Source organism: Pecten maximus, chromosome 11 (genome assembly GCF_902652985.1).
Source record: "Pecten maximus chromosome 11, xPecMax1.1, whole genome shotgun sequence".
Taxonomy (NCBI): domain Eukaryota; kingdom Metazoa; phylum Mollusca; class Bivalvia; order Pectinida; family Pectinidae; genus Pecten; species Pecten maximus.
In genome coordinates, this window is record NC_047025.1 from 17203438 (window position 1) to 17347616 (window position 144179).

Here is a 144179-nt window from a genome sequence, read left to right on the forward strand (position 1 = left end):
CAGTCTAAGGACGTGAGAGCTGTGGTATCTCATCAGTATTGACTCGCCCCACATTTGTCTCAGTCTAAGGACGTGAGAGCTGTGGTATCTCATCAGTATTGACTCGCCCCACATTTGTCTCAGTCTAAGTTTGTGAGAGCTGTGGTATCTCATCAGTATTGACTCGCCCCACATTTGTCTCAGTCTAAGGACGTGAGAGCTGTGGTATCTCATCAGTATTGACTCGCCCCACATTTGTCTCAGTCTAAGTTTGTGAGATCTGTGGTATCTCATCAGTATTGACTCGCCCCACATTTGTCTCAGTCTAAGGACGTGAGAACTGTGGTATCTCATCAGTATGACTCGCCCCACATTTGTCTCAGTCTAAGGACGTGAGAGCTGTGGTATCTCATCAGTATTGACTCGCCCCACATTTGTCTCAGTCTAAGGACGTGAGAGCTGTTGTATCTCATCAGTATTGACTCGCCCCACATTTGTCTCAGTCTCAGTTTGTGAGAGCTGTGGTATCTCATCAGTATGACTCGCCCCACATTTGTCTCAGTCTAAGTTTGTGAGAGCTGTGGTATCTCATCAGTATTGACTCGCCCCACATTTGTCTCAGTCTAAGTATGTGAGAGCTGTGGTATCTCATCAGTATGACTCGCCCCACATTTGTCTCAGTCTAAGTTTGTGAGAGCTGTGGTATCTCATCAGTATTGACTCGCCCCACATTTGTCTCAGTCTAAGTTTGTGAGAGCTGTGGTATCTCATCAGTATTGACTCGCCCCACATTTGTCTCAGTCTAAGGACGTGAGAGCTGTGTTATCTCATCAGTATTGACTCGCCCCACATTTGTCTCAGTCTAAGTTTGTGAGAGCTGTGGTATCTCATCAGTATTGACTCGCCCCACATTTGTCTCAGTCTAAGTATGTGAGAGCTGTGGTATCTCATCAGTATGACTCGCCCCACATTTGTCTCAGTCTAAGTTTGTGAGAGCTGTGGTATCTCATCAGTATTGACTCGCCCCACATTTGTCTCAGTCTAAGTTTGTGAGAGCTGTGGTATCTCATCAGTATTGACTCGCCCCACATTTGTCTCAGTCTAAGGACGTGAGAGCTGTGTTATCTCATCAGTATTGACTCACCCCACATTTGTCTCAGTCTAAGGACGTGAGAACTGTGGTATCTCATCAGTATTGACTCACCCCACATTTGTCTCAGTCTAAGGACATGAGAACTGTGGTATCTCATCAGTATTGACTCACTTCACATTTGTCTAAGTCTAAGTTTGTGAGAGCTGTGGTATCTCATCAGTATTGACTCGCCCCACATTTGTCTCAGTCTGGATGTGAGAGCTGTGGTATCTCATCAGTATTGACTCGCCCCACATTTGTCTCAGTCTAAGGGCGTGAGAGCTGTGGTATCTCATCAGTATGACTCGCCCCACATTTGTCTCAGTCTAAGGACGTGAGAACTGTGGTATCTCATCAGTATTGACTCACCCCACATTTGTCTCAGTCTAAGGACGTGAGAACTGTGGTATCTCATCAGTATTGACTCACCCCACATTTGTCTCAGTCTAAGGACGTGAGAACTGTGGTATCTCATCAATATTGACTCGCCCCACATTTGTCTCAGTCTAAGGATATGAGAGCTGTGGTATCTCATCAGTATTGACTCACCCCACATTTGTCTCAGTCTCAGTTTGTGTTAATGAGGAATTAAGATGTAGCACATTATATTTACAGTTATAATACCGAGTCACAAGCTTGATAGTATTCATTAATTCTGGTAGAACATCATTTATATATACAAACACATCTTCGTTTTGTTATGAAGTTGAGTGTGTCAAGTTTGTCCATGTTGATTGGCGCTAATATATTACTCATAGATTTTATGTTAGCTGTTTTCAATATCTTGTTAGCCTTATTGTAACTGCAAATTGATCTATTTATTTTGTATTCATGTGTTTGTATATAAATAGATTAGATAAAAAAAAATCAATTTAAAATAAAATGACAATAAGTGCTGAATTGAGAAAGCCAGGTGGTAGAGAACGTTCAGCACCAGGGAAAATGTTATAATATCAAAGCGAGATACTATAATATCCAATATTATGATAAGTGCTATCCACTGTACTTACTTGCTTACATCTTTATAGTGGTAAAATTCACATAGCTATAAAATATAGATGTAGTTAACTCAGGGCTCGCTGTACATGTTTCCGTATTTAAGTCAAGGGAGATAATCAGATGTAGTTAACTCAGGGCTCACTGTACATGTTTCTGTATTTAAGTCAAGGGAGATAATCAGATGTAGTTAACTCAGGGCTCACTGTACATGTTTCCGTATTAAGTCAAGGGAGATAATCAGATGTAGTTAACTCAGGGCTCACTGTACATGTTTCCGTATTTAAGTCAAGGGAGATAATCAGATGTAGTTAACTCAGGGCTCACTGTACATGTTTCCGTATTAAGTCAAGGGAGATAATCAGATGTAGTTAACTCAGGGCTCACTGTACATGTTTCCGTATTAAGTCAAGGGAGATAATCAGATGTAGTTAACTCAGGGCTCACTGTACGTACATGTTTCCGTATTAAGTCAAGGGAGATAATCAGATGTAGTTAACTCAGGGCTCACTGTACATGTTTCCGTATTTAAGTCAAGGGAGATAATCAGATGTAGTTAACTCAGGGCTCACTGTACATGTTTCCGTATTTAAGTCAAGGGAGATAATCAGATGTAGTTACTTAGTAATTCCTTTGTGATGGTAAGATTAACTGTCTATATAAATCTTACATGTGTAGTCATCCATGTGTATCAATGTATTATGTTGTGAAAGCTGTATTTTATTGTTGTAGTACATGTATACTAAATATGTGTGGTGTAATTCAAATTTGTTTTTATTTATCAAGGCAATCATTATACTTGTTGTTACTGCTTCCTGTTACTAAAAAAAACTAATCATGATCTTGATGGTATTTTGAAAACTAAACCTTTACTACACAACATATAATTAAACTTATGTTTACTATTAAATACAAAGTAGACTTTACAGAACAATAGATATAATTTTCCTTTGAAATGTAAATGTACTAATGTCTTATTTATTTGTTTGTAGGGAGACTACGCAAGCAGTCCCATGGCAAAGCCCTCGACTCCCTCCAGGAGTGGAGGCACTCCATCACGTTCTGCCCACTTAACACCGTCCCGCACTGGGATGGCGACCCCGCCCAGATCTGGCATCAACCCTCTCACTCGCTCCACTCCTCTAGGATCTGCCTCTCGGACTAATAAGATGTCAAAGGTTACAAGCAAACTCAACTTATAGCGAACAAAATTAGAAGTAGAGGCGCTTCTGGTTAACTACTTCATCAGTCCGTTTTAAAACTCCTTGTACGATACAAATAGGGAGTGCTTGCAGCTATATAAAAAAAATTCTCACTCGGATTTGGAAACAAAGTCGAATATCAGACATTTTTTATGCGTGTTTGTCTGCTTAGGAATCTTCTCCCTCGTGTTGAGACTTCCCGCGTCTCATCTCCAAGGGGATGAAAGATTTTCATACACTTAAACACAGGTGGGAGAAATAATGATCTTATCAAAGAGACGGTATGGTGTTTACCATGTGATATGGCGGTATTGTGGACATCCTGTGATAACCTTTACTCATGTGATTTGTATGTCCATAGTGAAACTACTGCTGTTGTAGAGTTTGGTAGGTTTTTATGTATACGGGTCTAAATGTCTCTTAACTTCATACATGTGATTCTTGTGGTGCCGCTCTCCCCTGGGGTAGTCCTACTACTCAGTGGATACTGTAACAATGTTTTCCAGGAAAATTAAAATCCACAAACTTTCAGGTTAGATTTTAATATTCATATACCATTGCTAGTAAAATTGTCCACTTATTGAAACACCATCACACTAACATTTTGCTCTCTAATTTCAATTATTCTATGGGGAAGGGGAGGGGGATAGCAGAACCCTCACCCCTATGTAAGGGTCAAAGTTCACATTTGTCCACTTTTGAAATAAGCATGTTTAAATGTATACATTCAAGCTGTTGACCAACATGTTAGTTAAAAGGAATGAAACATGATACATTCTGCTAATTACATTCTCACCTTGGCTAACTTGAATGGTTAGTGAATCTAACACTTAATAATTACCATTGATAACACAAAGGAGAATAATAATGATTATGTAAATTAGGGTTAACATATAAATGTATATTGCATTGTGGGATATGGGTTTACAGTAAAACTGATCAATTCCAATTTATAGATCATTCCTGTACCAGAACTTGACCCAATAACCTTCAAAAAGTTATTTGGTATCAAAGTATTCACCAGATTCACAATACATCTTCAATGTAAAATCTCATTGAAATTTACTAAGATATTGTTAGCACCATTAAGCAAAGGTGATACAGAACTCTATTGGCCACTTATTATGTTTGTTCTGCTCAGAGAAGTTATACAGCACCAGATAATAGGATATACGTTAGGAAATTCTGCTGAATATCCATGGAAACCATTTCAGTAGGAGAGTGGCATCAATTCTCGATCTTAGATCTTTAGTCCTATGGCTATTGAAAAGATTCTTCTCTGTTATTTTTCATTTCTTTTCTATTCTTTCTTTTTTGTATGTGTAAGTGTTTTAAGATAACCATGGATAACAAATGAATGTTTACTTCCTTTTTTTGGGTTCAAAGTGAATACATTGTATTTAGAGACTTTCATTTTCGATATCGTATGACTTTGTCAGTTTTTGGTATCAATATTGTTCCACGTAACATCTATTACACTTATTTACTATTTTATTCGCCATAACTATCATCATGCAATGATTATGATTAAAACATATATCTATCGTAAAGCTTTTGAAGCTTGAAAAAAAACGAGTTATTACTTTAATTGGGAGTTTGTAGAGGAACTTCTATGCAAGATCTCATAGATTTACTGAGTTTTTGTGTTCAAATTTGTTCATACATGTACTGTACATTGAGTTAAGGGAGTTTGTCTTTCTTGTGACATTGCATGTCAGGTAATCCAGTAAGATATAGTCTCATCGCTGATCAAAATAGTCACAAAAATAAGCAAACATCAAAACACTTGTAAATTTCAGGTTGTTTCTGAATTATATTCTGAAATTTACATTAAATTAATGGTCCAGAAAGTGAAAGTAAGACGAGGTTGCTGAAACCAGAAAGTGAAAGTAGGTTACTGGGTCACAAAGTGACAGTAAGTTACTGGGTTACTGAGTCACAAAGTGACAGTAGTTACTGGGTCACTGGGTCACAAAGTGACAGTAGGTTACTGGGTCACAAAGTGAAAGTAGGTCACTGGGTCACAAAGTGTAACATATGATTTTAAGATATGTACAGTATCCTATTTGTCTCGAGTCTCAATTTTAGAAAGGATTATGTTTTTGATTTGTAAAATGGGCAACAACGTATCTGATATCTCATTGTATTGTCTTGCCTTTACTGCTGTACCTTATATGCCCAATGTGTCAAATATATGCTCAGTATATAGCCTGTTATATTGTGATCCGATTGTTTTAAAAATATCATCATTAAGCCTCCTTCATGCTCTGAATGTATTTTTCTTACTCCGTAGACCCATACTCTCTGATGATATTTGCTCTATTGCTCAGAAAACATCATTGGCTTAAAATGTATACAAGATAATATTATATTCCTAGCAAACTGTCAATTTGACAAATGTTTATAATAGAAGAATTGCACATTTGATATGTATCCTCAAGCTATGTAGAACAGACATCTTGTGGTGTTAAGTGTTGTACTTCTTGGAAGATGTGTGTAATGTGTTCAGAATCATTTACACATAAAACATTTCAGTGTATTTTAGATAGATCATTTTGTATTTATACAGACTGAGAATCGAAGGGTTTATTATTGATTTTTGTGAATGATGTATAATAGAATGTGAGAGGATGGTCTCGTCTATTTTTGGAAGATTTGATGAGAGAGTTTTATATATAAAAAATCTGTAGATTTTGCAATGAGAAAGGAAACGTGAGAGGTATACATATGAGTAACTGATTGAGTATGCCATAACCAAGACGGACAGCATTTGTTCATCTTATCCTACAATACATTTGGTGCTATCATAGAAGAATGATCATTTCATTTGTTTTCATTGTGAATACACAAGCTGTAATTATCAGTTGGGAGATTTCCATGTCTTTATCTCACTATCAGATGGTGGGCTATTTAAATCACTCTTCGTCCGTGGTCCATCATCCAGCCATCCATCCATAACAATCTTTATCATTGCTATTTCTTGAAAAGTACCAGAAGGATTTTCTCCGCTTTTATATGTAGATTCCCCTTGGTCCCTAGCTGTGCCATTCTGTTCTAGAAAACAAAATCATCGCAAGGTGGCCATCTTTGATTTTGACAGTTAAAGTTTGTTATCACTATTTCTTAGCAGTACTGGAAGGATATTTCTCAAACTTAATAAGTATGTTTCCCATGGTCACTACCCACTTGATTGGTAAGTTCTCCTTATAAAGAGGTAAGAAGGGGAAAGTAGAGAAAAGATCAGTCTTACATAGAAACAAACAAAAATCATTTAGTGGTAGAAGCCGAGATCCCAGGGTTTTTTGTCACATTTTGTAGTTCTTTTACCAATTTATCTAGTTAAACAAATAAACTAAATGTACAAATACATAGTTTACTGCTATAGGTTGGAAAGCCAAAGCCCTGGTCCAGATTGTACTGTCATGTAACACTTGGGGTCTAGTCTGATTTGGTTGGTTTAAATTTCTGTTAAAGGACTAGAATCATTAGGTATGTTGATTACGATTGCCTATCTCTATTGCTGATGAAAAATACCTTGATGTTTACCAAAGAAAGTGGTTTCTGGGTTGGTTTGTTTTACTGTGTTCTGATGCTAGTATGCAATCTCCCGATATTATGTTAAATACAGATTTTACTTAAAGTTTTATGTCTTTTGTTTTGTTTTAAATTTAATGAATGAATGTCACTTATGGAAACCAACATACTGTAGTTTTACAAGAAATGTCTATATAGTTTGAGACATTCTGATAAAACATTAATAAGTTTCATGACTTTTAGACATACAGTACTATAATTTTAATATTAAAAAAAAGTAGTTTTTTGGACATTAAAAAAATAAAATTATTTACTTAGACCCTTGCGTATAACCTTGACCTAAGGAGACCTTCCTGAATTATTAATTAGAGACATGAAAGTTTAACACACACATTCATTACATTAAAATGGTCCGTCCTGAGCCTTTTTACATCACCAAAGTTCAGGGTACTGTTCAAAGTCAAATATCAAATCAGGCCAAATAAATTTTACAGGGCTAACATATGGTTGGAGATACTTGAAGCTTAACAGATACACAATTTCCCCAGATAAAGTGTCACTAATCCCTTGGACCAAGGTTGATTAACAATCTGGTTAAAGAAGACATTGTCCCTCATTTTAAGATCTATATTGTAGATAAGCAAATGAATTTATATCATGACTATAATACCTTTTTTTTAAATAAGTATGTTAAAAACTGAGAGATATCCAGCTAAAAATTAAATACTGAAATCAATAAATGGTAATAACCTTTGCAAAATTAGTCAAATCAAAATAAAAAAACAAATATCCTAATTATAAAGCCTACCAATTTTCAAAGAGATCAGTCGAAAAATATGGGCATATAGATACAGACAAAAAACACTGAAATAAACGAAAACAAGGGCCCAATGGGCCCAATGGGCCCAAATCGCTCACCTGCAATGCAGTGATCTTTTCATATATGGATCCTGCAGTTATTTGAAAGCATGCTACATGACCAATATAATGTCTCTCGGCACTTAAGCTATTCACTAAAAGTCATTTAAAGATTTAAGCATACTTGATCGACGTGACCTTGAATGTGAGTCAGGGTCATTCATTTGAACAAAGTTGGTAGCCCTTCACCCCAGCATGCTACAGACCAAATATCAACTCCCTTGGACGCTTGGTTATTGAGAGGAAGTCGCTTAAAGATTTTAGCCTTTTTGACTGCTGTGACCTTGAATGAAGGGCAAGGTCATTCATTTCAACAAACTTGAGAACCCTTTACCCCAGCATGCTACAGGCCAAAAATTCGGTCTCTGGGACTCTTGGTTATTGACAAGAAGTCGTTTAAAGATTTTAGCCTTTTTGACTCCTGTGACCTTGAATGAAGGTCAAGGTCATTCATTTGAACAAACTTGGTAGCCCTTCACCCCAGCATGCTACAGACCAAATATCAACTCCCTTGGACGCTTGGTTATTGAGAGGAAGTCGCTTAAAGATTTTAGCCTTTTTGACTGCTGTGACCTTGAATGAAGGGCAAGGTCATTCATTTCAACAAACTTGAGAGCCCTTTAACCCAGCATGCTACAGGCCAAAAATTCGGTCTCTGGGACTCTTGGTTATTGACAAGAAGTCGTTTAAATATTTTAGCCTTTTTGACTCCTGTGACCTTGATTGAAGGTCAAGGTCATTCATTTGAACAAACTTGATAGCCCTTTACCCCAGTATTCTACAGACCCAATAACAACTCCCTGGGACTCTTGGTTATTGAGAAGAAGTCATTTAAAGATTTTAGCCTTTTTGACTCCTGTGACCTTGAATGAAGGTCAAGGTCATTCATTTGAACAAACTTGGTAGCCCTTTACCCTAGCTTTCTACAGACCCAATATCAACTCCCTGGGACTCTTGGTTATTGAGAAGAAGTCGTTTAAAGATTTTAGCCCTTTTGACTCCTGTGACCTTGAATGAAGGTCAAGGTCATTCATTTGAACAAACTTGGTAGCCCTTCACCCCAGCATGCTACAGGCCAAATATTAGGTATCTTGGACTCTTGGTTATTGAGAAGAAGCCGTTTAAAGATTTTAGCCCTTTTGACTCCTGTGACCTTGAATGAAGGTCAAGGTCATTCATTTGAACAAACTTGGTAGTCCTTCACCCCAGCATGCTACAGGCCAAATATTAGGTCTCTGGGACTCTTGGTTATTGACAAGAAGTCGTTTAAAGATTTTAGCCTTTTTGACTCCTGTGACCTTGATTGAAGGTCAAGGTCATTCATTTGAACAAACTTGGTAGCCCTTCACCCCAGCATGCTACAGACCAAATATCAACTCCCTTGGACGCTTGGTTATTGAGAGGAAGTCGCTTAAAGATTTTAGCCTTTTTGACTCCTGTGACCTTGAATGAAGGGCAAGGTCATTCATTTCAACAAACTTGAGAGCCCTTTACCCCAGCATGCTACAGGCCAAAAATTCGGTCTCTGGGACTCTTGGTTATTGACAAGAAGTCGTTTAAAGATTTTAGCCTTTTTGACTCCTGTGACCTTGATTGAAGGTCAAGGTCATTCATTTGAACAAACTTGATAGCCCTTACCCCAGCATGCTACAGACCCAATATCAACTCCCTGGGACTCTTGGTTATTGAGAAGAAGTCGTTTAAAGATTTTAGCCTTTTTGACTCCTGTGACCTTGAATGAAGGTCAAGGTCATTCATTTGAACAAACTTGGTAGCCCTTCACCCCAGCATGCTACAGACCCAATATCAACTCCCTGGGACTCTTGGTTATTGAGAAGAAGTCGTTTAAAGATTTTAGCCTTTTTGACTCTGTGACCTTGAATGAAGGTCAAGGTCATTCATTTGAACAAACTTGGTAGCCCTTTACCCCAGCATGCTACAGAGCCCAATATCAAGTCTCCTGGGACTCTTGGTTATTGACAGAAGTCGTTAAAGATTTTAGCCTTTTTGACTCCTGTGACCTTGAATGAAGGTCAAGGTCATTCATTTGAACAAACTTGGTAGCCCTTCACCCCAGCATGCTACAGACCCAATATCAACTCCCTGGGACTCTTGGTTATTGAGAAGAAGTTGTTTAAAGATTTTAGCCTTTTTGACTCCTGTGACCTTGAATGAAGGTCAAGGCCATTCATTTGAACAAACTTGGGAGCCCTTCACCCCAGCATGCTACAGGCCAAATATTAGGTATCGTGGACTCTTGGTTATTGAGAAGAAGCCGTTTAAAGATTTTAGCCCTTTTGACTCCTGTGACCTTGAATGAAGGTCAAGGTCATTCATTTGAACAAACTTGGTAGTCCTTCACCCCAGCATGCTACAGGCCAAATATTAGGTCTCTGGGACTCTTGGTTATTGACAAGAAGTGGTTTAAAGATTTTAGCCTTTTTGACTCCTGTGACCTTGATTGAAGGTCAAGGTCATTCATTTGAACAAACTTGGTAGCCCTTAACCCCAGCATGCTACAGACCCAATATCAACTCCCTGGGACTCTTGGTTATTGAGAAGAAGTCGTTTAAAGATTTTAGCCTTTTTGACTCCTGTGACCTTGAATGTAGGTCAAGGTCATTCATTTGAACAAACTTGGTAGCCCTTCACATCAGCATGCTACAGACCCAATATCAACTCTCTGGGACTCTTGGTTATTGAGAAGAAGTCGTTTAAAGATTTTAGCCTTTTTGACCCCTGTGACCTTGAATGAAGGTCAACTTTATTCATTTGAACAAACTTGGTAGCCCTTCACCCCAGCATGCTACAGGCCCAATATTAGGTCTCTGGGCCTTTTGGTTATTGAGAAGAAGTTGCTTGAATGGAAAAGTTGACGCCGGACGGACGGACGACGGACGGACGATGGACACCGCGCCACGGCATAAGCTCACTTGCCCTTCGGGCAGGTGAGCTAATAATCAAATTGCTGTTGAAGGAAACAACTACAAATGATTAAACATCATACTAAGTTTTATGGTGAAGCAAGAGATCTTGGCAGCCAAATGAAAGTTTGGACAGAAACTTGTGTTTATCTGACAGACAGTAACAAGAGAGGAGAAAATGTAGCGGCCAGACTGGGATTCGAACCCGGGACTTCCGAACACCAGCCGAATGCTCTACCAACTGAGCTACCTGGTCACCGATGATCGACCCACAAGACCCTTATACCACCACTGTGGGTATTTTAGTTGGGCGCCAAGTTTTTTAACACATGGACCTTTTTCTCACTGTCAAACGAAGAAGAAACAAACCAACATAAAAAGCATGTAGTTATTGTCAAATTTTATTTGAATGTTCCCATATCTATAAAACAATGTTAAATCCCAGTCTTTATACACTATTTACATATACATTTGTACCAGTGTAACACTGTTATACAAAACTGTAACATGTCTTAGATTTTTCCCATATTAATGTATCATACAAATATGATGGAATTTTGTGTCAAATATTTCTCCATATATAAGGTTAAATATTCCAGTTGTCTAACATATAGTCCCTCAAAGGGCCTCTTGGCCATCATATACATACATGTACTAACGAAGGGGTTGGTCTATCATAAAAGGGCCTTTATTTTCACCAACACACACTAGCTTCATTTCTGAACACCCAAATCATACACAGTCACAAAATTATCTTTTTCTCAGCACATCATACAAAAGGATCTGTCCCCTGGCCACCAAACTTCACATCAGAGGATCTGTCTCCTCAGAGAGCCCCTCTCAGCTAGCACATCATACAAAAGGATCTGTCTCCTCAGAGAGCCCCTCTCAGCTAGCACATCATACAAAAGGATCTGTCTCCTCAGAGAGCCCCTCTCAGCAAGCACATATCTGATACATGTTAACAAAAGGGCCCCACGATTCTCTTGACACTCAAACAAGTCCCACTCTCTTATCCAACACACATATAAACAGGGCCCTGTCTTTTGAGAAGCATATACAAACAAAAATATCATTCTTTTACAGAATCAAATCTATAGCCTTCCACTGGTGGGTTTTCAGACTACCAACTGTGCCATGTCCATCATTGTCTCCACACACAATACATCTGCTATTCAGTCTCAGAATCCACTCATATCTTGATTAAACCCATGCATGTCATTTTCTCATTCAGTCATACATACATTCACACCTGAACATCCTGTAACAACCACATATAAATAAATTATAAATATGGAATCCCCTTTGACTTTGCTGAATAAATACACTTAAAATCAAACTTTGATAACATATCTTATTAAAACTTTTATCAACATTAACTATGTAAAATGTAACAAAATAAATACAGATACACACAAGCTAAATAAAAAGGCAAACTACTGTACATTTCTTACATCACATGTGAAATAGTATCTGCCATGAATTCACATCTAGCACTGATAACAAATCAAATAGTTCATACAGAACTAACACACTTCAAATAAAATGTACTCTGTCATTTTCATGAATCGGGACAGAATGTCAAAGATCTACAACTGTTCATCCACATACAGGACACCATGTTCTACACCAAGGTCATACAATGTCATACACCTAGGTGGTCTTACAGCGTTATACACCTAGGTCATACAATGTTATACACCTTGGTCATACAGTGTTATACACCTAGGTCATACAATGTCATACAATGTAACACACCTTGGTCATACATTGTCATACAATGTTATACACCTTGGTGGTCTTACAGCGTTATACACCTAGGTCATACAATGTTATACACCTAGGTCATACAATGTTATACACCTAGGTCATACAATGTCATACACATAGGTCATACAATGTCATACACCTAGGTCGTACAATTTTATACAATGTATACCTAGGTTGTACACCACCTCGCGGTGAAACCTGTGACTTTTAAATGATATATATTGGTCTAGCTTGTAACCACTAAAACTCAACTGGGTTTGTAGGTTCTTTACAATTGTAAAACTTAGGGGACTGAAAAGGAATACTGATGATGGACTCATTACAATTCTTTGTTATCATGCTGATCATTTGTTATATGTAACAGGTAATCACAAATAATCCATAACTAAAGGAAGACTTAGGGTTCAGGAACAGTCATTAGAATACTGGTCTCTGGGGATACATCAAGCTTTAACTAGAAGTTTCCTTATAATTGAATATTACCAACTGGGAAAATGTAGAACCCTCATATGAAGATTGCATGGAACAAATTGCCATTCACAAATATCCATTTTGTATGATTACTACTGCTGTAAAAGTCCAGGAGATTTACATTCTTTATTCTAGTATCAGCACTGTAAAGGGAACAGGTCACTGAACATCACAATACATTGACCACACACCACAGTAAATGGTTTTGGTTTGGTTTATTTTGTTTAACGTCCTATTAACAGCCAGGGTCATATAAGGACATGCCAGGTTTTGGAGGTGGAGGAAAGCCAGGTGGAGGAAAACCGGAGCACCCGGAGAAAAACCACAGTAAATGGAGCGGGTCACATGGTTTATATACAGTTCTTATCCTGGAATTTTGTAGACTTGTAAATGGTAATCAGATCTTTTAATACTGTTAGAAAGAACATCATAACATTAGTTTTCTAATTCAACCAAATATATGTAACAAAACATTTAGTTTCAATCTATCCCACACGCTATTGTATTTAATTTTGAGGCTGATTATGAGATTTTCATTCAAAGGAAAGGGAAAAAACACACCTAAACACTGCTGAATCTATCTGGGAACTTGAAGTTGCAAATTTGAAAAAATTAAATCAAAGCAATATATAGCTTAAAGTGACTATAATGTTAAAAATCACTTGTAGAAAAAGCTATAACACCAGATACTTTCTAAGAGTTTGTTACAAAACTAACATTTTCTATTTATTGAAGGTGAAGTGAACAATGTTTAAACCCTAAAAGTATGTACAAAAACAGCAAAGGTGACAATAAAGGCCCGTGTATCGTATTATAGGCATACCCTGGTAATCATTTATAGGCTGAACTCTCTGTTTCCTGAGGGTGAAATCTAAGGTAATAGTCGCTGTAAACATCATAATATGTAACAAGTTAATGCAGTGAAATGATGCTGATGAGGCCGATGTTATTTTGTTCACTGTAATTTCCTGTGTATTTCTCACTTCGTTAGATTGCCTGCACAAACCAAAATAATGGTTTTATAATTTGAATTCTGCAGATAGTCCGCTCTGGTACATTGCCTGCAGCTTGTTTAACTATGAATATGAAGTGTACGTTATCAATTTTCTAGATCTACATGCGAGATGTTTTTATTTTTATGTCTATGCACAGGTAAATGTATAATTTATATTTCTGACACAAACAGTAATGTCAGCACCTGATAGTACATCAGGGAAACACAAAAAGTTAACATGGATCAGACAAGTATTGTATAACCCACAGATTTGTTTTTTTGGAAAACATTTTGTCAGATAGCCTGCTTCAATAGATAGCCTGCTTCAATAGATAGCCTGCTTCAATAGATAGCCTGCAGAAGGCATTTTTTAATGTTTTAAATTGTATAGCCCCCAGGCAATATACAAGAAATTACGGTAAGGTTCAGACTTCTTATCACTGAATGTTACAATAATGTACCAAGTCTTCTTATCACTGCATATTACAATAATGTACCAAGTCTTCTTATCACTGCATATTACAATCATGTACCAAGTCAAATTAAACAAAACTAGAACATTTAACACTGAGGCCCTAATGAGACAGAAGCAGAAGAAAACATTTACAAAGTTAACACAATCATGAATGATTAGATTCTCATCTCATGGTGATAGACAGGAACCATTATAATCATGTGTAGAACCAATGATTAGCACATATATGTATAGGGTTCATCTTGTCTGACAACAGGTAAAATTACGTAATATTATGTACGAAGGTTTTAAGGTAGAGTGACCCAGTTCTCTAATCTGTATTTCAGGTGTTCTGATTCTCTCATCCTGTTCTAATTTGGAGGTGCTTTCTCGTTGAGCTCTATATCGAAGAAATCTATCCACTTAAGGTTTCTCTTTCACAGAAACAACAAATTAACTGATAGTATTTGATTCCAGGATATTTTTTATTGGATTATAGATTTGGTTTGTATTGTGGAATATCCTATCAACAACTTTGGTCATTTAAGAATGGCCTCCCTGTGTGCAAGCTGCCTGCATGCTGTGAGCGTTTCGGGAGGCTGCAGTATATATATATCCAAGTTTGTCTCCGTATGATAGCATCAAACTTATGTCGACTTTATAATGCTACCTCAAAGAAGCATACTTGCCAAAGACACCCAGCAGGACACCCACCCTGTCACATTATACTGACATTGGGCGAACCAGTTGTCCCACTCACAAAACACTGAGCGTTAAGCAGGAGTAGCACTGTAGCAGCTACCATTTTAGAGACTCTGGTATGCCTAGGCCAGGGGAGACAACCCAAAGCCTTCAGCTTATCCATTATACTACCAGTCATGATGCTTGTTGTGTTGATACTGTCCTGTAAGAATATTGATAGTAATTTGTTGAACTCCTGAAGAAGGACCCACAGTTTATAACTAATATGACCAGGAATAAAACTTCCGAAGGCCTGTAAACAGTAGAGAAGTGATAGGACACTCCACCTTAATGTAATTATAGAGTATATCATTTCAGTGGAGATCGGTTTCTAAGACAAAATTAGTATTAACAACACATGGAAATAGGACAATCAGTCTACATGAGAACTAGGGATTATTAAGGACTTCAATTTTAAAAGCATACCAACTTAAAACTGATAATGAAACCCTTATGAAAGGTGGTATTAATGTGTGGTATATGGTGTTTTTAGATTGATAAGGAAATGTCATAGAACCAAAATGTCAAATTTTATAAACAACATTTTACCATCACAATAATTGGTATGATTCCTTCTCTGATGACAGGGTTAACACCTCAATATAAAAAACACACTTATATACAATTGCACAGCCAGAGTTGAGTAGCACTTCCTCTCTCTCTCACGCCCTGTGGAAATCTTGTCTCCTGCGTCATAACTTTAACCGTTTTATATCTTCACTTCTGAAATCGACCCTGTTGGGGAGAAAAAACATTATTAACACTAAACTGGTACCTTTATATTTCATTACAAAAATCATATCCGACATTTTTTTCTTGGCATTGTTGTATGCATGTAAATTCCTCAGTCTTTTGTGCTGAGAATGCAACAATATAACAATATTTGGAAATGAACAAATAGCACATTCAACAACTATCATTACCTAACACAAGCATGCATGTGAAGAACAACTCATTTCTATATCCACCAAAACCCTAAGAATGCACTGACTGTTGCTGTCTAATTAATCTAGAAATGTAAGGATGTCATATCTGTTCAAGTCCAACTTTATTTAATGTAAGATATCTTACCTAAGTGAGAGGACATGTCCAGCCTTTGTGAAGGTGAGATATCTTACCTGAGTGAGAGGACATGTCCAGCCTTTGTGAAGGTGAGATATCTTACCTGAGTGATAGTTTGTGTCTGACCTCTGTTTGTGAAGGTGAGATATCTTACCTGAGTGATAGTATGTGTCTGACATCAGTTATGAAGGTGAGATATCTTACCTGAGTGAGAGTATGTGTCTGACCTCTGTTTGTGTAGGTGAGATATCTTACCTGAGTGATAGTATGTGTCTGACCTCTGTGAAGGTGAGATATCTTACCTGAGTGAGAGTATGTGTCTGACCTCTATTTGTGAAGGTGAGATATCTTACCTGAGTGAGAGTATGTGTCTGACCTCTGTGAAGGTGAGATATCTTACCTGAGTGATAGTATGTGTCTGACCTCTGTGAAGGTGAGATATCTTACCTGAGTGATAGTATGTGTCTGACCTCTGTTTGTGAAGGTGAGATATCTTACCTGAGTGAGAGTATGTGTCTGACCTCTGTGAAGGTGAGATATCTTACCTGAGTGAGAGTATGTGTCTGACCTCTGTTTGTGAAGGTGAGATATCTTACCTGAGTGATAGTATCTGTCTGACCTCTGTTTGTGAAGGTGAGATATCTTACCTAAGTGAGAGAACATGTCCAGCCTTTGTGAAGGTGAGATATCTTACCTGAGTGAGAGTATGTGTCTGACCTCTGTGAAGGTGAGATATCTTACCTGAGTGATAGTATGTGTCTGACCTCTGTGAAGGTGAGATATCTTACCTGAGTGAGAGTATGTGTCTGACCTCTGTTTGTGAAGGTGAGATATCTTACCTGAGTGATAGTATGTGTCTGACCTCTGTTTGTGAAGGTGAGATATCTTACCTGAGTGAGAGTATGTGTCTGACCTCTGTGAAGGTGAGATATCTTACCTGAGTGAGAGTATGTGTCTGACCTCTGTGAAGGTGAGATATCTTACCTGAGTGAGAGTATGTGTCTGACCTCTGTTTGTGAAGTGAGATATCTTACCTGAGTGATAGTATGTGTCTGACCTCTGTTTGTGAAGGTGAGATATCTTACCTGAGTGAGAGCATGTGTCTGACATCAGTTGTGAAGGTGAGATATCTTATCTGAGTGATAGTATGTGTCTGACCTCTGTTTGTGAAGGTGAGATATCTTACCTGAGTGAGAGAATGTGTCTGACCTCTGTTTGTGAAGGTGAGATATCTTACCTGAGTGAGAGTATGTGTCTGACCTCTGTTTGTGAAGGTGAGATATCTTATCTGAGTGTGAGAATGTGTCTGACCTCTGTTTGTGAAGGTGAGATATCTTACCTGAGTGAGAGTATGTGTCTGACATCAGTTGTGAAGGTGAGATATCTCATCTGAGTGTGAAAATGTGTCTGACCTCTGTTTGTGAAGGTGAGATATCTTACCGGAGTGAGAGTATGTGTCTGACCTCTGTGAAGGTGAGATATCTTACCTGAGTGAGAGTATGTGTCTGACATCAGTTGTGAAGGTGAGATATCTTACCTGAGTGATAGTATGTGTCTGACCTCTGTGAAGGTGAGATATCTTACCTGAGTGAGAGTACATGTATGTGTCTGACCTCTGTTTGTGAAGGTGATATATCTTACCTGAGTGAGAGTATGTGTCTGACCTCTGTTTGTGAAGGTGAGATATCTTACCTGAGTGAGAGTATGTGTCTGACCTCTGTGAAGGTGAGATATCTTACCTGAGTGAGAGTATGTGTCTGACCTCTGTGAAGGTGAGATATCTTACCTGAGTGTGAGAATGTGTCTGACCTTTGTGAAGGTGAGATATCTTACCTGAGTGAGAGTATGTGTCTGACCTCTGTGAAGGTGAGATATCTTACCTGAGTGAGAGTATGTGTCTGACCTCTGTGAAGGTGAGATATCTTACCTGAGTGAGAGTATGTGTCTGACCTCCCTGAAGGTGAGATATCTTACCTGAGTGAGAGTATGTGTCTGACCTCTGTGAAGGTGAGATATCTTACCTGAGTGAGAGTATGTGTCTGACCTCTGTTTGTGAAGGTGAGATATCTTACCTGAGTGATAGTATGTGTCTGACCTCTGTTTGTGAAGGTGAGATATCTTACCTGAGTGAGAGTATGTGTCTGACCTTTGTGAAGGTGAGATATCTTACCTGAGTGTGAGAATGTGTCTGACCTCTGTGAAGGTGAGATATCTTACCTGAATGATAGTATGTGTCTGACCTCTGTGAAGGTGAGATATCTTACCTGAGTGAGAGTATGTGTCTGACCTCCCTGAAGGTGAGAAATCTTACCTGAGTGAGAGTATGTGTCTGATCCTTTGTGAAGGTGAGGTACCTTACCTGAGTGAGAGTATGTGTCTGACCTCTGTGAAGGTGAGATATCTTACCTGAGTGAGAGTATGTGTCTGACCTCTGTTTGTGAAGGTGAGATATCTTACCTGAGTGAGAGTATGTGTCTGACCTCTGTGAAGGTGAGATATCTTACCTGAGTGTGAGAATGTGTCTGACCTTTGTGAAGGTGAGATATCTTACCTGAGTGAGAGTATGTGTCTGACCTCTGTGAAGGTGAGATATCTTACCTGAGTGAGAGTATGTGTCTGACCTCTGTGAAGGTGAGATATCTTACCTGAGTGAGAGTATGTGTCTGACCTCTGTGAAGGTGAGATATCTTACCTGAGTGAGAGTATGTGTCTGACCTCTGTGAAGGTGAGATATCTTACCTGAGTGAGAGTATGTGTCTGACCTCTGTGAAGGTGAGATATCTTACCTGAGTGTGAGAATGTGTCTGACCTCTGTGAAGGTGAGATATCTTACCTGAGTGAGAGTATGTGTCTGACCTCTGTGAAGGTGAGATATCTTACCTGAGTGAGAGTATGTGTCTGACCTCTGTTTGTGAAGGTGAGATATCTTACCTGAGTGAGAGTATGTGTCTGACCTCTGTTTGTGAAGGTGAGATATCTTACCTGAGTGAGAGTATGTGTCTGACCTCTGTTTGTGAAGGTGAGATATCTTACCTGAGTGATAGTATGTGTCTGACCTCTGTGAAGGTGAGATATCTTACCTGAGTGAGAGTATGTGTCTCACCTCTGTGAAGGTGAGATATCTTACCTGAGTGAGAGTATGTGTCTGACCTCTGTTTGTGAAGGTGAGATATCTTACCTGAGTGATAGTATGTGTCTGACCTCTGTGAAGGTGAGATATCTTACCTGAGTGATAGTATGTGTCTGACCTCTGTTTGTGAAGGTGAGATATCTTACCTGAGTGAGAGTATGTGTCTGACCTCTGTGAAGGTGAGATATCTTACCTGAGTGAGAGTATGTGTCTCACCTCTGTGAAGGTGAGATATCTTACCTGAGTGAGAGTATGTGTCTGACCTCTGTGAAGGTGAGATATCTTACCTGAGTGAGAGTATGTGTCTGACCTTTGTGAAGGTGAGATATCTTACCTGAGTGAGAGTATGTGTCTGACCTCTGTTTGTGAAGGTGAGATATCTTACCTGAGTGATAGTATGTGTGTGACATCTGTGAAGGTGAGATATCTTACCTGAGTGTGAGAATGTGTCTGACCTCTGTGAAGGTGAGATATCTTACCTGAGTGAGAGTATGTGTCTGACCTCTGTGAAGGTGAGATATCTTACCTGAGTGAGAGTATGTGTCTGACCTCTGTGAAGGTGAGATATCTTACCTGAGTGAGAGTATGTGTCTGACCTCTGTGAAGGTGAGATATCTTACCTGAGTGAGAGTATGTGTCTGACCTCTGTGAAGGTGAGATATCTTACCTGAGTGATAGTATGTGTCTGACCTCTGTGAAGGTGAGATATCTTACCTGAGTGAGAGTATGTGTCTGACCTCTGTGAAGGTGAGATATCTTACCTGAGTGAGAGTATGTGTCTGACCTCTGTGAAGGTGAGATATCTTACCTGAGTGAGAGTACATGTCTGACTTCTGTGGGGGTGAGTCGCCATGTTAATGGTCCGGAGTTTGGTCCCCAGTAGTCCAGGATTTCTGTTACCTACATATGGACAGGAAATCAGACTTAAGTACTAACAAGGTGTCACAATACTACTCCTTGTCAAAACATTTTCATTTTCATTTTAAATAAAAAATGATTTCCATAATAATGTCATTTATAATGTTTTACTTTGAATCATGACAACCAACCACTTTCCAAATTAAATATTCAGAATCATGACAACCAACAACTTTCCAAATTAAATATTCAGTCATTTTTATTTGAAGTCATGTACTTGAAATCTTTTCTAATCCAGTGAAAAGACTACCACTGGAACCAGCTCTCAGATAACTAGAGAGGTCCTACTCACCTTCTCTAAGTTAAGAATTGTGGCCATCTGTGTGAGACGGGCAAACTTGTCCCTGATCGTCCACGTGGTTACTGTGGTGAGATAACCCACTAAGCTCCGTAACTCCTTGTCGAACTGTAGTCCACCAAGCTGTACACAAACAGAGTCATAAGGATAAACCTTAGTCAATCGATACAATCATGGGATTCAATCGATACAATCATGGGAGTCAATCGATACAATCATGGGAGTCAATCGATACAATCATGGGCACTGCTTCGTCTCCATCCCCTACACCCTTTGTTGTTTTGTTTCCTTTTTTTGAAAATTACAACATTATTTTCTGAGTATGTGAATATTGAGATCCAGTCTCAGAATTTAGAAGACACAATGATGAAAAGAGATACCTTCCCTGCTACAAACCATGAAAATTGTTGTTTTCAAAAACAACATACTACAAACCATGAAAATTGTTGTTTTCAAAAACAACATACTACAAACCATGAAAATTGTTGTTTTCAAAAACAACATACTACAAACCAAGAAAATTGTTGTTTTCACAAACAACATACTACAAACCATAAAAATTGTTGTTTTCACAAACAACATACTACAAACCATAAAAATTGTTGTTTTCACAAACAACATACTACAAACCATGAAAATTGTTGTTTTCAAAAACAACATACTACAAACCATGAAAATTGTTGTTTTCACAAACAACATACTACAAACCATGAAAATTGTTGTTTTCAAAAACAACATACTACAAACCATGAAAATTGTTGTTTTCAAAAACAACATACTACAAACCAAGAAAATTGTTGTTTTCACAAACAACATACTACAAACCATAACAAGAGATCCCAGATGGATCTTGGCGCCCACCATTGAATGATCTTCATAGGTTCCATGTCAGATTGATCTTTTCTCTACTTTTCCCTTCATTTTACTAATCTGTGCAAATTGAGACATCCCTCCAGTACTTTTCAAACAAGGGAATCCTAGCTATATAAGAAATTTGAGATTTAACGATGGCTGTTTGTTTGCCAGGTTGTTTTCAGGACAGACTGGTCCAAAAATGCAATACAAGGGACCAAGGGGAACCTACTTATGAAATTTGAGAAAGATCCATTCAGTACTTTGAGAAATAGAGATAACAAACTTCAATTGTCAAAATTCAAGATGGCGGTCTGTCGGCCATATTGTTTTCCAATTGATCTCAAAATACAATAAGCATAATGAGGCACCAAGGGGAACCTCAAAATGAAATTTGAGAAAGATCCCTTCAGTATTTTCTCAGAAATAGCGATAACAAACTTCAATTGTCAAAATCCAAGATGGCTGCCTGTCGGTCATGTTATTTTCAGATTGGTCTCAAAATGCAATATGCATAACTAGGCACCAAGGGAAACTTACATATGAAGTTTCAGAAAGATCCATTAAGTACTTTCTCAGAAATAGTGATAACAAACTTCAATTGTCAAAATCCAAGATGGCTGCCTGTCGGCCATGTTGTTTTCCAATTGGTCTCAAATCGCAATATGCATAACTAGGCACCAAGGGGAACCTGCATATGAAATTTGAGAAAGATCCCTTCAGTACTTTCTCAGAAATAGCGATAACAAACTTCAATTGTCAAAATCCAAGATGGCTGCCTGTCGGCCATGTTGTTTTCAGATTGGTCTCAAAACGCAATATGCATAACTAGGCACCAAGGGGAACCTACATATGAAATTTGAGAAAGATCCCTTCAGTACTTTCTGAGAAATAGCGATAACAAGAATTGTTTACGGACGGAGGGACGGACGGAGGGACGGACGGACCACGGACCACGGACGCAGGGCGATTTGAACAGCCCACCATCTGATGATGGTGGGCTAAAAATTGTTGTTTTCACAAACAACATACTACAAACCATGAAAATTGTTGTTTTCACAAACAACATACTACAAACCATAAAAATTGTTGTTTTCACAAATAACAAACAGAGTTATCTACCCTGTAACATGTCATACTGAAGATGGTTTCATTTAGAGGACACAATAATACAGAGTTATCTACCCTGTAACATAATGAAGATGGTTACATTTAGAGGACACAATAATACAGTGTTATCTACCCTGTAACATGTCATACTGAAGATGGTTACATTTAGAGGACACAATAATACAGAGTTACCTACCCTGTAACATGTCATACTGAAGATGGTTACATTTAGAGGACACAATAATACAGAGTTATCTACCCTGTAACATGTCATACTGAAGATGGTTACATTTAGAGGACACAATAATACAGAGTTATCTATCCTGTAACATGTCATACTGAAGATGGTTACATTTAGAGGACACAATAATACAGAGTTATCTACCCTGTAACATGTCATACTGAAGATGGTTACATTTAGAGGACACAATAATACAGAGTTATCTACCCTGTAACATGTCATACTGAAGATGGTTACATTTAGAGGACACAATAATACAGAGTTATCTACCCTGTAACATGTCATACTGAAGATGGTTACATTTAGAGGACACAATAATACAGAGTTATCTACCCTGTAACATGTCATACTGAAGATGGTTACATTTAGAGGACACAATAATACAGTGTTATCTACCCTGTAACATGTCATACTGAAGATGGTTACATTTAGAGGACACAATAATACAGTGTTATCTACCCTGTAACATGTCATACTGAAGATGGTTACATTTAGAGGACACAATAATACAGTGTTACCTACCCTATTGTATGCTGTCTTTAGGACCGCCCTCTCCAGCTGTGACGTCACTTCTGCTGTAATCATGCTGACAAATCGGTCATAATTCCCAGGTGACAATGAACTCTACATACAAAGAAATATGTATTGTAAATAGTATATTTGATCATAAACTACACCATGTTACCCTTATAGACCAAGTAATATGCACATTCATAAAACAATTACGTAAGATAATTACATCAAGGACCATAAACCTTTAAAAAGAGGTTTTAAACAATATTACAATATTAAACTGTGCAGGCTCTCGTATGCTAAGTATGATCTCTAAGTTAGGTTCTGTGTAAAACGTAAGTTACACATAAAAATATCATTTAAATGTGATTCCGTTTTAATAAAAAAAATCATTTAAATGTGATTCTGATTTAAAGTAGGAAAAAGCTGGAAACAAAAACATGCATGCACATCCAGCGTTTGATAAAAACAGTTCTCACACAACAATATCACATTAAATCTAGACTATAAACTTAACGATTTTAGCGTTTTGAGCCATATCCATTTAAAACTCAGAAAGTCGCCGAAAAAAGTTGCTTTTCAGTATTTGGGACATGAAAATGATGGTCGTTAGTCGCGTCTGACAAGTGGTCGCTTAATTCAGGTCACTAGTATAGTAAATAACGTTGGGAGGAAAAATACGGTCACATTACTCCAACAATGTTAGAGGTTTTACACGGCGAGATACTTTTGACAGGCGCCGTGTAAAACCTCTAACTGCCCATAGCTGATTTTCCCGATGCTGACGATGAAATTTTAAAAGTTCGTATATTGACAAAATATAGCGTGTCAACTTACATTTAAATGATCAACGGGGTCCAATATATATTTCTTTCCATAATCCAATGATTAAATGAGAATAATTTCGTAACAAACACAAATTATGAAGTTTTATTCTTCCGAAGCGGAGCAGACAATACTGCCGGTAGTTATAGTAAAAATACCACGTGATTTGCCGGTAATACAAAAATGGATTACAACCTATGTCCTAAAAGCGGAAAACAACAAAGTCCGTATCATTTCGTTCCGTTTGAAATAACCACAACTATTTTGTATCAACCTTTAGGCAGCCATTTTTAAAAACGACTAGAAAAGTGCTACAACGACATGGGCATGTATTTTGTGTGTTCTACACCGTATTATACTATATATTTGTGTCTGTGACATACATATGGGATATATATTGCATACATGATACGTAGACATCGTTGTTATGACCTGTCAACCACTTAAGTGTTTTTTTCAACCATATTTCGTTGCGCTCGGATTTCGGGCGGAAACTGCATCAAAGAATTAGTGCTTCGGAAATAAGAGGTCGCAGTCGGCAAAATAATATCCAATAGAAAAAGAGCCGACCAGCGGCCTCTTATGTTATAGGAGTAACGGTCACATATGAGAGGGAGTCGCTTAATTCAGGTGGCCGCTAAGGCAGGTTTGAATGTATTTGCATGCATTGTGTATTAAACATACATATGTATTTTAGTGACTCCTATATATTAACAAAGATATCATATCTCTACAGAGATAGATATGTAATGTAAGTGAGTATTGTACCTTAAATGTGCCAAGTGTAGTATCTATCTCCATGATGAAGTTCTGTACCCACGGGTCGTTGGCTTCATAATTAGAAAACTCTTCCTGCAAATATTGAAAATAAAAGTATTAATATAGAAATCCAGACATGTTTTTATTTATAAGCAAACTCTACAACAAGCACTTATATCAGGATTGTCATGTTCTACTGTTTCCTCACTACTTTTCTTACTCTTTGGAAAAACTTTCAAGGGGAAAAATTTTACTCTTTAGAAAAATGTTCAGGGGGGAAAATAATTGTACTATGTCATCAGAAATGTAAATATGTACAGTATACATCTCTGTTATATACAGCGGTGTTGTTTAACAAAGACATTGAAAAAAAAATAAACATCTTGTTTTCATGATGATAATATCTCTGTGACCAAATTACCTCCGAGATGGTGTGACCAGTGGACAGGAAGCTGTCAGTCAGTGGTTTGATGCGGGGTTTGATGGCACTGCTGTTGAGCTGTGAGAACCCAAAGTCTACTACATCTTTGTATCTGTTACCTACAGCCGCCAGGTCTGACAAGCAACTCTGAAATATAAATATGTTCCAATTATCAAATCAAATCAATATCATTATTTATATTGGTGTGTTACTGTGACGAAAACATCGATGAAGGAGGTCAAAGGTGACATTTTATTCTAGCTGAGTCAACCTATATCAGTCTCTAGCTGAGTCCACCTGTATCAGTCTCTAGCTCAGTCAACCTGTATCAGTCTCTAACTGAGTCAACCTGTATCAGTCTCTAGCTGAGTCAACCTGTATCAGTCTCTAGCTGAATCAACCTGTATCAGTATCTAGCTGAGTCAACCTGTATCAGTCTCTAGCTGAGTCAACCTGTATCAGTCTCCAGCTCGGTCAACCTGTATCAGTCTCTAGCTGAGTCAACCTGTATCAGTCTCTAACTGAGTCAACCTGTATCAGTCTCTAGCTGAGTCAACCTGTATCAGTCTCTAGCTCGGTCAACCTGTATCAGTCTCTATCTGAGTCAACCTGTATCAGTCTCTCACTGAGTCAACCTGTATCAGTCTCTAGCTGGATCAACCTGTATCAGTCTCTATCTGAGTCAACCTGTATCAGTCTCTAGCTGAGCCAACCTGTATCAGTCTCTATCTGAGTCAACCTGTATCAGTCTCTAGCTGAATCAACCTGTATCAGTCTCTATCTGAGTCAACCTGTATCAGTCTCTCGCTGAGTCAATCTGTATCAGTCTCTAGCTGAGTGAACCTGTATCAATCTCTAACTGAGTCAACCTGTATCAGTCTCTAGCTCAGTCAACCTGTATCAGTCTCTAGCTTGGTCAATCTGTATCAATCTCTAGCTTGGTCAACCTGTATCAGTCTCTAGCTGAGTCAACCTATATCAGTCTCTCGCTGAGTCAATATGTATCAATCTCTAGCTCGGTCAACCTGTATCAGTCTCTAGCTCGGTCAACCTGTATCAGTCTCTAGCTGAGTCAACCTGTATCAGTCTCTCGCTGAGTCAACCTGTATCAGTCTCTAACTGAGTCAACCTGTATCAGTCTCTAGCTCAGTCAACCTATATCAGTCTCTCGCTGAGTCAATATGTATCAATCTCTAGCTCGGTCAACCTGTATCAGTCTCTCGCTGAGTCAACCTGTATCAGTCTCTAGCTCGGTCAACCTGTATCAGTCTCTAACTGAGTCAACCTGTATCAGTCTCTCGCTGAGTCAACCTGTATCAGTCTCTCACTGAGTCAACCTGTATCAGTCTCTAGCTCGGTCAACCTGTATCAGTCTCTATCTGAGTCAACCTGTATCAGTCTCTAGCTCAGTCAACCTGTATCAGTCTCTAGCTCGGTCAACCTGTATCAGTCTCTAGCCGAGTCAACCTGTATCAGTCTCTCGCTGAGTCAACCTGTATCAGTCTCTAGCTCAGTCAACCTGTATCAGTCTCTAGCTCAGTCAACCTGTATCAGTCTCCAGCTCAGTCAACATGTATCAGTCTCTAACTGAGTCAACCTGTATCAGTCTCCAGCTCAGTCAACCTGTATCAGTCTCTCACTGAGTCAACCTGTATCAGTCTCTAGCTCGGTCAACCTGTATCAGTCTCCAGCTCAGTCAACCTGTATCAGTCTCTATCTGAGTCAACCTGTATCAGTCTCTAGCCGAGTCAACCTGTATCAGTCTCTAACTCAGTCAACCTGTATCAGTCTCTAACTCAGTCAACCTGTATCAGTCTCTAGCTCGGTCAACCTGTATCAGTCTCTAACTGAGTCAACCTGTATCAGTCTAACTCAGTCAACCTGTATCGGTCTCTAGCTCGGTCAACATGTATCAGTCTCTATCTGAGTCAACCTGTATCAGTCTCTAGCCAAGTCAACCTGTATCAGTCTCTAGCCAAGTCAACACTGGGCTGATAAGCGAAGACTTACCTCTAACTTTGCCTTGCTTTGTTCTTCACATTGGTTAAATAGCTTTGAAACTTCATCCTGTGCAGATAAGCATATTTCTACTAGAATATGATATTCTAATATTTATCAATAGAAGTTTCTCCCAACTTAAGTCAAAGGTAAGCGCTGTTTTATCATTATGAGTGAGAAATAAAAACATCTTCAAACAAAGTAGATCACATTAACTGTTAAGCATGTGCTTTCTATCCATAATGATCAAAGTTTGATGTATACCTAAGAATGTTTGATAGTTATCTCTTCTGGCGATAAAAATCTTAAAAATATCACAAAGACTGCATGTATAAGCTACCTGTTAAACGTGTGCCAGTATAACATATATATATACATGTCTGGGGATCTTTTTCTCATCAAAGACTTAATAACTTTCCTAATGATAATTGTAGTGTTTGTACTTACATTGAGACTTGTTTTCAACGCTTTACAATATTCACAGGTTGCTTCTGCATTGTTTAAACTAACCTAGAAAAAAACAGACAAAAAACACTGTAAATTTATACTAGTTTTTTTCTAGCAGCAAATGCACATGCACAATGACAAATTATATAAATTAGGATGCATTATTGTTACCCACAGAATAACAAAAATACCTTGGACAAACAAAATCCAAAACCATTCCAAATAAATCAAAATGGTTACAGGATGATTTAAGACTCTATAAGTCAGACCCAAGAAGACTATAACTCACTATAAATAAAGTTTTGGCCTGCTCTGTGTCAGACGTCTTAAGATTTCCTTTGATGCTGGACTGGACCATGTTGTAGGCCTGGACTAGGTCAAACCCCAGCGGGAATCCTGACCTTAGTCTGGAGTAGAGCACCTCACGGAAATCCTGTTCCAGCAGTGTACACGCATGGTTCAGCATAGCACACACACCATCCACACTCGAACTAGAAATGGCACGTCTGTAAAGGACCAGAATATAAGATCAATCTGACATCCAATGAATATACTGGTGTATGTGAAGTATTTAAATGTTAGTTTCCGAAATGGGTTTTCCAGACCACTGGATTCCAGATAATTAAGTGACATGATTTGGGAAATATTTTCTCATATGGAATACAGTGCAACTTCCGAAAACCGAACCTTCTAAAAACCGAACACCTCTGAATACCGAACGAATTGACATTGTACGGAATTGGTCCTTCTTTATTATAGTATTAAAAAACTTCCAAATACCGATCCCTCTGAATTCCGAACACCGGACCGATTTTGCGTCCGGTTCCTGTTAAAATATACCAAAAATTACTTCTGAAAACCGGCCTTATCTGAGCGATTATGACACGAGGTCAGGCCAGTCAACCGTGAAACAACAACTGTGACGGGTATTGTGTGAAGCCTTATTGTCTCGGGACCACGTAGGTGATTTGTACAGGTATCCAATATATATCCCAAGGGGGCATTATGACGGATGGCCCAGTGTATAATCAACACGATAATTATGAAACAATGTCACACTTCATTGAAGCGCGTCAGTTCGTTTATCTTCTCAATGCAAGTAGAGCTAGAAGCCTGAGTTTCGCATTTAATTTAAATGAGGCCCAAAGGGGGTTGTTTTCGTAAAAGAAGCCACTGATGTTTTTTTAGACCACAGCGATGTCGGAAATACGACCAGTATCAACTGATCAATTGTAATTGATATTGAAACAAAACATCTTCACACCCTTTAATATTAGTCGATATGTAAAATATTCCGTATTGGACTATCGGCCCCATCCACATGACGGAAGCTTCACCGGATGTAACAAAATGTAGGTCGATCGTAAAGTGTAGTTGTAGTCTTCTACATGTGAAAAAACTGTTTAAAACTATAGTTAAAGTCATTTGCCTTTCTTATATATTCTGCAATATATACATGTACATTGATTAACTTTCATAATATGCATATTATTCAGACAAACCAAATATTGTCTACGTGTGTACGTGCCGGTTTGTAATCGGGTGCATTCTAATAAAAAATCGTCCGACCAATTATATCCGGAATTCGACCGGTCATTTTTCGATCAACTTCTCCAAACCGAACCCTCTGTAAACCGAACAAATAGTCATGTCCCATGCATGTTCGGTTTATAGAGGTTCCACTGTACAACACTTACCAATGGCAATTGATGAACACCATAGTATAAAGTTTGCCTTGTGTTTAATTCAAAACAAAAATCTTAAACACCTTCCTGTAAGAGATTATCACAGGTAAAATATAACAGGTGAGCTTACCTAACACATTTTTTAACAATGAAAAAGCTGTCATCCACCATACTGGATGTCTGAGCACCCTCTTCCACCGAGTCCACTGACACAGCCTGGAAAAGACACAAAGTGGTATTATAAGCAGTTAAACAGTTTGTTTGTTTGTTTGTTTGTTTTTGTTTAACGTCCTATTAACAGCCAGGGTCATTTAAGGACGTGCCAGGATTTGGAGGTGGAGGAAAGCCGGAGTACCCGGAGAAAAACCACCAGCCTACGGTCAGTACCTGGCAACTGCCCCACGTAGGTTTCGAACTCGCAATCCAGAGGTGGAGGGCTAGTGTTAAAGTGTCGGGACACCTTAACCACTCGGCCACCGCGGCCCCCAGTTAAACAGAACATGGTGTATCATTACACATTGTCATGTGACCAAGTTATTTAGTTATCATGGAGTTTCACAACAATTAACACCAATTAGAGGTACCAATACACATACTACTTTTAGTAATGTTAGATATATAATAGACATTGCTACCAAGTTTCCTTAGAGTTCTAAGTTAATATCTAAAAGTTGTTTTTTATAAACACAGATGACATCAAAAACAGTTCAATATTTCAATTTAGCACAAAAATGACATCTAGAAAATAATGAAAACTAATTATCAGGAATAACAAGAGGCCCATGGGCCTTAACGGTCATCTGACAAACACTTACACTTACAGCAGGGATACACCCCTCAATCCAGCATTATTACCATAAATCATTTATCGCAGCCAGTTATGTTTTAGATCAAATTTGGTTTTTATCCATTTAGCTTGTCCAGGAAGAGCAGCATCATAAAGCAAAATTTTAGCCAAGTTCCCATTTTTGGGGCATGCCCCTCTGTGTCCCAATGGGTCAGACAAGACTCATTTATATCAATTAGGATTGCCTTTCCCCAATGATGTTTCATGCTAAATATAGTTGTAATCAATTAAGGCATTAAGGAGGAATTGCATTTTAAAGAAATGTTTAACCTAAGCGCTCCTTTTGCCCCATCTTTTTTTCCCCAGGGGTCAAACCTGTCTCATTAAAAAATATGATTGCCGTCACCTTATATTTCACATCAAATTAGGTTGTAATCCACCAAAAGGTTAGGGAGGATTAGGATTTAACAGAAAATATTCACCAAAGTTCCCCTTTTGGGGCCCTGCCCCTAAGGCCCCAGGGGTCTCACTAGCCTCGTTTATATAAAATATGACCACCCTTCCCAAAGGATGTTTCACACCATATTTCGTATTAATCCACCCAAGGGTTAGAGAGAAGTAGGATTTATAGCAAAAATTCACCAAAGTTCCCCTTTTGGGGCCCCGCCCCTCTGGCCCTAGGGGTCAAACCAGCCTCATTTATATAAAATATGATTGTCCTCCTCCAATGATGTTTCACACCAAATTTGGTAATAATTCACTATGGGGGTTAGGAGGAGTAGTATTGTAAAGCAAAATTTCATCAAAGTTCCCCTTTTGGGGCCCTGCCCTTCTGGCCCCAGGGGCCACACCAGCCTAATTTATATAAAATATGACCACCCTCCCCCAATGATGTTTCACACAATATCTGGTTGAAATCCACCAAAGGGTTAAGGAGGAGTAGGATTTTATAGCAAAATTTCATAAAAGTTCCCCTTTTGGGGCCCTGCCCCTCAGGCCCCAGGGGCCACACCAGCCTCATTTATATAAAATATGACCACCCTCCCCCAATGATGTTTCACACAATATCTGGTTGAAATCCACCAAAGGGTTAAGGAGGAGTAGGATTTTATAGCAAAATTTCATCAAAGTTCCCCATTTGGGGCCCCGCCCCTCAGGCCCCAGGGGTCACACTAGCCTCATTTATATAAAATATGACCGCCCTCCCCAAATGATGTTTCACAACATATCTGGTTGAAATCCACTAAAGGGTTAAGGAGGAGTAGGATTTTATAGCAAAATTTCATCAAAGTTCCCCATTTGGGGCCCCGCCCCTGAGGCCCTAGGGGTCACACCAGCCTCATTTATATAAAATATGATCACCCTCCCCAAATGATGTTTCACACAATATCTGGTTGAAATCCACCGAAGGGTTAAGGAGGAGTAGGATTTTATAGCAAAATTTCATCAAAGTTCCCCTTTTGGGGCCCCGCCCCTCAGGCCCCAGGGGTCACACCAACTTCATTTATATAAAATATGACCGCCCTCCCCCAATGATGTTTCCAACCAAATTTAGTTGTAATCCACCCAAGGGTAAAGGAGGAGTAGGATTTTATAGCAATATTCACCTAAGTTCCCTTTTCGGCGCCCCGCCCTTCTGGCCCCAGGGGTCAGACCAGCCTCATTTATATAAAATATGATTGCCCTCCCCCAATGATGCTTCAAACCAAATTTGGAAGTAATCCACCCAAGCGTTAAGGAGGAGTAGCGTTTTGAAAGAAAAAGTTTACGGACGGCGCACGGCGCACGGCGGACGGCGGACGACGACGGACGAAGCACGATGACTATAGGTCATCCTGACCCTTTGGGTCAGATGACCTAAAAAGAAAACCTTTCAAATGTTGGACAGTATTAGGACACAATACCTGTGATTGATATTTCAGAACTGGCACTTTACCTTGAGGACCATCTCTCTCATAAAGAACTCCTCCATCATGATGTAGATACCAATGAGTTCCTGCATCAGGCGGCTTAGATCACAGTTAACTAGGAATGTTACGACATCAGACCCCTTAAAATCTGTCAACAAAAACCAAGGGAGACCTCAATGTTTAATTGCTTTCTTGGCAAATTGTTCAAAATGCGGCACCAATCTCTTAAAATTAAGATATTGTCAAACCAACCATTATCCTAACCCATCAACCATTGTCCCAAACCATCAACCATAAGCCTAAACCATCAACCATTATCCAAAACCATCAACCATTATCCCAAACCATCAACCATTGTCCCAAACCATCAACCATTGCCCCAAACCATCAACCATTATTCCAAACCATCAACCATTGTCCCAAACCATCAACCATTATCCTAAACCATCAACCTAAACCATCAATCATTATCCCAAACCATCAACCATTATCCCAAACCATCAACCATTGTCCCAAACCATCAACCCTTATCCCAAACCATCAACCATTATCCCAAACCATCAACCATTGTCCCAAACCATCACCCATTGTCCCAAACCATCAACCATTGTCCCAAACCATCAACCATTATCCCAAATCATCACCCATTGTCCCAAACCATCAACCATTGTCCCAAACCATCAACCATTGTCCCAAACCATCAACTATTATCCCAAACAGATTCCAGTAATGATCATACCATGACAGTCTACCCCTTGTAATTAAGGTCTATACAGTATTTCCATTTACTTCTTTCTTCTATAATAAGTATTCTTCAACTGTGAACACAATCTAGACTGAAAAAGCACTGATTTAGAACACCATACCTGTTTGGCCTTCGGCAGCTGCTTCTATGTCATTCTGAAAACAAAATTAACCAATTCAACATCATCTTCATTACTCTTTTGACTGAATTATCTATTTATACTTTTAAAGTTTTTAAACAGTTATAAAAAAAATATGAAAGTAAAACAATTGTTCCTAAAAACATCTAAGATTTGAATCATCGACACCCCTCATGCACTGCCATCAGGGCCAACAAGGGTGATGTATTTAAGTTCATAATTTGTTTAGCAAATAAAGTTTATATTTACTTTTCAAAAAATATTTAAATTTCCACCTTTCATAATAATAGATAATTATGCATACAATATAAGATAAAACATTTCAGCTGCCTCCTTACCATAGCACGTCTTTTGAAAAACCGTAAATACAATTCTGTTCTTGTGTTGAGGAGTACAACCTCTGCTAGTAGAATATCCAAATCTTTAGCATCAAATCTACAAACAATGCATCAGCAGATAGGAGGATTTTCAAAAAGGACAAAATATCCATTTACCAATATCATGATTTCAAAGGTTTGAACAAATTAGTACAACTAAATGGTCATTAATGAAAATAGATATAAAATCATTATATAGATATAAAATCATTATATAGATGATAAAATCATTATATAGATAATAAAATTATTAATTTCAAAATCAATTTAAAGTTTACATCAAAGTATCATAAATATATATGTCCTCTACATTACCAGTTTCAAACACAAAGTATTTTCATTACTTCTCTACTCAAAAATATTACATTGTCTTCGACATAAATTTCATAACAGCAAGCAAAAATGTTTATGTAGTGCTTGAATTTGTTGTAAATATTTAACACAGAAAATCATCCATTCTGAATATTTTAAGTTATCTATTTGTAACAGAGCGCATGATTAATTAAATTTAAATCACTGCCTCCACTAGGGATCGAACCCAGGACCTCTGGCTTACTAGTCTTACGCTCAACCGATCAAGCTAAAGAGAAGATATCTCTAGCCGAGCGGTATATTGCGGCTAGTATTTACCAGGGTTACATATTGTATCGATGCAAAACTGTGTCAACAAATAGCCGTTACTGGGGACATGGTAGGTAAGATGGACAATTATACTGGGAGTTTTTATGGTAGCGAGCTTTAGCATCTTTGAGACATGGTAAGATGGATAATTATACCGGAAGTTTTTATTGTAGCTAGGTTTAGTATCTTTGAGACATGGTAAGTAAGAAGTTTTTATTGTAGCTAGGTTTAGTTCCTTTGAGACGTGGTAAGTAAGAAGTTTTTATTGTAGCTAGCTTTAGTATCTTTGAGACATGGTAAGTAAGAAGTTTTTATTGTAGCTAGGTTTAGTTCCTTTGAGACGTGGTAAGTAAGAAGTTTTTATTGTAGCTAGATTTAGTATCTTTGAGACATGGTAAGTAAGAAGTTTTTATTGTAGCTAGATTTAGTTCCTTTGAGACATGGTAAGTAAGAAGTTTTTATTGTAGCTAGGTTTAGTATCTTTGAGACATGGTAAGTAAGAAGTTTTTATTGTAGCTAGGTTTAGTATCTTTGAGAAGCAGTGATAAAACATCTAGATACAATACTCCTGTGGAATCAGATTGTATAATTATACTCCTGATCAGTATCAATAATTTTCACTCACTTGTCAGTGGAGTTTGGCTTATGGAACACCATATTCTGTTGGACCTGTTGTAACTGTGGATTTGAAAAAAAATCAATCTGGTTAAATCAACAACAATCAAAACCTTCATTCCTAAAGCTCAGTACTTGGTTGCATAATCATACACACTTTCAATGATATCCAAAAGTCTACTCTTAACATTATTTTTATCGATGTTCTGATCCACGGTTTGTACAGATTTTCATACCAAAATTAAAACACTTTTCCAGCACTTTTACTCTCAATTTTCTTTTACTCTCAATTTTCTAGGTGCATTTTTTCCCAAAAATTATCGTGATAAATATGAAAAATTGTGTTATTTAAGTAAAGTGCTCAAAAGGCTGCTTTTGTAATAAATAACCAAACATCGCAATCTAGATATTATTAAAAATTAAAAGTATACATATAAATAATGCTGATGATTAAAATCTTTTTTACAACTTTTTTGTGATAAATTACTCATTTTTAAGTTATCTGAAAAAGCAAGTAAGTGTGAATTTCATTACTTTTGAAGCAGTCGTAAGCAAATTCAAGCACTTAATTTTCCAGCACTGTTCCCAAATTCTAACACTTTTCTACCATCTGTACAAACCATGTGTTCTTGCGTATTTTAATAAATATGTACTTTATCAGTATCAGTACATAGCACACTGTTATATTTATACACAGATGATAATGCAGAATAGGAAAATACCAGGCTTTACAAAGTCGTCATGTTACCATAGGCCTGATTATTAGGTATCACTTTACCTAGATATTATACAGACATGTCAATATAATTGTAAAAACTGGTGTGTATTAATAAGATCAAATATGACGCTTATCTAATTATTACCTCCAAAATCATCCATCGATAAGGATAGAAATGTAAATTAGATACATTAAAACTTCATATTTCAAAATTCATATGTAAAAGCTCTGAAGCTGTGACTTACAATGGAATCAAACATCCGTTTCCTTTTGAATTCCTGGATGATTTTTCTAGATTGTCGATCACATTCCTTTTGTAGAATTTTCAACAACATGAATAATTTACCATGACCTAAAAATTAAAAAGTTTAATCAAATAAATATTTCAACCTTTAAAAGAATGAATTAATCAAAACATTAAAATTCACTGAAAAGTTATGTCAATGTTTTGTGAACACTGTCTGGGTTGTTATGATCTTCATATGAATTTATTTTGTTTTCTTCAATTTTTGGAAATTGACGAATAGAAGCATTCCATCTGAATATTATACAAGGTTCTTTTTTTCATACTACAAATATTGGTTACAATTAACCATATTTAAGGTGAAAAACATCATTTTTACAAGCAGTGTTTAGGTATTCATATATATTCTTCATTATCTCTTAAATATCAGAACAAAATGGTTACTTACCATAATAAGTTTCCACCAAGGGTTGTCGCATTTCAACAACACGTGCTATACTCTCAAACAACTGTGTCGCTGTGTCAGCAAACACACAGTTAGCTCCCTTGTTTTCAGATCTCAGAGCTTCAGCTATCTTGAGGTTTTTATCACTTGTATCAGACAGCTGTGAATGAAGAGATGTATAGGTACTTACCTCAAACAAAATTTACAAAAAGCAGAACACAAGACTGGATTTCAGTACACCATCAGATATACCATGGACAGTGTGAAGACAAAGGGCAATAACTCTATAAAAAGTGGGGCACAAGATTGGATTTCACTTCACAATATTATTTGTATGTAATATGAACAATGTAGTATATGAAAAAAGTTTTTCACAGACAGATGGAGTAGAAAAAGTAAAGTATGGTAACACCAATTGGAGACTAATAAAGAATGACAGATGTACCATGCAACAGTTCATAATATTTAGACAAACAATGTACAAATGGTTTAACTGTGGGTTTGTTTGTTAATGTAAATGTAATTCCAATGTACAAATCTTGTATTTCAAAGATGGACTATAATATTTCCATTATATACATGTGATAATTCATGAGTTTAATAATCCATATGAATTAACTTTGCACATCCTACATACTTAAATGAACTGCTCACTAAAATTTACCTGTGATGCCAAATACTTCCCAAACTTGGTGAGTCCTTCATCGTGTTGACCAAGTAAAGGGAAAATTTTAAAGAAGCGTTCTACAGAAGCCAAATCTCCAGCATGTACAGCTGCATCAAATTTACCCGACACAATTGTCTTCAGCTTTTCTTCTGCTTCATGTAGAAGCTTGAAAGATATTTCTAGCGTGCTTCCTACACAGAAATGAACATGATATTTTCAGTCAATGTTCAATAGATAAAACATTACAATGATATAAGCCAGAAAATAAAATCCTTGCATAAATGAATCTCAGCATCTGTGACACAGACAGTGATGTTTTTTTATTTTGGTACTCAAATCATTGACATGTTTTGATAGCGGTCGTCATCAGGATTTATATTAACCACATGTTGAGGATCTCTACAGAATACCATGAGGTATCAATCTAGTAACATGACTAATGAGACAGCAGAAGTGTTGGTTCTCTCTTTAATCTTTATTCACGCCAGAAATTTATACTTTTAACATTCCATACTGTCAACAACAGTGCATCTCCACAAACTTGTTCTTTCAATTCATTTCACAATAGGTTTTTTTAATTAATATCATATAATACTGAATTTTCAAATTAAATATTCTAGACTTTATACTTGATTGTGGTTTATTCCATCTATAATCTATCAGTTTCCCAAATTAATCTCTAAACTTACCCTCATCTGCATCTGAGGACATCCTTAAGATGTTTTCATCCAGACTTCGGAACCTGTGGACATGTCCTGCTGCCTATTGGATAAAAACTTATTGATTAAAAATAGAATAAAAAAACGTAAATCCTATTTATCATTAAATGAAGGGGAATCAGCAGTTCTAATAATCAGTTTTTATACCGGTACCTAAATATTTACAAAATTTTAATCAAATATTTTTATCAATATATATAGAAGTTATGATAAACTATATACATGTACTGTACCTAAACTATATTTTTCCAACTGGAGATTTCCTGTATGTTTATATATATATAAGTTTTTGACATAAAGTTACCTTTTCATAGTCCTCATTCTGCAGTGCAGTCTGAACACCATCAGTACAAAACTTTAGATCTAGTACATCTTCCACTCTGGTGATAGCAGCAGTCACATTACTCTAAAACAAACAAAAACATTTAGTTTTACCAATTTTTGTATCTTGTAATACTAACTATCTCAACAAATAATTTCAAAATATCTGGTCGAGAGTCCACATAAATACTGGCAAAAATGTATCTGTTTTATTTCACTGCATCTTGTTTACTACTGAAAATAAAAGGCAAAAAAAGTGCTGAGTATCAAGAGAGAGAGAAAAAACTGAAGACACGGGTATAATACTGTGTAAGTTATGTTTCATTTACAACTACATTATTTTATACAATAATTGAATCATGCCATTAATCTTTGATATTTCCCTCAGGCACTACTCACCTTTGCTAAATCTAGCTGCCTCACTTTGCTGCTGACGTTTTCAGCCAATGTTGATGTAAAGGAGACCATACTTGACAGTTGTTTGGAATCTGTTTCTAATATCTGAATGTTTGGTCTGAAAATTAAATAAATTAAAAATTTCACAACAATTCAGGTTGATATGTATATGCACATACATGATTCTGACCATGCTACAGAGGATTTCCCGAACATAAATTACAGTGTAGGAAAATCCTATTGTGACACCCAGTGGAAATACACTGCTACTACCAACCCTTTAACGGTCATGTGTATCTGACCTATGTTTTACCTTCAGATTTCTGAGAAATAGTGATTTAACTTTTAAAACTGCCTAAAACCTCTAAGGGTATTACCGTAAATTGGACGCCATAGCTACATATGCCGACAGAGATAAAGAGATTGATGTGGTGTTCACAGGCCAACATATGATTAAAACAGATTAGTTGCAGGTTTTATTTGTATATTTAGATCATCAGTCAGTAGCATGACACTGGTTGCGGTATACTATGATACCATGCTTTGAATTGTTGTTATCATTGGCAGTTTATTACAAGACTATTTAAGTAAATAACCATCATGCAAACTTACACTATCCTTTGTAGTCCACTCATCTTGCTTTCAAGGGATGCCTGGTGTTCTAACAATCCATCTAAATGTAAGTTGATATCATCCTGAAAATATCAATTCATGTCAATCATCTTTCTATCATAATTAAAAATTCAACGGTCAAATGCTGTAACACCATACCTCTGTACAGAGGATGATTTTTAAGTTACACTAATATGGATTTTTTTAAGCATCCTACACCCTAATTAGTACATGCACACAGTCAATGACCTTTATTACTCCAACCTTAGAATATTGGTCCATTATTAGAAGAAGACTTTTCATGTGTTATCCTCTAGAATAAAATTCATGGAGTGTTCCCTCTCCTAGTCCTGTTACACAAGTCAGGCTGGGGAAAAGCACTAACTTAAATTGTGTATAATACACGGTGTCACATACTTGCCTATTATATGCCAATTGAGTATAGTTTTGTTACTAAAAATAGTCAAAATCACTTTAAACTTAACATTTTAAAAATCTGCGTCCAATTTGTATTTATTTATAAAATCATATTTTTTCTAACTGGAAATTGTAAATTCTGTTTCATTTGCTTATTTCTTAATACCTAATTCATCTGAATGTCACAACAATCTGTATATACTTTCCCATAATTTTCCCAACCCAAACAGAGCTGCTGCAACCGGAAGTGGAGTAACGCAAAAATTTTGCTTGTTTTTTTTTTTCTCCATTCGGGAGATGACAACCATCATTCTGATCTATTAGAGTTACTTCCCTTTTCCCAATCGGTTTTTACAGAAAAATGCACAGGTGACATTTTAATTTTATTGCTGGTATTGTAACAACCAAGTACATGGATCATGCACCTATATAGCTACCGACCATAACTCTTGCTTTTTGTCACATATACTTTTTCTGGCGGAAATTATGCAATTTGCTAGTGTTTACTTAGCTACATATAGCTATTAGAGTGGAATACCACTAAATTAGTGAAATCAGGGCTTCTCACTGACCTGTCCAACTAGTGTATAATTATACACAACTTTGCAGTTTTCCTCAACCTGTAAGTAACTCCCCTAGTCCTGTTACACAAGTAATCAGAATATTATTTGACCAAAGGCTTGAGACAGCATTGTAGTCTGCTGATGATACAATGTCAAAATACACTGGGCGAACTTTATTCTGACGTGCCGGTATGCCAGCGGCAAGGGGACAAAATTACTTGATTTTGTCCTGAATATGCGTGCACAATATCGACACATGCCGATCGGCGTAAATTCCTTGTCGGTTTTGAAGCACCAGCACACCGGCAAATAAGATGGCGACGTACTCAACCGAAAAATTAGATTAAGTGAGAAGTTAAAGAATGTCAATTTGTTTTGAGCCAGTCATGCTATTTTTGTCATATATACTGCAAAATAAGTTGATTTCCAATGATCTGCAGTATTCGATGTTTACAATGCTTTTGAAATTTGTTTATTCATATCTGAGTATATAAAACAAATAAAAATAAATATGTTTTGGTATATGGCGGCCATATTGCAACAGAGCCGCTTTGCTTGAATGTACGTGCCAATGGAAAGCTCAAAACCGGCAAATGGCAAGCTAGAATCAAGTTCGCCCACTAACAGCTAAACGGGTACAGTTTTATATACATGCATCTAACATCAGTGCCTATTCAAATTCAGTCTCTTAAAATGTATGTCCATATCAATTTAATGTGTAAAATGGAAATGTTGGGAGTTCCTATGTGATAATTCCCTACGGTTTTTTATAGGCACTACCTACATTCTTTAATTCCATACTAGTTACCTGTGATTGTTTGTTTTTATCTTGATCACGGTTGTGATTAGGTCGGCAATATTAACTATACTCGATACTTAAAATGCGAAAACAAAAGTAAACAGAAAATGTCAGAATTGTGGAAGTTGCAAGTTGCCGGTTTACGCATTGAGCACCGAAAGTAAATGAATAACAGTGACCGATTCAAAACGACATCATAAAAGGCATACCTCATCTGAGCATAGTCGTTCGAAAGCATGCTTAATTTCCTCAATATCTGTCAAATTTTCCATGGTTTCTAACGCCGAGACAGACGTGGCATCTCCTCTGGACGCCGCCATCTTGGCATTCGCACTGGATTATGGGATAATTTGGCAACTCGCTTCCTGTTCCGCCATACTTGCAATGGACTACCGGTAATTGTTTCCACCTAAAATCCAGCAACATCAATGCTTATCCAACAATAATCATTCTATTTTGTTTGGATTCATACATGTTGTTACTTTTTTTAATCAAATTTCGAAATGGCACTTGCAAATTACACGTACATTTTGGTAAAACGGGATGCAAACATCGGTACTCGGGCTTTTGTTCATGCAGCGTCGGTTTCCAAAATGTAAACAACGCATCGTAAACGTTGATTTACTTGATTATGCTTTTTAGTTCGCCATTCAACAGAGTATTTAATTTATATTGCTAAGTCACAACATGTTGTTTTAATTCAATTTTCGATGAAGGCCTGCAATGTTATCGATGCCCAATTGGGCTGTTCACGTTACTCTGCGTCCTCTTCCAACGTTTACAAATTCCCGACCTATTTTGGAACATTAACTTCATATATTTTATTTATCAAACATTATTTAAGGTAGTTAACTTCTGATCTGTAAAGAATACTTACACGATGAAGTAGATTAAGTCGTAGAAATAGAAAGCATGACCGTTGCATTAACACCTGCTCCCAGAAAACGAGCTTGTGATCACACCATATCTTTAACACATTATAAATATCCATTTGTGTGATATTGATTGGCAGATGCATGGTTGTGTCCCAGGTTGTGGTACAAAATATAAAGCTAATCATTGTATAATTCCCATTCAGCCTGTTAAGATGTATGTCCATATCATTTTAAGTAATTTGAGTTTTAATTAAATTGCCTCTCTTTGACAGGTAGAACAAGATGTATTTGTACAACTTAACCCTGCAGAGGTCCACTGGGATCTCTTCAGCGATCCATGGCAACTTCTCCGGCTCAAAGTTGCAGGAGGTGGTTGTGTCGCGGGGTAAGATGCTGGAGCTGCTACGTCATGACCCCAACACTGGCAAGATATACCCCATTCTTTCTGTAGAAGTGTTTGGCATGATACGATCACTGATGCCCTTCAGACTGACAGGGGGAAACAAAGGTATTTTGACATGTAACATGCTTAATTTGTTCAAATGAAATTCCTTGGTCGACTTTTAGGAAGGGATGTAAAAATTAAGTGGAATACTGAAATTAACATGTCTTTGACATCAATGTTCCAGTATTGTAAACATATTATCCATTGTCCTTACTAAATTAAAAAGAGTTATTTCTTGAATAAGATAGTCCCTAAAGAGAATAACCCCATGCAAATTTGCAAGCTTAATATCAGAATTAGACTTCAGTCTTTATAATTTATTGTTCCTCCTTCCATCGTCCAATATCATTGATTGTTGTTGAAATGAAGTTTTGCATTATCTTTTCAGATTATATTGTTGTTGGATCCGATTCTGGCAGAATTGTTATCCTGGAGTACATACCTCAAAAGAATATGTTTGAAAAGGTATGTTTCAGTATCACATTCTCGGAATTGAAAATGTTCTGGTGATTCATACATTAGGGTAAATATTTACTTGCTGGCACTTTGCAAGTAAATACCATAAATTCTCGAGTTAAGTGCACTCTTTTTAGCCAAAATGTGATTCTTGAAAAGGTTCTATACACAAAATCTCTTCTTCTTTTCTTCTTCTGAAAATGAATCTCAAAAACGTACCTGAGCACTATAAACGAGTGCATGCTATACTCGAGAATTTACAGTATTCTTGTATACCAGATATCAGAAAATTAGTTTATGATATGGAAACCTTTGTGCTAAACAGCAAATTTCACATCTGACAAAATGTATGTGCATTGGTCAAAGTTAAAGGGTGGCATTTTGGTGGGATGTTTGAGGCCTAAATCATTTACATTTTCAACATAGCTTCTCTGAAGCTAGTGCATGATGGAAATAAAAAAATGATCAAATTTGTTTATAGATTCACCAGGAAACATTTGGAAAGAGTGGTTGTCGGAGAATTGTGCCTGGACAGTACATGGCTGTAGATCCTAAAGGCAGAGCTGTCATGATTGGTAGGTTAAGTCAGGTTTAGTAGTGCTTGCTGATTAGTTAGATTTTAGCCATCCTGTATCTCTTACCTGAAAATGTGCTTTCTTGTTGATACTTTCCCAACATATTAAGACAGATTACACTCAATTTTGCAGGAGCTGTGGAGAAACAGAAACTTGTGTATATCTTGAATAGAGATGCCCAAGCACGTCTCACAATCTCGTCTCCTCTAGAAGCACACAAGGCCAACACATTAGTCTACCACATGGTAGGGGTGGATGTTGGCTTTGAAAACCCTACATTTGCCTGTCTTGAAATTGACTATGAGGTAAGACTATTGCACAGTATTAAGTTTGATATTGTTTTATTTTATATGCATTTTAGAAGTAATTTCATTGTGAAGGGAAGGTTATAATTATGTGCAGCAAAACCTTTTTGAAGAAAAAAAAAGTAATGGTGTTGATAAAGGAAAAATGACCTGAAATGTTCTTGCATTTTATGTCGGCAGTAGACGAAGATTACATTTTATAAATTTTGTATTGAAAAGAAATAGTTGTGATATTGTATTTAATTACATAAGAGCTGTAACAATGTTGTATAACATATTGTTTATGTACTACAGGATGCAGATACTGACCCTACAGGAGAAGCAGGACAACAGACACAGCAGTGGCTCACTTACTATGAACTTGATCTCGGACTCAATCATGTCGTCCGGAAATACTCGGAACATTTAGAAGAGCATGCAAACTTCCTAGTGTCAGGTATTAAACTTATTGCCAACATATTTCTCTTTTTATGTAGAAAACCAAATTTATAGGATAAATTTATAATAATACATGTTAATCTTTTTAATCTATTGAAATAATCATGCATTGTGACTGTATAAGACTTCACTGTTCTACCATTGTTATGTCTCACTTTATAGAAAAATAAGTCTGAAAGATTGTGATTACTAAATACGTTCTTCTGTTTATACAGTCCCTGGTGGTAGTGATGGTCCTAGTGGTGTCCTTATCTGCTCAGAGAACTACATCACATACAAAAATTTGGGTGACCAGCCAGACATCAGATGTCCCATTCCTCGCAGAAGGGTACATACAACCATTTCTAAAAGTCTTTCAAGTTTGAAAATACCCAAATTGTAATGTTGCTGGATTACCCTCTTAGTTAACTTCATTAGTCCCCAGGGTTTAGGAGTTTTTGGTTACTTCATTTTGGAAAGTGTATGTAGAAAAGTCACTTGAGAATAACAATTAACTTGGGCATAACAAGATTTCTTCTGTTCTTTTCCAAAATTCGTTTCAATAATTTAAACAGAGGGAGGTTTTATCAGACATAGACTTTTAATCTCTAAACAGTAACATATAGAATGTGTGTAAAGGAAAAGTAATTCCGTTTGATTGGAATGGAATAAGTTACAGACCTGTCAATAACAGACCAAGCATTCTTCACTATAAATGTATATCAGAATTGAAAAAAAAGGACAATAATAAACAATTTGCTTTGAAACTTCTGAAAGAATGTTCTGAACATGACAGTACTAGGTCAATCTGGTCTTCATTGACTGTTCTTAAAAACTTTTCAAGACACAATATGGATGTATCTTTTACTTTCAGAATGACTTAGATGATCCAGAGAGAGGTATGATTTTTGTCTGCAGTGCAACTCACAAAACAAAGGTAAGTTGTATTTAATTCATATGGAATAAACTATTTGAAACATATTACCAAGTACTTCCATCACTACTGCTAGGGCTATTCTAGTCAAATATATATCCTATGGGAAGAAATTTTATGCACAAGAAAAATAATATCTGTTATTAAAGATGCTACGAGCTGACCGTGTATATGCATCTTGTAAAAAAAATGCATGCGACATCCATGGTATAGAAATATATCTGTAATTATCACCAACAAATGAACACTTAATAACAACGTCCTAAAAATTATCATTTATTACACTGAAAGTTACATACCATAGAGAGGCCAAGTTTTTAGCCCACCATCATCAGATGGTGGGCTATTCAAATCGCCCTGCATCCGTGGTCCGTCGTCCGTCCCTCCGTCCGTCCGTCCGTAAACAATTCTTGTTATCGCTAATCCTCCGAAAGTACTGAAGGGATCTTTCTCAAATTTCATATGTGGGTTCCCCTTGGTCCCTAGTTATGCATATTGCATTTTGAGACCAATCGGATAACAACATGGCCGACAGGCAGCCATCTTGGATTTTGACAATTGAAGTTTGTTATCGCTATTTCTTAGAAAGTACAGAAGGGATCTTTCTCAAATTTCATTTGTAGGCTCCCCTTGGTGCCTAGTTATGCATATTGCATTTTGAGACCAATCAGAAAACAACATGGCCGACAGGCAGCCATCTTGGATTTTGATAATTGAAGTTTGTTATCGCTATTTCTGAGAAAGCACTGAAGGGATCTTTCTCAAATTTCATATGTAGGTTCCACTTGGTGCCTAGTTATGCATATTGCATTTTGAGACCGATCGGAAAACAACATGGCCGACAGGCAGCCATCTTGGATTTTGATAATTGAAGTTTGTTATCACTATTTCTGAGAAAGTACTGAAGGGATCTTTCTCAGATTTCATATGTATGCTCCCCTTGGTACTTAGTTATGCATATTGCATTTTGAGACCAATCGGAAAACAACATGGCCGACAGGCAGCCATCTTGGATTTTGATAATTGAAGTTTGTTATCGCTATTTCTGAGAAAGTACTGAAGGGATCTTTCTCAAACTTCATATGTAGATTCCCCTTGGTGCCTAGTTATGCATATTGCATTTTGAGACCAATCGGAAAACAACATGGCCGACAGGCAGCCATCTTGGATTTTGATAATTGAAGTTTGTTATCGCTATTTCTGAGAAAGTACTGAAGGGATCTTTCTCAAATTTCATATGTGGGTTCCCCTTGGTGCCTAGGTATGCATATTGCATTTTGAGACCAATCGGAAAACAACATGGCCGACAGGCAGCCATCTTGGATTTTGACAATTGAAGTTTGTTATCGCTATTTCTCTGAAAGTAGTGAAAGTATCTTTCTCAAATTTCATAAATAGGTTCCCCTTGGTGCCTGGTTATGCATATTACATTTTGAGACCTATCGGAAAACAACCTGGTCGACAGGCAGCCATCTTAGATTTTGACAATTGAAGTTTGTTATCGCTATTTATCAGAAATCGCTGAAGGGATCTTTCTGAAATTTCATTTGTAGGTTGCCCTCTGTGCCTAGTTATGCATATTGGATTTTGAGACCAGTCAGAAAACAACCTGCCCGACAGGCAGTCATCTTGTATTTTGACAATTGAAGTTTGTTATCGCTATTTTACAGAAGGTACTGAAGGGATCTTTCTGAAATTTCATATGTAGGTTCCCCTTGGTCCCTGGTGTTGCATTTTGGGACCAATCCGAAAATAACAGACAGCCATTATCGCTAAATCTTAAATTTTATGTATAGGTTACCGTTGTTTGAAAAGCACTAGAGGGCTGTTTCTGAATTTACACAGATTAGTAAGACTTAGAGGAAGGGAAAAGTAGAGAAAAGATCAATCTGACATGGAACCTATAAAGATCATTCAATGGTGGGCGCCAAGATCTCTCTGGGATCTCGTTCGGAATGCAATTAATTATTTATTCACTTGGAATTTAAAAAATCATTAGAGAAGTTAAGACTTTCGGAAGATTTTAATATTGTAAAGTATGTAACTATTGGTATTGTATAGAAATGTAAAGCATGGCCTATTCCTGTTTTCAATCAATCATCATTACTCTTTTGTCAGCAATGTAGCATTTTTAAATGGTACTGTTTTAATGAAATCACTTCTGTTGGTTACTGTTTGAAAATCTGAGTCTTTCAGTTTAGAAGATGTTTTACTGCAATAGCCCTTAGTAGGCATTGTAGGGTATTTTATTAGAAGGTTCCATTGGTGAGATACTGATATGACAAAATAAAGTGAGAGACAAGTGGATTTTTTGTTTCCTATTTAATATTCGAATTCTTGTTTTAATTTTCAGTCAATGTTTTTCTTCCTGGCGCAAACAGAACAAGGAGATATATTCAAAATAACTCTGGAAGTTGATGATGAAATGGTAGGTATAAAGTAGTCTTGCAGGTTATATCGAGTTGTTGAATAACATTTAATTTCTGATTAAATCACAAAATTAGAAGTGTTAAGAGAGTTTTGTAAAGGCTCCATATTCCAAATACAATATTTGATTAAATGAAATAGAATAAAGGAAATAATCTTCGATGCAAACTTCATTATCACAGCTACTACGCTTTCAAGATGTATTGAATTTGTTTAAGTTTGTTGCATTACCTGGAGTATATATGTAGAGCTTGTTTTAATTTGTGCTCTTCATTCTGCAGGTGGTGGAGATTCATCTGAAGTATTTTGACACTGTACCAGTATCTGCCAGTATGTGTGTTCTCAAGTCGGGGTTCCTGTTTATTGCCTCGGAGTTTGGAAACCAGTAAGTGTCCGCATGCTAGGCTGTTGGTCTCCACATAAAGAGGTATCATGAACAGAGGGCATTTTATATACAGTAAATGTCTAAATCAGTTTGAAAAGATAAACAGGCAGCTGAATGATAAAATGACCAATGAAAACCACATCTTATATACAAAACTGTCATTTCTTTTATATAGTGGTAATGACATTTATTTTTATGTATTCAAATGTTGATTAAAGTACACAGACTTGTTTTGTTCTTGCAGCCATCTATATCAGATTGCTCAGTTAGGAGACGATGATGATGAACCTCGCTTTAGTAGTAACCAGCCATTAGAGGAAGGAGAGACATTTTTTTTCTCCCCACGACCACTTAAAAATCTGGTCATGGTGGACGAAATGGACAGTCTGTCTCCAATCACCTCCTGTCAGGTAGGAAAAATACTGTTACGTGTGAACAGTGATTGTTGATGTGTTGCAAACAAAATTAAGTACTGTTGCATTAGTGATAAGAATATTGGATTTCATTAACAATTACAAAATTTTGTGGTTTGAATCTAAGACTTGTGGGTTGTCAACTCCATTGGGATAACCAACACACTGAAAATGGTTGTTTCTGTGAAACAGTCATAATTGACATTAATTAAAGTTGTTCCAGGAAAGAAGTGTTTCATTAAATAACTTTTGTATGTATGTTGCAGATTGCTGACTTAGCCAATGAAGATACACCCCAACTGTACACGCTATGTGGACGTGGTTCACGCTCTACCCTACGGGTATTACGACATGGACTCGAGGTAATTTCATTCATCAAACAGCATAAACAATATTTAAGTGGTCAAAACAACACGCTGATATTGGATCTCAAAGTTAAAGTGAAAGTTGTTTTTCTAAAATTTAAACATGATCTACTTTATTCATTGTATTTCTTTCTTTGGTAGTGAGATAATATAAGGGAGCAAAAATGTTTAAAATATTTGTGAAATAAACTCTAAACTCGTCTATTTCCATGGTGTCCTGAAACCGTTTTATGTATATCTATATCTGGAATTGGAAATCCTATCCAAAACTACTTCTGATCATTATGAGAGAAAACAAACTTTCTGTGCAGGTGTCAGAGATGGCTGTGTCTGAGCTGCCCGGAAACCCAAACGCTGTATGGACAGTCAAGAAAAACATAGAGGGTAAACAGGTTTACATTGTGTTTATTAAATGTGTTATTTGTAGTGTCAGATTTAGTTTTGTGGGTCCCTGGAAATGGCTGACATGGGTTCTTGATTTGAACTTTAGTTCGTGTCTGAAAATTGCTACTATATACTTCATGCCCAATTTTGCAAAATTTGAACTTTATCATGTTTCAATGATCTCTTGATAAAACAAATTGTGTATTTACCCAATTCATATTAACTGAAGTGGCGACGCTCTAATCTAGCTCAAAGAGCATATATTTAGATTGTTTTGATCATCAAAGTCATTTTATATTGATAACAAAAATTGAAGTATTACAACTTGTGCAAGTTTAGAAAGTTCATTGGAACATCTTTATGTTGCAAAGTTGGGTACTCATCAGTTGGAAAACTGAAGTTCAATCTTTCTTCCAGAGAAATTAAATTTTCATTTCAGAGATAATTTTAATAATTTTTGAAGTAAATCATGTATACTATCGTAATTTGAAGGCAGTTGTCTAAATTCATTCAAACCTCATTGATATTTCTGGTTCTTAGTTTAAATGAGGCTTTCAAAAACCATAAAACCAAGAAGAATAGTGGTATTATATGCTGTTACTGACATCCTGTACAGCTACCTGAAATGCTGGAAAGATATCCATTATTTGGGCATCAACATTTGTATTTTAGTGAAGTTTGATATTGGAGACCCAATGCCAGGGATGAAGTATTTGAGTACACTGGAATTATAAAACATTTAGGCATTCTAATAGCGGTGAAGATGACGAGGGTGGTGTTTGGGACAGGGACTGGTTAGGGGCCCACAGAGTTAGGCTATCAGACACACAATAATAAAGGCTGGTGTGAGGACCCCTCCTACACCATGCCTACTTTCTAATTTCAGGTGTGTGATGGCTGAGAGCAGACACAGATAAGAGGTGGGTAGATTCTCTTGAACAAATCGTCATACTCTTCATCACTGAGACTATAAGTCAAACTTCAGGATTCTTGGACATCAATACAGACAAATGCTTCAAAGTCTTAGATTCAAATATTGTTTCACTCGAAGAACTAAATGGTTTGAGAGATATTGCACCAAAACTGAACTTAAAACTACATCCTAATATTTTGGCATGAAGTTTACAGCATTTTATATCATTTGAATAGGTTGTTTACATCCCGATAAAAATTGTGCAAACTTTTTTTTTGTTGAATTATGATATAGAGTATTTAAATTTTTGATATGATTAAAAAGTGCTGGGGTCAGTGCTGGAATGCTTGAATGCTGGAATTCATACTTGCCTGCTGATGCTTTTTCAAATCTTAAAAATGAGATTTATTGCAAGAGAAACAAAATTATTTTAAACATCAGCAATATTTACTTTAATTTTCCGTAATATTCCAGTTGCGATGTTTAGTTATTTATTACAAGCTCAATCTTTTGAGCACAACTTACATGACACAATTCTTTTATTTTTATCATGTTAAAAAGACATAATAACCTCAATTCTCTACAAGTTTGGATTAAAAATGACACCTGCATAATTGAAGGAAAAAAATGCTGGAAAAGTGCTTGAATTTTGGTATAAAAAATCTTAAGTTTGTGCACAGTTTATCATATCATCCTTTCAGCATACATTTCATATACACCATACAAAAAGTTTATTAATAATAACATGATGATTAGATTTTGTTCGTCAATTGTTTAATGGTCAAATGTTATACTAGACCTGTTTTACTTTATATTTTACATCATAATGTGTCGGTATCAAGTTTTGCATCCAATTAGAACTGGTTAATCATAGGTATGTGTTATGGGGTCAAAGATTACTTTTTAACACGTATGAGAGCAATGGGGAAAGATAGTATCTATGAGATCTAGGTCACATTTGTTCTTTACCACCATTTATGTACAAAAATGTGTGAATGTGGTGATAAAAGGGAAGTCCATTGCCTATCGGAAGATTAGATCTGATTGTGCTTATTAAAGTTGGACAGTCAACGTTCTCACTATTATAAAAAAAATTGTGGAAATTTGCTTTCTTAAAGTTAAGGAGTGAGTCCGTTAAATGTCAGAAAATGTTTGGTTATACAATGACCCTTGTTGTTTTGAGGCTGTTAAGACATGGATGAAAATTGAATGTCTAATGAAATTTACATATCTAACTTGCTATTGGCCTCCATAGAATCGTTTTAAGAGTTGTAAAGCATGTTGATGAAATTTTTACCAGTTAGCCTCTCTATCATGGCCTGGACCTCTGCTTTGTCTTTACAGATGAATTTGATGCTTATATCATCGTGTCCTTTGTGAACGCCACTCTGGTTCTGTCCATTGGGGAGACTGTTGAAGAAGTGACAGACTCCGGTTTCTTGGGAACCACTCCTACCATTTCCTGTTCACAGCTTGGAGACGATGCCCTGGTACAGGTCAGTAGATAAGAAACTTCAGCTGAATGTACTATTTCCTGTTCACAGTTCGGAGATGTTGCCTTGGTACAAGTCAAGATAAGAAAGTTCATTCGATTCATCTGCATGAATCCGAGAAACAGTGGTGTTGATATTTTCTTCCTGATTGGAAAATTACTGAAGCTGTATATCAGGGCAAAAATATGGTTGATGTGTTTATGTTTGATTGAAGAAAAACATTTAAGTCACATTCAGGAAATTTGGAATATCAAATAACTGTCAATTTTTTAACTCTGATATTATATCCACTTTGAACAGTATATTAGATCTGATGGGAGTGATGGTATTATTGAAATGAATTGTTTTACTCTTGTCTTACACAGATTTATCCAGATGGAATCCGTCATATTCGTTCAGATAAGCGTGTAAACGAATGGAAGACTCCAGGCAAGAAGAACATTGTCAAGTGTGCTGTAAACCAGAGACAAGTTGTTATAGCTCTCACTGGTGGGGAGTTGGTGTACTTCGAAATGGACCCAGTAAGTTTTTATATGAAGTCCAGTGCAAATGTTTTTACTGAAGTTTGCTCTACGACTAAAACAATATAGTAGGTCATTTATAATGTGGAGTTAAACAATTGACTCATCAGTCTGATTAACTATAATCCATTTGCAGAATTAAGCTGGCTGTATATCTGGTTTCCGAAGGAATCTTTATGATGTTATGAATGGAAAAAATACTTGAAAGTAATTTATATGCATTAAACAGGAGTATGTTTATGGTTAAAAAAAAAAAAAGCGGTTAAATGTTGTTATAAGAGTATACCATCACTGCATGAACATGATGTTATTTATCTATCCGTGTTTCACCTGAATCACATTGATTACACATAGATTCTGATTCATGCAAAATAAAACAAATCTGTTTGACAAGAAAGTTTTGTCCACAACTAGGAAATATGTGGAAATCTCCCAATCTAACTTCTTTTCTTTGCAGACTGGCCAGCTGAATGAGTACACGGAGAGAAAAGACATGTCCTCAGACGTGGTGTGCATGGCCTTAGGTCGTGTGCCAGTTGGAGAACAGCGTTGCCGATTTTTGGCAGTAGGGTTAGCTGATAACACTGTTCGGGTGGTGTCTCTAGATCCTACAGTAAGTTTACAAAAGAAATTTGGTTATGTATTGGACTCTACTAAAGTGGTTACCTTTCCAGGCCACCTCAGATAATATTATATAGACATACCAGTTATTAGTCAGTGTCACCGAAGTAGAGGTGATTTAATAGCTGGCCTTTGCTGACCATCAGCATTTTAGTTTAACCATGTTTCACCTGAATTAGACCGAATGCAGAGATACACTCCTGAAAATATCAGATGACAGGTAGTTGAAACTTATTTGTACACAATTGGATGTGTAAGAAATTTAATAAATGTATATAATTTGAGAGTATGTAACAATTAAATGTCTTAATGTTTACAGGACTGTCTGTCCCCACTCAGTATGCAGGCCATGCCAGAGCCTCCCGAGTCATTGTGTATAGTAGAGATGGGAGGTACTGAGGCAAAGGAGGAAACTGGGGAGACGGGCTCTGTGGGGGGTCTCTTCCTCAACATTGGTCTACAGGTATGGATAATCCCTTCAGTTCTATTGTTCAGTGTATTAAGACTTTAGATCTGTATAGTAGTGCTTTATTTAACCTAATGTAATTCTGGGTTTGCTGAAATATTTCATTGTTTTGTTTTGGATTTTGTTAAAACTGCATGAACATGATGTTATTTATCTATCCGTGTTTCACCTGAATCACATTGATTACACATAGATTCTGATTTGTGCAGTATTTCATTATTCAAATTATATATGCCATTTGGCTGCATTGATGCCCGACTGTGTGTATTTTATATGGAGAATCTGTATTATTGCTACCTGGTTTCAGAATGGTGTATTACTTCGTACTGTATTGGACACAGTGACTGGTGATCTGTCCGACACCAGGACGAGATATCTAGGTCTGCGACCAGTCAAACTCTTCAGGATCAGCATGCAAGGCTCTGAGGCGGTAAGCAGCAGATCACCTTAAAACATATGTGTTTAGAAAGTTAATTAGTTTCCATGAAGACGGAATCCAACATGTTCGGAGTTTTATTGATTTTGATTTTTCCCTGCAATTATCTTAAAATAGTTTCAAATTTCTAGATTAAATTTTGATATATAACATGACAAAAACTTTGAAAATCTGCCTAATTAGATCAATTAACCTTCAACTCATTGTTAAATGTGGTCTTGATATTCACTTCAAGTTTGGCCATACTGTAATGGTGAATTCATTACAGCTAAGTTAATGAATAGTGTAATTGAATTGTGCTAGAGTATCCCACAAGTGTGCAGTGAATAGATATATATACAACGGGAGGAATCCAAAAATAAAGAAACTCTATGCATGGTGGATGCTGGATAAAGTAAAGCTTATATGTTACCAATTTAATTAAAACACTTCTATGGGTGGTCTCTATTTGACAACCAGGAGTCCTCTCGTTGGGAAGATTTTTACTGGATAGCCTTCAGATGCTTCATCAGGGACTACATTTTTATATACAAAAAGTATTTCTGTTGATTAGAGGTATTTTTGTAAATAACAAAATGATAGTATCTGGATAAGGTGCTGTGTTCATGATGATACAATATTCTACACCTCAAATGAATGCGATGATTATTGAACTTTCTGAAACATGGCAGTCAGACTTATTTTTCACTATATACAAAAAAATGTATATATGATACATTGTTACTTGGTCCAATGTGATATTTATGATATCGCTATATTAATAAATGCTACAAACTACTGTTTCAAACAGAACAAATATAAGGCAATTTTAAGTATTCTTTGCTTGCTTGGCATTTAGAACTATTTAACAGTTAGTAGTTGAAAATAGAGTTATTGTAAACATCATCCTGTTTAATTGTAATTACTTGAATTTTAGGTGCTGGCTATGTCGAGTAGATCATGGCTTAGCTATACGTACCAGAACCGGTTCCATCTAACGCCTCTGTCCTACGAGACACTAGAGTATGCATCTGGCTTCGCCTCCGAACAGTGTCCAGAGGGTATTGTTGCAATTTCCACCAACACACTCAGGTATTTAACATACTTCCAACCTTCATGTGTGTAGGATGATTTCACAATGAAAACGATACAAGTACATCTTTTCACAAACAGATTATGTGATATTATTTTTAATATGAATTAGAGAGTGGTAGGGGTGTAACATAATAAGTCTTCATGTCATTTAAAAACAAAAATTGGATGAAAAAAGTTAGAATGGATGCTATGGGCAGAATTTTATATCAGCACCAACATTGATAATCTAGTGGTAAAACTTAAGAAATATTCCTGCATTTTTAGGACTTTTACCATAGTTACAACACCAGGCATCACTTTATAGCAGGTTTAGTACAAGCTAGTAAGACAGGATGAACATAGAGCATGAACATGATGTTATTTATCTATCCGTGTTTCACCTGAATCACATTGATTACTCATAGATTCTGATTCATGCAGAAATATGAAAGAGGGTCTATTTCAGATTATGTGATATGGAATCAATTTCATGCCCTCATGAAATGGCTGGGATATATATATCATCTGCTTCATCTATCCCTCACACTTTTGATAATGCTTGGTGTTTTGATCCATTTAACAGTTTGTAATATTAAGCTCTTGTTGAGTCCTGCACTGATGATGTTGGGGGTCAAATTTAATAGGCTGAAAAATTAGTTACACTATTTCTGTTTCCATCAAAGTGGGAGTCCATGTAGCCATATTTTACAAAATTTTGCTAGACAAGACATTTTTATATTATAATTAAAGAAGAAGAAAAATTATAATAGTTTCTGATTCTGTTCAGCATTTAATGACTTTTCATTTCCTCACCTTTGAATTGCTACATAATTGATGAAACTTTATTCTCCACTTTACATGAAAAAGATTCTGCGTGAACATGATGTTATTTATCTATCCGTGTTTCACCTGAATCACATTGATTACACATAGATTCTGATTCGTGCAGAAATACAAAAGAGGGACAGTTTCAGTTTATGGCATATGGAACGGCTTGGGCACATATTATTTGCATCATCCATCCCTCAAACTTTTGATAATGCTTGGAGTTTAGATCCATTTGACAGTTTGTAATATTAAGCTCCTGTTGAGTCCTGCAATGATGTTAGTGATTTAAAATGAAAACATGTTTGAACTATGATGGGGCCAAAATTTCATAGGCTGAATTTCTGTTTCCATCAAAGCCGGATCTCCAGGAGACATATTTTACAAACTTTGCAAGATGAAATGTTTTCATATTTATTTGTCCAGTCGTGTTGAATGACTTTCCATTTCCTCACCTTTGAATTGCCACATAAATGATGAAGTTTTATTCTCCACTTCACATGAAAAAGATGATTAATGAACTTTCTGATCATGTGGCAAACAAAGTGTCCTTTAACACTATAGTTTAAACATCTCAAAAGTTAATCTTTACTATTAGATATTTATCCTCCTAATATAGATACTTCAGCCATTGTCTACATTATTGATATTTGTTAACTTACAGAATTTTAGCCCAGATTTTAGATACAATTACATTTTTTCACTAACAGATGATGTGATATTATTTTTAATATGAATTTGAGATTGGTAACATAATAAAGTCTTCATGTCATTTTAAGACATAAATTGGGTGACAAAAGTTAGAATGGATGCTATGGGCAGAATTTATATCAGCACCAACATTGATAATCTAGTGGTAAAGCTTGAGAAATATTCCTGCATTTTTAGGAGTTTTACCATAGTTACAACACCAGGCATCACTTTATAGCAGGTTTAGTACAAGTTAGTAAGACAGCATGAACATACAGCATGAACATGATGTTATTTATCTATCCGTGTTTCACCTGAATCACATTGATTACTCATAGATTCTGATTCATGCAGAAATATGAAAGAGGGTCTGTTTCAGATTATGTGATATGGAATCAATTTCATGCCCTCATGAAATGGCTGGGGTATATATCATCTGCTTCATCTATCCCTCAAACTTTTGATAATGCTTGGTGTTTTGATCCATTCAACAGTTTATAGTATTAAGCTCTTGTTGAGTCCTGCAATGATGTGAGTGATTTCAAATAAAAACATGTTTTAACTATGTACTGGGTTAAATTTAATAGGCTGTATATAAAAGAAAAAAAATGTTATAATACTACAGTGCAACTTCCGAAAACCGAACCTTCTAAAAACCGAACACCTCTGAATACCGAACGAATTGTCATTGTACGGAATTGGTCCTTCTTTATTATAGTATTAAAAAACTTCCAAATACCGATCCCTCTGAATTCCGAACACCGGTCTGATTTTGTGTCCGGTTCCTGTTAAAATATACCAAAAATTACTTCTGAAAACCGGCCTTACCTGAGCGATTATGACACGAGGTCAGGCCAGTCAACCGTGAAACAACAACTGTGACAGGTATTGTGTGAAGCCTTATTGTCTCGGGACCTACGTAGGTGATTTGTACAGGTATCCAATATATACACCAAGGGTGCATTATGACCGAAGGCCTAGTGTATAATCAACACGACAATTATGAAACAATGCCACACTTCATTGAAGCGCGTCGATTCGTTTATTTTCTCAATGCAAGTAGAGCTAGAAGCCTGAGTTTCGCATTTAATTTAAATGAGGCCCAAAAGGGGTTGTTTTCGTAAAGAAGCCCGTGATGTTTTTTTAGACAACAGCGATGTTGGAAATACGACCAGTATCATCTGATCAATTGTAATTGATATTGAAACAAAACATCTTCACGCCCTTTAATATTATTTGATGTGTAAAATATTCTGTATCGGACTATTGGCCCCATCCACATGACGAAGCTTCACCGGATGTAACAAAATGTAGGCCGATCGTAAAGTGTAGTTGTACATGTGAAAATACTGTTTAAAACTATTGTTATAGTCATTTGCCTTTCTTATATATTCTGCAATATAAACATTGATTAACTTTCATAATATACATATTATTCAGACAATCCAAATTGTCTAAGTTTTGTAATCGGGTGCATTCTAATAAAACATCGTCCAACCAATTATATCCGGAATTTGACCGGTCATTTTTCGATCAACTTCTCCAAACCGAACCCTCTATAAACCGAACAAATAGTCATGTCCCATGCATGTTCGGTTTATAGAGGTTCCACTGTATCTTGTTCTGTTCAGCGTTTAATGACTTTCCATTTCCTCATCTTTGAATTGCCACATCAATGATGAAGCTTTATTCTCCACTTTACATGAAAAAGATTCTGCGTGAACATGATGTTATTTATCTATCCGTGTTTCACCTGAATCACATTGATTACTCATAGATTCTGATTCATGCAGAAATACAAAAGAGAGACAGTTTCAGTTTATGGCATATGGAACGGCTTGGGCACATATTATTTGTGTCATCCACCCCTCAAACTTTTGATAATGCTTGGAGTTTAGATCCATTTGACAGTTTGTAATATTAAGCTCCTGTTGAGTCCTGCAATGATGTTAGTGATTTAAAATAAAAACATGTTTGAACTATGATGGGGCCAAAATTTCATAGGCTGAATTTCTGTTTCCATCAAAGCCAGATCTCCAGGAGACATATTTTACAAACTTTGCAAGATGAAATGTTTTCATATTTATTTGTCCAGTCGTGTTGAATGACTTTCCATTTCCTCACCTTTGAATTGCCACATAAATGATGAAGTTTTATTCTCCACTTCACATGAAAAAGATGATTAATGAACTTTCTGATCGTGTGGCAAACAAAGTGTCCTTTAACATTATAGTTAAACATCTTGAAGTTAATCTTTACTATTAGATATTTATCCTCCTAATATAGATACTTCAGTCATTGTCTACATTATTGATATTTGTTAACTTACAGAATTTTAGCCCTGGAGAAACTGGGAGCAGTGTTCAATCAGGTGTCGTATCCGCTACAGTACACACCACGCAAATTTGTCATTCATCCCGAGTCCAGTAACCTTGTGATTATAGAGACAGACCACAACGCCTACACAGAAGCTACCAAGATGGAGAGGAAGCAGCAGATGGCAGAGGTTAGTCACATTAATAGAATGTATGTAATATTCTTAACAGTAATGTCTTTAAACTATAAATTCATGTTCTGGCACTCAGTACTTCCAACCTCATCTGTTGATTCATTCGTAATGTTGTAATGGGTATTTATAATGTTTGTAGGAAATGGTTGAGTCTGTGAATGAGGAGCAGAGAGAGATGGCTGCAGAAATGGCAGCAGCCTTCCTCAATGAAGAACTGCCTGAAACGATATTTGGATCTCCCAAGGCAGGGTCCGGGATGTGGGCATCGCTCATCAGAGTCATCAATCCTATCACAGGGCAGACACTGGACAAGGTTCAGCTGGAACAGAATGAGGCTGCACACAGGTCAGTTGTATGGTCAGGGCCTTAGTTTGTGTGGAGGGAGGCAAAGGTCATTGGCATAATGGAGTTATGATGTCAATCATGTGGTAGGGGGTCATAGGTCAGTGATGATGGGATTAAGAACATGTGTATTCCGGTATGAAAGAGTTCACAATAAAGTTTATGTCATGTATCTGTCTTCTATGTTTTGTTAATTCAGTCAAAATTATTTCAAAGTTTTCTTCACTTTTATCTCCACAGCATTGCCCTGGTGAAATTTGCAAGTCGAGGAGATGACGTGTTTGTGTTGGTGGGTGTGGTTAAAGACTTGGTTCTAAATCCCCGATCTTTGGGCGGGGGCTATGTGTATACTTATCAGTTAAAGGACGGAGAAAAACTGGAATTCCTCCACAAAACTTCCATGGAGGATATGCCTGGTGCTATTGCACCTTTCCAGGGCAGAGCACTCATTGGTGTCGGAAAATACCTGCGAATCTATGATATTGGCAAGAAAAAATTACTCAGGAAATGTGAAAATAAGGTAAGTTCAGAAAGAACACCTTTCATTTTGTCATAATTGTTATTTAGAGGTCTGTTTTATGAAATGAAGTTCTAATCTGTTTATATTAATTTTTATCCAATTGTATTAAAACGAATACCTTGATAGCCGTTGTCCATGTATTTTCATATCGTGCAAAACACGATCTTTCATAGAATAAATAGGTATTTCATGAACTTGATGGCAATATCTAAAATTTATGTGTGGTAAAATATTTAATGGTTATTGGTATTTTTTTCTAGCATGTGCTAAAACTGCTAACGTTTATTTTTTTCTAGCATGTGCCAAACTTCATTGTGAGTATTCATACACTCGGAAACCGTGTAGTTGTAGCAGATGTACAAGAGAGCTTTCACTTTGTGCGATACAAACGCCAGGAAAACCAACTGATTGTATTTGCTGATGACACCAACCCTCGCTGGATCACTGCATCATGTATGCTAGACTACAACACTGTTAGTGGAGCAGACAAATTTGGAAATATTACAATTGTACGTATATTGTAGAAAATATCATTTTCATTAGAGAAAGAACTCAACAAATATTGATTTGAATATAAGAAGGCTTGACAGACACAATTGATCATAAAAGATTTGTGAAGTATTCTTTTGGGTGACAGTGGTGTTTTGATTGGCTCTTTTTGTATATTTACTGATCATCGTCTATTATTACAGTCGTACATATATTGTAGATAATATCATTTTCATTTGAGAACAAACTCAACAAATATTAATTTGAATGCCTCATTTTATATATTTACTGATCACCATCTGTACCCCTTTGTAGATCCGACTGCCAACTGATATCAGTGATGAGGTGGACGAGGACCCGACAGGAAATAAAGCCTTGTGGGACAGAGGCGTGCTCAATGGAGCATCACAAAAGGTATTTGTTAATGTATAAAAAAAGTTGAGTGTAAAAAAAATATTGGTTAATATGCAATACGACATGAAAAAATCTTATTCAGATTATTTGAGTGCTCAGTGAACTACAAGGTATCTACTTATGAACTTAGAGGGGGAAAAAATGAAGTGCTCGGTAACACTTAGAGGGGGGAAAAGGAGTGCTTGGTGATGTGTTACCAAGAATTTTTGGTTGATTAGGATAAGGTATTTCTCATATGGTTTATATCAGAAAAACAATAACCTTACAAAATATTTTAAGTGAAATCAGGCTCCATAATCCAGCATGTGTAGATTTTATGAGTAAATTAAGAAGCTGTTAGAGAATACGTTTTGTAAAAGTAGAGGAAATTATAAAATTGTGTTTTGATACTGTTAACAGACAGAAATTGTGTCCAACTTCCACATCGGTGAGGTGGTAACCTCCCTACAGAAGGCTACTTTGATCCCAGGGGGATCAGAATCCCTGGTATACACCACACTTTCTGGTGGTATCGGCATGCTGGTACCCTTCACATCACACGAGGTAAACTTTTCATTCAGTATCTCAAACTTGTATGTGCTTACGTTTAGGTGATTTTACAAGAGAGAATTAATATTGACTTTTGAATAACATTACTACATTTAAATATATAATTTTGATGACTTATTGAATTACTACATTTAAATTTATCATTTTGATGACCTTTTGTTCAATAATAGATTTGACATTACTTACTCCCTGGTACACACGACAGTATATTTATCTTCTAGGACCACGTCTTTTGACATTTGAATATATCATTACCAAACTCAGAAAGTTTAAATGATGCATACTTTTGAAATTGAAATTCTTTCAGCTTTATCTTTAATAGATCTGACATTACATAGATATATTTATCATCTTCCAGGATCACGACTTTTTCCAACATCTTGAGATGTACATGAGATCTGAACACCCACCACTTTGTGGCCGTGACCACTTGTCCTTCCGGTCTTACTACTTCCCAGTAAAGGTAAACAGATTGATGGAACATATAGAAGTTAGGGTTAATCATCTCATTAATCAAGCATTTTGAAATATGAAATAAAAAAAAAATCACTGTTGTATAGAAACATTTTGCTTTTTAAAACCATTTAAAAAAAATTGAAGTTCATTCATGAATTTAGAGTTTGGTATTATATACAATAACTAGGGATACAGTAATAGGACAACGATGTGTATCATCATTCAGTGATCAATGGTTTTGTTTGTTACAGAATGTGATAGATGGGGATGTATGCGAAATGTTTAATTCCATAGACATCTCAAAGCAAAAGGCTTTGTCAGAGGAGCTTGACCGCACACCAAGTGAGGTAAGAAAAAAACTACAAATCATGAGAGATTCAAATGCCAATTAATTTAACTTAAAAGTGGATCCAAGAACATACTGTTGGAAGAAAATATGGTCATTATTAATTCCCAACAAAAAGGAATTCAAAAGCAAGCAAAACGTTCATGTGCTAATAGTTTGTAATTTCACCTTCTTTGACAAAATGTAATTAATCATAATTCAGTGTCTTAGCATTGACTACCATCTGTAAGTTAATAATTCTCACCATCTCTTTTTCTTGTAGAATTAATTTGCTCCTGAATTTTTGTATCAGAAATTGTTTATTGACCCATTATGCTGATATGACTACAAACTTAAATACTGACAATTAATGTGCCAAATAGAAGCAATATAAAAGATTAAATAGGGATAGAGGACTTCTTGTCATTAAATAGGGGTAGAGGACTTTTTGTCAGCTCACTTATTGTTATTTTATCTGTTTCAGGTTTCAAAGAAATTAGAGGACATTCGAACAAGATATGCCTTCTAAAGAGGACAACTGATGCATAATTTATATTTCTAAATTACTGTTCTGGTGTGTGGGTCAGGTACAGCGCTATGGTGGTACTGACTACACAGAGCTTGCTCACATTGGATTCCAGCTTCATTGGACAATGAAACAAGGATATCTGTTGAGTAAATGGCATGAAGGTCATGATTGTAAAGATGGTATGGACTAGTTACCACCGTGATGGGCTATAATAAGCAACAGTTCCTGGAATTTGTGCCCGAGGCTACATCCTTGATCTTCACTATTGTCCCACATACTGCAGAACAAATTTATTACTGGTTACATGGTGATAGACATTACTCCATATGTAACATGACAAAGTGACAGAAAAGAAAAAGTTCATGTAACTTCATTGCCATTTTCAGAGGAGAAACATTCTTGATTGACAATTAGTGTGTTAACTACATTTTCGTAATTCATCAAAGGGAACACGAGTTGTGGAGAGTGACAGAAGTGAGAATGGGTTGGTGTATGAGAGAGAAATATCAATTTGTACATAATATGATATGTTGGACAGTTCATCAATATTCATTGAATCATGTGCTTTACAAAAACATTTTTGTGTCATTGATACTGTTCTGCAAAACAAGAATAAATTGGAATTAAATTAAACAAGTCTTGAGTTTGTTGTCAGGGCCATCTTGAGTGTACATTCACTGTACAGTGAATATAAATCGATACGGAACATTAAGTAGCCAAAGTACAACATTAACCATTTTGCATTTAGCTGGTCATGCCGGCTTTCCATTTATAGCATCAGAATAACTTTAAATAAACCATGATTAGGTTATAACCGTAAGTCGTTAAAACGAGTGCAAAGTAGGAACAAATTGAAAGTGTAGGAATAGGATCGTGTGTTCCAGGATGGTAAGCGTCTTCTGTTTTATTGACAACACCTGCCATGTAAACCGTACTCAAAAAATAATATCTATAATTTATACACTATTATATATAGTATTTGTTGACTATTCAGACAAATATATCGAGCTGAGTGACCACAGATACAGTCTAAGGAGTTTAGTACGCTCATTAGTTAGAGATTGATTATGACTTACCATATATATAATGTATAAGGTAAGGAACTTTGGCAGACTGCAGTATTGTGCATCAATTCAAACTGTCTCCTAAACTGGCAATATTTTTCAACGGCGATGATTTTTATCAATAATGCCAAGGCATTCCATCAAAATAGTCTGGTCATTCAACAACATAACATCACAAATTGACGATTCCCCTTTAGTCCGATACTATCCAGAATATTTCAGCAAACTGAAATGTCGATTAGGTACACAGAGAACGGTACAGAAAGGTTATCGAGTTACCTTGCCGTACACCAAATGTTAGTAGGTTATACAGATATTTTTATTTACTACTGTGTATTGCATTAATATCTGGATTGGTTACCAACATTTTTATTGAGTGTTTCCTAGAACAAAATGATAAGTTTATTACAGTTGAAATTTCATAAAACGCATTATGCATAATCTCTGAACCTTTATCACTTGAAAAATCATCGTTTGGTTTTAAATTGTATAGATTAACGCAATGCCGCGTCTGTCGAAAGAAGGGAGAAAATGGGCTAATGGCATGCTCCAAGTCGGAGTAAGGCAACGCGAGGTTGCAAGACGGTTTGGGTCTTGCCAAAAGACGGAATGTCATTTCAACATTCGACCGTTCAATGAGCGACCGACCACTCGTTAAGTCCGTCTAATACGACTTCGGCATGGTCATCGGGATCGCTTTCTCCCATCCTAGCGTTGTTAGTATCTTTTGACTTTAAATATGTTTACTCAGAATATGTTTCAAACTCAATTACTACAGTAATGAACTTCCAACTGGGAAGGCTACCGATGTTGACGGTATGCAGCTTCCCTCCCGCATCCGATAGCCTCACTGATTAATTTCAGCAAGGCAGCATTCTTGCTTTCCTCGTAGTTTGAAGAGGACTCGGGCAACACCCATCTGTAAGAAAAAGGGCTCGCTCGATAAGCAGAACTATAAGCCAGTCAGCATCCTCCCTACCATATCCAAAAGCAATGCATGGCCAGTAAAGCGGATACCCACAAACTTTTCCCACCCTTTTCTGGCAGTCTTCAGACGTGGCTTCGGTTACCAATCGGCCCAGCTACGTCTGTTGGATGACTGACAACAGTCCCCTGACCAGAACAAGGCAGTGGCCACGATTCTCATTGACCAGTGAAATGTTTATAAGAGGGTTTACAGACAATTCTATGTGAGCTAACCCCTTAACCCCGACAAATTTCAAGCTATATGTATTTGTATTGGAAAGAGGCAAATGATCAAATTAAGTCTTTCAATGTTTGCAATACAGAAATTCAGTGTGTGGATAATGTTACTCTTTTAGAAACAGATATAGATTTTTGATGATGTACAATGATAATGATTGGAGGCAGCAAGTATGGCGACGTCGGAATGCCCAGTGTGGCAGATTTGATAGGGGTAGTGCGATGATCTGGGGTGGCTTATCCGGTGGAAATCGAACCAGATTAATCATGGTCAATAACAATGTTAATGCTATTCGGTATCGGGGATGAAATTTTAGCTCCCGTCGCCTTTCCGGTTTTACGGCGTCAAGAGCTGAGTCCATTTTTCAACATGATAATGCGACACCCCACAACAGTCACGTGACCAGGACGTTCTTACAGCAAAGCAACGTCCAAGTTTTGGATTGACCTTTAAAATCTCCCTATTTGAACCCAATAGAGCATATCTGGGGTGTCCTTGGAAGACGAGTACGGCGTGGAAGCAATCCCGGCTCACCCCATTTGACGATATACAGGCTCAAAGCCAATGGTGGTAACACCCGTTACTAACACTGTTCTTAGAGACATGACCACCGCATGTCTTGTACATCACACACAATCACCGAACCGTAACATATTTTGATAGGCATTCAAGCGTGTTTAAGCAGACATCCTACTTCAACATTTGACCCCTCATTTACTAAAACCCGACATCGCTACCGCCGTTTCACACCTTGATAACATTTCTTAATTTGTTAAGTATGCGTAATGGTGTTTTAGGTCAAAACAACTATAATAAATACTGCGATAAATAGAAGCTGTTGAGAAATATTGCTGGATGTAATTTTGGCAACTTTAAACTAAATTACCCAATTTTACACACTGGCGAAGTGACCTTATTTTAAATCATGTCATAGTCATTTAACTAATGAATGTGCTAAACACATTTGGTTATTACAATGTTAGGTATACAGGGCACATTATTTACAGTACTAGGTATGTAGGACATTACAATTGAACACCCGTTTTGTATATCGACCGATACTAGAACACAATACACATTGTGTGACTGTTCGAGATGAGATATAACGGCCTGGTGACGCCATGTGTATATCAATTCCTTTATAAATTATTCATTATCGAATTGTTCTAATCAACAAAACCTGTATACGTACTCGTATTTCCATTAAAGTCTAACACAGACATACACGTATATCTTAGCTGTGCTATTGGGATCATAAAACGCTGTTTCCTCCACACGTACCTAGTGGTTTACGGCAGATTCTTGTGTTTCCAAACTTGTGCCCAGGAGATTGCTTATATCTACACCACTTTTCTGTCAACATGTTCTATAGAGGTAAAGTGACGTATTTCCTTCTCCTCCACATAAACCTTATAATTTCTGTAGACCTGACAATTAACATGGAAAGGGACTTGATTGATGGGTTGTTGATAAACTATGACGTCAACGCACGTCCTACGAGTGACCCGCGAAATGCTGTTGAAGTGCACGTGGATTTAATTCTGGATAGAATCCTACAGGTGGACGAGGAATCACAAACAATACAGTCCACAGGTAAAGTCACACTCGTGTGGAAGGACGAGTACTTGTCATGGAACGAAACAAAATATGGAGGAGTCAAGACGCTACTTCTAGATAAATCCCGCGTCTGGTTGCCTGATGTTGGGATTTCAAATAGAAATGGCGGCAACTCTATCGTGAATGCAAACCAAGGAAAAGTTAGTATGAACTCTGACGGTCAAATCACGTGGTCAACCCGAGGAACGTTCATCACTTTCTGTAGAATTGTAATGAAAAAGGTTCCGTTTGACCAACACGTCTGTGGTATAAACATTGAACCGGAGGTTTCAACGAGACAAGAGCAAATCTTTTCAACATTGAAGAAAAACAATACGTCTACAATTAAACAAAATTCAGGATGGTCATTGATGATCGATTCGTGGTCGTGTTCGTCCAGTGGTGAATCTCAGATAACCAGGTATAGCACGTGCACGCTCCTATTCACTGTTTCTAGGCTGGACAATCACCGATACATCATCTCTGCCGTTTCGTTGGTAGTGTTATCAATAATGAGCTGTTTTGTTTTCATTTTGTCTGCAAAAACAATAGAAAAAATGATATTTATATTAGTAGTTTTCGTTACCTACACCTTCGTGTTATTTTTCGTCCAGGAGTCTATTTATGACAGGATACATAGTTACAATTATTTGTCTTTATACTTTGTTATAGAATTTGGAATTATAAGTCTGATGGCTATCATCGCTGTTTTTACTGTGAACATTACATGTAAGGATGATTTGAATATTTCGCCATGTTTAAAAGGTTTTGCTAGAGTGGTGACATGTAAGACAAAGAGACACGTTAATGTCATCAGCTCAGAGAGAAGTGACATCGTACGGGCACCGGGGATGGACATGGCATACAAAACCAGGACTGGAAAGTTCAGTGACAGTTCTGGGTCAGAATATGTAGATGAAATCACGTGGGTTGACGTCGCAGCTGGGTTTGACAGACTGTTTTTTATTCTGTTTTTACTTGTAAACATTGTTTTATCTATTGTTATGTTCAGCATGATTACATCTTAGTCGTGCTGAGTAGATATAGATACTCGTTACAATATGTTCGTCTGAGTTGACAAGATCATATTAGCAAACAATACTGTTAAATGCTTCGTAAATTGAGTCTAAAAACACCAGCTGATTATTTTTTAATTGATAATATGTCGGTCGTAAAACACGTTTAATAAAACTCGCTTAAAATTGTAGGATATTTCTCCAGGTAAACAATCAATCTATAATTCCTGATTTCTTTCTTTTTTTCTTCTTTTTTTTGGGGGGGGGGGGGGGGGGGGGGGGGTTAAATGCCAAATTAATTAAACTATTTATTATGATATAAAATACTTCTGGGAATCGTTATATGCTTCGTGAATATATCATCCAGCAGGTCCTAATTGCTGGATTTATTGGCCCGTAAACAGCCAGGGTTCTTTTGAGGCGGAGTCTTCTGGTAGTAGTTGTTGACCACCTCACTGAACAACATACGGGAGGCCCGTTGCATGTCAACTAGAGCAATCAGGGTAAAGTGTCTTACCCAAGGACACAACCACGACAGCTCTCAAAAGGTGTAAGTGTTTACCTACATAACTCTTTAAGTACAATGTTTCTGGTGGCTTTCATTAGGCGTGGATCAAGAACATTTGGTAGTAAGCCTTGGCGTATGGATATTGTTATGTGAGATACGATTAGTTTGTTTTCAACTCACCTAACCCGAAGTGCCGGTGAGCATATGACGTGAGCGGTATCCGTCGTCCGTGAACATTTATTTTAAATCGCTACTAGTCCTGCACGCCTAGATGGATTTTGATGTTGGCCTTGAGCATTATTGAGCAAAGGAGATATAATGTTGTAAAAACGGAGGGTGTGGCACCCCTAAGACCGGGGAAACGGGACCTAATAGCAGAAATAACGCAAGTTCTTTTAAGTTCTTCTTTACGAATGAAAAGATTGGACCCACATTTGGTCAGAACCATTGTTGGAAGAGGCAGCTCAAGGAGTAGGAAACTATTTGTAATATAACTTGTAATATAAGAGTATTTTGCTATGATTACTGAAAATCCAGGAGAGCGACGCAGGCCCCCTGAGCCTTTTGTTTGTTATCATGTGAATGCGATTGATTTTGAATTTATTATTTACAGCCTTATAATCACCCTACATTAACTAACTCTAAACCGGTCTTGTAAACCATATATGAAAGTGAGATATTATTTCAGACCATTTGTGATTTTTGTTACGCGTTTTCTGTTTGTCCGATTGTATTGTAGCAACAGTATGTTAAATAAAAGTTTCAGGACTATCGTGATATCATTATATTAAATAGCGGGTTTCGTTTAACATGATGGCACTTTTGAATAACAATAAATATTATCACTGTATGATAACAGAATGAATTGTACTGAATCATATTGATATACCAGGTTTTATGCTCAATCCTGATGAGAATATGACCATGTTCGGCGTACTAAACGCGTCGTCAGATATCCAGAGAGCAATGTCGATCTTGTACTTCATCACAATGTACCCCAGTCATCTAAACTGATTAAGTTCAATATGTACATTGATATACAAATACAATATACATTGTACATACGTTACTGGGGACAATAGTTATCAAACAAGATACATGATAGCAACACTGTACCTTTAAGACGGTATGTATTGTGTAATGATAACAGATTGCAGCTCAAACAGTCCCTCATTACAGGATAGTTGATAGTTATCACATAACTTACAGTAAAAATAGATATTGTATAATTTATCAGATATATTTCTATAAACATATATACGGGATCGATACTGCTCATTGAATAGATATAAGGTTGACGTGCCATAATCTACAATCGGCCTCGTACTTCAGCCCTTCTGAACACATTTCAGACGATATTCAGTACCACAAGTATTCCACTGTACCATATCTTTACTTGGACTGGTCCATTTCCACCTCAACAAAAAGGACATGTGATATTAGATTCCTCTCTCCCTCCACTTTTTGGCCTTTCTACATGTTTCTGTTCCGATACTGAAGAAGAACAGGACATGATGGCGATACAAAATAAGTATAAGGAAGCAAGCGACCTGACCAGAGATCGCCATTGTACAAAACCCAATACACCCTTATGAATAGTGCTTACATTTAATACAAACAGAACGTGCCGAATAAGTATGCATATATAGTCATGGTATACACTGAACAAAGTGCAGAGAGTGGAAATCCAGAATGGAAAAGAAAAGTAACTTATGTTACAGCTTTATGAGGAAATGGCCCCCACACCTAGGCTTGGAGGAATACCAACACCCAGGATTGGAGGAATACCAACACCTAGGATTGGAGGACCAACACCCAGGATTGGAGGGATACCAACACCCAGGATTGGAGGAATACCTACACCCAGGATTGGAGGAATACCTACACCCAGGATTGGAGGAATACCTACACCCAGGATTGGAGGAATACCTACACCCAGGATTGGAGGAATACCAACACCCAGGATTGGAGGAATACCAACACCCAGGATTGGAGGAATACCAACAACTAGGATTGGAGGAATACCTACACCCAGGATTGGAGGAATACCAACACCCAGGATTGGAGGAATACCTACACCTAGGATTGGAGGAATACCAACACCTAGGATTGGAGGAATACCAACACCTAGGATTGGAGGAATACCAACACCCAGGATTGGAGGAATACCTACACCTAGGATTGGAGGAATACCAACACCCAGGATTGGAGGAATACCTACACCTAGGATTGGAGGAATACCTACACCCAGGGTTGGAGAATTACCAACACCCAGGATTGGAGGAATACCAACACCTAGGATTGGAGGAATACCAACACCTAGGTTTGGAAGAATACCAACACCTAGGATTGGAGGAAAACCAACACCTAGGATTGGAGGACCAACACCCAGGATTGGAGGAATACCAACACCCAGGATTGGAGGAATACCAACACCCAGGATTGGAGGAATACCAACACCCAGGATTGGAGGAATACCAACACCCAGGATTGGAGGAATACCAACACCCAGGATTGGAGGAATACCTACACCTAGGATTGGAGGAATACCAACACCCAGGATTGGAGGAATACCAACACCTAGGATTGGAGGAATACCAACAACCAGGATTGGAGGAATACCAACACCCAGGATTGGAGGAATACCAACACCTAGGATTGGAGGAATACCAACACCCAGGATTGGAGGAATACCAACACCTAAGATTGGAGGAATACCAACACCCAGGATTGGAGGAATACCAACACCCAGGATTGGAGGAATACCAACACCCAGGACTGGAGGAATACCAACACCTAGGATTGGAGGAATACCAACACCTAGGATTGGAGGAATACCAACACCCAGGATTGGAGAATTACCAACACCTAGGATTGGAGGAATACCAATACTCGAGTAGACACCGGCTGCAAATAACAAAGACAGATCTGACAGGAAAGAAAACAATAGATCGTAGGTATTTTGAAGAAAAATCATGGTAGATACCTCGCGGATATGTATATCAAATGACAATCGTATCTACCACATGGCGTTATAAAATGTCTTACAATAAAATATCGATCAATGCAAAATTCCACGTTATATGCATATTGCGTGACGTTCAAAAGAATTACTAATCAATATATGTATTTCACAATTCAAGACAACTAAGAGTGTCTATTTGCACATTTTTTTGTATATTAATGAGTCTATCTACTTAATGGCCATGGGGATTGTAGATGAATGCTAACATTATTTACATAAGGTATAGCACTTCACACTGTCATATTCATTGTTAACGACCCAACAACCAGTGTCGTCATTATGAGAATGGCTGTAAAGGAGACACCAACAACCAGTGTCATATGAAGACGGGTGTCAATGAGACACCCAACAGCAAAGGTTATATGGGGACGTGTGTCAAGGAGACAACAACAACCATAATCATATGAGGACTGGTGTCAATGATACAACAACAGCAAAGGTTATATGAGGTCGGGTGTCAATGATACAACAACAGCAAAGGTTATATGTGGTCGGGTGTCAAGGAGACACCAACAACCAGAGTCATATGAGGACGGATGTCAATGATACAACAACAGCAAAGGTTATATGGGGACGTGTGTCAAGGAGACAAAAATAACCACGGTCATATGAAGACGGGTGTCAAGGAAACACCAACAGCAAAGGTTATATGGGGACGGGTGTCAAGGAGACATCAACAACTAGAGTCATATGAGGACGGGTGTCAAGGATACAACAACAACTAGAGTCATATGAGGACGGGTGTCAAGGTGACATCAACAACCAGTGTCATATGAGGACGGGTGTCAAGGAGACATCAACAACTAGAGTCATATGAGGACGGGTGTCAAGGAGACATCAACAACTAGAGTCATATGAGGACGGGTGTCAAGGATACAACAACAACTAGAGTCATATGAGGACGGGTGTCAAGGTGACATCAACAACTAGGGTCATTTAAGGATGGATGTGAATGAGATACCAACAACCAGAGTCATATAAGGACGGGTGTCAAGTAGACACTAGCTGCAAGAAACGATCAGACAGGAGGGAAAATGTCACAATATATCATGGGTATTATGAATAATAATCACGGTTGATACAGAAATAGACAGCTCAAAATGATGTGTTCGCGCAAATGTATATCAAATGACAATCGTATCTACCACATGGTGTTACAAAGACTTACAATAAAATATCGATCAAAGCAAAATTCTACATCCTATCTATCTAGCGTGACTATAATAATTATTAATCAATATGTATTGTTCATAATTTATGAAAAGTACGAATTTCTATTTGCACTCTTTTTGTGTGTTAATGCGTCTATCTGCGTTATAGTCATGATGATTGTAGATACATACAATTTATTAACACAAGGTATAGCACTGAGTAAATATTTTAGCAAATGAAAATGTCTAATGCAGAATTTGACGATTGTTTCTATTATGCGTCATGGCGTTTAAGCACTCGTAACCTGTCAAATTGATGTTATTATCGTGTCTGTTTGTAAAGTATATTATCGAGGACCGGGTAAATCTAGAACACTTACTTCGCTGTCAGACTGTTGATTACATTAACAAGTTACAGTAACACTTTCAGTGTACTGGGTGTGAGCATTCACTATGGGCTATTTACGTGTTATACTCATTTTCTGTGCTGGAGCATGTATATCCGAAGTCCGCAGCACATCCCAAAAACAACTTCTTCATGACCTCTTTATTGACTATGATAAAAGGATTCTGCCTGTTCTCAACAGAAGTCACCCGGTAAAAGTTCAGCTGGGACTGTCACTACATACCATCAGGGATCTCGATGAAAAGAACCAAGTGTTGACGATAAAGGCTTATTTTGTGTTGTTTTGGGTTGACCAATTCCTTGTGTGGAACTCGACTCAATACGACAACACAGAATTCATCATGGTGCCTTTACGCGATATCTGGATCCCCGACGCTGGGATTTATAATGGCATTAACTCCTTTGAAACAATAACTGATACTAGATCTTACATCGGAGTATTTCCTGATGGCAGTATAATTTGGACGCCCGGCGGGGACTACTCTATCCTCTGTGACGTTTCAGTCTGGAACTACCCATTTGATAGCCAAACATGTGTGCTGGAGGTCGGTCCGAAGTTCAGTCATCATTCAATGCAGCTATTCACTGCTATGTTTGATAAAGTTGATCTGGTGATATTGCGTGAAAATTCTGAATGGGAATTTCTTAGTTCTGATTGTAATTGTCGTGTAAGTGATTTGTCCACATCAACATGTGACATCAGGATGACGATACAGAGACGACCAGAACACTTTGTGCTCCATCTAGTATCCCCGGTCATATTGTTGGCAGTGATGAACCCTGTGACGTTCCTGATACCTCCCACGTCCGGTGAGCGCCTGTCCTTTGGAATGGCTTTGTTCCTGAGCTTTTCTCTTCTGATGAACTCGATTTTGGATAACCTACCTGTTTCACGTAACGAAACTTGCTATTTTACACTGTTCGTACAGGGAATGTTTTGGTTCGGTGGCATGCAATGTTGTATAAGTTGTGTAATTACTCGGTTGAGTTCTAGATCTCCGAGCCACCCTGTACCTTCATGGATACCGCGAGTTCTCTGTTTATCTCGGAACATTTCCCAAAACACACAAGTAGGATGCACCAATAATGATTCAAACGTAGATTTGACAAATGACGTCACAGTTGAAGTTTGCAGTGATAGCTGGACCTGGATAGAGGTGATGCTGAGACTAGACTTCGTACTATTTATTGTTTTTAATATCCTAACAATTGTTATCATTGTAGCAGTCCTGGTCACGATTTTACCATAGGACTTTGATGTAAGGGACCTCGTTTTATATAAAGAGAATACAAAAAGGTGTTATATTTACATCTGTGTGGCATTGTCACTACTGAAGTATCTGTTTGAAAGCTGTATCGTTGATGTACGTTTAAATCAGCGTATTTATACAACACAGACCGGAACTACAATGTATCCAATGAATGAAAAATGAATTTCAACATGAATTATTATGAAAACATGCCATATGCGCATTATCGTGATGATAAACTCTTAAACAAAATCGACGTATTTATTAAATTTCCCATGTACTATTTTGTTTGACAATCAGCATGCAATCATGTATGTTCCAGCTATTCCATCTATTGACCAAAAATTTTGATGACTGTTGGTAAGGCGGGAATTATGAATTCAAAATATGATCTTTTAGCGGAAAAAAAATTGTTAAAAGTTAGAAGAACGTAAATATAAGCGTTGAACCTTTTTTATGAACAAATCATAATGTGCTATGGCATTTATTGGTGTTAATTAGATATACATCCCTATACCTTGGGTGACATTTATCGGCGTTAATTAGATAGACATGTACATGTATCCCTATACCTTGGATGACATGTATCGGTGTTAATTAGCTATACATGTACATGTATCCCAATACCTTGGATGACATTTATCGGTGTTAATTAGATATACGTGTACATGTATCCCAATACCTTAGATGACATTTATCGGTGTTAATTAGATATACGTGTACATGTATCTCTATACTTTGGGTGATATTTTATGTGTTTTTGTCAGAAACAGTGTACACGCAATCGGCGACGTAGATTCCTTTAATTATACTCGGTATTGGGTTACTTGAACTCTTCAGTTTACAGGAAATACTACTGCAAGGGCATTTCTACTCTCCAAATGATCAATGTCTAAGCATCCGTGATAATAATGATGAAACCTGGGAAGAAATATGTGTATCTAGAGCTAAGTCTGTCTATTAGAATAAACCAATGGAAACAGTTTGATGTGGTTGATTTGTATTTTAATGAAGGCGATATATGGACAAAATTTATATCTGTGCGGAAATCGTTTAGAATATGCTGTGATATTGAGAATTACCAATAGATATTACATAAAGCCATAGCAAGCAATTAATTTGAAAACATTCTAATTCATTTTAAAAATATCAATTAACAATACACTATTTCTTTACATTAACCACATTTATAAAACACTGTACAGCAAACGTTTTACATGGGCATACATTGTATATACATTAATATTAAAGAGTAAAAATTGTTTAGACAACAAATCGTCAAGTAACATCACTGCAAATCATGAATACTATTGTTTGGTTATAGATATATCTACGACATGGAAATTAAAAAAATCGTAACAAGCATTGCGATACATGAATTTGTTTTGACGACATCTTAAGTTTGTGATTTATATAATGAAATATGCGGGTTTTTTTACTATGAACATCTGTTTTGTTTACTACATACTATTGGCTGACTGAAATACCTTCCCTCTAGAAAAAGTCAGAAAGAGATTATAAAACAACAATCATAACGAAAATACATCTTAAAATAAACGTCTTTGGAATTCCTCGATATACGTTATATTAACTCAAATCATGATTTATAAATTTAAACAGGGTTTGTAACGCACGTAATTTGTTTTCAGAGATAATTCAGAAAATGTTTCCACCATATATCACACTTTAGATGTAGTAACAGGATACACAGCCATATATTAAATATAAGTTCAACGATCTTGAATATGAGTTCAGTCACAATAGAATATTTACAAAAGTCTACACCGTTCAGATGCGGTTATATTTTATACATTCTCTAAAAGTTCTGCTACTTGTGCGTACTAGGAATTTACGACATGGTAATTATAAGAAATATGATGAGAAGTATTGTGTTTATCAAAACAAATAACATGAAAAACAACAAGTTCAGATTGGATGCTACCGCTGTCCAATCTAAATCAACATCTCTTAGCGGCCGAGCAAAGGTACTTATGTCTTCGGATATGTCGACATCTGAACTGGGCAGTGCAATGGTACCGATAACCTGGGCTTTACTTTCATCTCCTTTTCCATTCTCCTTTGTGTATTTTTCTATAATAATCTGCGTGTCAGATGGCGACAGTTCAGGGAAAACTTTCCTTTTTTGTTGTTTTATAAGGAAAGATATATTAACAAGTTTAATCCACCAACTATTTAAAGGAACTTGTGTTGTTCTCGACGCTAGACGTAGAGTGATGTTTGACAAACAAGTCTCCAGACCCCCGACACAGAATTGGACGATCAGATAAACTGTCAAAATACACGTTTCAGTTGACGTCACAGGGAGGGACTCCTTCACTGGGCCAATGAATACAGCAAATGCCAGAAATATGGCGACCCCAAATGAAGTGTTCTCTCCTGAATTGATAGGAATGATGAAAATGAAACAGTTCATGTATGACAAAAGTATGATAGGTATAAGTGTGTGGACTATCTGATAAAAGGGTCGCCTTTTAACTTTTAAATCAAATTTCACAGAAGATAATTGTCCATTCTCATTTGTCTCCACTTGTATTGATGATCCGAGATATTCCCATTCTGTGTTTAATTCATCGGACGTTATCGTTATATGGTCTTCTGATGATATAAACTGTTGCTCAGCCTCTGATCTGAGCCACGCTATGATGTGAATAGTACATTTCTGTTCGTCGAATGGATATTTCTTTATGGTTATCATGCATGAAGTCTTCATGGCCGCGTCTGGCCACCATGCCATCAACCCGTCGGAAAAGATCTGAACGCTGGATATACTCTTAAGTATACAATTTCTATCATCATTCGAGTTAATGACAGTCACGGAGGGTAGCCAGACCATCGAGGGACTCACCACAATATGTGAAACTGGATATTCACTCACATTCCATGCCAACAACTCATTCTTCCACGTCAACGAGAACCATCCTATTGTTAATAGTTCTTGGGTTTCTTCTGCTATTTCGTACGACGATATGAAAAATGAAACATCCACGACTACAGGAGAACTGGAGTTTGTTACAGGTCTCGCGTGTGTGTTGTAACCAGTGAAGAGATGTTCCAACAGTTCCGTCTCTTTGTTCGCAGCACTACACGTTATGTCTGAAATACACGACAGAACAAGCAGTACCAAAGACACGCTGATGCCTGTCTTAAAAGGCATCTTACTTCCAGCTGTTTTGTCCTGCTGTTTTACTGTGATCGTGGCTGTAAAACTTGCCCTACTGGAGAGAGACTACGTAATTTTGACTTGAAATAAGCCACCACTTTCACTCCAAAATAATCAATGTCTACTTCGGAGTATCAGTAAATATGTGTCCAGGTAATGGCCCTATTCATCGTACCATTAATACACTGATGTCCAGATATAGTGACGCAAATAAAGAAAGTTTTAATGACAGGTAAATACTATTGTAGTACCTGTCCACAGGTTTGTACAACAGTGTAAAAGATATGTTACTGTATCTAAGGTAGCAATATACAACGGTAATGATCTTGAATAAACAATTGTTTTCAAAATCTGTTGAATCAGTGGAGTTTAATAAACATTGTATAGAGAGAAAACAATGACCATCAACTTACGAAACATGTCTATGTAAACATTTAATTACATAGTTAAAATACTCAAACAAAATGATGATCATATGGCGATTAGCAATGCCATTTAAAGTTCTTTCGATGAAAACTCGTCGAAATGTGTATGAACAATCGACTTTCGTGTTACCGCATTGTTCTGTTGATTTTCCCAAACATCAATTTATTGTTTCGTTCTACTTACAGCATATCACTTATTTACGTAAAGCAGAAGCTTTCTTTACGTACGACATATTTCTTCATTACTTTCAGCATACTTTACTAACAACATAGTATTTCTTTAATCTTTATTTACTTTCAGCATAATTGTTTTTACTTACAGCATACTCTTTCTATACTTACAGCATAATCTATTTTTTACTTACAGCATACTCTTTCTATACTTACAGCATAATCTATTTTTTACTTACAGCATACTCTTTCTATACTTACAGCATAATCTATTTTTTACTAACAGCATACTCTTTCTATACTTACAGCATAATCTGTTTTTTAATTATAGCATACTCTTTCTTTATTTTCAGAATTATATTTCTTTACATACAGCATACTTTTTCTTTGCTTACAGCATAAACTTTCTTTTCTTAAAGCATACTCTTTCTTTAATCTTTCTTTACTAATGGCATAATGTCGCTTTTCTTATAGCAAAATCATTCTTTACTTACGATATACTCTGTAGATAAAACTATTTATGTAAAGACTTAATAGATTCACTTCGTGGAGTGACATACGGACAGACAACAGACATGGATGATGATATTAGTACACAGTTGTGAATTACACGGGATCATATTTTGTTAAACATATGACTGGGGCTCTTAGAAAATACAGCGAAAAAGAAATCGTGAAAAAGATGGAATTTCTGATCAACAACATCTTTGAGCTGTTGAGTTTGCTGACCAGATCTCCCAACAGACTTTTAGCATTTTCATGGGAACAAATTGTACCCTTTTGTTGGGCGGCTTGATTTTGTTTTCATACAAAGCAGAAAATATGGAAGAGCTTATCAGAACAGGTGGCCTTGCAAAGTCTTTCAATTTCAGGTATATTGACGATGTTTTAACTTTAGATAATATACACGTAGTTAACCATGTCGATCGGATATATCCTGTATAGGGTATGACTTAGGGTATGACGGGTGTCATCGATGGAGCAGAAGACGCTTTTTCTTCCGGAGCACATTGTCTTATTCGCTCTCTACCTCTTTTAAAAGTCTCCATGGGAATCTATATCATCGATTTTGAATTTGTATTATGTTATTTGTTATTTTGTCGGTATTCGTTATTATGTCGGTATTCTTTGTAATTTTTCAGTGATACAATTATATGTGGAGAGCCTGACTTAATATTATATATTAGATTACTACAATAACTTAAGGATATAAGAGTTGTAAAAATAACAGTAAAAAAAAAAAAAACAACAACAACAACAACAAAACAAAGATGTTCCCTTTTATAGCCTTCTTTTTTATATTGATCTTTCTCTTCTGCATTTAAAGAAGATATTCCAACAATACAACTAAACAATCATTTGAAAAGCGGTGTTAACGATAAAACATTAAATGAAATTAAAAAATTGATAATAATGCATAAATAACACACCAACAATTAACCAAATTAACATACCAATAACAGATCTATAAATAACACGCTAACGGCACTACAAAGAATTTTATATTAGTTTTTTCAATGTCTCCATAATCTCATAAAGAGTTTCCCAAGGTCGTTATACCGGTATTTCAAATGGGCATGAGTGCAAATTTAGGGTGAGAGTCCATTATTACAGGTCAAAAGAGAGGTCAAGATGGCTATATTAGGTCCATAATTTCACAAAAGTCATTATTTTTGTTGATATTGGATAGATTTAAGAATGATATACATATATAAATCCTGAACTGATATAAGCATTTCTATTGATCGTGATATGCAGTTAAGGCGATCCTCCGGGACTCCAGCAGCAGCGGGGGTTACCTTTATTGAAATTTATTAAACTTTGGGTCTTTGCACTTCCTCCATCCAGATTTTAACATTAAAAACTATTTTGAGTTTATTTTGGTCGCTTATGATCACTGACGAGAACGTCGAAACATCTTATTGTATCTATAATATCATTGAAAGGTCCAAGAAGGACGAAACAGCTGTATGGTGTCCCTAACATCACTGACGAGTCGTAGAAGGAGGAAACAACTGTATGATGTCACTAACATCACTGACGAGTCGTAGAAGGAGGAAATAACTGTATGATGTCCTTAACATCACTGACGAGTCGTAGAAGGAGGAAACAACTGTATGATGTCACTAACATCACTGACAAGTCCTAGAAGGAGGAAATAGTTGTATGGTGTCCCTAGGATAACCGACGCTTCCCATAAGGAGTAAACAGCTACATGATGTCCCATACATTTCATGAATTCTGTAGCTAAAAAGTGTATTAATTCTGCTGATAATGTTGTGAACATTTCAGGAACTATTTTGTCGTGTTACAATGATTTAAAGATGAGAAAATGGATCAAATGGCCATAATAGCCGATGATGTACCGACTGTGCAACGGAAGTACAGTGTGTATCTTACAGCAGTATGCAAGAGGCAATCTGATTGCTCTGTAAACAATAACTATAATTGTCGACCAATAAAAAGCCTACTTCCGTTCCACAGTCGATGTATCGTCAAGGGCTTGTTCGTTTAATGCGGACGAACTGGTTCGTCTGTTTTTTAAATGAAATATTTCGGGCATATATCTTGACGGACCTGCAGATATTAAGGCTCATCTATATAGCATAATAATACGAATAAATATCTTTCAAAAATGCACAAAAATAGCCATGTAATATACCAAAATGTTTGTTTAGACGTGTAGTTTCTTGATATCAACACTAATTTGCTGTAGATGTTAACAGTTTCTTCTATATAGTTACTTTGTGGTGAAATAATTCAAAGTCACCCAAATAGCCAAGCCTGAAAAATAGCCAAGCTGTTATGTTCACAAGTGTCAATAGCACAGGGTAGGAGCATTTGTTTGACTGCACTTTAATTTATGTACGTATAAACAATTACTTTGTTTTGACCTTGAAATGAAAATAGTGGCTGTGAATAATATTACAAAAATATGGCTAAAGGGAGGCATTTGAACCAATAAAAATGCTCCTATACCATATATTTAGGACACCTGATCATAGTAAGAAGGACCCTTTTAAGATAAAACTAAACGGTTGAAGATTTTGTTTCTAATAGCAGTCCACTTGCCATGTTTAGAGTTCGTTATAGTGTATAATAAGAGCATTTTTTATGTTTAAAATACCTCCTTATATGCCATATTTGTGTGATATCATTCACGACCGCCATTTGCATTTCAAGGTCAAAATAAAAGCAGTGTTTAGACATATTATTAAGTGAAATCTGGTCAAACCAATGCTTCTATTTTGTGCTTTATATATTTGTGAGCAAAACGACATGGCTATTTTGGGCAATATATGCGATACAAATGACTTATTTAAGTCCCCCGAAGATATGCATTTTTATCGCATGATTTGCTAAAATTTACAAACAGTCTAATACATAAAATGTCAACAGCAAGTCCCAAGGTTTGCCATGATAAAGGCTTTTAAAATATCACTGTTTCGACTGGATTAGCTGTTTAGATGACCCTTAATGCAGTCATTGAAACAACAAAAAATTACCAGGTCCGCCCTAATTTCATAAACGAACTACTTTGTTTTGAACGGTGGTTACAATTTTTTTTTTCTTTTTTGAAAATCATTTACCATACCGGGATTTATTTTTTAACGAGAAATATAATTACTAGACCTTATTGGAATAGTCTTTCAATCGCTAGACATTTTTAGACGTTTTTTCGACCTTCCTGTATGTATCATTCGTAGAAATAATAGTTAACGAATGTAGTGTAGCTGTCCACAGAGAGGTAAGGAATGTTCTGTTTATTACGCTATATCAACCTCGGGTTTACTATAAAACCTAATATTTCATCGATGAAATTTATTTTTTTTGGTAATAACACCTACACAAAAGTGAGTTTTCATTTTCACGACAGTTATTCATCAAGATAGCAAAGTTGATTATTTGATAATATTCTTATTTACACAAATGTGAACAGATATGAACAGAAAAAACGGGTAAGAGTGACTAATATAATAGGGTTATCCTGACACCACATTTTTTCTACCCATTGTTTACGGAACGCCGTATGTATCAGAGAGGACACATCTAACGACCGTACAGAAAGATCCGTGGTCTGAGCTTCCTATAGACACATCTCACAAGCGTACAGGAAGGTCCATGGTCTGAGCTTCGAGGGGACACATCTCACCACCGTACAGGAAGGTCCGTGGTCTGAGCTTCGAGGGGACACATCTCACCACCGTACAGGAAGGTCCGTGGTCTGAGCTTCGAGGGGACACATCTCACCACCGTACAGGAAGGTCCGTGGTCTGAGCTTCGAGGGGACACATCTCACCACCGTACAGGAAGGTCCGTGGTCTGAACTTCAAGGGGACACATCTCACCACCGTACAGGAAGGTCCGTGATCTGAGCTTCGAGGGGACAGATCTCACCACCGTACAGGAAGGTCCGTGGTCTGAGCTTCGAGGGGACACATCTCACCACCGTACAGGAAGGTCCGGAGTCTGAGCTTCAAGGGGACACATCTCACAACCGTACAGAAAGGTCCGTGATCTGAGCTTTCTGGGGGTACATCTCACCACCGTACAGGAAGGTCTGTGGTCTGAGCTTCCTGTAAACGCATCTCGCCACCGTACAGAAAGGTCCGCGGTCTGAGCTTCCTATAGACACATCTCACAAGCGTACAGAAAGGTCTGTGGTCTGAGCTTCCTATAGACACATCTCACAAGCGTACAGAAAGGTCCGCGGCCTGATCTTCCTATAGACACATCTCACAAGCGTACAGAAAGGTCCGCGGTCTGATCTTCCTGGGGGCACATCTCACCACGTACAGGAAAGTCCGCTGAACTGTGTGTATACTATAAAACACATTGTGTGTATAGGATACACCACCAAACGAATTATGTGTATAGGATACACCATCAAACGAATTGTGTGTATAGGATATATACCATCAGAGGAAGTGTAGGCATAATATCTATCATTATAATCAAATATCGACAAATAGAAATAGACAAGACAGTACAATTGCAATTGATTCAAATTTTAATTCCACATTTGCATCATGTATGCATCGGTTATCAATAATTTATGTTAGATTGCCTAGAGCCTGGGAGTACACATTGTTCAGGTTGAACGTACTTAACGGAAAAAACACTCGTATATTGATGTAACAACAATCCATCACCTTTGGTTATAAAAAAGTAATTGAATAGCACACATATTCGCTTTGACATTTTTGTCCAATATAAAGCTTTACCGTTATAAACTTCATATGATGTAAGTATGTTAAACACATTGTTATGAACATAGGTTTTGCGATACAATAAACTTTCTTATATGAAAATAATTGACACGCCATACAACCCTCTGGAGTTTTGATAGTTGTTAAGCAAGAACAGATTACCGTATGAAAGACTTGTTATGCTGTTAAAGATTCCCTCTTTTGTAGGTTGTAGGCAATTACAATCCAATATAATGTTTCTGGTGGTAAATAATTCATTGCATGGAATGGACCGAGACTGGTCAGTAATTTGATATCTTAAGCTTAAAACAAACTCTCATGAAACAGTTAATATCAGATAAATGGAAAGAGTTAATGTTTTTATAAAAATACACAGCACGAACAATAACATGTTCAGTTTGGATGCTAATGTTAACCAATCCAGTTCGACATCTCCTCGCTGTCGGACATCGGTACTGACGTCTTTGGTTTTTATTACACCGCCTTCTTCGTCTCCTTTGGAGTATTCCTCTACAATAATCTGTTTGTCAGATGGCACTAGTTCGGGGTTAACTTTTGCATTGTGCTTTTTTCGAAGGAAAGATATATTAATAAGTTTAATCCACCAACTATTTACAGGAACTTGTGTTGTTCTCGACGCTAGACGTAGAGTGATGTTTGACAAACAAGTCTCCAGACCCCCGACACAGAATTGGACGATCAGATAAACTGTCAAAATACACGTTTCAGTTGACGTCACAGGGAGGGACTCCTTCACTGGGCCAATGAATACAGCAAATGCTAGAAATATGGCGACCCCAAAGGAAGTGTTCTCTCCTGAATTGATAGGAATTATGAAAATGAAACAATTCATGTATGACAAAAGTATGATAGGTATAAGTGTATGAACTACCTGATAAAAGGGCCGCCTTTTAATTTCTAAATCGAAGTACATCATAGAGAAATCTGCTCTCTCAGTCGCCTCCACTTTTATTGATGATCCAAGATACTCCCACTCCGTGTTTAACTCATTTGACACCACGGCTATATTATCTTGTTTAGACCTAAACTGTTGTTCGGCCGTTGTTCTGAGCCACGCTACGATGATGATGTCACATTCCTGTTTGTCAAATGGATATTTCCTTACGGATATTTGACAAGATGTTTTCATCACTACATCTGGCCACCATGACATTGTCCCGTCAGGCAAGATCTGAACGCCAGATACACTCTTGATTATGCCATTTCTATCATCATTCGAGTTAAAGATAGTCACAGATGGTAGCCAGACCATCGAGGGACTCACCACAATATGTGAGACTGGATATTCACTCACATTCCATGCCAACAACTCATTCTTCCACGTCAACAAGAACCATCCCCTTGATAATAGTTCTTGGTTTTCTTCTGCAATTTCGAACGACATTAGATAAAAGGTAATGTCTACTATGACAGGAGAACTGGAATTTGTTACAGGTCTCGCGTGTGTGTTGTAACCAGTGAAGAGATGTTCCAACAGTTCCGTCTCTTTGTTCGTAGCACTACACGTTATGTCCGAAATACACAACAGAACAAGCAGTACCAAAGACATACTGATGTCTGTCGTTAGAGGCATTGTGCTTCACAAGAAGTTGGCTCACTTTTTAACCGTATCCTTAGCTGCTGAGCCAGTTCTATTTGTGAGAAACTACTTTTTTTTTACTTTAAATATGCGGTTTTCAATCGAAACGATCAATACGTTATTCAACTCCGACTACCTGTTGACAAGTGTTGTGCTAATGGACTCATTCAAAGCGTCATTCATACATTGATGATCAGGTATATTGACACGATGATACAGAGCGTGAATTGGAAGGTAAATATGTACCCAGCCTCTTGTTGGCTGTACTGAATGGTACTGTTTACAGTCCGTTATCTCAAATGAAAATCTACTAGAACTGTTTGGAATAGAATTGTTATAAAATCTGTTGACTTAGTGGAGTTTCATAAGCATTGTATAGACAGAAAACAATGACCAACTACCTTATGAAACACGCCTTTAATTAGTATTTAATTACAAAATTAAAACTATCAACCAAACAAATGACGTCAATCCGAGTTTTACAAATATCTTATATGATAACCTTTTAAAATGATTATGTACACCGACATCTTTAGATATCTAAAACCGTCCATAGGATCTTTTATTTTATTTTTTTTTAGCTTTCTTTGTTGTTTTTCTCTATATCGTCAGCTTTCTATACTATATTTATAATACAGCCTATTCTGACTTATTGCGAGATACATTTTAGTTTAATTTAAAAATTAACACAATTGACACACTTAATGTAATAACAGTCACGTGGCCATCAATATGAACCATTATAAAACTCCTGCCTTAGAGATCTGACTCTTATAAGGATTGTTCGCGGATTTATTGCTGTTGAAGTTTCGCTGATCACAGTTTTTATCAGATTGTATAAGATTAAACAGAATGCCGGGCTACCGGCATCAAACTGTTGTTATTGTTTTATAAACTGTGTGTCCTCTAGTGGTCGTGTTATAGTTGATCAGTACCCAATGTATCAAAAGTGTAAAACTGTAGAAGGCAAGGAACAGAAACCGCACTACACAAGATCCTACCAGGACGTTCTTAATTTCTGTATGAACAGCAATCATAGCTTAAAAGTGGGTTTAATTTGGTTTGAACATAATACATGACTGCTTTGCAGCAGTGGAAAATAATGATAAAGATATTTCAATTTCATGTAAGCTACGACTACTGTTCAGCAGTGTAACCACTTTTAAAGTTCCCGTTTGGTCGTTTCTGACCCCCAACCAATGTGATTGGCTAACCACTGACCTTTGACCACGGGCTTCTTATACTATGGTTTGTACTTTCTGCTGCCTTCTGTCAATTAAAAATATGGCCACGTTTTCCGGATTTGCCGGCGATCAACGATATAGTAACTGGGTGAGAGGGGTGTCGTCACAACGATATAGTAACTGGGTGAGAGGGGTGTCGTCACAACGATATAGTAACTGGGTGAGAGGGGTGTCGTCACAACGATATAGTAACTGGGTGAGAGGGGTGTCGTCACAACGATATAGTAACTGGGTGAGAGGGGTGTCGTCACAACGATATAGTAACTGGGTGAGAGGGGTGTCGTCAATGAAAGATATGATAATCTGCTGTTTGTGGTCAAATACGGAAATGAATAAAACAAATGAACACTTTGTGATCATTTCATTTACCTTTATTACGAATTTATATCACAAACAAAAACTATTTTCGCAATATATGTTAAAATGTATGGTGTATTGAATGAACTAATCTCGAACTTTTAACATCATTATATACTATGGTAGTATGCCTACCAAGTCCAGGAAAGTACCAATAATTAAATAAAAAAGACACAAATTCAATAATTCTCATAATATTTCTTTCAGTAAAAAATACATATATTAACAAATAATTACTATTGACATTAATGGTTTCATCTGAAATAGAAGATGAACTTTCATTCATTACGAACTATATTTTGTCGCGCAGTGATTCGGCTCATAGAATTTAGTTGATACATTGGGTTAATTTGAACTCGGTACATTTGTAGGTAAAAAGTTATGGGATAAACATGTTCTCCAACGAGTGACAGTTGTTTATCATGTAGATCTAACTCTCATTGGTTAATTTTCAAATTTAGGAAAGTCACTCGCTAAAGATTGTGTCTTTTTCAAGTTTAAAAATTAGCTAACGAGAGTTAGAGAAACATAATAAGAAGTCGCCACTTCGTAGGAAACCTCTATTCCTTACGAAACAAATTAGGAAAGTGTGATAACGCAATAAGAACACGTACGGATCATCCAAACATCGAAATGTCTTTACCAAATTTTTGTCAGTTTGTTCAAGTAAGTTAAACTTCTTTCGGATTTGTCGTTGTAACTTTAAGATTATTTATTACACACCACCACATTTATCATAACTGATTTTATTTCCAGTTCACATAAATTAATTACTTATGCTGTCCAAATGGAAGCATATTAGATATGTTATCATAAAATGATATTCTCACTAATTCTGATTGGCTCAATTAAGGTCATATTACACCGCGCAAAACATTCTGACATGAACTTAAAAAGTTCATAAAAAATCTTATTAACTAGGTTTTTCCAAAATAATTTTAGTGAACTTACAATCACTGGACTTTTTGTATTGTTATCTTAATATACTTGTTATAGCCTTTTGATTTTGGTCGATACAGGGTTTTTAGTAAGATGCAAAAATATCGTCCTCGGTCCATACTTTTGCTTAAGTTGATAAGATCTAGCTGTGATACCGTGGCCTTGGACGACGGACGGATTATTTCTGACCGATGGCTGTTGTTCGTAGTGTAGGCAGAGTAGGGACATGCCTTCTAAATAAAAGTATACATCGACTTAATCAAAGGATCTCCGAGGTATAAGTATTAAGCTATCTATATTTCCATATTACAAAAACACAACTCGTTTTAGAAGACGCGAAAAGGAAGAATCCTATACCAACCTGTACACATACAGTAATGCAATATTCTCATTGATAAATATATAACATAAATATATAACATAAATATATAACATAAATATATAACATAAATATATAACTAGTTTGTTCTAATGTTGCACTATAATTAATACAAAAAGTTGTTTTCCTTTTACTATTCATTTTTAAATTTTGCGTGTTCATATGTATTTCCTGTGCTTTCATTCCTAATAATAACAAACATACAGTGCAATTTTATTAAGTTTATTTCGGAATATTTTCAGGTTATATTTTTACAATATAAGCTTTTTATTCACTCTCAAGAACCAAAAAACAACAATTGATGGACTACGTTAGACTGATAAGCTACACATTGTTCCCAGCACTACTTATTTAACAACAGCGTGTCACAATAAGAGGAAGGCCCTATTATCTGGTCAATAGTCGTCTATCAAACACCAAAACAAACAGTTTAAGAGCGAGCAAATGGGGTATAAAACAAAAGCTAACATCATTTATACAATCCAGACCTTTTCAATTCTTCGATTGTATTCAATTGGATTTTGTTACGAAAGTAAATGGTTTTTGTTTTGATACACATAATACTTCTGTCCATTAGTGACCCGTCAGCCGAGACATCAGTATCATCCACGTGAGGTTTTGTTCTCTGTAACGTAACGTAACGTAAATGACCTTGTCTGTATCGCCCAGGTCCGACATCAGTATAACGCACGTGAGTTATAATGTATTAGCCAGAATGGCTCATGTTGGACAACACATTTGGGTTTAAATCTACTTATGTTAGTCTTGTCGTATCTGTTATGACGTGAGGTGAAACCATTTACTGACGTTGATTTGGTATATTTAAGTCTATTTATCAGATTACTTTGATACGCATCAATGGTAATATATATATAACAGGAACAAAACCCACTAAGGTTCATGTACGATAAACGTTTTAATGCCTTTACAGTTCCTAATAAACTACATATGTACTGCCATCTACTTTCACTGCTTTGAAATATTATATTACTGGTCCGCATACCCGCACATTTCTTTCATGCGTTAACCATCATACCCTTCTGGCCATTAAAGCGTGACCACTTTAATACCCTGCTGACCATTACAGCGTGACCACTTTGATACCCTTCTGACGATTACCATGTGACCTCTTTAATACCCTGCTGACCATTACAGCGTGACCACTTTAATACCCTGCTGACCATTACAGCGTGACCACTTTGATACATTGCTGACCATTACAATGTGACCGCTTTAATACCCTACTGACCATTACAGCGTGACCACTTTAATACCCTGCTGACCATTACAGTGTGACCACGTTGGTTCTTGTTAACCACCATTAGATTTTGTTATGACAACACGAAATTCCCACTGTCCATTAGCATGACTCCCTAGTTTGATAACATCACTATCCTGCACGTGTTCTTTTGTTCTCATTCACGTGAAAAAAAGCCCCGGCCATTCATTCATTGTCGGACATCAGTTTAATAAACGTGAATTTTTGTTCTCATTCAGTAACGTGACATAAATGGCCTGACGAACTTATCCACGTCTGACAGAGTCCGTTACTGACAATGTTATATTGATTATATCAAAGAATAGAGTATGGAGTACAGAACGAGCTAATTAGTAGAAAATAGTGTTTACATCATTTGATATGATAAATTATTTTACTTGTCCTACAATAGTAAGGGGTGATTTAAACAATAGACGTCAGTACTAATAGAAACAAAATACAGTTTAATCTGCTCATTTCAAATAGTCTACAACTATATCATTAACAATGACGCAAAAAGAGCGTCGCGAAACATCATCTCGACAGCATGCTAGTATTTGTTTGGAAATATTAAAATGAAAGGAAAATCCGAAATTTAATATCTGGTATATTTTAGATTTCAGTTTTTAGAAAAAAAAAGGGGGGGGGGGGAATGGCTTTAGAATGTATCCTTTGGCAAAAACTAATCAAATCAGATAACTAGTCCGTCTTTTCACCAAATTCTGTACCTTTTCCGTAATGGAGCAGTCGGCTTTCTTCTTGGCGGTATCTTCGCCTGTACTGTGTATTGAGCAAGTTCTTACTCGCTGTACTTCTCGTTTAGATAGGTTTATTATACGAAGAATCCACATAGGGATTGGGTAAGTAGGTGGTTTCAAACATAAAAAAATCTTTATAACACTTGTACAACTCTAAACGCCACCAAACTAGAACATGATTTTAACATACACTGCAAAGTAACAGGTTTCGTCGAATGCTGCGGGAAGCTCATTTCCTAGTTCCTAAAATAACGCAAAGCTTAAAGACAACGACATTGCGAATGAGAGCCTTTCTCCGGGGCACATGGGATTAGGAATGTGAAGGGGTTCATGACCGGAAGTAGAATAACAGGAGACACAGTATGTATGAGACAATCAAGGACCTCTCGACCGTAATACTGACATTGCAAAATGGACACTTGGTCTATATAACAATGAATATCTGATGTCCTTATTGACCACTCGGAATATTCACGGTAAAAGTTTTGACGATTTTGGTTATGGGCAGGTGTGGTAACATGTATGGAAGAAGGGTCCAATATTGAATATACATGTCTGACTATCAAATGGATATTTCATCATTGATATCCCTCAAAGTTAAGAGTAAAGTGAACCAGGTGACCAGCGACACTTCCGGTGTTCATAATACGTACTTTAGCATCACTGCTGTGTCTTAATTCAAAACCATCCATGGCGTTATACAATCCTATATCGGGCAACCATACATCCGATGGATGACGCAACACCATGTTTGTATCGCTATACTGATTTGGGTCCCTAACCAGTGATTCATCAGTCTATACAAACGTAAAATATCATTCGGTGTAAAATACTTTTCATCTATTTTAGATAGTTTCATTAGGGAGTACCCTATCTGTATTTCCACTGTTTCACTTTTATCAAATGACGGCCGTATTCGTCTGTTATACCCGTCTAATAAATTACTTATCAACTCTAGTTCAGATCGGTTCTTTGTTTTCCACAACGAACCAACGCACGATGTCTACATCAGTATGCAATACACAAATATTGTATTAATGATTGGTCTTTGAAACATAACGTCGCATGGACGAACACTTTGTAGCGTTATACGGATTCCTTCCTGAAGCAAGAGACCTTGTAATTATTAATACTCTCTCTTACTATCAATATGTATTGTTCTGGAAACACAGCATTCCCATGGGCTGTCAACAGTGATGCGACATAGAACGCATGCCGTAATCAAACAATTGAGTAATGTCCTTTATGGAAATTGATAGATTAAATTGGGAATAACATAAGAGTCCATCAATAGAGGAAACGAATGCTTTGTTTGCTTTGCTATAAATTCTGTTCTGGCTATATCAAGGTATATTTTCTTATGGGATTCAATTTACGGTTGCTATAGAAACGTGCCGACATTAGTTCCTTTATTTGTACCATTTATAGATATTCTATGTACGTTTCAACTAAAAAATATTAGAGGTATTATTATATATAAAAAAAAACATTGTAAAATATACGTGATATGTTTAAGGGGAAAATATCTTGAATCAAAAAGAAATAATATCAGTTTAACAATTAGGTTTTCATTATCTAGCGATAAAAATAGGCGGGTGTCGTCGTGACCTAGATCTGTATGGCGGGTTTCGCCGTGACCTAGATCTGTATGGCGGGTGTCGTCGTGACCTAGATCTGTATTGTGGGTGTCGTCGTAACCTAGATCTGTATGGCGGGTGTCGTTGATGAAGTGAAGACACTTAGCCTTCCGGAACACCTTGTCTTATTCTCCTCGTACCTTTTCAAGTTTTTTTATGTAAATGTTTATTTTATTCGCATTTAGCCCTCACTTGGCGAGTTTGCAAATAATGTAGTATATCTTGCATGCACTCAGTCGGTATTCTCCGTTTGTTTTAACAAGGTGTTTTTGTGTACTTTGAAAGTGTCAGTAAAGTGAGTTTACGAACACCAACGTCTCAGTTTGCGTACATCAATGTCTCAGTTTACATACACCAATGTCTCAGTTCACGTACACCAATGTCTCAGTTCACGTACACCAATGTCTCAGGTTACGTACACCAACGTCTCAGTTCACGTACACCAATGTCTCAGTTCACGTACACCAACGTCTCAGTTCACGTACACCAATGCATCAGTTTAGGTACACCAATGTCTCAGTTTACGAACACCAATATCTCAGTTTACGTACATCAATGTCTCAGTTTACGTACATCAATGTCTCAGTTTACGTACATCAACGTCTCAGTTTACGTACACCAACGTCTCAGTTCACGTACACCAACGTCTCAGTTTACGTACACCAATGTCTCAGTTTACGTACACCAATGTCTCAGTTTACGTACACCAACGTCTCAGTTTACGTACACCAATATCTCAGTTTACGTACACCAATATCTCAGTTCACGTACACCAACGTCTCAGTTCACGTACACCAATGTCTCAGTTTACGTACACCAATGTCTCAGTTTACGTACACCAATGTCTCAGTTTACGTACACCAACGTCTCAGTTCACGTACACCAATGTCTCAGTTTACGTACACCAACGTCTCAGTTTACGTACACCAATGTCTCAGTTTACGTACACCAATATCTCAGTTTACGTACACCAATGTCTCAGTTTACGTACACCAATATCTCAGTTTACGTACACCAATGTCTCAGTTCACGTACACCAATACTAGAAAGTATCTCAGTTTACGTACACCAATGTCTCAGTTCACGTACACCAATATCTCAGTTTACGTACATCAATGTCTCAGTTCACGTACACCAATACTAGAAAGTATCTCAGTTCACGTACACCAATGTCTCAGTTCACGTACGCCAATGTCTCAGTTTACGTACACCAATGTCTCAGTTCACGTACACCAATACTAGAAAGTATCTCAGTTTACGTACACCAATGTCTCAGTTCACGTACGCCAATGTCTCAGTTTACGTACACCAATGTCTCAGTTTACGAATACCAATGTCCAACATTATTATGCAACCAAAATTTAAATACAGTATATAGACTCTCTAGTACATGTATATCCCAATATAAGTAAACACATGTCCAAGTCTATACCTACCAATGCTTCTATGTACATCACTATTGTACCTCAAAGTGAAAGAACAGTGAATAACACGATAATACAGACCAGAGTTTATCCAACCTTTAACTTCAACATTCCATGTGACAACCATCCCCGTGATATCTGATCATCCTCATTTTACAGCTTGAGAGCTATTTGGTATACTATGGATCAGATTGTAATAAAAGTATTTCCCATTACTGTGATATACGGTATTGTTATGCAATTATATCATCCATTTCCATCTAGAAGCGCCAGTTTTGATTTCTAGCGAATCTCATAATAATATGAAAAAAATGCTCCTAAGAAGCTATCATCCGAAGGATTATAAGGAAAACAGTACACATCCGTGTCTACCCATTTCCATAGTGATTTTATACGATAGATATTGTATAACGAAGAATACGTGTTTTCCCCCCGAGTATTGACAAATAACACACGACATATTTTGATACTGGTTTATTTAAAATTGTTGAAGTGGTCCCCTTGTTGGGTCGACAGACATATACCTATGATTAACTGTTAGTAATTAGCGATATGTCTACTAATCGCGGCTACCAAACTGTAATTGGTGGTCTTGTGCTTCGTCCTGTGACAGCAGTGACTGGCTTACCGACACACATCAGTTCTCCGTTGCTGCAATAACATGATCCGTCGTCGACGTCAAAATGTTCGCCATTTCCGTAGCACTTTCCCTCGTATTCGCACCCTGGAAATGTAGTGTTTACAGGTTGGATCATGTCAGGTAAATGCTATTATTTTCCCTAAATTACTTATTGAACAAAACGGAAAAAAAATCATACAATATTCTAATTGTAAACTATTTACATACTACAGTGGAACTTATCTCGTCTCTGAAAAGTCCTTGATTAACTACATGTAGTAGTAAAAATTTAGTAACCACAGCGAATATTGTGTATGAAATACACTTGAATACCAGGGTATCATGAAGATATTTCACCACCGACTTGGAGATCAATTAGGTTTCGTTTGATGAACATCTTTCCAATGGACTTACCTTGTTCAACCTGAGGTTGAGCACCCACTACGTTCCCATTGTCGTCAGTTAATATAACACACTTGTAATGACTGCACGTGCGGAAATCCCACCACTCTTCCTTGGGCTTAGCACAGCCACGTGAGCCGATCTTAACACACGCTACAATAAAAAAAACCAGACTGAAGAATCAAACAAAAAAACACAATTTCCAAAATAAAAACTAGAATTACAAATAAACATATGATTACATATTGAAATGGACATAAGTAACATTATAGTGTTAATTTTAACAAAAACACTATCAATTTGATTTATCAAATTACCGAGGATGTTATTAACAGTAACATGTTTTTTTTTCAGTATTCTAACCTATTAATAAGACCGGAGATCTAGTTATGGTCAACATTATTTCTCTACTAGCACTAGAAAAATGGCAGAATATGGACTGATAAAGTTTTGTTAAGTTAACAACTAAAACATTGGAAGTAACCATGCCACTACACAAGTGACATTCTAATATCGGGTAATTGGAAGTTTTTGTTGTAATTAATTTCAATTAAAATATATTGGCAACATTTAGGATTCTTTTTTTAAAAAGTCGCTGATTATTGCAAATACATATAATGATATTCCTCAGAAACCCATCTTCCCTCCGGTCAGTATGCCATCTGGTCTGATTTCAGTCCTTACCTAGGCGTGTTCACCTGGGCGTACTAACAATCTGGTCTGATTTCAGTTCTCACCTGGGCGTACTAACAATCTGGTCTGATTTCAGTTCTCACCTGGGCGTACTAACAATCTGGTCTGATTTCAGTTCTCATCTGGGCGTACTTACAATCTGGTCTGATTTCAGTTCTCACCTGGGCGTACTAACAATCTGTTCTGATTTCAGTTTTCACCTGGGCGTACTAACAATCTGGTCTGATTTCAGTTCTCACCTGGGCGTACTAACACGAAACCTACAGCCCCGTTGGAATCCTCTTGGCATTGGTACTGCATGCACGAATCAGTCTTTATGGTATTAAGTTTATAGCACTTTTCTTCTGGCTCCCATTCACACCCTACAATAGGATATACTCGTCTACAACAGGATATAGACGACTACAATAGGATATACTCGACTACAATAGGATATAGACTACTACAATAGGATATAGACGACTACAATAGGATATACTCGACTACAATAGGGTATACTCGACTACAATAGGATATACTCGACTACATTAGGATATAGACGACTACAACAGGATATAGACGACTACAATAGGATATATAACACTACTACAATAGGATATATAACACTACTACAATAGGATATATAACACTACTACAATAGGATATATAACACTACTACAATAGGATATAAAGACTACAATATGATTTACTCGACCACAATAGGATATAGACGACTACAATAGGATATACTCGATTACGAAAGGATAAACTCGACCGCAATAGGATTTACTCGTCTATAATAGGATATAGACTACTACAATAGGATATAGACGACTACAATAGGATATAGACGACTACAGTAGGATATAGACGACTACAGTAGGATATAGACGACTACAATAGGATATAAAGACTACAATAGGATATAGACGACTACAATAGTATAAAGACTACAATAGGATATAGACGACTACAATAGTATATAGACGACTACAATAGGATATAGACGACTACAATAGGATATACTCGACTACAATAGGATATACTCGACTACAATAGGATATAGACGACTACAATAGGATATAGACGACTACAATAGGATATAGACTACAATAGGATATAGACGACTACAATAGTATAAAGACTACAATAGGATATACTCGACTACAATAGGATATAGACGACTACAATAGGATATAGACGACTACAATAGGATATAGACGACTACAATAGGATATACTCGACTACAATAGGATATAGACGACTACAATAGGATATAGACGACTACAATAGGATATAGACGACTACAATAGGATATAGACGACTACAATAGGATATAGACGACTACAATAGGATATAAAGACTACAATAGGATAAAGACAACTACAATAGGACATAGATGATTACAATAGGATTTACTCGTCTATAATAGGATATAGACTACTACAATAGGATATAGACGACTACAATAGGATATAAAGACTACAATAGGATATAGACGACTACAATAGGATATAGACGACTACAATAGGATATAGACGACTACAATAGGATATAAAGACTACAATAGGATAAAGACAACTACAATAGGACATAGATGATTACAATAGGATACAAAGACTACAATAGGATATAAAGACTACAATAGGATATAAAGACTACAATAGGATATAGACGACTACAATAGGATATAAAGACTACAATAGTATATAGACGACTACAATAGGATATAGACGACTACAATAGGATATAGACAACTACAATAGGATAGACTCGCCTACAAAAGGATGTTAGACGACTACAATAGAATATAAAGACTACAATAGGATATAGACGTCTACAATAGGTTTTACTCGACTACAATAGGATATACTCGACTACAATAGGATATAGACTACTACAATAGGATATAGACGACTACAATAGGATATAAAGACTACAATAGGATACACTCTACTACAACAGGATATAGACGATAACTCATGCTGTGGAAATTTATGCTACAACAATTTATAAAAACAATTCATGCTACAACAATTCATAAACAACTTGTGATATAAGATATATCAGATATACGGTGCTGCGATATCTCTTCTAAAGAATTATTGTATACCCACCTTAGCTTATCGCCTTATCGATCCATGGAATTATTAAAGTATATTATCAATAAAATTATATGATGTCAATAATAAATCAATTCAATGCTTTGCAGCATAAAAAACCAATGAAGAGATAAGTGTAATACCCCTGTCTTATTTTGCTATGACTTTTGAAATCCTCTCTAGTAAGTTTTGTTAATATCAATCAAATGTATTACAACACCGTGTAGTACTACTGATTTACCTTTCTTTACAATCTCGACCTTCGCTGTATCTTTTTTCGCCCGACATCGGTATTTGAAGCAGCCTTCCATCCAGGTTTCCCTGTTCTTAATGCAGTCGCCTTTCCATGGGCAATCTTCCGGGAATAAAAAAAAAACACAAGTATATGGTATTGATCAAATATTTATGAGCAATGCGTATATCAAAATGCACAAATCAAATGATCGTAATCCTTTCTTCCCTGTCTGCTTTTGTGATTCATTTCCTGGCTGCCGATGACTTCCTGGTACAAATGTCCTTACATGGCCCTGGCTGAAGGAGAATTCCTGACACCAGTGTCTTCACAAGGCCCTGGCTGCTGGTGGCTTCCTGACACTAGTGTCTTCACATGGCCGTGGCTGCTGGTGGCTTCCTGACACTAGTGTCTTCACAAGGCCCTGGCTGCTGGTGGCTTCCTGACACTAGTGTCTTCACAAGGCCCTGGCTGCTGGTGGTTTCCTGACACTAGTGTCTTCACAAGGCCCTGGCTGCTGGTGGCTTCCTGACACTAGTGTCTTCACAAGGCCCTGGCTGCTGGTGGCTTCCTGACACTAGTGTCTTCACAAGGCCCTGGCTGAAGGAGAATTCCTGACACTAGTGTCTTCACAAGGCCCTGGCTGCTGGTGGCTTCCTGACACTAGTGTCTTCACATGGCCGTGGCTGCTGGTGGCTTCCTGACACTAGTGTCTTCACATGACCCTGGCTGCTGGTGACTTCATGACACCAACACCTGTCTCTTCACATGACCCTTGATACTGGTGACTTCCTGACACTAATGTCCTCATATGGCCCAGGCTTCTAGTGGCTTCCTGACACTAGTATATTCACATGAACCATTATGCTGGTCCTTACACCAGTTTCTTTACATTGTCTATTGCAAATTCCTCAGCGTTAAGCAAACGACAGCTTGAATTTTCCCGGTTGATCGGTAGGGAAAATGTGTATTTGTACATGCAATGTTCTAAAGACGTACTCTGAACTGCCTATGTCTTTAATTCTCAAATTTTCTAGGCAAAAGTATTATGATAATTCACCGAGGTACATAAGCTCACAGGAAATGCTATAAAAACTATATATAAAATATGAAAACAATAAACAAATAAATTCTTAAAACAACAATGCGAAACCACACGAAGTGAAAAGTGTAAAAATAAAGAATAGAAAATAATAATAAAAGTCTAAAATACCACGTGATATTTTGCCGAGCATGTTGCACGGTCTCTGCGCTAGCACCAAGACCTGAGACAATGTTACATTCTAGATGAAGTTGACATATGCTGGTTGGTGTGGAAAAGCGAAAGATTGGTATGAGAGAGTGTTAGATCAACATTATATTACATCATCAAATAAATTGGTTGCAAAATTCGAATTTCCTGGAACTTGTCAACACATTAATCTGCGTCATTCTCCACGGAGGAATCTCCAGTATCAGCATAACCTCACACGATCCTTCCGCAACAGTGGACAGGTGGACAGGACACCGGTCAGACCGCGAAAACCAACGTCGTTATTTTAACATGATATTTTGATATCAGTGATAATCATTATAAAACAGGTGCGATTTAATAGTTAATTGCAATTATTTGGTTTTTTAAAGTCATTTTGTAATGTTCATGGTACATTTTCTTTCGTTAACTAACGGTGGTGCGGTCGATGAGGCAAAACATATGTACCAAACACACATACCCAAACTCCAGATATATACTGCAATTGTCTAGTAAATTTCTATCATATGATATATATAATATGATATGCGCTTCTCGTCAGAGGCTCGCAAATAAGGGAAAACGAAAACAAGTGTCAAAGTTTTTATTTGGATGATGGAAACTAATGTCATATGCTATATATATTCTGTTGTTAATCTACTTGTAAACTAAAATTAGTATATATAAAGAATGTAAGCCACATTTTTTACAAAAACAAATTCAGGTATATTTTATCGAAATGGTGGAAACACGATTAAAAAAAAGACACACAAAGACAGAATATGAATTACATAAAGGACAACACGTTACCTGTTTATACACAAAGGACAACACGTTACCTGTTATACACAACGGACAGTACGTCACCTGTTTTACACACAAAGGACAACACGTTACCCGTTTCATACATAAAGGACAACACGTTACCTGTTATACACAAAGGACATCACGTCACTTGTTTTACACACAAAGGACAACACGTTTCCTGTTAACACACAAAGGACAACACGTTACATGTTGTATACACAAAGGACAACACGTTACCTGTTTTATACACAAAGGACAACACGTTACCTGTTTTATACACAAAGGACAACACGTTACCTGTTTTATACACAAAGGACAACACGTTACCTGTTTCATACACAAAGGTCAACACGTTATCTATTTTAAACACAAAGGACAACATGTTACCTGTTTTATACACAAAGGACAGCACGTTACCTGTTTTATACACAAGTTTGGTTTTCGTCATCCTTTTGTTTATTCTGCACTGAACAGTTTGGCACTCTCCGGCATTCACTGTCTGTCCGTCCCTCAGGCACCTATCTCGGAACAGACACTCTGGAAACAAAGGCCAATAACGTCAATGTTGAGATTGAAGTGACTTCTTCACTTAAAAGGTCACTGATATAATATATACATTACAAAAGCTGAATTCAAAGAAAATAATGAAAAGTGCTTGCACAAAACACAAATATGATCTGTAACAGAGTATATATACCGAATAAAGGGAACATCCTAAAACTGTTTTGTCTTTTCTCATGCAACTCCTCATTGATGATCAAACCTCTGACAGTCCAAAGGGGATGGTAAGAAAGTTAGAAATAATATATACAGATAAAAACCAACAGGCCCACAAGGGGAGATATCTTTACCTTATCGTTCAATCAGTCTACCAAATTTGCCAATTGGATATCTCTTAATGTAAACATCTAATAATTTGACCAATCCTGTTAAAATGATATACTGACTAGCTTTTGTTATTCTCCACTTCCTTCCTCGATAACACATGGCCGTGGTACATCCGTAGGTAACAGTCTCCCCATCAGTGTAATACATTCCGTCGTGTTCACACATAGGCGGACCTGTAGAAAAATGAAAGTGGATGATATAGTGTGTATGTATTTACCAAATCACTGAAGTTATCGCCTCCTTGGATAACAACTTTGCAAGATTATTGATGGAGATAGTATCCTTACTCTTGCTGCTACATATGTCTTTAGAACAGAACTTATTGTGAAATCATATAGTTCAACAGGAATACAGATCAGCTAGCCAAGTTGATTCATCGTCATGCATATGTGTTCGCGTTAAATTCGACATACATGCAAAGGGTCAACATTGTGTAATATTATATATTTCATGATAAAATTCAAACATTCAAAACACGAGTTTGAACCTTGAATCCATAATTACGTTCGAACAATGAAGAAAATATAAAGCTACTTACTTCGCCCTTCTGTCATACAGACAAGAAGAATGGTGACGAAGGGTAAAAGTGTGTACCACTCCATGACTGCCAAGGTTGAGCTGAAACAAAAACGGTCAATAATAGCAACATATAACACTATGTCCAACTAGCGAATGTAAATCTTACGGAGGGGAAATTTAATTATTTCTTATTGAAAATCATATATGTACCATATTTCCTAGGAATAATAAAATAGCACCCGCAATCTTCGCAATACCAGCAAAATAAACCTAAATGTATCGATACTTCTCGAGATATCAACACAATAAAAATGGCATAGATATACCTCGAGATATCAGCAAAATATGATAAAAAATCTTCATATTTTTTTCACGATATCAGCTTGATGATAGTATCGATATCAATATTCCTCTAGATAAGATAGAATATACCTGGAAACTAGAATGATAGTTGGTAGAAATGTACAATATCACAGCTACCCTAATACTACGTGTTTCATACTTACAGTGAGATTTCTTGACAATTCTCATAATCTGTCTCAGCTTATATACTCCGCTCTATCCCATTGTTTAAACTTCGGTTTGATTTGTGTACGTCGTCTTCCCTTTCACTGTTCGGTAACATGTGTGCTCTGGATATTGGATTGAATACGTGTTGTCTTTAAACAGATGTATTTGGTTGTCAGCACTGACAACTTCATATTTATCAAACGACCTTCCTTGTCTACAAAACTCATTAAGTGTAAGTCGTCGGTAGAAACTGAACTCGGTGACAAACAACTTAAGTCGATCACGTGTATTTGAGAAAGCGACATTTGTTAAAGTATAATTATGGCAAACAACTCACAACTCCGTGATACAAATATTTATTTTTCAAGTTTTGATACTTTAAACCTGTTTTAAACTTACATAAGATATTCGCCTTAATTAAGACATTCTAATTTATTAACTGTATAACGCATTACGATTTGTATATTCTAACTATTAGTTGAGATTTGGTACGTGTGGTTGATATTTTATTCAATAAAGCATAAAAAAATCCACGTGGATGTATAATTTACGATTTCACTAAGTAAGGCTGAAGAAAATAGGCAAGATTTGCAAATCATCACTTGTACTTTGATATAAATTTGGAATTTGACGATATTTGCATATGTAAATACGCTATACACTAAACTGGTCTTCGCGTGTACAATGTATACATTTATATGATGATACATGACAAAGGCACTAGTCTAAAATACAGATAAACACATGTTTGTTAAGTCGGCAAGGATTTCCAATATTCCGGTGATTAACGGGAAACTATCTCACCTGGTTATAAAATGTACCTTTCCGAATCACATGCTATGATAGGACACGTTTTATACTAACATGATTACATTATGGTATATTTTCATTACAATTGATGATATTAAAATCTATTCTCGAATATAAGATCCCAGAGGAGCCCACTACCGTGTGGACTGGTTCTATGTTAGTTTAATATTCTATGTACATTTGTCCCCCCCCTTCTATCTTAACTATATCAACTTGTTGCATCACACAAGCGTTAGTGACGAAGAACCTACAAATATAATTAGAACAAATACAGAAACTGTGATAGCAAGCTCCTGTCGACAATTTGGTTTTTAAACAGTCTCCATATTGAACATGCACAATTAGGGGTCAAAGAGCAGACCTCGTCTGAAATTAGAGGAAGGCAAAATAGACATTCCTTGAGAAATAGCGATAACAAGCTTTTCAAGATTACCGCCTACCAGGTACGTCAAAATTTCAACATTCAAAATAAGTGACAAAGGGGGAACTTACATTTGTTATAGGGAGATTCTGGTGATACTTTCTTGAGACAAGTAGTAACAGCTCGCAAATTATAGTATCCACGAAGGCCGCTATTTAACAATGTGTTCCGTTCAGTTTCAAAATATAAAATATGTTTAATTTTGGAGAGGCGACGACGTACTCAAACATTCGATGTGTAAAATTAATGATTGCCGCTAGTTGGTCATATTCTTTTTCTTATCAGTCTCAATATTGACCATACATGGATAACAATGTTTCTAGAACAGCATTCCCTTAGAAATAGCGATATCAAACTTTAACTGTCAAAATCCAACAAGGCACCACGTAAGCTTTCATGTTTTCATCAGACATCCAAATTGCAAGCTCTACTAATGGCCAAGGGAAACCTTCAGATGAAATTGCGAAAATGCGTTATATATCTTAAGTACTGGAGTATAGCCTATTTCTAGCACAATATGACATGTTTGTTTGCAAAGCTCTGGCATCTATATCGACCATAGACACCAAAAAAGGACAGTTTAATGCTTATATTTACATTCTCCACATATTCGTTTTGTTACTCTTGGCAAATAAAAATTGAGTTAGCATAAAAATGCCAGTATTCAGCGATTTCGTCAATGGGGTTCGACAAATAGAACAGCCTATTTTTTCAAAATTCATTTGTCACGTGTAGATTGGCAAACAAAAAAGTGCATTGAAATAATACGAAAAAAACAAAGTCTGTTCAATTCTTTTTATTAATTGTGTAACAATATTGTATAAAATGTGTTTTTGATACTTTTTTGTTAACATAAAAAACGATTTACGTTAGTTACAAGTAGTTCCGGTGGGTGAATATATTCATGCGCGGCATGGATTGTTGTCACGTTTTGGTTGTCAATTATGGTCACATAGACCGCAAATCTTTTTACTAAGTTTATATCGTGGCTTTGCCACCAAAATGTAAATATTTGATGATGTTAGATAATACTTCAAAGCACTCCCATAGTCAAATGTCGACGTCAACCGTTCGATGATGTTCAAATAATACATCAAAATACTAACCATAGACAATGTCGACTTCGACGTCAACCGTTCGATGATGTTCAAGTAATACTTCAAAGCACTCACCATAGTCAAACGGTGACGTCGACGTCAACCATTTGGTGTTGTTAAAAAATAGTTCCAAGCACTGATAAGATAATCAGATTGATGTAGGACAGTTTTGTATTGTTTAAATATCACCATTGATAGTTTCATAAGTATTTAGCCCTGTGATTTTATAGTTTATTGTCTTAAAGTTTATAGTGTCTTCAGCGCGTGTTTTAAGAACTGTATCATATAACAATGCAAGAACAGGAGGGATACGCTCGAATCCTGCAAGGTCGGCAAACTCGTTGTAATACTGCCATTGAAGGGTGCCCATATGGTGCGCGTGTCGGTCTGGCTTGCCCCTTTCTAACCTACTGCGGAAGTCTTTATCCGTGTCAGCATCCATCTCCTCACGAACTGGTAGTTCCACGGTACCGTCTAAAGTCGCAATCACGAACAATACCTGATGATAAATGCTTAAAAATGGACAATCTTTCTTCAGAATGCCAACTATCGACAAAGACGGGTATTCCGTGTGAATAAGGTGCTTGTAAAGGGGTACGATACGTTCATTGTCAGTTTTCACGCGACACTCTGGTGACAGGAAAGGGAAACTGAACCTATAACCGGTACAGAACACGAGAGCATCGGCTGTTACTTCTTCGTCATTTTCAAATACAACTGTATATTCCGTGACGTGTTTGATTCCTGGTTTCTGTTCCAGATTATCAGGTAGATATGTCTGTAGTCTTGGTAATCTGTGACTCAGGTAAACCTGGAAACAGATATTAGAATATGACATCCTAATTATACCAATCAGCATGTTTATACATGAGTATACAATGTAGTTTAAAGTAAAACAGGGCTCAGCTCCAATAATAAATATCACGCTGATGTCTGAATGTCAATGTGTCGGAAAGCTTGGCCTTTAGATACTAAAAATTGGCGTTCCATGAGGATCTTTTTATCGACAGTTTACGCTGCAAATTTAATTGAGTTTTACTTAAGCAATGGATTAGGGAACGTTGAAAAGGCATTCCTTTTCGTTTATTTATCAACACATATGTGCTTGCCCTATGTATTTTTTCTCATCCAATTTCCCATTTGAGGGCCTGCCATTATATTTACCTGAGGTGTTTTAATGAAGCGGAAGACGAATATTTGGTGTTCTCATCTCAGATTTTCCTAGATTCTTTGTGTGAATGATTCATTTGTCTTAATTTTGCCATTGCTTCACCTACACGTATTTTGAGCTCAATTTGTGGATTTGTATATATTTCATATGTCACTTGTAGTGTTTCTTACCCTTCAATTAGTGACATATCATAACCTCCCCTAAGTAATGTAGACAAGGAAATCTTGTCAATTGGAACAACATCTGTGACATAACTCAGGTACCTGGCGGCAAACGTATGTAATGCTGGGTGTATGATACACAAAGGGAACTGTACCTTTTCCACAACAGACGACATATCCAGACTGATGTCCTGGCCAGACGAGGAAGCACCCAGACACACCACACACTTTCCCTCAAATTCGGACGGATAACGGTAGTCATGACTGTGCAATACTTTACCACGGAATAGATCTAGTCCGGTAATAGCTGGTATAAGTGGTACAGAGAACTGACTAAAAACACGAAAGTTTAAAAACTTTACTTACTAGGTATAGCTACTGACGACTTACACAAGACTTCAATAGATTAAATAGGAAGTTGGTATATCTTAAATGAATCATTCGACCAAGTTAACGTTACTCTATAAAGGACTAACTTCATTTGATGTTAAGATCAAAAAGGTAACTTGAATTATTATGAATTTATGGTTATAAATTCTACAATTTGGCCTCATCGCAATCATCGTCTGCACGGAAGACGCATCCCCAAGAAGCTCAGAGCAAAGTTTCTATCACAACACAATAACTCGTACACACTTCATGATTAATCTTTACATTTGATTTTCAATAAAACGATTAAGTTTTTGAAGTAACAGATGTCATCTGGTACCAATGAATAGTATTTGATTATAAACAAAAATGTCGTCAGAAATCCAGAAATGTCAGAATGAGAACGAATCCGTGGGATGTATACAGCCAATATACAGAACAAAGTTAATTTCAAGACGTCAAGTATACCTCGTATGGACATGGAATGGAGCATAACACACTTACCCATTACAAACCATAACAGCATCAAACGTTTCTGTTGTAGAAGTCAAATCAGAGTCTATCAGGGTCTTGTATGTCACCTCCCATGTAATCGTGTCGGAGGACTTCTGAGGGTGAACCAATTTCACTTTTGTTGAGAACTGAAATTATACGTACTGCTAATTCTATAAATTTGAATATGTTTGCTTCATGAGTTATTCTTTTGGGACTTGTAATAAGCTCTGGGACTTGTAATAAGCTCTGGCCAATTTGATCATTTACTGCTGTTTCTAATTATGACCATGACCCTGAGGCAATGTTCATATTCAGAACAGTTAACAAAGACATGTACTGTCCTTATATTTCACCTTTAGATTTTATTGACGGTGGCTTGTTTTTAACAATGAAAAATATGATATACCCTAAAAACCTTAATTTAAGGACACAGATTATTCAAAAACAAAAAGAATACTGACAAAATAACAAAACCATAATTCAAACTCCAAATCGATAAGACGAGGACAAAATATAAACCAAAACATAGATTTGTATTTAGACCCCTGAAAAAAAGTACAAGGAGAGTAAGACCAGTTAACCCGGAAGAGTAAGCGTCTTCTGCTTTGTTGAAGACTCCCGCCATACATATCTAGGTCACGACGACACCCGTCATACAGATCTAGGTCAAATCCGGGTTAAGCCACAATCTCAAAGGAAAGAAGAGTTTGGAAGACCATAATGAAAAAGCCGTCTCAATCTTACATAAAACGTAACCAGCAGGAACAATGTACAACTAAACTGTATAACAAGCGTGATTATGTTTATTTCCAAATCGTAATTGTTTCCATTCATAGATAATAACATCCCCTACCTTGTGTTTATAAGTCCCTGTTCATTCGATATCCAACGACTTCTATTATCGCAATGATCTTGACGGACGTCGACTTCTGACATAAACTAATGACAGGGGTTCCGGGGTAGCAGGTTTATGAAGGCCATTGAGAGGTTGGCGACATCTTTATCTAATTCAGAAACATTTTATTTCCCTGTGCGATATGAATTCAAACGTGTTCACTGCTCGTCGATAAGCTTTGTGGTTCCATTTCTCCTTTTCCGTGCAAATCTATATTTTGTCCATAGCTTGCCGTCTTTTTGTAACTTTTTTTATTCAAAATTTGCTTGCTAGCATGTAGTCCTAGTTTCCTCTGGCCCTGACACCATGCCTGGTGTTACACTAAACATTGTGTCATGGCCAGAGGAACTCGGGCTAGCTAGCATGTACAAATTCTCTGTTTTTAGAGGTATTCTGTTGAGATGAATTGTGTTTTACAATGTAACATATCAATATCAATGTTCCCAATTAAGGGATTATATATTTCTAGTGGTTTGTCTGAAAATATTTTCTAAACGTGTTTTTTCAGTTTTAAAATAAATGATTCTATCAACATAACCAAATAAGTCAATAAAGATTGTAATGCATACTAACCTTTATATACTTCAACAAATCAAAACAATCTGCATAACTTTCGAGGTATTCTAACACATCTTCATGTCGAATAAAAGATGGTAGATCAGCCCGGAACGGGAAATCAGGGAACGCCATCAGTTCCTTTGGAAGATTCGTCCTGATGAAAAAAAGTCAAAGTTAAATGCAGAAGGGTGGGGGAGGGGGATGGTGGTGGAGACTTGGAGGAGGAGGAGGAGGAGGAGGAGGAAGGTGGTGATGTTGGGGGACGTGGAGGAGCGGGAAGGCTGTGGTGGAACTGGGGTCTTGAAGGAGGGGGGCGTGGAGGGACGTGGATGAAGGGGAAGGTGGGTGGACGTAGGGACGTGGTGGTGGTGGTGGAGGGTGGGGGGGGGGTAGACGTAGGGACGTGGTGGGGAGGGGGGTAGACGTAGGGACTTGGTGGGGGGTAGACGTAGGGACTTGGTGGGGGGGGTAGACGTAGGGACTCTGTGGGGGTAGACGTAGGGACGTGGGGGGTTAGACGTAGGGACGTGGTGGGAGGGGGGTAGACGTAGGGACGTGGTGGTGGTGGGGGGGTAGACGTAGGGACGTGGTGGGAGGGGGTAGACGTAGGGACGTGGTGGGGGGGTTAGACGTAGGGACGTGGTGGTGGGGGGGTAGACGTAGGGACGTGGTGGGAGGGGGTAGACGTAGGGACGTGGTGGGGGGTTAGACGTAGGGACGTGGTGGTGGGGGGGGGGTAGACGTAGGGACGTGGTGGGAGGGGGTAGACGTAGGGACGTGGTGGGGGGGTTAGACGTAGGGACGTGGTGGGAGGAGGGGGGGTAGACGTAGGGACGTGGTGGGGAGGTGGTGGGTGGTGGCGCAAATTCAACAGTGCGACATGGCCGAACTCAGCCAACAAGATAGTTTCATATTCCAACACGCTAAGCTATATGTACCTCCTCTTAGGTAGAGAGGTCGTTTACAGGTAGACCGCTGACGGATGTCACGGATGCCTGATACTAAACATCAACGGCAGTTACACCGCGAAGCTACGAAACACCGTTTAATGGATCTCAACTGGCGAGAGAAGTGCGATATTTTACGTTCCTGTCCTTTTGAGCTACGATAACTTTCTTGGTGCAATACAGGATCGACATTGCTTCAGAAATACATCGATGTCAGTTTGGCTTGACAAACATTGTTTTTTTTAAATAAATTTTATTGATATAATGGGAAGACACGGCAGAAGTTTGTCTTCGAAGTAATCCGTTCAAACAAAAGCATCATGGTAAGCACAGGGTCGTTATATCGCTATAAGTAACAACTATAACTGTACTCACTTCAGGTTTCTGTACATACTGGAGTGTATGGGGAGGCCATGGTCATCCACGCCAGTCTGGTCAGTATAAATCCATGTACCACCAAGACGACTATTCTGTTCGAAGCACACGACATGGAACTTTTGTTGTCTAGTGGTGAGATGCCGCAAGAGCACATAGACCTGCCGCCCCGGCTCCTATCACGGCCACCCGGATCGTCATCACTACAGATTCACAGTAGTTCCCTTGATATACCTATACATCACTGATAAATATACCTATACATCACTTATAAAGTCACGTGACCAACATAAATACCTGTTTTATATGCCCACGGTCGTTTGCTACACATACTTCACAAATCTAGATAAGGGTAGCGCAATCGACAGTGGGTTCATACGGACAATATACTTCTATGTGAAAAACAAATGCATTGACCCTTCAAATATTGACAAGGTTAGTATAGCAGAATATTGGGGTTAAATGGAGCATGAACCTCTGCTGAGACTAAGAAAAGGACTAGGTAAAGCACAGGTCCTAGCCTCGTCTGTCAATACATCCAAATATATATTGGATGTGTGGGTAAAGAGAGGGATAGAATTTAGTATTAGGTTATTTACTAGTGTCACGTTTACCGACGCGTATCTATGACATATTAAAAGAATCGTTCAGAATCGTCTTTTTTACACATGTATATACGATACTTATTTTATGATACATTAAATGAATTCATGGAATGAAATGAAATGGGACCATTACATGTCCCCCAAACCACCCCGACACCAGTGTTTGTGACGTCATACTACACCTATATACCAATTTTCATCAAACTCGAACAATATCTAAATGTTGACCAATCAGAGAAGATTAAGCGGATCTAAAACAACATGCCCCCAAAATTTGTTTGGGAAACATAATGATACACATAACCAAACAAGGGAAAAAATACATAAATCAATAGTTTATTTCCAAAAATTGACACATGCGGTGTACACCAGTGTTTGTGTTGGAATGTGGAAAGCCTCTGAACCGCAAGGCCATGTTAAAGAGTTTCAAACAGCTTGAGACTCGGACACTAGATAGTCCAGGCCATGGGAAGACGTCGTTATCTAATTCGGAAATATTACATTTCTCTGTGCGATATGAAGTCAAATGTATTCCTGGCTCTATGAGGAGGCCGGTCACATTTCATTTGACAATACGCTTATCTAACCGCAGAGGAGCGTAACAATATGAAAGTGTTTGATGTAGTGACAGACTTTCATGTGGGTTTATGTTCCTGTAGAAAAAAGACTGTTTTAGACTCATCATTTTTTTTTATCAAAATAATGAAAGATTGAAGCAGTTTGGTAAGCATGAATCAAACAACCTCTTAACTATGGTCATCCTGGTAAATGATATCTGATTCAAAAGATTTCATGGCCCAAAAAGTCTATCCAAGTATTGCATATCATTTAAAAAACTGTCCGTGCATTAGCGAGATCATCGTAAGGAAACAATTCTTCTTGTTCAGCGGTTTGTGGATAAACAATGGACCATATTACCAAGATCAATGCGTAGCCGTGTCAATCTCGTAATTTCCTTTCTGGATTGGAAAATATTAACATGATGAAGTCATTGACCAATCATTTAGATATAAATATTTCTAAACACATGAGGTAAACAAGGATGTGACCATTGTTAGTGGACCTTTACACGTTTAAGTAAGTTAAACTTATTACACAGTACCAGACGTGTTATTTAAGCATTGATCTTGGTAATATGGTCCATTGTTTATCCACAACCCGCTGAACAAGAAGAATTGTTTCCTTACAATGATCTCGCTAATGCACGGACAGTTTTTTAATGATATGCAATACTTAGATAGACTTTTTGGGCCATGAAATATTTTGAATCAGACATTATTTACCAGGATGACCATAGTTAAGAGGTGGTTTGACTCATGCTTACCAAACTGCTTCCATCTTTCATTATTTTGATCAAAAAAATGACGAGTCTAAAACATTTATGTTATATTTGACCTACTTTTTAACATTTCTTCGTGGCTTCAATACCAATACATGACAATTCCACACAGGAGAAGGTACAGTGTTTGACCTACACTTGGTACCGAGCTTAACAATACCTATCGCCCATGTTCGAGGATCTATGGCAGATGGCTACAATGTAAGAATAAGACAACTCCTTTCGCCGGTGGTCTCTCGTTTATTTTCCTTTTCACATATTCACCAATTCAGCGGCTCAACAGGGCAGGCTATATTTAGAGGTTAAAATAACTACTATAACGCACTCTATTACAATTGTTGCGGTCTCCTTATGTCACTCTGAGGATTGAAGTATTCTATTACATAGATAACATCCCGGTAAGTAATGAAGGGTGATGCATATTTTATTTATTGGTCTATCCCTTTATTATTGTCCAAACAAAATTCAAAAGTTTGTTTAATGAAATACAACGCTGTTGATATCAATACCAGCCTACTGGGGTACATTTACTATCAGGTGACTACTATTTTCAAAGAAATGGTGAAAAGTAAAGCTAAAATGCGCCATGTAACCATTTCAGGGGTTCTGCCTCCCAAAGGAGGTATTGCATAATTTGCAATATTACATACATAATAATTAATTCTTGTTACTTGATCAATGTTGCACAAACTCGAATTTGGTTGATATGAAAACACATGTACAATTAAACAGTTGGAATTACCATTTATAGTACTGGCAACGAAAGTTTTCTGAAATATCTCTAGATGATTATGAAGAAGTATCAATAGCCTAAATAATCATACATTCTGTTTATTGTAACAACTTTCCCGAGTATTGCCTTTTCGCACATTTTGTCCTAAAACGTACTGACCAATTAGAATCGAGCAATGGTCCTGTTAATTATTAATCGATGACACTCGTCTTTACACAATACCTTGGCATTAGTATGTAAAGCAAACACTAGTATGTAACGCAAACACTAAGTACATAGTTCAAATGAAGTACCGGTATACATACAGAAGAAATAACATATTTTTCGAAAACATCGCCTGAGAATTACAACTGCATGGCACATTAAAATATTACCTGATATACATATGTATAAAGACACGAGGATAAATTATCTTTCTCTACATTTACGAGCCAATGTATTACCTGCAATTGATTGTTATACGTTTAATATTGTTCTAATCTTTCTCTTAACTTTCTATTGTAGTCATGTCCTATGAGCATGCACCATTGGGTATATGGATTAGAAGAGTGAAAAAATCTTTTTTCGGAAATTTGCTCGATATTTGTTCCGGTCAGTCCAACATTGCAGTAGTTTTTGTCTATCCGATCACTATATTACACAAGTGAAGCCAAGAAAGCATACATTTAAGGATTTCAAAAAGATCCATAAAGTATTTTTTGAGAAAGACTAATAACAGAGAAATATTGGAGATGAAAGACGGACAGAGTGATTTAAACATAACAGAATATGGGATTGAGCTAAAACTACGAATGGTCCCAAAATGATGGGCAACGAAGAGGGATAGCCGGATTTATTGATAATAGTAATAATCACGTTGTCGAACTGTCCTCATTAATAGTTACATATGTATTTGGTCCTGTAAGTTGATAGTTCAACGACTTATAGTGTACAATGTCCTTAACTCGTGTTACATGTACTGTATCGTATAACTCTTCTACAACAGGAGGAATACGCTCGAATCCTGCAAGGTCGGCAATCTCGTCATTATAACGCCATTGAAGGGTGCCCATATGGTGCGCGTGTCGTTCTGGCATGCCCCTTTCTAACCTATTCCGGAAGTCCTTATCCGTGTCAGCATCCATCTCCTCACGTCCTGGTAGTGTCATACTGCCGTCTAAGGTTGCAATCACAAACAGAACCTGATTGTGAAAGTTTGGAAAAGGACAAATGGTCTTCAGAATTCCAAGTAAAGACAAAGTTGGGTATTCCGTGTGAACAAGGTGCTTGTAAAGGGGTACGATACGTTCATGTTCAGTTTTCACCTGACACTCTGGTGACAGGAAAGGGAAACTGAACCTATAACCGGTACAGAACATAATAGCGTCCACTGTCACTTCTTCGTCATCTTCAAACACAACTGTTTGTTCCGTGACGTGTTTTATTCCTGGTTTCTGCACAAGATTATCGGGGAGATATGTCTGTAAATCAGGTTTTCTGTGACACATGTAAACCTGAAACAGATATACCAATATGTCACCTAGATTGTAAAGTTACATGTCATATTGTTATTAAGATGATCATCTTGATTTTCCATTATAATAATCAGCAGAGTTATCGTTTTTATAACTTTAATATGTCACGGGGTGTAAATATATCGATTAACTTGTTAAAGGTAAAAAGGACTTCCCCAGTACATATTTTATCATTACCCCTTGTGGTTCCGTTGTCATAAGCCCGGTTCTCAAATTGAGGCCGTGATATATCTTTGATTTGATCTAGATTGGTTGGCGTCGTCAGTGAAGCAAATTAGTAGAACATTTTTAACTATTCCCCTTGACGAAATTTTCAAGAAAAGGTGAAGGATTCCTTCGCTCATATTTTGGCCTAGTTTCATTTATTTTGAATTCACATTACGTCTTTGTTCAAACCTCAGTATTCTCTTGTAAGTTCAATGTCATTCAGTTAGTGATACATATTATAGCATCCCTAGTGTTTTTTAACGAAAACAAGAAAATCTCGACACTCGGAAATAATATCCGTTACCCGATTCGGAATGCCAGGTCCTATAGTTGAGATTGATAATGTTACTATCACTAAGAAGTGTTCCATCATCAAATTGTTATGAGGAGAACGTGGCAGATTATTATGTAATACACTGAGAAAGTACCTGTTTAGCAGCAGACGACACGTCTACACTGATGTCTTGACCAGACGCCGCAGCACCCAGACACACAACACGCTGTCCCTCAAATTCGGACGGATAACGGTAATCATGACTGTGCAATACTTTACCACGGAAAAGATCTAGTCCGGGAATCGCTGGTATAAGTGGTACAGAGTAATGGCTGAAAAACAAGAGATATTTGTTATTTTTATGTAACAAAGGCCCTGCAAATCCTTCGATTTGAGAATGTGACTTAACCTAGGATTTGACCGAGATTTGCCTGTTTGGTGTCATCGATGAAACAGTTTTCTAAAAAGAACCAAATCATATCCACTTCCTGATAATACAATGATTGTTTACCGTATATCTATGTTATAGTGTTACTGTGATTTATTACATTTTTACAAGTGAAATATTAAAAATAATTTTCTTGATATTTTTCAATAGTTAAAAATATCACTTGTTCTGATTTGTCCAATCAAAGCACTGCTTACAAATGACAATGGGAGAACTTTAAAGCTTCACCGGTAGACTTTGCTATAAAATGTAATACATGTAAACAGAATATCCAACAGTATCTTCAGTAATACCAAATATGTTTCACTTATGTGGCTAACATTTTGATATTTTAAAATATATTTTCAAAATAAAGTATTAGAATATTGGTCCCATTCTTGAAATGTATTTGGCAGTACTGAAGTCACTGTTAGATACCCCCTACATAAGCTTAAAGTGTAAAGTACAACGCCTAATATTTACAGTTGCGTTGCATTGTCACTAAATGAAGCTTGTTATTAAGCTTTGTTATTAATTTTCGATAATTACGCAGATGAATAGACTTGTGCATCAATAATAGGCGGGCACGTTACGCACGTGTCAAAGTATAACTGCGCAGTGGTAAATCATGATTTTATGTAACACGATCAAAGAAATATTTATCAAAATATTCATTAATGATGAATTGTTAATTCACAAAATTAAAAGGTAATGTCTTTTTTTTTTTTTTTTTTTTATATTTATAATGTAATAGTTTAATAAGTATTATAAAACAGGCTGATGGCATTGTTTTCTTTCTGTACTAATTTGTTTCGTGTCTGTCGTCAATGACACCGCGGCAGTGTCATCTAGTGTTTTCCAATTAATTTGGCTGTTTTACTAAACTGACCGCTGTTCCTACCACGTGCATAATGTGATTTTTTCTGTTTTTAAATGTCATTGCGATCAAGTGCAAAAAGAAAGATTTCTTTATTTTTTGTAACTGTATATTGCTTGTTGCGAGCAATCCTTAAACTGACGTTTGTACTTACCCATTACAAACCATGACAGCATCAAACGTTTCTGTGACAGGCGTTAAATCAGAGTCTGTCAGGGTCTTGTATGTCACCTGCCATGTAACATTGCTGTGTGGTTTCTGGGGGTGAACCGAATTAACTGTCGTGGAAAACTGAAATTTGATATATGGTATTTTTATCAATTCAGTTAAATATTGTGTTTTGTTTGTAAGTCGACCTCCATTCCTCAAACAAGGCATAATGTACTCGAGTTTCGACCACTAAATCACTTAGTTAATTTGAATTCTTGAGCCGAGTATGGTGGGGAAATGTTGATCTTTGACTGTTTATTCTAATTAAGAAAACGATCTAGAGGTCATATCAAATGAATAATACACACTATTAAATATTAACGTAAAGTTTCATTTCACGTAAAACGTGGTACTCCGCTGACACAAGATTTCACCTGAAAAATTAGCAATACCTTATCATACATCATACCTACAGAAATGGTTTTTAAATGAAGCATTAACAAAAACAAAATACAATTTAACAAAAACAATAAAAATTGCAGCTTCACCGAAAACTCTTAAGTCGATAAAGATTGCTAACTTGCCTTTATATATTTCAACAAATCAAAGCGATCTGCATAACTTTCGAGGTATTCTAACATATCTTCGTGTCGTACGAAGGATGGCAGATCCTTCCGGAAGGGGAAATCAGGGAAACGCCATCACTTCTTTTGGAAGGTTTGTCCTGATGAACAAAGAATCGGCAATAAATAATGATATAGTCAGGCACAGAATCTTTCATGCTTAATGTCAATACCAATATTGATATTCAGGCAGAGAAACGTTCACGACATTCGTCAACATAATGATATAACCAGACCGAGAATTGCTCTATCCTTTCGTCAGCATTATTAGTACATGGACAGGCAGAGAATCAATCATGACTTTTGTCAATATAATGATATAGCCAGACAGAGAAATGTTCGTACCTTTCATCAACACACTGATATAGTCAGGTGAAGAATCGTACTTTCGCTGATATACTGATATGGCCAGACAGAGAAACGTTCATAACTTTCGTTAATTTACCGATACATATAAATACAACCGTGTGATATCCTTGATAATACGTACTTCAACGTTAAATCGAGCTCTTCCTATTAGGAGCCTCTCCGAACCAAATATAATATTTACAATACATACTAAAGACACTAGACACTTAGTAAACATTCATGACAAGTCGTGATACAAACACTTATTACAGCAAATTTTTCGAGTTTTTCGTCGTTTATTCTCTTAAATACGTTACTGATATGCAAAAGAAACACAAGTTGTATTTTGGTAGTAATTTTTGATATTTCTGTCAAAAATTCCGTTAAGTAGCATATCTATCTTGGATAATACAGTTAATTAAGCGCTAGCGAGGTATACCCATTGGAATTTCCGACTTCAATAACAAATATGACTGTTCTGCAAATCACGACTCTTTCGAATGACATCGCCGTTGCGTTGGAAACGCGTTGCGATGTCGCGGAAGAATTGAGAATTACGCTTCTGCGCAGTATTTAGACTTTGCCTAGGATTGTGTATCCCTCGTGACGTATTTATTGGTTTCCTTGCAAACCACATGAACCGGTCCTGACGAGGAATAGTAGCCTTCGGTCGGCAAGTTCAAGGGCGTTCGGTAGTTGTACCAGTTATTGTGATTATATAGACATTTGATGTTGTTGTCACAGTATTTTGGGAGTTTCCAGCCAATAGTTACTGCACTGTTCTGTTATTACATCATTAGTAAGTCTAGTCATTATTACGCCATCACGAACCAATTTATGTAGATACCAGAAGACCTGGGACGTCTTAACGTGACCACGCATATCGATGCTTGTGCATATAAGGGGTAAGAATTGAAGTATCGCGAACACGAGAGCGCATATTGTGGAAGAGTTTAATTAGCAGGGATATCGACGGTGAAATAGTTTAAAAGTACAGCATTATAAAACAAGAGTCCCAATGGGCCTGTATCGCTCACCTGCTATTAATACAACTTAGAAGCTGATAAACGCCATTCATATGGCTGTTCAGCTGAATACCTACTCATTTAACAAATGTGAGAGAAGGCCAAGAGTATTGATTTCAGCAATTTTGTAGCCCTTCATACCAGCTTGATCTTGGTCCATATCACGGGCCCAGCTCTCTTGCATTTTCACAAAGTTAACATCTATGCGTGACTAACTTATATGATACCTGCAGAACTGGGACGCCTAAAAAGTGGCCACGTGTATTGGTGCTTGTGCAAAACAGGGTACATAATGACGTTCCGCGAACACAAGACCGCGTATTGTGACAGACTTTAATCAATCGCGAACCGGCGATGAATATGTACGAAAGCATGCTATTCAACACGGATAATATTAATTTATTATATACAGGGATAGGCTCGTACGTATGTAACCAAACGACGTCCTCGCTCTACTGACTTCATTAAAGATCCAATTTCCCACGAAACTCCATACACTTACAACCATCATCTCTTGTACGAGTTCGCGTTTCAGCCACATAGCGTCAACAATGAGGCCATTGTTACTATAAATAGATTCCCATGTCCTTGATCTACCGACTTTATCAATTTGCTCATAGTCCTGGAACTTGATGGACTTAATCATCACCGTCATTTTTTGGGTAAATTTGGCTTTCAGTCTCTTTGGGTCATAACTGAGTCCTACTATCGGCTAGTCTGCTACTATGAATAGGTGTTCGATGTCCTCACTTAACCAACTTCATTAATTACATTTGATTGTCCTCAAAATTCGTACATTTCTGCATTCAATCGTACTATAAACAAATTCCCATCGTCCTCGCTTGAACAACTTCTTTAATCGTCTGATATGTATAGTTCTAGCACTCCAAACTCTTACCCACAATTCTATCTTTTGTTATGATATTTAGTAGTGTTTTCCTGAGCGACATTCTGACATTAGACAATGCTTACCATCTTTTATTGCGTATTGGTCAATGTTGAATAGAGAGGAGATTCGTATCGAGATGTCTTGTTGATATTGTAAAATGATGGACATTTAAGCGTGGCTGTGTTTCTCGTGGTATCCGTATGTATCTCACGTATCACTGGTCCAAACATTGGTTTGGTTTATTTTGTTTAACGTCCTATTAACAGCTAACTGGTCCAAGCATAACTGTACTTACTTAAGGTTTCTGTACATACTGGAGTGTATGGGGAGGCCATGGTCATCCACGCCAGTCTGGTCAGTATAAATCCATGTACCACCAAGACGACTGTTCTGTTCGAAGCACACTGCCTGGAACTGTGGTTGTCTAGTGGTGAGATGCCGCAAAGCACACAGACCAGCTGCCCCGGCTCCTATCACGGCCACCCGGATCGTCATCACTACGGCTCTCAGGGCGTACAATATTTCCTTTGATAACAAAAAGTATTGAGAAATTCCAGTTAGATATATCGATCAACTAAACTAAAGTGCTTTCTCCGAATAAAAAACCCATCACATTGTATGACACTATGAAGTGTATGATGCCAATGGGGGTGTTAAACCTTAAATGGTAACACCATTGCCATCATTGTCCAGCGAAATCTGGCATAACAATGGGTTTGGGAAAATGAGGCAATGGGACCTGGAATAAAGCTGACAGTAAGAGCAATGTCAAATGAAAAGCGAACATTATATTGAGGTTTTACACCACTGACAACGATTATTTGGCACGTGAATAAGCATACATAGATTAGTCACGTGATCCTTTACACGTGTTTGATCACAAGTCTAGCTAGCTGTGTGCTCTGGTTATTGCTAGGCTAATACCATAATCGCTAGTCACACACAATGTAGATTATTTTGGGGAAAACGGGGGAAATTGGTATAAACCAATGTTAAAATCTAATTAATCATTAATCCTATAACCTTATCAATATGGTGTTTTGGGATATTGGATCATTTTAAAGAACGCGAAATAGATTTATGTATTCTGAAGTCGTCTTTTTCTTAATGTATCAGTAGTTTATATATATTTGAGTTAGGTTGGGTATTCTCCTGTGTGTACGTTAATTAGGCTATAGCGAACTCCTAAATCACTTATATTATATATGAAGAGTCAGATCTTGTATTTTTATTTTCTGGGTCTGATTTTGGATTGATTGTATGTAATCAACCAGCTGTCTTACGTCTCAATGGCATTGGTGATTGGTCTATTTAAGCTACTGGCAACATCTCTATCTTTGCTTGGCGTCCTTGGAACTGCAAATATCAAAGGTTCCGAACCGCTCCACTGTGAACTCCTCGGATTTTATTCGTGGTTCAGACCATGGACTGGATTACCGACCTTATCGTCAAACTCTGTACTCGGCTACGCTCTTTGTACTAATGCAGATGATGACGAACATCTTGGTCAGGACCTGACCGAACGAGCGCCAATTGGTTAATACGACCAGGAAATCGTTACCTTGTCAATATCGGAAACGTTTTTGAGATGAAGGGTAAGTGTGTAGATTTTTTTCCACTAAACACAAGAAAAGTAGAGTATTGGCCATGTGATGCTGAACTACATAGGAGTAATTGCAACAGGTAGAATTCGTTTCTCCCCGTTAAAACTCCCAGAGATAATCTTAGCAAGGAATATCCCCGTAGTGTATATACATGTAACTCTTACAAGCTCAAAATAGTGGGCATTTCCCTTTATGTCCGCTCGGAGGTCGTTAGTTCAAACCCCAGCGGGGACAGTGTATTTTATCATCACTCTGTGTGTTACAGATTTGGTGCCGTTGACTACTCCAAGTGTTCGCGTTGCTCCAGGATTTGAGCGATTACTGTCTCGGGATGGGGGAAGACACCGTGCCTCATGACATGACTGTGATCAATGAACAATTCCGTACAGGACAAGTTATACTTCGTCCCGGGCGACTCCGGGGTACCAGGTGTACATACATACGCCGGTCTATGTTAGTGGGACAGATGTAGAGAAAGTATGTTGGACGGTATACTGTGGAGAGTCATGTCTTGAGAAACTTGAAGAGGATGGGTGGGGTATTGTTTAATGTGAAGGGAATATATAATGATACAATGTCTGTATCTGCAAGAGAGGGGATAAACTGTTTCAGATTGCACACTCATCTGTCCAGCGTTTAGAGACTGGAGTGCTGCCATGCGGTACTTTTGAAGCTACTCTCTAGAGACATTTCGTGTTTTTCGCTGGACAGATGAGTGTCCGCGGCGACTAAATGAAATCCGACTAATTCCCGATGTTTTGTGACGTCTAGTGATAGTTCTATGACTATATATATAGTTAATTATATACCAAATTAAAGGGGGAACATTTGTCTGTCGATTGAGACCATTACCAGCGGCACATATTCGATGGTTTGTCTACAATTACAATTTTCCTGAAATTAGGTGGTTTATCTATGCCGATCGAGTTATTGACATTGATTATATATTGGATGTATTGACAGACGAGGCTAGGACCTGTGTGTCATTTGTCAAAATAGCCCGACACCAGCCTTGGACATTCAGACAGCTTTGGCTCCGACACCAGCCCTGGACTGACAGAACAGCTGTCAGAATGTCTTAGTATGATATTAGAGGCTTAGAGCCATTGTAAAAACTGTAAGATTAGCATGGCACTTAGGCAGGCCAGTACTAACATGCCCCTTATCATAAATATGTAACAGTCTGTCCGTATTCAACTGATCGATGTGAAGATTGTAAACAAGATAAAATCTATTATCCGGGGTACAGGCACAATTTGAACTTTAACTGGGGTTGGGTTTTCAGTTGACTACCATGCAGGTGATAGGTCCACAACTCACGAAAACTTGAAATAATCAATACTGTTTTCATATGCCATAAATAAAGGTCCGATTTGGGTACTGTCACCTTTGACCTTATTGTTGCCTTTGACCTTGTTGTCACCTTTGACCTTATTATATAGACAAGATCGACTGTTCACAGTCAACAGTGATCAAAGTGACAAGTACAGTGAGTGGGTCTAGCCAGAAATATATATATATATAGTCAATGTCACTACTTCAAGTCAAATTGGAAAGTGAAGCTTATAAATATATACGAATGAAAGGCCAGGACAATTATACGTACTGACTACAGTATTACCTACCCATATAAATATTACTCTTCCGGTGTTGTGTAATGGTTCCAACTACTCGATACGAGTAATATTTGTTAGGAAACAAATACAACAGTTATGTTGTCGATGCTAGAATTCTTTATAATTAATATAGAGAAGAATCTACATATAAAGAAAAAACATAGGTAGAGTTAAAATAATAATTCAGACCGGATTTTCTCCCCGGCAAATTCAACAGGCGAGTCGACACTTTCTCGTGTTAAGTACTATTTTCAATGGCGGCCTCCATGTGTCGATGCATGACAATGCGTTTGTTTACATGACGTGTTTAATACTTTCAAGTGCCTACTGCTTATATTGATTTTTAATTAAATAGTACTGCATTAACATGTTTATACAATCGGATCCCAAAAGGAAATTACGGGAATGGCAAGACTACACGCTGATTGTGGTAAGATTTGCTATTGTTTATCCGTCTTACAATAACTAGTCGAACAAGCACTGAAAATATTGACATATACAAGATCCATGAAATACATGTATCTGTTGGTTTTGACTGTTCTTCAAAAGTTAAAAATTAAATTATCCACATGGTCTGATGTATGTGATTTCGCTGCTGAAACCTAAGTTGTTATTAAGGCACCAACCATTTAATTTTAGGGGGATGGCCTGGGATTTTTGGAGAAAAAAAATAGCTTGTTGGCAGTTTTGACGAAAAAAAAAGTTTGTTTGTAAATTGGAGAAAAAGTTTTCTCCTTTAAGATTACAAAAAAGAAGAAGTTTGATTTGATATATTAAAAAGATTGAAAGAATCCTAAATTCAATTGGTTTTTTTTGTTTTTTTTTTGGGGGGGGGGGGGGGGCTTTGAATACTAGGTCATGATTGTTTTTAATATCTAATACATATGTAATTAATGAATTTTCAATTAGAATTATCGTGTGAAATGCATTCTTACAATAGCATAATAAAAGTGGTTATGATGTATTAAATTGTTGTTTTGTCTTAATATCTAGTATTGCTTTATTTTATTAAAACCAAAAATACTTAGTTATCTCCCTTTACTAAGTGATATCAAGATATTTTGCTGATATTTGACATGCATGAGATCTGTATCCTTCTTATCAATTAAAAGAATGACTGTTGTACAGGATGAATTATCAAATATTATAAACTGATATAGAGAGCAACGGGTGATGAAATCACAAAAATTAACCCTTTATCTTAAAATTAAAAAAAAAAAAATTGAAAAGTTCAAATGGAAGTGAAAAAATATTAAAGAGTTATTAAACTTTAATATAACAGATATGAAAAAAAGGTTGTTGCTGAAATGTTTTGAAAAAAAAGTTTGCCTTTCATTCTAGGCAGAAAAAATAAACTTAAAAAATTGACCCTGATAAAAATCCCAGGCCTGTATATGTGTTTGTCAGGATAATATTAATTGCTCTCATGAGCTATGTTATTTGCATCATATATGCGACGTAAAATAAAGATCATGAATGTGTTGTAGCCAGCAGTGTCCGTGGGTAACGTTGGACAGTTAGCAGTAGACCTGCTAATTTCTACACTGTGGATGGAAAGGGTAGGCCATATCCACCATGAAAGCATTCTCCCTCTGGTTGGAAATGACCCATTCGCCCACGAAGACTTCCTTGACTGTAAACTTGTAACAAGCTGTGATGGTTGGTTGATCAATAAAAAAATAGCTATTTATGCTAGAAGGATTCCGTTTATTTTATAAGACTGCTTGCTGTGTAATTTCTAATATAAGTCTAAAGATTGATTAGAAAATTAAAGGGATCAGAAGTTGATCACCAGTTGTTACAGTAATGATTGTTTGCATTTCTTTTTAAAAAGTGAAATTTAGACTCATTTATATCTTATAATTGATAATAATTGATTAATACAATAAAATGAAAACCCTTATATATACAAATACTTACTGCTCAATACACAGTAGATAAATAGAACATGGTGATATATTTGTGAGCTAATCACAGTTTTTGATGTCTTAATTTCAGTATATGAGAGTATTGAACACAAGGTGGTGGTTATACAACAGAGGGCTCCATTTGTCAGGGTAAGGTGTAACTAGTGCTGGTAACTGTACCAAGCCAGTATTAACATGTAGGACGTTTATATAGCCACTAGATTATAAAGTATGAGTTTTTAGAGTGTGTAAGTTTTATACAGAGAGACCATAAGCTGGTATATGTATATTTGTTGTTTTCCACATGATTTTAAAATTTACTACAGTTTAAAAGATTCCTAAAAATTTATTTGATATCAAAATTTAGTTTCAAAACTCCAATGATTTATTTGATAATAATGTGCATCATTGAATATATAAAAAGACTAGAAATGCAAATTACAATGTATTATCTTATTTATACTAATTATATTTGTGAATTTTGAAAACTTTTCTGGGTTTTTTTTTTATACAGGGGAAAATGGGCATGTTTAGACAATGGTTAAAGGAATGGATAATTAGCAAGTCGTTCACAAAGCTAGTTATTCTAACTAGTAGTCGCAGTGAGGAACGCCTGGATGTACAACTTCAGGGGTGAGCTCTCCCTTAAAGTGATTAAACATACATGCAACTTAGGGATAAGCTCTCTCTTAATGCCTGGACTTACAACTTTGGGAGTAAGCTTTACCTTGCTTGCCTCCCATTGTACATCACTCTATCTCACACCAACATTAGGGGATGAGTTCACCATTGGTACAAAGCTCACCTCACATTGTATATCACTCTATCTCACACTAACATAAGGGGGCGAGTTCACCATCGGTACAAAGCTCACCTCACATTGTATATCACTATACCTCGCACTAGAATTAGGGGGCGAGTTCACCATCGGTACAGAGCTCACCTCACATTGTATATCACTCTATCTCACACTAACATAAGGGGGCGAGTTCACCATCGGTACAAAGCTCACCTCACATTGTATATCACTCTATCTCACACCAACATTGGGGGATGAGTTCACCATCGGTACAAAGCTCACCTCACATTGTATATCACTATACCTCACCAACATTAGGGGATGAGTTCACCATCGGTACAAAGCTCACCTCACATTGTATATCACTATACCTCACACCAACATTAGGGGATGAGTTCACCATCGGTACAAAGCTCACCTCACATTGTATATCACTATACCTCACACCAACATTAGGGGATGAGTTCACCATCGGTACAAAGCTCACCTCACATTGTATATCACTCTATCTCACACCAACATTAGGGGATGAGTTTACTATCGGTACAAAGCTCACCTCACATTGTATATCACTCTATCTCACACCAACATTAGGGGATGAGTTCACCATCGGTACAAAGCTCACCTCACATTGTATATCACTATATCTTGCACTTACATAAGGGGATGAGTTCACCATCGGTACAAAGCTCACCTCACATTGTATATCACTATACCTCACACCAACATTAGGGGATGAGTTCACCATCGGTACAAAGCTCACCTCACATTGTATATCACTCTATCTCACACTAGAATTAGGGGGCGAGTTCACCATCAGTACAAAGCTCACCTCACATTGTATATCACTCTATCTCACACCAACATTAGGGGGCGAGTTCACCATCGGTACAAAGCTCACCTCACATTGTACATCACAATACCTCATACTAACATTAGGGGGTGAGTTCACCATTGGTACAAAGCTCACCTCACATTGTATATCACTCTATCTCACACCAGCATTAGGGAGTGTGTTCACCAACTGGAATCTATATTGCAATATATTGGTCAATATTTTAACAAAAAAATATTGCAATATTCAAAGGTAAAATAGACATAGTATGAATTAGGTTTTGCATTATACATGTAGTAACCATTGAAAGAATCATTATTACATTCAATTCTGGGAAATAATGTTTAACCCCAACAGCAACTCTCAAACCAAATATTATTACTCTGATACCCTTACATTAGATTTAACTAAAATAAGTGCAAGATGTTTAAAAAAACAGTCATTTTTCCAAAATATTATTCATTCCGACTCCAGATCATAATAGTTCATCCCCATAGCAACCCTCAAGTCAAATATTAGAACCCTAGCTTTATCATAAAGGAGTTTACCGATGCCTTTCAAAACTTGCACCAAAAACTTTTAGAAACCAATGCTGACACTGACACAAGAATGGCAATATAAGCTCGCTCTCTCCTTGAAAAGCAAGCTAAAAAGTATCATTGAGCATAAGCAATGATTAACTGAAAGGTTTGAATAATGATAAGTGATATTAAGTTTCAGAAAGTATGATGTGAACTCTGAGTTCTGATTATTGTGATGATCATTATCCACATAAAAGAAATTTATAAATGATTGTTAAATTGGTGTGGTAGACTTTGATTTACTCAATTACTAACATACTTACTTCATCTGTTTAAAGTGACCAACTTCGTTACCTTGCCTCAAAGTCCATGGATGAGTCCACGATTGGCCAGAGGTTTCAGAGTCCTCCACTGAATTGGTTGGATCTAGAACGCAGACACACCTTTCCAGCTCCCACCCCAGACGAACTTCAAAAAGGACTGAAACAAGCAGATTATATTTACATACCGGGAGGGGGCATAGCCAAGTCCTTAATGGAGGAATGGTAAGAAAAGACAAATATAAAATATATATCTACACCAGGAGATAAGAGTATTCTAAACTGGGGGAAGGGATAAGGAACTAAAGTAGTCTAAATTAGGGAGGGGTAAGGAGACAGAGTAGTCTTAATGTGGGAGGGGGTAAGGAGACAGAGTTGTCTTAATGTGGGAGGGGGTAAGGAGACAGAGTAGTCTTAACATGGGAGGGGTAAGGAGACAGAGTAGTCTTAATGTGGGAGGGGTAAGGAGACAGAGTAGTCTTAATGTGGGAGGGGGTAAGAAGACAGAGTAGTCTTAATGTGGGAGGGGGTAAGGAGACAGAGTAATATTAATGTGGGAGGGGGTAAGGAGACAGAGTAGTCCTAATATGGGAGGGGGTAAGGAGACAGAGTAGTCTTAACATGGGAGGGGTAAGGAGACAGAGTAGTCTTAATGTGGGAGGGGGAAGGAGACAGAGTAGTCTTAACATGGGAGGGGTAAGGAGACAGAGTAGTCTTAACATGGGAGGGGGAAGGAGACAGAGTAGTCTTAACATGGGAGGGGTAAGGAGACAGAGTAGTCTTAATGTGGGAGGGGTAAGGAGACATAGTCTTAATGTGGGAGGGGGTAAGGAGACAGAGTAGTCTTAATGTGGGAGGGGGTAAGAAGACAGAGTAGTCTTAATGTGGGAGGGGGTAAGGAGACAGAGTAGTCTTAATATGGGTGGGGGTAAGGAGACAGAGTAGTCTTAATGTGGGAGGGGGTAAGGAGACAGAGTAGTCTTAATGTGGGAGGGGGTAAGGAGACAGAGTAGTGTTAATGTGGGAGGGGCTAAGGAGACAGAGTAGTGTTAATGTGGGAGGGGTAAGGAGACAGAGTAGTGTTAATGTGGGAGGGTTAAGGAGACAGAGTTGTCTTAACATGGGAGGGGGTAAGGAGACAGAGTAGTCTTAATGTGGGAGGGGGTAAGGAGACAGAGTAGTCTTAATGTGGGAGGGGGGTAAGGAGACAGAGTAGTCTTAATGTGGGAGGGGTAAGGAGACAGAGTTGTCTTAACGTGGGAGGGGGTAAGGAGACAGGGTAGTCTTAATGTGGGAGGGGGTAAGGAGACAGAGTAGTCTTAATGTGGGAGGGGGTAAGGAGACAGAGTAGTCTTAATGTGGGAGGGGGTAAGGAGACATAGTCTTAATGTGGGAGGGGGTATGGAGACAGAGTAGTCTTAATGTGGGAGGGGGTAAGGAGACAGAGTAGTCTTAATGTGGGAGGGGGTAAGGAGACAGAGTAGTCTTAATGTGGGAGGGGGTAAGGAGACATAGTCTTAATGTGGGAGGGGGTAAGGAGACAGAGTAGTCTTAATGTGGGAGGGGGTAAGGAGACATAGTCTTAATGTGGGAGGGGGTAAGGAGACAGAGTAGTCTTAATGTGGGAGGGGTAAGGAGACAGAGTAGTCTTAATGTGGGAGGGGGTAAGGAGACAGAGTAGTCTTAATGTGGGAGGGGGTAAGGAGACAGAGTAGTCTTAATGTGGGAGGGGAAAGGAGACAGAGTAGTCTTAATATGGGAGGGGGTAAGGAGTAGTCTTAATGTGGGAGGGGGTAAGGAGTAGTCTTAATGTGGGAGGGGGTAAAGAGTAGTCTTAATGTGGGAGGGGGTAAAGAGTAGTCTTAATGTGGGAGGGGGTAAGGAGACAGAGTAGTCTTAATGTGGGAGGGGGTAAGGAGACAGAGTAGTCTTAATGTGGGAGGGGTAAGGAGACAGAGTTGTCTTAACGTGGGAGGGGGTAAGGAGACAGGGTAGTCTTAATGTGGGAGGGGTAAGGAGACAGAGTTGTCTTAACGTGGGAGGGGGTAAGGAGACAGAGTAGTCTTAATGTGGGAGGGGTAAGGAGACAGAGTTGTCTTAACGTGGGAGGGGGTAAGGAGACAGAGTAGTCTTAATGTGGGAGGGGGTAAGGAGACAGAGTAGTCTTAATGTGGGAGGGGTAAGGAGACAGAGTTGTCTTAACGTGGGAGGGGGTAAGGAGACAGGGTAGTCTTAATGTGGGAGGGGGTAAGGAGACAGAGTAGTCTTAATGTGGGAGGGGGTAAGGAGACATAGTCTTAATGTGGGAGGGGGTAAGGAGACATAGTCTTAATGTGGGAGGGGGTAAGGAGACAGAGTAGTCTAATACACATTACCTGTAGGTCCTTCTAACAAAACAAGAGAACACTGATTTCAGCAATTAAGAAGCAAGTTGAAACAGCCTCGCAGATAGTTTACAGAAATCATTGTACAACATTGACATTTGAGTTTCACAAACTTAGGAATTGTAAATATATGAAGAAAAAATCATTGGCCAGTTAAGTTAAAGGAATCAGCCTTGGATGATCATGGCCATTGATGCTTACCTTGGTCAGTTGGCAGTGGTAACAAACTTCCCGTTTACCTAGATGGGGTAGGGGGGGCCACGTTGACAGATTGGTTAAGGTGTCCCGACACTTTATCACTAGCCCTCCACCTCTGAGTGACGAGTTTGAAACCCAAGTGGGGCAGTTGCCTGGTACTGACCATAGGTCAATGGTTTTTCTCCGGGTACTCCACCTCCAAAAACCAGGCATGTCCTTAAATGACCCTGGCTGTAAATAGGATGTTAAACAGAAACAAACAAAAAACACCTATATGGCTAGATTTCGATTCTCTGATCAGAAATGAAAAGGTATCAGGGTTACCTGCCCGACCACATGGGTTTTGTCAGGGTACTCTGGTTTCTTCCCACAGTAAGACCCCTTGCATTATTCCATCCAAGACCGCAAGCGAGATTAATAGAAGTTAATATAACTTGTTTTGCAATTGTTGTAAAATTAATATAAAGTTTACATTTTACATGCTTACCTTGTTATATAAAAACTTTAATCTTTTTGAACATGCATAGCTTTATTTTCAATACCTGTCAACTTTTCAGTGGGAAGGATATGCCAGTATTGGTTTTACTATTGTTCTGCTCAGAAGGAGACAATGCCCAGGACGCTATCTTCCTGGTTACCCGTCTGAACCAGTGGCTCGACCTGGTGGACATGAAGGTTAGTATACTTTATGAGGAAGTACAATTGGTGACATTAATATCTAGTTTACTGGGAAATTATTGAGAGATTTTGTGATAACACAAAGAATCAGTGATATATAAATTTTGTGACATCTCTTTTTAGTTCTCATAGATCATGATAAAAATTTTGTGACATCACTGTTTAGTTTCAGATAATGATATATAGATTTTGTAGTTCTCACAGACCATGATATATAATTTTGTGACATCACTATTTAGTTTCAGATAATGATATATAGATTTTGTGACATCATTAAGTTCTCACTGAGAAATTACTTAGAATTAAAAAAGTATTACATGTACATTGTAAATGAAAACAGATGCTCATACTATATATTCTGTGTTATTAATATCGCTTCATACAGAATGTTTGATTTGTTATTTTTTCAGCCAAAGAAAACTGAGAAAGGGGACATAATTAAACCGTTGCCAGGATGGAAGAGTCCTTCATCATGGCGACACTTATTTGGTGCTAGAGTGGATCAGACTCTGTATCATTAACACAGCTGAATTAGAGATTCTGTTTGCTGTATTGTCACCATATAAATCAAAAGGAGTTGGATGCTAAAGGACATTTACATTATTCTGTTTCAAAACGAGGATTTGAATTTACAAAGAACGAAAATATTGTAACTTTGGCTATATGGCGAAACTTAATAAGATTTTTTTGTTATTGGGAGATATGCGAGATAAATGTATTTGAATTTCAGACCAACTTTACTCATGACCAGATGTTATAATATGAGTTTATAAAATGTGTGAAAACTGATGAAGTGAAAGATTCCCTTCCTTTGAATATAACCTTGATCTAATATGTTCCTTGAAGAGCCCAGCTATGTATACTAGAGAAGAACCTTGTTACATTTTCCTGTGGCCTTCAATATCCAGAATATGATAATGTTCATACCATGGTAGTGTCCCAGGCTTGGTTATAACTGGAACAAAGACATCAAGCCCCAGTAATCAATCAGTCAATGACCTTATGGTCCATATGTGTGTTATACATTTGTAACCCGATATCTAAAGTTGACAATTGTTTTATTTTATGACTAAATAAGAAATAACAGTGAATATGTGTTGTGTGATATGGGAGTTTTAAAAATAACAAGTGGTTTTTCCCAGTTTCTATTATAGGGTACTAGGCTACTGAATTGAAAAGTAATGTTAAGCGCACATTATTACACTTTGAATTGCCGTTTTGTCAGTACCTGAAGGGCAGGTCTCAACCAATCAGAAAACAGCAAAAATCTGACATGTAACAGAAGTAAAATGCATCCCGTACATCAAACCCCTGTGTTTAAAGTGTTTAAATAACAAATATAAAATATTGTTTGACTCTCTTAAAAATTTCTCTACTCGGTAATACTGTAAGCATTGTGTTTTATTTATATGTACATTTTATATTGTACATGTAAAGGGTAAAAGATTTGTCATTTGTTGATTTCTACGAACAATAATACTACCAAGATCATTCCATTTGAACATGTATACAATGTTAGTAGACAGTGGTGATAAAGTAATCCACTTACTCTAGGAATTTTTTAATTGGTATTGATCAAGAAATGAACATTCTCCAGCAATTTTTTTTACCCAATTAGTGTGAATAATGAAGACTACGATGATAATGTCTTAAGAATCCAGACATTGAAAATCCTAGTCGACCAATTGTTTAATGAAATCCACAAGACTATTTTGGGTTGATTCAACATAAGAACAAGATTGTATTGTGTATGTTTTGAAATGTGCACAAGTGTGGTTGGTTAGGGCAATTGAAAAAAAAATTAATAAGCGTTACTGATTTGTGTTTCAATATGGCTATGATTAATATTTTACACGGAATAAGAATTGAATTAATTCATGTCTTTGGTGCGATAATTAAAAGTCCACAAAATTCCAATATATGTATGTGAATACAAGCTCACTAAAAATAATGGACACTCTATAACTGTGTTTATGATTTGTTTATAGAAACAAGTAGTCCCAACAACAAACTGGAGATTCATACAATGTTAATATTGGGGTACTATTGACTGTATATTAATAGACTTTTGAAGTCTTCACACTTCCTGAATACAGTTGACTATTATTTCACAATGAGCATTAAAGACTTGGTTTTTCTATCATATAATCTCGGTGTATTACAGGATATACTTCCAGTTTTGTTTAATATAAACTTTATTTATTTTACAACAATTGCATATCAACTTAGCACCCGGGGAAACCCACATGGTCGGGCAAGTGACCCCATACCTTTTCACGTCCGATCAGGATATTGAACCCCGGCCCCCGTGAAAGGCAAGTGTGTTACCACTGTGCCACCCAATTTCGTTAGACCTACATTGATTTATAAATGGAAGTAGACTGTTAATTTTGGTGTCTATTTGTTTAAAATTACTGTTGTGCAAGAACAAGAAGTAATTTGAACCATTATCCTCCCCAAGTCCTGGGGGTTGTGGTGTGTGCTCATACTGGTGAAGAGGAGATAACTTAAGGGAAAGTAATATTCAGACTTCTAAGATGGCTGATCATTAGTATACATCTCCAATCACAATTTATGTATGACTAGTGCACATCAGTACCAGTAGTTCAAATGTTCCTCTTCATAATTTTGAGACTAAAGAAGATATAGTTTGCCATTTTTTAGACAGTTCGTTTGGTTTTTTATTGTTAAGAAAGATAATAATATTTCTGAAGAAGCACTAGAGGGTACATAGTTGTTCAATTTTGAAGAACCAAGATGGCCAACAGGCAGTTATTTTGCAATTTGCTGTTTTTCATGAATAACTGGAGATATCTTTCGCAAATAAATTGTGTATGTTCCTCTAAGTCAATTTATATGAGTATTTTAAAAAAAGATTGATATATAAAATGAAAAGGCAACCGTTCACGATTTAGTGGAAGTTCTGTCAAAACTGATTATGAATGGATATAACTACCAAGATAAAACACTGAAATGAAAATTGACTTTCTAGTTCTGGTTCTGATCACTTGCACTAGGTTTCAATCATCACTGTTCTCTTGGGTATAAAATAAAAACCAGAAAAATATGATGTAAAATGTTTATTATTTTCCATTCATCACATTAGCATATTGTTATAACATTTCGAAGTTGACACCCATGAAAGTCATCTGTAGTGCCCAGACAGTCTTGACACCATAAAACATTTTGTTATTGTGATCCAAGCGTAGATCATCACACTGATTATGACTATGTCATGGTGTTATGAAGTTCAGAATCCACACAAGGAGGAACAATGGAAACACAAATCTAAGAGAACTATCACAGGAATGAGTTTTGTGTTTACAATCCTGGGACCTGGTATATACTGATGTCGCAATCAAACCTATAAATATCTATTTTGTTTTAAAAAGGTTTTAGTTTGACCATTTAAACCCTGGAAAAAGAATACAATTCTAAAGCATACACTACAATGAATCAATATTTTCAATTTTGTAACCTATATATGTACAATGTACTCATAAAAATGTTGCAAAACTTTATACAAGTGAAGTTAATGACTCTATGTGGTACTTACTCTGACAGACATAACTAGCAGTATAACAACAGTAATGATAAAGGTAACAGAGAAGAAGGAAGGAAATAAAGAAATACAGACAATAGACACGTAACAGTTATAATGTACGAGTGAAGACATGATTAGGTGTACATACAAATAAGTGCAAATCTGTATACACTATATTACAACTACATCTATCAGCATATCTGAGGCGTTCACTCATTAAATTCGTAAAAATATAACTCAGACCTTATATTAAATGTCACTGGTCTTGTTAGTATAATAGTGTGTGTCATCACTTAATGCCTAAATTACAGTTCAAAACTGTCTTTTATTAAAGATGTTTTCCTTCTAGGACAAATGAAGGTGATGGAAGAAAGATCACCAAAGAAGTTTCCCTAAGTATAGCTGTTGGTTCACACTTCACAATAGGAAGCTGACTCTTGTATTGATTTTAATTGTGTGAAGATTTCAATCCTGATGATTTATTGTAAATCTATATACTTGTATGGATAGTATATGATCAAATAGCATACATGTGTCTCAAAATGATCAAAATAATGATTACATGTATCTCCCAAATGAACAAATGTATTTATCTTGAAAAGATGAAATATTGCAGAACACCTTATCTTAAAAAATCAAATATACACATGTAACTTGAAATTGATCAAATATTGCTCATTTACATTGAAATATGATATTACATGTATTTCATAAATGATCAAAATATAAATCATGTCTCTCAAAATGATCAAATATTACTAATGTACTTCATGAAGATAGAGAACACGCATGTATCTCTTAATGATAAAATCAATATTAGGTACACATATTTCAAAATGATAAAATGTTACGTTCATATCTTGAAATGATCAGATGTATCTTGAAATGATCAAATATTTAAGGATTAACATCAATTATTTTTTCTGTTATACAATCATAACAGAAAAAACTGGAGTGTACTCTAAATAAACCGCGAAGCGGTTTATGAAGAGAGTACACTCCAGTTTTTTCTGTTATGACTGTATAACAGAAAAAATAATTAATGTTAATTCTTATAATTTAATTTCGTCTTATACACACCAAGATATTTCACTTTCTTTGGCGAACTCTTTTCTGTGATAAATTATTACGCAACGTCATCAGCCAATCAAAAATGACGTTACATTTCGCAACGTCAAAAATTTTGTTATGGAGGTATAACAAAATTATTTCAGCCAATGAAAATGCGTGTTTCATACAAAATTAAATTATAGCATGTATCTCGAAAATGATCAAACATAACATGTTAATCTTGAAATGATAAAACATAACACGTGATTCTTGATAATGATCAAACATAACACGTGTATTTTGAAATCAATCAAACCTAACACGTGTATCTCGATAGGGATAGGGTTGGGTTAGGGTTAGCAAAATGATCAAACATAACACGTGTATCTCGAAATGATCAAACATAACATGTGTATCTCGAAATGATCAAACATAACACGTGTATCTCGAAATGATCAAACATAACATGTGTATCTCGAAATGATCAAACATAACACGTGTATCTCGAAATGATCAAATATGTGTATCTCGAAAATGATCAAACACAACATGTGTATCTCGAAATGATCAAACATAACACGTGTATCTCGAAAATGATCAAACACAACACATGTATCTCGAAAATGATCAAACATAACACGTCTATCAAACAACACGTGTATGTTGAAATGATCAAACACAACACGTGTTTCTCGAAATTATCAAATATAATGTGTACTTCGAAATAATCAAATGGGTTAAATGATAAGTAAATGTTTACATTAATCTCAAAATGATCCCAAGTGCATTGGATGATCTTCATTATTTCTTTTAAAACAATATTCCAATATAATACAAAGATAAAATGTATTTCATTAAAACTAAGAAAATTCCTTCTATAGCAGGTAAAATATACAGCTGTCTTTTGGGAGTTACTAGAAATTTTAAGTATCCCTACATGTACATGAAGACGGAATCCTTGGAATTTTGTGTACATGACATCATCGGTTTATGTGGTTTTTCATCTGCTACACATGGCTACAACTTGTTGCACAGTATTTACAAGTAAGTCCATATGTGCAGACGGTAGACGTGTTTGAATAACAGATTTTCACAATGAAATATTCTGTACTTTATGTTTTTGAGCCTCTGTATTCGTGACACAAATGGGTCTTTCTTGGTTTAATTACAATATGTCATGAAGTCGAGTGTTCAAAATAGATGGATAAACTATACCTTCATACTCGTACACGCCTACCGTATGTTGTAACTCAAAATACGATGTTCCAGATAATGTCAATGTGTACATGAAGCCTACATGTACATGTAAGTTTGCTTAACCTCTCTTGTATTTCTTTGTTATACAGGTGTATTAGTGTCTGTGTATTTAGTGTACAGGTGTAGTAATGTTTGTGTATTTAGTGTACAGGTGTAGTAGTGTCTGTATTTAGTGTACAGGTGTAGTAATGTTTGTGTATTTAGTGTACAGGTGTAGTAGTGTCTGTATTTAGTGTACAGGTGTAGTAGTGTCTGTATTTAGTGTACAGGTGTAGTAGTGTCTGTGTATTTAGTATACAGGTGTAGTAATGTCTGTATTTAGTGTTTGTGTATTTAGTGTACAGGTGTATACGTAGTAGTGTCTGTATTTAGTGTACAGGTGTAGTGGTGTTTGTGTATTGAGTGTACAGGTGTAGTAGTGTCTGTGTATTTAGTGTACAGGTGTAGTAATGTCTGTATTTAGTGTACAGGTGTAGTAGTGTCTGTATTTAGTGTACAGGTGTAGTAATGTCTGTATTTAGTGTACAGGTGTAGTAGTGTCTGTATTTAGTGTATAGGTGTAGTAGTGTCTGTATTTAGTGTACAGGTGTAGTAGTGTCTGTGTATTTAGTGTACAGGTGTAGTAATGTCTGTATTTAGTGTACAGGTGTAGTAGTGTTTGTGTATTTAGTGTACAGGTGTAGTAGTATCTGTATTTAGTGTACAGGTGTAGTAGTGTCTGTATTTAGTGTACAGGTGTAGTAGTGTTTGTGTATTTAGTGTACAGGTGTAGTAGTGCCTGTATTTAGTGTACAGGTGTAGTAGTGTCTGTATTTAGTGTACAGGTGTAGTAGTGTTTGTGTATTTAGTGTACAGGTGTAGTAATGTCTGTATTTAGTGTACAGGTGTATTAGTGTTTGTGTATTTAGTGTACAGGTGTATTAGTGTTTGTGTATTTAGTGTACAGGTGTAGTAGTGTCTGTATTTAGTGTACAGGTGTAGTAATGTCTGTATTTAGTGTACAGGTGTAGTAGTGTCTGTGTATTTAGTGTACAGGTGTAGTAGTGTCTGTATTTAGTGTACAGGTGTAGTAATGTCTGTATTTAGTGTACAGGTGTAGTAGTGTCTGTGTATTTAGTGTACAGGTGTAGTAGTGTCTGTATTTAGTGTACAGGTGTAGTAATGTCTGTATTTAGTGTACAGGTGTAGTAGTGTCTGTATTTAGTGTACAGGTGTAGTAATGTCTGTATTTAGTGTACAGGTGTAGTAATGTCTGTGTATTTAGTGTACAGGTGTAGTAGTGTCTGTGTATTTAGTGTACAGGTGTAGTAGTGTCTGTGTATTTAGTGTACAGGTGTAGTAGTGTCTGTATTTAGTGTACAGGTGTAGTAGTGTCTGTATTTAATGTACAGGTGTAGTAGTGTCTGTATTTAGTGTACAGGTGTAGTAGTGTCTGTGTATTTAGTGTACAGGTGTAGTAATGTCTGTATTTAGTGTACAGGTGTAGTAGTGTCTGTATTTAGTGTACAGGTGTAGTAATGTCTGTATTTAGTGTACAGGTGTAGTAGTGTCTGTGTATTTAATGTACATGTGTAGTAGTGTCTGTATTTAGTGTACAGGTGTAGTATTGTTTGTGTATTTAGTGTACAGGTGTAGTAATGTCTGTATTTAGTGTACAGGTGTAGTAATGTCTGTATTTAGTGTACAGGTGTAGTAATGTCTGTATTTAATGTACAGGTGTAGTAGTGTTTGTGTATTTAGTGTACAGGTGTAGTAATGTCTGTATTTAGTGTACAGGTGTAGTAATGTCTGTATTTAGTGTACAGGTGTAGTAATGTCTGTATTTAGTGTACAGGTGTAGTAGTGTGTGTATTTAGTGTACAGGTGTAGTAGTGTTTGTGTATTTAGTGTACAGGTGTAGTAGTGTCTGTATTTAGTGTACAGGTGTAGTAGTGTTTATGTATTCAGTGTACAGGTGTTGTATATAGTATCGTTTTGATGTAGATATAAAAAGGCATATTTTAATTGCATTTCCCCATTGGTTAATGTTACTTTGAATGAATACATTATTTACAGAACTAGAATCCTCATACATAGCTACCTTATTGATGACTTCCATCCACTTTTACATTTACCATAGCTGTTATAACAAAAGGTAAACCACTTCATTTTGGTCACACTGATTTCGTGTTAATCACTAGAATCATTACAAATTTAAATTGTCTCCAAACAACATCCTCCTCACAATAGCAAAGTCAAACATACACAAATGAATCCTACAGGTGTTATTTATGAAACTGTGTACACAGTGAAAATAAAGTACTTTATAGCCGATTACTGCCTATCTGGTAGCATGATAATTTGATTTTAACAATGCTTGGTCAAACCATAATGGCTTCACCATATATATATGTAACCTTATCACACACGGACACTGCTACGCAGGCGACTGTCTGTGGATAATTTGGGCGACATTGGAACTGTTACTGGTCTTTCACTTGGTAAAACTTCCACAGTCTTAAAACGTTTCACAGGTTGAGATTTGGGCACCATTTCTGCTCTTAGTTTTGCAATTGCGAGTTTTTCTTGTTCCTCCTGTCGTCTTTCCCGTTGACGTTTCAATGCTTCGGCCTCTGCCTCTTGGGCTTTCCTTCGTTGATCATATGCTTCTCGTGTTTTGGATCTCTTGTCTGTGTTTAATTCAAAGTCATTGACATCTGTCAAGCAGGAAAAAAAAAGATTTTCTTATTTCAATGTTTAAATGAAACAACAAAAGACACATCTTGGGAATAAGAAACATGTGATATTATGACAAATGAGAAGCTGAACTTTGGCAGTATTACATACAGGAGTATACTTCACAAGGAGAGATGTCAGCTTGTTATCATATGACCTGAAGTCAGTATTACATATAGGATTATACTTTACAAGGAGAGATGTCAGCTTGTTATCATATGACCTGTAGTCAGTATTGCATACAGGAGTATACTTGACAAGGAGAGATGTCAGCTTGTTATCCTATGACCTGTAGTCAGTATTACATACAGGATTATACTTCACAAGGAGAGATGTCAGCTTGTTATCCTATGACCTGTAGTCAGTATTACATACAGGATTATACTTCATAAGGAGAGATGTCAGCTTGTTATCCTATGACCTGTAGTCAGTATATTACTGGTGTGTATCACATCTAATTTCCAATTATATTACCCCATCATATCAGCACTCATTGGTTATAGACAGAACATGATTCTGAAGGACCTGGACATGGTTATGAAAATCAAGGTTTGCCTAGGACCTGGACATGGTTATGAAAATCAAGGTTTGCCTATGTATATTTGAATGTACAGTAATCACCTGTTAGGGGTTTGAGCGACTTGGCTGGTATAAACGGTTTCTTTATCAGGACATCACTGCTGGTTGCCTTAAATGTAGCTTGTTCCCTCTGTTGTCGTAACTCCTCCTCAATCTGTAATATATTATAATATAAACTCAGTAACCAAGTCTAATGAATGTATTCCAATACTCCATTCAACATTATCAGGAAATTCATTTTTTATTTTATCCTAAACAAGAATTTTCAGAAGACAACATACTTAGAGCAACAAGATTGAGTGGGTTGAAATACAGAATTAGTTGTTTAAAAGTAGGTCAAAGGTCAGTCAAGGTCAGCAGGTGTGCAAATATTGTACCAAGAGAATGGTCTTGTCACAAGGAACACACATGTCAACCGAAGCTGAGTCCTCATTAGTATTGACACAACTCTGTTTTATAAAAAAAATTCTAACCAAGCAAACCTCAGTAACAGATACAATATACTATGACCAACTACAGTCCATGGTGAGGCAATATTTAAGCAGTGAACACAGGAACAAAGTGATCTGACACTGAACACAAGGACTAAGTGAAAAAACAATAAACAAAAAGACAAAGTAAGTGATATAACAATGAACACAAGAACAAAGTGATAAACAATGGGAAAAAATCTAACAATGGAAACAAGGACAAAGTGATTTAACAATGGACACAAGGACAAAGTGATTTAACAATGGACACAAGGACAAAGTGATACATCAATGGACACAAGGACAAAGTGATCTAACAATAGACACAAGGACAAAGTGATACATCAATGAACACAAGGACAAAGTGATATATCAATGGACACAAGGACAAAGTGATCTAACAATGGACACAAGGACAAAGTGATGTAACAATGAACACAAGGACAAAGTGATCTAACAATGAACACAAGGACAAAGTGATATAACAATGGACACAAGGACAAAGTGATATAACAATGGACACAAGGACAAAGTGATCTAACAATGGACACAAGGACAAAGTGATATATCAATGAACACAAGGACAAAGTGATATATCAATGGACACAAGGACAAAGTGATCTAACAATGAACACAACGACAAAGTGATATATCAATGGACACAAGGACAAAGTGATATATCAATGAACACAAGGACAAAGTGATCTAACAATGAACACAAGGACAAAGTGATATATCAATGAACACAAGGACAAAGTGATATATCAATGAACACAAGGACAAAGTGATCTAACAATGAACACAAGGACAAAGTGATCTAACAATGGACACAAGGACAAAGTGATCTAACAATGGACACAAGGAAAAAGTGATCTAGCAATGGACACAAGGACAAAGTGATCTAACAATGGACACAAGGACAAAGTGATCTAACAATGGACACAAGGACAAAGTGATCTAACAATGAACACAAGGACAAAGTGATTTAACAATGGACACAAGGACAAAGTGATATAACAATGGACACAAGGACAAAGTGATATATCAATGAATACAAGGACAAAGTGATCTAACAATGAACACAAGGACAAAGTGATCTAACAATAGACACAAGGACAAAGTGATATATCAATGAACACAGGGACAAAGTGATATATCAATGAACACAAGGACAAAGTGATCTAACAATGAACACAAGGACAAAGTGATATATCAATGGACACAAGGACAAAGTGATATATCAATGGACACAAGGACAAAGTGATATATCAATGGACACAAGGACAGTGATATATCAATGAACACAAGGACAAAGTGATATATCAATGGACACGAGGACAAAGTGATATATCAATGGACACAAGGACAAAGTGATATATCAATGAACACAAGGACAAAGTGATATATCAATGGACACGAGGACAAAGTGATATATCAATGAACACAAGGACAAAGTGATATATCAATGAACACAAGGACAAAGTGATATATCAATGGACACAAGGACAAAGTGATATATCAATGGACACAAGGACAAAGTGATATATCAATGGACACAAGGACAAAGTGATATATCAATGAACACAAGGACAAAGTGATATATCAATGGACACAAGGGAAAGTGTCTAAAAACGAACATACTGCCATATTTTTAAGTTGGTGAAATAAACGCAAATAAATGAACATCAGACCAAGAGACGTACATATACCTTACGACTCCATTCCTCTGCCCGCTTGGCTCCTCTACTGTCATTGTCAAAGTGGAAGGGTTGTGGCATAGTGGGCAGTTTTGTTTGTTTTTGGGGAAGTGTATCAAATGTCTGGCTGGGACATCCTTGAGCCTGAAATTCTCGTGCCTGAATTGAAAAAAATGCTATATTTATATTGGAAAAAAAAATTTTAAAAATAGTTTGGATAATACAAGAGTATAATGATGACATGAGTGATGTATTATGAAGATCAGGGGCTCGATACAAGCCTAAACATATGTTGGTGTGCTTCATTTCCACATTTCATACAAGTTGCAAAAGAAAACAGATGAACAATGCATTTTACTCTTTTCTCTTCCTCCAGTATTTCCTTGATTTTTTCTTCCTTCTTTACTTTAACACATTGATCCCTTTCCTCAAACGTAAAAGGCTCTGGAACTGTGCTCTTGTGACCTAGTTTTGGCTGGAACGGTACTCCTGCATGAGGAATTGGGTTAGCCTTGACCTTCTGAGGTTCATTCTACAACAGAGCAAATTCTCACAATTACTGATCATATATTTAACTGATTCTTACATATTTAGATCAGAACCACAAACAAACTAAACAGAAGTTTTTATGTCCTTACTGCTCAACTATTATTTTCTTCAAAGCATACAACTCTCATTTTCTGCTATCATTGAAAGTTAATAAAAAAAGTAATGAATACAAACATTTCACATATAGTATGTAATTTTAGCACCAAAATTGTTGCCAAATCACGATCCAAGACCTAACAATTGATGTTTCACAAAGTGTATAACAATTACAAGGGACAATTCAACAAACTGAAGAAATTGAAAATCAGTCAAATAACAAAACATTTTTGCTTTGACACGCACATACTTTTTTTTGCTTAAATTACATCAATTAAATTGAGATTTTATATAAAGATGGTACCTGAGACTCCTCCAACTCTGAAGTTATTCGTACTCGATTCTTCAAGGCAAATGCTGGTGATTTAGGAATCGTTCGGGCCAACACTTTAGCTGGTTTAATTCCCTGTAATTAATTGAACATGATGATTAGGGACTCCTTAATTGATAGCAGTAAATGATAACATATATTTTATTTAATAATAGATGTAATCATTGAAGAAAGATATTAAAGGTAGCTTTTGTAGGTGTTGCATGTTGTGAAACTATTAAAGAGTTGTCTCCCTTCTGATCAGGAAACTTGTTAAACAGCACATACATATTAGCTGTGCAAACATACCTTACAGAGAAAGTAAGAAAAATGTATCATGATCGGTTTGTTTAAATAATTGATAAAACAGGATGGTGGAAAAAATAATTTACCTCAGAGTACCCAGGGTCAAATTGATATTTTGAGCACTTTAACTTTAACTCGAGGCCATGAACTGGTGTCCTTAAACTTATTCCTTGTGATTTGTGGCTGACCAAGTACTTGTCAGCAGTCTGATTTTAGAGACATAGCCATTTTACCAAAACACGCCACAAACAATAGACTTGTGTAAGTGGTCTGTTGGGAAATAGGGCATTTTAATTATGTATCATATTACAATATTGCTTTGATAAATTAAAAGTAAAATGGTGTTATACTTTATGAAGCTGACAAGTTAATGAAGCCATTGCATGTTCTCACCACTGGGCCTTCTAGTATCTTTTTAGGTGCTGGTTTGGCGTGAAACTCATATTTCTCTTCTTCAGTAGAACTGTCTTGTGCACGCCTTTCGGCAGCAGTTAGGTGGAACTCCTCTGGATGTGTTAAAGGTTTTGATGGGACTTTCCTCACACCTGTGTTTGGGTTCGTTAAGATCCTCTCATTCACAGGATGTGCTTTAAATTGATTCCTGATAATCAGAATCAATCAAATAATATAATAATCTAAAGCACTTAACAAGATAATGTTTTTGTTAATGGAAGATAATTGGCCAATAGGTATTGATTTAGTTATATAAAGTCAACTTTGAAAATAACAAACTTGGGAACACAAAGCAATATTTGAGACACGATTTGCACAATTATGTTTATTCAATATGTATTTCATTACTGACATAATGAATTGTGAATTAATAAAATTGCTATAAACAAAGTGGTTCCCTGCTACCGTACTTGTAGTAATGTGATTATCACTGTAAAATACAAATTACTCTTAGCTAGTCCAGAATTTTTTTCGTTTTGTTTTGTTAATTTGTTTGTTCTTATATCAAATATTTGATTCTGGAATAACAAACTTTAGAAATAGCGTTGTGTTTTTGGTAACCCATGTACTATCTTTGACAACTACAGTCAAACTTTGATGTTTCGAAGTTCAGGGGACTAACAGAAAAACTTCGAAACAGCGGGACTTCGAATTATTCATGGTTGACAATAGATCGATGTTTTCTTGATAATGACCATATATGTTAACGTTACATGTCCTCAGTGTCTTCCTGTCGATTGTCAGGCTCACATCGAAAAGTTTAGTTAATTTATACCTCAAACACAACAAAATAAAAATACCTTTCATTAATTATACCTAAGCATTTTATTAATTAAACAAACTATGTATCGGTTATAAAACACTTATATCGCGTTTAACAGATAAAGCATAAGAAGTACAATACACACTGACGTAAGTCGTTAGGCTTTTCTGCTAAAGACACGTGCGTTTACGTTATGTGCATATAAAATACGGAATGCTGATAGCTTGGAGAATGCATGATTGAATGACAAATAATCGATTTACTTGGATATTTATATATAAGTTTGAAACGTGACACTTTAAATGTGTTTAAAATTGGTCTGCTTGTTTTACAGTTCCGTAAAATTTACTCACCGACCGCTGGTTTCAATGGCGGCAGAGATTATCAGAGACGACTACCGAAATGTTTTACCGGATCGATTAAATGTCATGGCTTCTAAATACACCTTTTATCTATCTGGTCTGATTATTAATTAACCCCATGATCGGGAGTGACAACACACGCTATCGTTATCCCTATTGTCAGTCAGGGCATTTGGGGGAGAGGTGTGAAATCTTGCCGCGGGGTCACGACAACACCTGTCCAGTGGTCAGTACAGGTATATTTTTGTTCGAATCATGAAATGTCAATTACCTATAATATCATAGCTAACGGGCCATGAAAAAAGTTTGATACATCGAAAACTTCGATTTGTAAAAATTCGAATCATGCATAGGTTTGTTAGTAGCATTATATAGTAAGGAAATTCGGGACCAAGCAAAAAGTTTGATACAGCGAAAAATTTGAATCAACGAAGTTCGAATCATCGAGGTTTGACTGTACATAGAACATAATTACTACGTTTGTTTGAAGGGGTCTAAATATCCCCACAATAGCAATGGTCATGATGACTGGTGTCTGGACGATACAAACAGCATCTAGTTCTCATACAGCATCTAAGTTCTCAATAAACCATGAAGGCTGGTGATAGATATATATTACCTTTCAAGATGTTCCAGGAAATGTACTTTTTATGTCATCTGGTAAACCTCCAAAATATCATAACTGAAATAACTCTTATCAATTCTTTTAATGAAGAATTAGCACAGGCATAATTCAATGTCGGGGCTGTTCAACCTACTTTTTCATTTCCTGAACTTCCACCTCCTCCCTTCTCCTGTTGGGAAATTATGTGGTATGATCGGGTCCTTCCTCGTGTCTCAAACTGTGGAGTTTTTGGCATTGTTAGTTTGTTCGGGGATTTTGATCTTCCTCTTTTTTCTTCACCTATTAGGAAAACAGAACACAACTATCATACATTTGGCAATACTTTCTAATAAGCTGATTCATCTTTTTTTTTTATTTTTCATCGCTAAAAAACAAAACATTTTAAGAGTAAGTTGAGTGTCCATGAAAATGGTTAAAACTAAGATTTAGAGATTCAGCCAAAGATTTCTCGGGCGATGAAACAGTTAATGGGCCAGGATTTCCCTTAAAATCATAAACTTCTACTGTAGAAAAGTGTTTTCTGTTCACTACTTGTCTTCTTCTAAATCTTGTGTATCATTTTCAACCTGTAAATTGGGTGGTGTGCATTGTTGGTTGTTGCCTGGCAACTGTAAGCCAAAATTTCACAAGTGAATATAAGTAATCTAGGATGATTTTACTTTAGTTATGTCTGACTATCCAATCAGTTATGTGTATAGAATTCAATACCTTTCCTGTGGTAATAAGTCCATGATTTACCTGTATTCTCTATATGGATATAGACTCATTTGAGTTTTGCCGCGTCCCTTGACAGCAAGTTAAAATTATGATTAATTTTTGTGATAACAAAGCCATCTATAATTCAGCTAATGTAAACACGTTACCTGTATGTATCATACAATGGATGACAGCGAGATTATAGGGTTCATTAAACATGCTTCATTATGCTATTAATTATCTTTGTCTGTTGCTGGTACATGTAGCTTACTAGTATGTACTATACATGCACTTACACTACTTTAGCAAATCCCCTGGCATCTGTACAGAATAGAATTATCAATATATTGGTAATATATGCTAAACGTCAAATTAAAACCACACATTTAGGAGAAATTGCCAAATTTTAATCCACCAAAATTTAACTTTTAGTTAAAATTTAAAATTTAGTTTTTATGGCCAAATTGCCAAATATCACGACCATGAGCACCCTCATTGGTTAGTTTTATTCATGGTCGTCAACATTGCCATTGATTAGTAGATATACCTCTATCTGTACTGCCAATACGACCCCTGGATCTGAATCGCTCTGGTGTCTGCCTGTGGAAAGCCTTCACCTTTTCTGCCATACTCTGGAAGGTGTCAGCCTTCGACAGGTCCTCAATACTGCCAATCTTACGCTTCTTACAGTCTGTCAGTTTGAATGGTTTAGGGATGGTTGCACTCTTCTGATTCATTGTTTGATGAGGCTAAAAACAAATTTCAACAATTCATTGATTAATACCGTGACAAATTATAAAATATAAATTAATCTTTCAGCACAAAACCTAGGCATGAATCATAAAATCTTTAAAAATATTTCTAATTGAAATAAGGGATCAAGTAACAAGTTGGAGAAATATCCTTCCAGTACATCTGAAGAAATGGTGACAACAAACTTCAACTGTCAAAATCCAAAATGGCCACATGTTGGTCCTAATGTTTTCTGAACAGTCTCATAATTCAATATGTACAGCTACTACAGACCATGAATAATCTATATGAAAAATGTGAAAGATCCATGAAGAACTTTCTGATAAAAAGCAATAAAAAAACTCCAAATGTCAAACGTCAAATCTCAAAATGGCGTATGTCAATAATTTATTTTCAAATTTGGCATAAAAGTGGTCTTGCAAATGAAATTTGAGAAAGATCCATGAAGAGCTTTCCGAGGAATATAGCAATCGTAACTGTTAAAATTCAAAATAGCCAACAAGTGGCCTCATTGTTTTCCAATCAGTCACATAATGGAATATGCACAAGTGAGATCAAAGGGAACCTACAAATAAAAAAAAAAAGTGGAAAAAGATCTTTCTTTACTTCTCAAGACAGAGATAACAATGATTGTTGACGGACAGACGGATGGACGACACACCAGAGACAAATACCAATTTCAACAGCCCACCATGAAATGATGGTGGGTTTAAATCAGCAAAAACTAGAACTGTCGTCCAGGGACCAACTCATGCCCCTCTATGAGGTACTCATACCCCACAAATGAGGTCATTTGTTGAATAATGAAATTTACTGTAGTCTTCTAACACAGGGTCAGGGTCAATTTAGCTTTCCGAAACAGGGAGGTAAATTATACATGTTATAGATTACGCACATCTACAATGTATAAAGGATTATTGCTGGTAAGTTTAGTTGAAATCCCATTACACTTATATGACATAGACTAATGTTAATTTGCAGTCCTTAAAACCCCTATAAACCAATTTTCAAAGAAATTAAACAATATCTTTATTTTGACCAATCAGAAGCTTCCATGTGGTTACTATGGCAGCCAATCCCATACAGTTGAATTCGCAGTCCCCTAATACCCCTATATACAAATTTTCATCAAAATTGAATAATATTTGAAATTATCTTTATAATAATTACTATAATAGCAGCTGCTGAAATGCCCAATGACATAAATACCCAACAATTAATAACAAGTACTAACAGATGTCTTAGTTGTAGTGCTAGATCGAAGAGTTTCCACAAAGTCCCTGTCTTTGCTCTCACTGCGGGTCTCCATTGGGTGTGCAGATTTAATGCGACTGTCAGTCTGAAACTGGAATCCCTGAGGCTTAGTTGGTAATTTGGTGGCAACAACAGGTTGATT

The 144179-nt window shown here is 36.9% G+C and overlaps 10 protein-coding genes, 1 long non-coding RNA gene and 1 other non-coding gene across 32 annotated transcripts in view; 5 read left to right on the forward strand and 7 right to left on the reverse strand.

Moving 5' to 3' along the window:
• The window catches only part of LOC117337141 (kinesin-like protein KIFC3), a 76497-nt gene extending 69548 nt beyond the window's left edge, over nt 1–6949 (forward strand). For 3 of the 4 annotated variants that reach the window (XM_033897967.1, XM_033897968.1, XM_033897969.1), the window contains one exon: nt 3100–6949. In XM_033897967.1, the coding sequence (XP_033753858.1) occupies nt 3100–3309 (210 nt within the window). In that variant the 3' untranslated portion in view covers nt 3310–6949. The remainder of the gene's footprint in view (nt 1–3099) is intronic. The other variant, XM_033897970.1, reaches the window with a different exon arrangement.
• A 3920-nt stretch (nt 6950–10869) lies between these two features.
• Trnat-ggu lies at nt 10870–10941 on the reverse strand. Its single transcript has one exon. It is a non-coding gene; the product is annotated as a tRNA-Thr (tRNA).
• Nucleotides 10942–11070: 129 nt separating this feature from the next.
• Nucleotides 11071–40789, reverse strand: LOC117338264 (conserved oligomeric Golgi complex subunit 4-like). 2 transcript variants are annotated; one of them, XR_004534992.1, is made up of 23 exons: nt 40679–40789; nt 38691–38773; nt 38082–38196; nt 37666–37767; nt 37332–37404; nt 36640–36833; nt 35979–36135; nt 35532–35638; nt 34579–34631; nt 33294–33390; nt 32938–32971; nt 32098–32219; nt 29505–29590; nt 27979–28195; nt 27690–27752; nt 27255–27311; nt 25245–25391; nt 24833–24916; nt 23249–23350; nt 20518–20646; nt 20116–20207; nt 12526–15850; nt 11071–12476 (listed from the first exon to the last, which is right to left on the reverse strand). XR_004534992.1 is itself a non-coding variant. In XM_033899535.1 (22 exons), exons 1-22 carry the CDS (start codon nt 40787–40789, stop codon nt 15808–15810), a joined length of 2268 nt encoding a protein of 755 aa, XP_033755426.1. In that variant the 3' UTR covers nt 11071–15807. The 2 variants fall into 2 exon arrangements, 1 of the variants encoding a protein (XP_033755426.1); XM_033899535.1 differs by having other exon boundaries at nt 11071–15850.
• Nucleotides 40790–40811: 22 nt separating this feature from the next.
• Nucleotides 40812–62234, forward strand: LOC117338265 (splicing factor 3B subunit 3). The gene is made up of 28 exons (XM_033899536.1): nt 40812–40864; nt 41617–41852; nt 42178–42254; nt 42727–42820; nt 42953–43125; nt 43420–43561; nt 43779–43891; nt 44417–44479; nt 46830–46904; nt 47185–47288; nt 47533–47698; nt 47968–48063; nt 48378–48450; nt 50708–50859; nt 51222–51377; nt 51835–51990; nt 52318–52461; nt 52772–52894; nt 53817–53971; nt 57800–57974; nt 58117–58322; nt 58560–58839; nt 59136–59348; nt 59644–59742; nt 60142–60285; nt 60650–60754; nt 60999–61094; nt 61557–62234. The coding sequence occupies exons 2-28, from the start codon at nt 41627–41629 to the stop codon at nt 61599–61601; spliced, it is 3651 nt and encodes a 1216-aa protein (XP_033755427.1). The 5' UTR covers nt 40812–40864; nt 41617–41626; the 3' UTR covers nt 61602–62234.
• Nucleotides 62235–71542: 9308 nt separating this feature from the next.
• LOC117338249 (neuronal acetylcholine receptor subunit beta-3-like) lies at nt 71543–73408 on the forward strand. Its single transcript, XM_033899519.1, has one exon. It carries the CDS (start codon nt 71619–71621, stop codon nt 72819–72821), a length of 1203 nt encoding a protein of 400 aa, XP_033755410.1. The 5' UTR covers nt 71543–71618; the 3' UTR covers nt 72822–73408.
• Nucleotides 73409–74670: 1262 nt separating this feature from the next.
• On the reverse strand, nt 74671–75996 carry LOC117338475 (acetylcholine receptor subunit beta-type acr-3-like). Its single transcript, XM_033899829.1, has one exon. The coding sequence runs from the start codon at nt 75994–75996 to the stop codon at nt 74671–74673; it is 1326 nt and encodes a 441-aa protein (XP_033755720.1).
• A 15869-nt stretch (nt 75997–91865) lies between these two features.
• Nucleotides 91866–101107, reverse strand: LOC117338399. 2 transcript variants are annotated; one of them, XM_033899748.1, is made up of 8 exons: nt 99383–101107; nt 98896–98975; nt 98417–98530; nt 97887–98006; nt 95441–95554; nt 93358–93480; nt 92438–92578; nt 91866–92128 (listed from the first exon to the last, which is right to left on the reverse strand). In XM_033899748.1, exons 2-8 carry the CDS (start codon nt 98957–98959, stop codon nt 91974–91976), a joined length of 831 nt encoding a protein of 276 aa, XP_033755639.1. In that variant the 5' UTR covers nt 98960–98975; nt 99383–101107; the 3' UTR covers nt 91866–91973. The 2 variants fall into 2 exon arrangements, with proteins under 2 accessions (XP_033755639.1, XP_033755637.1); XM_033899746.1 differs by having other exon boundaries at nt 98896–101107.
• A 440-nt stretch (nt 101108–101547) lies between these two features.
• Nucleotides 101548–108699, reverse strand: LOC117338476 (dimethylaniline monooxygenase [N-oxide-forming] 1-like). Its single transcript, XM_033899830.1, is given in 7 exon segments — nt 101548–102525; nt 103202–103379; nt 103920–104056; nt 105379–105517; nt 106686–106834; nt 106836–106888; nt 108690–108699. Coding segments are annotated over 7 exon segments (1299 nt in total). The 3' UTR covers nt 101548–101892.
• A 154-nt stretch (nt 108700–108853) lies between these two features.
• On the reverse strand, nt 108854–118954 carry LOC117338002 (flavin-containing monooxygenase FMO GS-OX5-like). The gene is given in 7 exon segments (XM_033899164.1): nt 108854–110855; nt 111512–111689; nt 112816–112952; nt 113396–113506; nt 113508–113535; nt 115992–116221; nt 118926–118954. Coding segments are annotated over 6 exon segments (1296 nt in total). The 5' UTR covers nt 116192–116221; nt 118926–118954; the 3' UTR covers nt 108854–110213.
• Nucleotides 118955–119149: 195 nt separating this feature from the next.
• On the forward strand, nt 119150–129402 carry LOC117338003 (proteasome assembly chaperone 2-like). 2 transcript variants are annotated; one of them, XM_033899165.1, is made up of 7 exons: nt 119150–119346; nt 120404–120575; nt 120915–120973; nt 121338–121456; nt 123317–123523; nt 126438–126555; nt 126969–129402. In XM_033899165.1, the coding sequence occupies exons 1-7, from the start codon at nt 119284–119286 to the stop codon at nt 127077–127079; spliced, it is 849 nt and encodes a 282-aa protein (XP_033755056.1). In that variant the 5' UTR covers nt 119150–119283; the 3' UTR covers nt 127080–129402. The 2 variants fall into 2 exon arrangements, with proteins under 2 accessions (XP_033755056.1, XP_033755057.1); XM_033899166.1 differs by having other exon boundaries at nt 120408–120575.
• Nucleotides 129403–132401: 2999 nt separating this feature from the next.
• On the forward strand, nt 132402–134336 carry LOC117338005. 15 transcript variants are annotated; one of them, XR_004534942.1, is made up of 7 exons: nt 132402–132678; nt 132754–132788; nt 132820–133055; nt 133356–133413; nt 133445–133680; nt 133830–133947; nt 134039–134088. It is a non-coding gene; the product is annotated as an uncharacterized LOC117338005 (long non-coding RNA). The 15 variants fall into 15 exon arrangements; XR_004534945.1 differs by lacking the exons at nt 133356–133413; nt 134039–134088 and adding an exon at nt 134304–134336 and having other exon boundaries at nt 132820–133086; nt 133414–133680; XR_004534938.1 differs by lacking the exons at nt 133356–133413; nt 133830–133947 and adding an exon at nt 134126–134196 and having other exon boundaries at nt 132820–133086; nt 133414–133771; nt 134039–134067.
• Nucleotides 133555–144179, reverse strand: part of LOC117338001 (targeting protein for Xklp2 homolog) — a 19612-nt gene continuing 8987 nt past the window's right edge. Inside the window, 10 exon segments of the mRNA XM_033899163.1 lie at nt 133555–135105; nt 135746–135857; nt 137883–138029; nt 138229–138402; nt 138820–138921; nt 139525–139732; nt 141468–141499; nt 141501–141613; nt 142578–142779; nt 144018–144179. The exon segment at nt 144018–144179 is cut by the window's right edge and continues 148 nt beyond it. Of these exon segments, the coding sequence (XP_033755054.1) occupies nt 134810–135105; nt 135746–135857; nt 137883–138029; nt 138229–138402; nt 138820–138921; nt 139525–139732; nt 141468–141499; nt 141501–141613; nt 142578–142779; nt 144018–144179 (1548 nt within the window). The 3' untranslated portion in view covers nt 133555–134809.

Coding starts and splice junctions, on each gene's coding strand:
- LOC117338264 (XM_033899535.1), bottom strand. CDS start 40,789: ATGGCGGCGTCCAGAGGAGATGCCACGTCTGTCTCGGCGTTAGAAACC. Junction 38,197..38,690: donor AGTGGACTACAAAGGATAGT/GTAAGTTTGCAT, acceptor TTTAATTTTCAG/ACCAAACATTCAGATATTAG. Junction 25,392..27,254: donor AAAGCAAGGCAAAGTTAGAG/GTAAGTCTTCGC, acceptor TTTATATTTCAG/AGTTGCTTGTCAGACCTGGC.
- LOC117338265 (XM_033899536.1), top strand. CDS start 41,627: ATGTATTTGTACAACTTAACCCTGCAGAGGTCCACTGGGATCTCTTCA. Junction 48,451..50,707: donor AGTCAAGAAAAACATAGAGG/GTAAACAGGTTT, acceptor TTGTCTTTACAG/ATGAATTTGATGCTTATATC. Junction 59,349..59,643: donor AATTTGGAAATATTACAATT/GTACGTATATTG, acceptor ACCCCTTTGTAG/ATCCGACTGCCAACTGATAT.
- LOC117338249 (XM_033899519.1), top strand. CDS start 71,619: ATGGGCTATTTACGTGTTATACTCATTTTCTGTGCTGGAGCATGTATA.
- LOC117338475 (XM_033899829.1), bottom strand. CDS start 75,996: ATGCCTTTTAAGACAGGCATCAGCGTGTCTTTGGTACTGCTTGTTCTG.
- LOC117338399 (XM_033899748.1), bottom strand. CDS start 98,959: ATGGAGTGGTACACACTTTTACCCTTCGTCACCATTCTTCTTGTCTGT. Junction 98,531..98,895: donor CTGTATGACAGAAGGGCGAA/GTAAGTAGCTTT, acceptor ATTTTTCTACAG/GTCCGCCTATGTGTGAACAC. Junction 95,555..97,886: donor CAAACTTGTGTATAAAACAG/GTAACGTGCTGT, acceptor TATTCCCGGAAG/ATTGCCCATGGAAAGGCGAC.
- LOC117338003 (XM_033899165.1), top strand. CDS start 119,284: ATGTTTATACAATCGGATCCCAAAAGGAAATTACGGGAATGGCAAGAC. Junction 121,457..123,316: donor CTGGATGTACAACTTCAGGG/GTGAGCTCTCCC, acceptor ATCTGTTTAAAG/TGACCAACTTCGTTACCTTG. Junction 126,556..126,968: donor TCGACCTGGTGGACATGAAG/GTTAGTATACTT, acceptor TTATTTTTTCAG/CCAAAGAAAACTGAGAAAGG.